Below are 132,552 nucleotides of genomic sequence, written 5' to 3'. Positions count from 1 at the left end.
TGGGAAAGCTGCAGCGACCGGTGGAGACTGGAACACAACGCTCGCCTGCTTCGTCGCTATTCTTATCGTAAGTTCTCAAACGTCCTCCATGTTGCCACTAAGGAAATCTGACGCCTACCTGTGATTCTTCTTCTGTGGTCTGAACAACGGCGTCCTTTGGTCTTCTGTGTGATGACTTTGCATTATTTCCTTCAAACAGTTTTAAGCTTTATTGAGAGGAATAAAAGTGTTATGAAAACATACTCGACCTGTAACACACCTGTGGTAACATACCTGTAACAACACACCTGTAATGGTAACACACCTGTGATGGTAACACACTTGTGATGGTAACACACCTGTGGTAACATACCTGTAACAACACACCTGTAATGGTAGCACACCTGTGATGGTAACACACCTGTCCTCTCAGGGTCTGTGGGAACACACCTGTTGTAACACACCTGTAATGGTAACACACCTGTAACAACACACCTGTCCTCCCAGGGTATGTGGTAACACACCTGTAATGGTAACATACCTGTAACAACACACCTGTCCTCTCAGGGTCTGTGGTAACACACCTGTAATGGTAACACACCTGTAACAACACACCTGTCCTCTCAGGGTCTGTGGTAACACACCTGTTGTAACACACCTGTAATGGTAACACACCTGTCCTCCCAGGGTCTTTGGTAACACACCTGTAATGGTAACACACCTGTAACAACACACCTGTCCTCTCAGGGTCTGTGGTAACACACCTGTAACAACACACATGTCCTCTCAGGGTCTGTGGTAACACACCTGTAACAACACTTGTGTCCTCTCAGGGTCTGTGGTAACACACCTGTTGTAACACACCTGTAATGGTAATACACCTGTAACAACACACCTGTCCTCTCAGGGGCTGTGGTAACAGACCTGTAACAACACACATGTCCTCTCAGGGTATGTGGTAACACACCTGTTGTAACACACCTGTAATGGTAACACACCCGTAACAACACACCTGTCCTCTCAGGGTCTGTGGTAACAGACCTGTTGTAACACACCTGTAATGGTAACACACCTGTAACAACACACCTTCCTCTCAGGGTCTGTGGTAACACACCTGTTGTAACACACATGTAATGGTAACACACCTGTAACAACACACCTGTCCTCTCAGGGTCTGTGCCAACACACCTGTTGTAACACACCTGTCCTCTCAGGGTCTGTGGTAACACACCTGTAACAACACACCTGTCCTCTCAGGGTATGTGGTAACACACCTGTTGTAACACACCTGTAATGGTAACACACCTGTAACAACACACCTGTCCTCTCAGGGTCTGTGGTAACACACCTGTTGTAACACACCTGTAATGGTAACACACCTGTAACAACACACCTTCCTCTCAGGGTCTGTGGTAACACACCTGTAATGGTAGCACACCTGTAACAACACAGCTGTCCTCTCAGGGTCTGTGGCAACACACCTGTTGTAACACACCTGTCCTCTCAGGGTCTGTGGTAACACACCTGTTGTAATACACCTGTAATGGTAGCGCACCTGTAACAACACACCTGTCCTCTCAGGGTCTGTGGTAACACACCTGTTGTACCACACCTGTAACAACACACCTGTCCTCTCAGGGTCTGTGGTAACACACCTGTTGTAACACACCTGTCCTCTCAGGGTCTGTGGTAACACACCTGTCCTCTCAGGGTCTGTAGTAGCACACCTGTTGTAACACACCTGTCCTCTCAGGGTCTGTAGTAACACACCTGTAATGGTAACACACCTGTCCTCTCAGGGTCTGTAGTAACACACCTGTATTGGTAACTCACCTGTCCTCTCAGGGTCTGTAGTAACACACCTGTAATGGGAACACATCTGTAATGGTAACACACCTGTCCTCTCAGGGTCTGTGGTAACACACCTGTAATGGTAACACACCTGTCCTCTCAGGGTCTGTAGTAACACACCTGTAATGGTAGCACACCTGTAATGGTAACACACCTGTCCTCTCAGGGTCTGTGGTAACACACCTGTTGTAACTCACCTGTCCTCTCAGGGTCTGTAGTAACACACCTGTAATGGTAACACACCTGTCCTCTCAGGGTATGTGGTAACACACCTGTAATGGTAACACACCTGTCCTCTCAGGGTCTGTAGTAACACACCTGTATTGGTAACACACCTGTATTGGTAACACCTGTATTGGTAACACACCTGTCCTCTCAGGGTCTGTGGTAACACACCTGTTGTAACTCACCTGTCCTCTCAGGGTCTGTAGTAACACACCTGTCCTCTCAGGGTCTGTGGTAACACACCTGTAATGGTAACACACCTGTCCTCTCAGGGTCTGTGGTAACACACCTGTCCTCTCAGGGTCTGTGGTAACACACCTGTTGTAACTCACCTGTCCTCTCAGGGTCTGTAGTAACACACCTGTCCTCTCAGGGTCTGTGGTAACACACCTGTAATGGTAACACACCTGTCCTCTCAGGGTCTGTGGTAACACACCTGTTGTAACTCACCTGTCCTCTCAGGGTCTGTAGTAACACACCTGTAATGGTAACACACCTGTAACAACACACCTTCCTCTCAGGGTCTGTGGTAACACACCTGTAATGGTAGCACACCTGTAACAACACAGCTGTCCTCTCAGGGTCTGTGGCAACACACCTGTTGTAACACACCTGTCCTCTCAGGGTCTGTGGTAACACACCTGTTGTAATACACCTGTAATGGTAGCGCACCTGTAACAACACACCTGTCCTCTCAGGGTCTGTGGTAACACACCTGTTGTACCACACCTGTAACAACACACCTGTCCTCTCAGGGTCTGTGGTAACACACCTGTTGTAACACACCTGTCCTCTCAGGGTCTGTGGTAACACACCTGTCCTCTCAGGGTCTGTAGTAGCACACCTGTTGTAACACACCTGTCCTCTCAGGGTCTGTAGTAACACACCTGTAATGGTAACACACCTGTCCTCTCAGGGTCTGTAGTAACACACCTGTATTGGTAACTCACCTGTCCTCTCAGGGTCTGTAGTAACACACCTGTAATGGGAACACATCTGTAATGGTAACACACCTGTCCTCTCAGGGTCTGTGGTAACACACCTGTAATGGTAACACACCTGTCCTCTCAGGGTCTGTAGTAACACACCTGTAATGGTAGCACACCTGTAATGGTAACACACCTGTCCTCTCAGGGTCTGTGGTAACACACCTGTTGTAACTCACCTGTCCTCTCAGGGTCTGTAGTAACACACCTGTAATGGTAACACACCTGTCCTCTCAGGGTATGTGGTAACACACCTGTAATGGTAACACACCTGTCCTCTCAGGGTCTGTAGTAACACACCTGTATTGGTAACACACCTGTATTGGTAACACACCTGTATTGGTAACACACCTGTCCTCTCAGGGTCTGTGGTAACACACCTGTAATGGTAACACACCTGTCCTCTCAGGGTCTGTGGTAACACACCTGTCCTCTCAGGGTCTGTGGTAACACACCTGTTGTAACTCACCTGTCCTCTCAGGGTCTGTAGTAACACACCTGTCCTCTCAGGGTCTGTGGTAACACACCTGTAATGGTAACACACCTGTCCTCTCAGGGTCTGTGGTAACACACCTGTTGTAACTCACCTGTCCTCTCAGGGTCTGTAGTAACACACCTGTAATGGTAACACACCTGTCCTCTCAGGGTCTGTGGTAACACACCTGTAATGGTAACACACCTGTCCTCTCAGGGTCTGTGGTAACACACCTGTAATGGTAGCACACCTGTGGTAACACACCTGTCCTACAGGGTCTGTAGTAACACACCTGTAATGGTAACACACCTGTGGTAACACACCTGTCCTACAGGGTCTGTGCCTGACGCTGCTGCTGTTGGCCATCTTTAAGAAGGCTTTGCCGGCGCTGCCCATCTCCATCACCTTCGGCCTGGTCTTCTACTTCTCCACCGACTTCCTGGTCCAGCCCTTCATGGACAACCTGGCCAATCACCAGTTCTACATCTGAGAGGAAGCCCCGCCCACCTCACCTGCCGCCTCATCGTCTTCGTCATCGCATCAGAGACTGCTCCCGGTCTTTAAAAGTCTGTTTGGGGAACTCGATGCGTTCACTGAACCGCAGGAAGCGATGTCACGCAGACTGAGGACAGGTGACCCGTGACGGCTGCCTGTGATAGGCCGACGCTCTCGTCAGTCGACTAACAACCTGTAAAGCTTCTCTTGCCTCTGTCCTGATTGGTTCCCGCTGTGCGTCATGTGACCTGACGCAGGCATTTCACTGCAACACTAAACCGGCTGATTGTGATTGGTTGGTCTTATAGAATAAACATGTAATTAATCATTTGTAAGGAACCACGTGACCCATATGTTTCCTGGTGAGACTCGGTGCAGCAGGAGGTGGATTCTGCTTTTTAATATTCCTTATGCGTATATAAACATTACTACGGTGTGTTCCTCCAATCAGAGAGCATCTTTTCCCTTCAGCCCCGCCCTCTGCTTCTGTGTGAAACTCAAACATTTCTCACATTTATCCTCCACACATTTTGTAAAAACCTTTTAGAATTCCTCAAACAGAATTCCAGCTTTGGAGTCGACCAATGAAATTATCCCGTTCTCTTTATTCTTTCTTTGGTTCTGTTGGAATAAAAAAAACGTCTACCTGAGAACCAGGAGAAGCTTTTCTTCTTCAGAGATGAAATATCAACGTCGGTTTGTGTGAAAATATAACGTTTTATAGTATTTTATGATATTTTATAGACTTGTGTAATGTACATAATCATCATTGATCAATAAAGTTATACAAACATGAGCTGGGATCTACTTTGGTTCAGGATCTTAGTGACACACGGGGATCGAACCTACGATCTGACTGAAGGTCGACCGCTGTGACCTCTGATCCGTCCAGTTCCTCCTGGATCCACTGGGACCTCCTGGATCCAATGCCACCAGTTAACCACTAGTTAACTGGTGCCAATGCCACTAGTTAACTGTTTCAATGCCACTAGTTAACTGGTTCCGATGGCACTAGTTGACTGGAGCCAATGCCACTAGTTGACTGGTGCCAATGCCACTAGTTGACTGGTGCCAATGCCACTAGTTGACTGGTGCCAATGCCACTAGTTGACTGGTGCCAATGCCACTAGTTGACTGGTGCCAATGCCACTAGTTGACTGGTTAAAGCAGATGGTCGACAGGTCAAAAGATTCAGTAAACAAACCAGCAGCACTTATCAACATGTTGATTAATAATAACTATTTGTTCTGAATGGAAATATGACTCAAAAAGTTCTTAGTCATACATTTCAGATTCTATTTGAATAGATTTAACTTTGAACAAAAGATGAATAAAGCCCCAAGAGCAGCTCCTCTTTCACGTCAACATGTTTATTCTGGATAATAATAAAAAAACACAACAGTGTAGCAGTTTATGAACAAACTGAATGGAATGACTTCAGTTTAGTTCCTCTCTTCAAACTGGGATTTGTTCTTCAGCAGGAACGCCGCCAGGTACTCGATGGGGTTGGGAGGTCTGGAGGACGCAAAGGAAACACATATTCACTTATGGGATTTAAACATTGTGCACCTATTGGGATGTAAACATTGTGCACCTATTGGGATGTAAACATTGTGCACCTATTGGGATGTAAACATTGTGCACCTATTGGGATGTAAACATTGTGCACCTATTGGGATGTAAACATTGTGCACCTATTGGGATGTAAACATTGTGCACCTATTGGGATGTAAACATTGTGCATGCACCTTCGGTCACACGTCTACCCGTCGGTCACAAGTCTACCACAAGTCGGTCACAAGTCTACCACAAGTCGGTCAGACCTCTACCCGTCGGTCACAAGTCTACCACAAGCAGTGTTGGGGTAACGAGTTACAAAGTAACGGATTACAGTAACGTAATTACTTGTATAGGTAACGAAGTAAAGTAACGCATTACACTCAAAATATTGGTAACTACACTACTTTACTAGACCTCAGTAACGCGCGTTCCTGCGTTACTCAAGACATTTGTACCAGTCCGAAAAGTTCTCTTTTAGCGGCGCGCGAGTCACACGACACTTCCTGATGAACAGCCAATCACAGAACTCCATCTGAGTGATCTGAGTGACGTAGCTGCTGGTGCGTAGAAGGAGGGAAGCGGGGAATGGAGGAGACGGAGACGGAGAGCCCGGATCCAACTGGGAGGTTCTCTCCAGGTTCCCCAGGATTAAGGATATTGCAAAGCAATACAACACTCAATACCATCAAGTGCACCTGAGCTTCTAGTGAGGACAAGACACGTCTGTATGAACGGACTCCCTCTACTGGTGAACTGCAGTATTACAACTGTTAAAGCATTGAGAACGCGCTCTTGCACCAGACATGTATATATTTTCCACACGTAACATCAACATTAGTTAGCGTCAACAAGCACGTATCATTGTACTTTATGCCTTCAAAGTAAAAGCACTTCCTGTTTACATGCTCTTCACAATAAGAGTAAATCATGTAATAAAACAAGTTACAACACTGGAAAGGCTTTCAGCCTGGGCAGTATTGTTCTGACCCCAAGGAGGAACAGGCTGTCGGGTAAAAGATTCAAGAGACTTTTACTCATGCGATACAATCGCTATTTTGAAGAATAGAGAAAAATGATAAACTTCATAGGATATAGTGCACTTCTGTTTATTTAGGCAAAGATGAAGTGGATTTTCTGTTTATTTAATTGCATTTTCAGTTTCTATTTTTTGGGTTAAGTGCATTTCTGTTTCTATTTTATCGGAAAAAGTGCCATTAATTTTTCTTAAACCACTACAATGATTCCTATAACAAGCTGGTTTTGTTCTTAAACATTTGGTTTAGTGGGGTCTCATGTTTCCAAAAGCCTGTTTTTAATGTGTTATGCTGTTTGACCTGAATGTCCCCACCATACACAGCCTCTTGGATCCTGTTGTTTGTGGATTTTAAAGTGAGGCATAATGTTCGTTCAAGTTAATGGCTGAGTTTTATATGCCATTTTGTTTTACATGTTTACAATACACTATGTGGAAAGGCTAAGAGATGCCCTTTACTGAAAATAAAGTGATGAAAGGGCCATGACGTTTGGCCATGTATCTTTGCGGTTAATTTGGACATTTGCTTAAAAAAATGGAAAGTAAAGTAACCAGTAGTGAAGTTACAAGTCTACCCGTCGGTCACACCTCTACCCGTCGGTCACACCTCTACCCGTCGGTCCCAAGTCGGTCACACCTCTACCCGTCGGTCAGACCACTACCCGTCGGTCACAAGTCTACCCGTCGGTCACAAGTCGGTCACAAGTCTACCCGTCGGTCAGACCACTACCCGTCGGTCAGACGTCTACCCGTCGGTCAGACCACTACCCGTCGGTCACAAGTCTACCCGTCGGTCACAAGTCGGTCACAAGTCTACCCGTCGGTCACAAGTCTACCCGTCGGTCAGACCACTACCCGTCGGTCAGACGTCTACCCGTCGGTCAGACCACTACCCGTCGGTCACAAGTCGGTCACAAGTCTACCCGTCGGTCACAAGTCTACCCGTCGGTCAGACGTCTACCCGTCGGTCAGACGTCTACCCGTCGGTCAGACGTCTACCCGTCGGTCACACCTCTACCCGTCGGTCACACCTCTACCCGTCGGTCACACCTCTACCCGTCGGTCAGACGTCTACCCGTCGGTCAGACCACTACCCGTCGGTCACACCTCTACCCGTCGGTCACAAGTCTACCCGTCGGTCACAAGTTTACCCGTCGGTCAGACCTCTAAAGAACGACCCTGAAGCAGGAGGGTCATCATCGGATCCCACATCTTCACCTGGAATAAAACCTACTTCTGCTGTTTGTTTGATCCGGATCAAACCCAATGCCGAACCAGAGAGAACGTTCTAACGTTGGTTCCTCCGTCAGAGGAACATAAGCTGGAAGGAAAGACATGGACTCTTGGCTGAAGTGAAAGCGGGTCCCACCTGTCCTTGGCGAGCAGCGACAGACCCTGCAGCAGGATGGGGACCACGGTCTGGTCCAGGTAGGCTCGGGTCGGCAGCGCCTGCAGGTCCACCTTCTGCTTCGAGATCTTCTCCGAGCCCGCCTTCTCGTTCTCCACCGTCCTCTGAGGAGCAGCAAAGCATGCTGGGAGTAAGCCTTCCACCCCCCTACACAGAGTGTGTGTGTGTGTGTGTGTGTGTGTGTGTGTGTGCGTGCACGTTACCTGAATGTTTTCCGTCAGACCGTACTCTGCGTGAGGGTTTTCAGACACCTGCAGGAGAACTCATTCATTATCAATCAAACAGTAACTAAGTACTTTTACTCAAGTACTGTGGTATGGTGTAGTACTGTGCGGTACTGTGTGGTACTGTGTAGTGTGGTATGGTGTGCTACTGTGTAGTATGGTGTGGTACTCTGTGGTACTGTGTAGTATGATGTGGTACTGTGTAGTATGGTGTGGTGTGGTACTCTGTGGTATGGTGTGGTGTGGTGTGGTACTCTGTGGTATTGTGTGGTACTCACAGGAGTGTGTCCCTCCATGGACTGATCTGCGTCCGTGTGATCTGAAAGACAAATGAGACGGTTTTCAGTTTCTGTCGAACTGAAGAAACAAAACAGTTTCAACGTCTAGAGATGATCTTTAGTCAACGTCTAGAGATGATCTTTAGTCATTAACGTATAGAGATGATCTTTAGTCAACGTATAGAGATGATCTTTAGTCATTAACGTCTAGAGATGATCTTTAGTCATCAACGACTAGAGATGATCTTTAGTCATCAACGACTAGAGATGATCTTTAGTCATCAACGACTAGAGATGATCTTTAGTCATCAACGACTAGAGATGATCTTTAGTCATCAACGACTAGAGATGATCTTTAGTCAACGTCCAGAGATGATCTTTAGTCATCAACGACTAGAGATGATCTTTAGTCATCAACGACTAGAGATGATCTTTAGTCATCAACGACTAGAGATGATCTTTAGTCAACGTCTAGAGATGATCTTTAGTCATCAACGACTAGAGATGATCTTTAGTCATCAACGACTAGAGATGATCTTTAGTCAACGTCTAGAGATGATCTTTAGTCATCAACGTCTAGAGATGATCTTTAGTCATCAACGTCTAGAGATGATCTTTAGTCATCAACGTCTAGAGATGATCTTTAGTCATCAACGTCTAGAGATGATCTTTAGTCATCAACGTCTAGAGATGATCTTTAGTCAACGACTAGAGATGATCTTTAGTCAACGACTAGAGATGATCTTTAGTCAACGACTAGAGATGATCTTTAGTCATCAACGACTAGAGATGATCTTTAGTCATCAACGACTAGAGATGATCTTTAGTCATCAACGACTAGAGATGATCTTTAGTCATCAACGTCTAGAGATGATCTTTAGTCAACGACTAGAGATGATCTTTAGTCATCAACGTCTAGAGATGATCTTTAGTCAACGACTAGAGATGATCTTTAGTCATCAACGTCTAGAGATGATCTTTAGTCATCAACGTCTAGAGATGATCTTTAGTCAACGACTAGAGATGATCTTTAGTCATCAACGACTAGAGATGATCTTTAGTCATCAACGTATAGAGATGATCTTTAGTCATCAACGTATAGAGATGATCTTTAGTCAACGACTAGAGATGATCTTTAGACATCAACGTCTAGAGATGATCTTTAGACATCAACGTCTAGAGATGATCTTTAGACCTCAACGTCTAGAGATGATCTTTAGACCTCAACGTCTAGAGATGATCTTTAGACCTCAACGTCTAGAGATGATCTTTAGACCTCAACGTCTAGAGATGATCTTTAGACCTCAACGTCTAGAGATGATCTTTAGACCTCAACGTCTAGAGATGATCTTTAGACCTCAACGTCTAGAGATGATCTTTAGACCTCAACGTCTAGAGATGATCTTTAGACATCAACGACTAGAGATGATCTTTAGACATCAACGTCTAGAGATGATCTTTAGTCATCAACGTCTAGAGATGATCTTTAGTCATCAACGTCTAGAGATGATCTTTAGTCATCAACGTCTAGAGATGATCTTTAGACATCAGCGTCTAGAGATGATCTTTAGACATCAGTGTCTAGAGATGATCTTTAGACATCAGCGTCTAGAGATGATCTTTAGTCAACGTCTAGAGATGATCTTTAGTCATCAACGTCTAGAGATGATCTTTAGTCATCAACGACTAGAGATGATCTTTAGTCATCAACGTCTAGAGATGATCTTTAGTCATCAACGTCTAGAGATGATCTTTAGTCATCAACGACTAGAGATGATCTTTAGTCAACGTCTAGAGATGATCTTTAGTCAACGTCTAGAGATGATCTTTAGTCAACGTCTAGAGATGATCTTTAGTCGTCAACGTCTAGAGATGATCTTTAGTCAACGTCTAGAGATGATCTTTAGTCGTCAACGTCTAGAGATGATCTTTAGTCAACGTCTAGAGATGATCTTTAGTCAACGTCTAGAGATGATCTTTAGTCAACGTCTAGAGATGATCTTTAGTCGTCAACGTCTAGAGATGATCTTTAGTCAACGTCTAGAGATGATCTTTAGTCAACGTCTAGAGATGATCTTTAGTCGTCAACGTCTAGAGATGATCTTTAGTCAACGTCTAGAGATGATCTTTAGTCGTCAACGTCTAGAGATGATCTTTAGTCAACGTCTAGAGATGATCTTTGGTTCTCTGTCCAGCAGGAGTTACATGATAGAAGACCTGCAGTGTATAAACTAAACGTGGTGCAGAGGCACCACATGTTGATGGTTTAGAAACACAGGATACTTGTTATAGTCGTGTTATTCTACGGCTCCTCTGCAGGTGTTACGGGTTAATACGCGTCGTGTTAACTGGTGACGTGTGTCCGCCCGCGGCGTTGTTGCCGTAGTTACAGACAGCTGCTTGAAAGAGGAAGAAAGCTCGCCGCTGCCCTCGTGCATGCCGCAGTATTTAAGCTGTATATGATGTATTATTGTGTGCATGAGGGGTTGACGCTGTTTCAGGATCATTCTCGATACCGCTGTCGTAACTACGACAACAACGGACGCGGTCGGATGGACGTCACCAGATAACACGGTCGCGTGTTAACCCGCAACACCTGGCAGCGACTCGACCCCGGTCCGACTTCCTGCTGGAGAACCCCGCACAAAACCACGGGCGCTCCCGGTGTTTGGTGCGTAGTCGCATATCAAACACCGGGTCTGAAGCGGGACTCGTAGGCGCGTTTACTCCAGTGTGCGTCCGGACCTCGGAGACATGCCTCAGCGTCAGGGACCGTCCGCGTCGCCCTGAGGCTGCTGCCCGGGAGGCGCGCCTCGTTACCGGGCAGAACCCGCCCAATACACCGGAGACACGCGGTAGAGAAACAAAGGCGGTAAAAACGCGCTGAATGGTCAACAATACACTCACCGTCCGCCATGTTTGTTGTGGATTTGAACGTCTGGAGGACGGAGAGGCTTCTTCTTCTGCTGCTTTGCTTCTCCTCTTCTTCTTCTTCTTTTTCTGCTGCTGCGTTCGCGCTCTTTGGCGCTTTGCCGCCACCTGCTGCTGCGGAGGGAGAACACTACAACAACAAACACCACAGCAACTTACATTTGATCCTCGATTGTGAATTAAGTATTATTAGATGAATAAAGTATAATTATTATGAATAAATAAAGTATTATTATATGAATAAAGTATTATTAGATAAAGTATTATTAGATAAATAAAGATGAATAAAGTATTATTAGATGAATTAAGTATTATTAGATGAATTAAGTATTATTAGATAAATATGAGTATAATTATTATTAATAAATAAAGTATTATTATATGAATAAAGTATTATTAGATAAAGTATTATTAGATAAATAAAGATGAATAAAGTATTATTAGATGAATAAAGTATTATTTGATGAATTAAGTATTATTAGATAAATATGAGTATAATTATTATTAATAAATAAAGTATTATTATATGAATAAAGTATTATTAGATAAAGTATTATTAGATAAATAAAGACGAATAAAGTATTATTAGATGAATAAAGTATTATTAGATGGACTAACTGGTTCGGCCTCTCTTCTCCCCAGGTGACTCCCACTGATCCAAACTGGTTCTGTACTTCAGGGTTCTGTACTTCAGGGTTCTGTACTTCTCGTGAGTGTTTCCGGTTTGAGTGGACGTCCTTCAAAATAAAAGCATTGAGGATTAAACCTTATTGATATGATATTTGTTTTAATCTTCAGATCCTTTTAATCACTTCCACCATTTTTTATTGGATAACATCAGTAAAACACAGACGAGAAGGTTTAAATGACAATAAAATCATTTTAGCGTGGTCCATCTTTTCATCCCGTAGTTCACTTTGTCCGTGGGAACTTCCTTTGTATTGCATTTTATGTTTTAAAAGGAAGAATATGTTGATCATCATATTACTGAACACACACACACACTTAATAAAGAAAAAGATCATCATGAACATATTTGAAAAGTGTCTCCGGTTTACAGCACGAGAGAAAGTAAGAGTACTAATATCTGTAGAAATACCAGGAGTAAAATATCACATGAAGTTAAAGTAGCCAAAGTAAAGGAACATCTCACGACAGTAGAGTTCTCATCCCTTTATTCTAGAACTTCACACCATCATTATGTTGTGGATCTCATTTGGTTTCCCAGAAGCTTCAGAGAGGTCAGCGGTCGCCATGGTCACAGTATGAAAGGAAGGAGAGCCTTCCTGGAGCGAGGGTAGTCCTCAAACCTCTGCTGGTAGTCTCTGCAAGACCGGCAAGATCGTTAGACAAGACTGTGAGACCTGATCCCCATTGAGAGCTAAACCAGACCGTTAGACCTGATCCCCATTGAGAACCAGACCGTTAGACCTGATCCCCATTGAGAACCAGACCGTTAGACCTGATCCCCATTGAGAACCAGACCGTTAGACCTGATCCCCATTGAGAACCAGACTGTTAGACCTGATCCCCATTGAGAACCAGGCCGTTAGACCTGATCCCCATTGAGAACCAGACCGTTAGACCTGATCCCCATTAAGAGCTAAACCAGACCGTTAGACCTGATCCCCATTGAGAACCAGACCGTTAGACCTGATCCCCATTGAGAACCAGACTGTTAGACCTGATCCCCATTGAGAACCAGACCGTTAGACCTGATCCCCATTGAGAGCTAAACCAGGCCGTTAGACCTGATCCCCATTGAGAACCAGACCGTTAGACCTGATCCCCATTAAGAGCTAAATCAGACCGTTAGAGCTGATCCCCATTGAGAGCTAAACCAGACCGTTAGACCTGATCCTCATTGAGAACCAGACCGTTAGACCTGATCCCCATTGAGAGCTAAACCAGACCGTTAGACCTGATCCCCATTGAGAACCAGACCGTTAGACCTGATCCCCATTGAGAGCTAAACCAGACCGTTAGACCTGATCCCCATTGAGAACCAGACCGTTAGACCTGATCCCCATTGAGAACCAGACCGTTAGAGCTGATCCCCATTGAGAGCTAAACCAGACCGTTAGACCTGATCCCCATTGAGAACCAGACCGTTAGACCTGATCCTCATTGAGAGCTAAACCAGACCGTTAGAGCTGATCCCCATTGAGAGCTAAACCAGACCGTTAGACCTGATCCCCATTGAGAGCTAAATCAGACCGTTAGAGCTGATCCCCATTGAGAGCTAAATCAGACCGTTAGAGCTGATCCCCATTGAGAGCTAAACCAGACCGTTAGACCTGATCCCCATTGAGAGCTAAACCAGACCGTTAGACCTGATCCCCATTGAGAGCTAAATCAGACCGTTAGAGCTGATCCCCATTGAGAGCTAAATCAGACCGTTAGAGCTGATCCCCATTGAGAGCTAAATCAGACCGTTAGAGCTGATCCCCATTGAGAACCAGACCGTTAGACCTGATCCTCATTGAGAGCTAAACCAGACCGTTAGACCTGATCCCCATTGAGAACCAGACCGTTAGACCTGATCCCCATTGAGAGCTAAACCAGACCGTTAGACCTGATCCCCATTGAGAACCAGACCGTTAGACCTGATCCCCATTGAGAACCAGACCGTTAGAGCTGATCCCCATTGAGAGCTAAACCAGACCGTTAGACCTGATCCCCATTGAGAACCAGACCGTTAGACCTGATCCCCATTGAGAGCTAAACCAGACCGTTAGACCTGATCCCCATTGAGAGCTAAATCAGACCGTTAGAGCTGATCCCCATTGAGAGCTAAATCAGACCGTTAGAGCTGATCCCCATTGAGAACCAGACCGTTAGACCTGATCCCCATTGAGAGCTAAACCAGACCGTTAGACCTGATCCCCATTGAGAGCTAAATCAGACCGTTAGAGCTGATCCCCATTGAGAACCAGACCGTTAGACCTGATCCCCATTGAGAACCAGACCGTTAGACCTGATCCCCATTGAGAACCAGACAGTCTAACCATAACTTTTTGTTTCAGCCGGTTCAACTGTGACGAATCATTGAATTCACAGAACCTGATAATTGATCTGTTTATAACTCTGTGATTCTAACTGCTAACATCCTTTAATTGGGACAAGTGTGAGGTAGTGACTGGACATTGTATGTCTGAGGGGAGGGACGTGGTCTGAGTGCCTCAAACCCGGACTCAGACAGACCCGGACTCAGACAGACCCGGACTCAGACAGACAGACCCGGACTCAGACAGACAGACCCGGACTCAGACAGACCCGGACTCAGACAGACAGACCCGGACTCAGACAGACAGACCCGGACTCAGACCCGTTGGTAACGTACCTGTGGTGCTGGCAGGCTCGGGGCCCGATGGAGCACACGGTGAAGAAAGCGAAGGCCGTGGTGGGCAAAGACCACGAGGCTAAAGCATAACCGCACCACTCCAGGATCTCACCGAAGAAGTTGGCCCCAGACACAAACTCAAACATTCCCCCTGAGACAAAAGTAGAGGTCCAAGTATTACAAGTGAACAGATTCTGGTGTCGATAAAGAAGTCTGTGACTTTATTAACCCTGAAGATAAATAGTTATGATGACACAAAGAGAAACCCAGTGATGAACCAGTCCAGCAGAGAAGCTCTTTAGTGGGTTGAAAGTAATCTAGACTATTTGACCAGGATCTAGTGACAACCAGGATCTAGTGACAACCAGGATCTAATGAGAACCAGGATCTAGAATCCACCAGCCAGGAGAGGAGATGAAAGATTCAGCAGGCTGTTTGAACTGAACAGATGGCTGTCAACTGCATGTACTGACCATACAGTACATTTTATCAACTGCATGCACTGACCATACAGTACATTTTATCAACGGCATGTACTGACCATACAGTACATTTTATCAACGGCATGCACTGACCATACAGTACATTTTATCAACGGCATGTACTGACCATACAGTACATTTTATCGACAATTTTTACATTTTCTGGGAGCGTATACATCTTTTTAAGGCAGATGGAGTTTGCCTGAACAAGTCAGGGGTAAAACTCTTCACCTCTAACTTATTTTTCTTCCTGCGTCACTCGTCTGTTCCCACTGCCAAGGACAGGAGACAAGAGGAATCTAAACAAGAGAAAACCACACAGCATCGCCGTGGAGACCTCATGGGAAGGAAACCAAAGGAGAGCCAAGAGGAGGAGTCTCCACCCTCATCATCAAGGATTGATACCCCTCTCGGAGAGGACGGGTCTTTACTTCCCTCACCAGCACCTACTTCCACCCCACACTTCATCCAGGTCCCTCTCCTCTCTACTCTCTCCCTCCTCCCCATCCTCCCCCCTCATGGAGTTCACTGACCGCATGAACCAGATGGTCATTGCTGGAACCAAATTCACTCCCCTCCGCATAACCACTTCCCGTGCTGAAACCCCTCCAGCTAGACCTCCGTCACCGGTTCTAAGTGCTTTGACGCAAACACCGAAGTTAAAGCGCCGTGCCCCTCCCCCGCCTCCACAACATCTCCACAACCATCCTCTATCTCCACGACCTGATAAAGACATTGATTGATATCTTTTGGGTCCGGACTACAAGGTTAATGACACCACTGATTATCTCCAGGAACAGTCGGGCCCTGTATGAAGTTAGCCTTCTTAATTCCTGTCCTGACTTATCGAAAAGGAAAGGTGAGGCTGCGAAGAAACATTAGTAAATCTGCAAACTTATCCAATTTAACATTCATTCCTCGTCAGCCTGTCCAAAGAAATAGGGCAAATATAGTTTTAAACAAATTAAACTTAGCTTTATTAAATGTCAGGTCTCTGTCAGGAAAAACATTTTTAATCAATGATTTCATTATTAGGCACAAACTTGATTTTTTGTTTTTAACGAAACTTGGTTAGACCAAGATAACAGTGCAGCTGTTCTTATTGAAGCAACACCTCCCAACTTCAGTTTCATGAGTGAAACAAGAGCGCATGAGAAAGGAGGTGGAGTTGCTATTTTATATAATGAGTCTCTTCAATGCAAGCAGATGTCTTTTGGTCATTTTACTTCCTTTGAATATGTGGCTCTCAATTCCACGCAAGTTTTATTCCTCAACATTTACAGACCACCTAAATACTGTGCAACCTTCTTTGATGAGTTTACTGAACTGCTGTCTATAATCTGTATTGATTTTGATTGTGTTGTCATTGTTGGTGATTTTAATATCCATGTTGATAATCCCCAGGACAGAGGGTCTATAGAGCTATGTGGTGTCCTTGATAACTATGACCTGACTCAGCATGTAACAGGTCCCACCCACAACCAGGGGAACACTCTGGACCTAATCATCACCAAAGGTCTGGACATTTCCAAGGTTGCTGTGACGGATGTTGCACTCTCTGATCATTCCTGTGTTTACTTTGAGAGTGCAATCTCTCTACACACAAATGTCCAAACCAAGGTTGTGACAAAGCGTTACATCACTGAAAACACCAGTGAACTATTTATTCAGAAGTCCTGCTCCACACCAGGCCTCTCTTGCATCTCAGTCAATGAGCTTGTGGATGGCTTCAATTCTAAAGTTAAAAATGTTATTGACGCCATTGCACCCACTAAGGTGAAGGTTGTCTCGGGTAAGAAAAGATCCCCTTGGAGAAATGCCACGCTGGTCAGAATAGAGAAAAGAGAGGGTCGGAAAGCTGAACGCAGGTGGCGAAAAACTAATCTCCAGGTTCACTGTGGTATCTATAAAGAGAGACTTGACAATTATAATTTGGAACTTAGAAATGCAAGACAGGCCTTCTTCTCTGACATCATAACCAAAAACAAAAACAATACACGCGCCTTATTTGCTACCGTGGACAGGCTAACAAACCCTCCGGTGTCGGTAACGGCTACGCTCCAATCCACCTGGGCATGCAATCAATCTGACTCCTATTTTGCTGATAAAATTCAGAGAATTAGACAAGCAGTCGGTGGCTTGTAATGGGAAAATATGTATGTAGCCCTGGGGGTTAATAATAATAATAATTATTATTATTATTAGTGTTACTAAATAACTCTCTGTGAGATATATATCCTGCTGGATTTAGTACACGTGTCATTTTGGTTCACCAGGGATCATTGGTGAGCAGACCAGGTGGGGGCGGAGTTTAGGAGAGAAAAGGGGGAAGGAGGAAGGAGAGGGTAAGAGCCAATGGGAGGGGTGAATGAACAGGTGTGAATGACAGGTGGGAATGACAGGTGGGAATGACAGGTGGGAATGAGAAGGTTGCTGAGCGCTGGCGGATGGGAAGGTGTGAGCTGGGTGAACGCGCCGCTGACTAAGGACGTTGCCGTACACGGAGCGGGAAGGACGCGCCGCTGACTGAGGGACGGCGGGCGGAGCGAGAGGCAACACGCCACCGGAGCGACACCGGCCGGAGCTGTGTGTGGGAGTGCGTGAGTGTGTGTGTTGTGTGTGTGTGTGGGTGCACCCAAACGGTAGGATATACGAAGGATTTGTTTTGAAAAGTCTGTTTTTTATTTGGAAAAGTTTGGTTTGTTTTGTTTGTATTATTGTTCCCCAAAAGAATAGATATGATTTGAATAGATATGATTTGAACAGTAAACAACTTGTGTTAACCGGAAGCCGTTGTCTGTGGTCAGTCTCGTTAACCTTTAATATGATCAATTATTTAATCGTTTAATTATTTCCATCCGGACAGGTAAACCTTCGGGTAGCTACCTTTTTAAATGAATGAACCCAACCACCCCATCATTAGATCTACGATAATAGTGAATAATAAGTGTGAACCAGGATCTAGTGTGAACCAGGATCTGCAGTACCGTAGGGGATCTTGTAGACGGTCTCTCCAGGTCTTCTCAGGCTCCGCAGGATGTGGTCACTGTGGATGTTGATTATCATTCCAACCACGAAGAGAAGAAAACCTTCAAAGAGATCAAACAACTATCATCTAAAGATCTAGAGGAGTAAAGAGATCAAAGGGTCAAACCAACAACGATCATCTAAAGATCTAGAGGAGTAAAGAGATCAAAGGATCATCATCTCTAAATATAAATGTGCTCTGAATTTAGAATGCAATCCTTTTGAAAACATGTTGGCGTCTGTGAAGTTGAACTGGTTCTAAAGTCAGAGGAATGAAGAGTTTTGTTGAGTTCCACCTCACTCCTTTAAAGAAGGTTCAACTACGATTCCCATGGTGCATTTCACCGGCAAACATTTCAAACCGTTTCTTCATCATTCTTTTTCTCCCCGAGGCTGCCGAGGCTCATGGGCATTGTAGTGCTTGTTGCGACGCACCTGCAGCCAGGCGGCCGTCCCCCAGCCAGGTGTGTTCAAACCGCGCGCAGTGCAGCAGGTGGTGTCCCTGCAGGAAGCCGTTGAGCGAGCAGAAGGTGGCGGCAGAAAGCACGATGGGCAGCGGCACGGGGCGGCCTCGGGTCAGGAAGGCGTAGACGAAGCTCCTGGGGAGCAGACTCGGATTTCACAACCCTTACAGACGGCACTGATACATTGACTATGTGTTGAGGATGAGTGTTCGTGATAAACTGAAGGATGAAGTGTTCCTTTGTGTTGAGGATGAGTGTTCGTGATAAACTGAAGGATGAAGTGTTCCTTTGTGTGTTGAAGATGAATGTTAGTGATAAACTGAAGGATGAAGTGTTCCTTTGTGTGTTGAAGATGAGTGTTCGTGATAAACTGAAGGATGAAGTGTTCCTTTGTGTGTTGAAGATGAATGTTAGTGATAAACTGAAGGATGAAGTGTTCCTTTGTGTTGAGGATGAGTGTTCGTGATAAACTGAAGGATGAAGTGTTCCTTTGTGTTGAAGATGAATGTTAGTGATAAACTGAAGGATGAAGTGTTCCTTTGTGTTGAAGATGAATGTTAGTGATAAACTGAAGGATGAAGTGTTCCTTTGTGTTGAAGATGAATGTTAGTGATAAACTGAAGGATGAAGTGTTCCTTTGTGTGTTGAGGATGAGTGTTAGTGATAAACTGAAGGATGAAGTGTTTCTTTGTGTTGAAGATGAGTGTTCGTGATAAACTGAAGGATGAAGTGTTCCTTTGTGTTGAAGATGAATGTTAGTGATAAACTGAAGGATGAAGTGTTCCTTTGTGTTGAAGATGAATGTTAGTGATAAACTGAAGAATGAAGTGTTCCTTTGTGTTGAGGATGAGTGTTAGTGATAAACTGAAGGATGAAGTGTTCCTTTGTGTTGAAGATGAGTGTTAGTGATAAACTGAAGGATGAAGTGTTCCTTTATGTGTTGAGGATGAGTGTTCATGATAAACTGAAGGATGAAGTGTTCCTTTGTGTTGAAGATGAATGTTAGTGATAAACTGAAGGATGAAGTGTTCCTTTGTGTTGAGGATGAGTGTTAGTGATAAACTGAAGGATGAAGTGTTCCTTTGTGTTGAAGATGAGTGTTAGTGATAAACTGAAGGATGAAGTGTTCCTTTATGTGTTGAGGATGAGTGTTCGTGATAAACTGAAGGATGAAGTGTTCCTCTGTGTGTTGAAGATGAGTGTTCGTGATAAACTGAAGGATGAAGTGTTCCTTTGTGTGATGAGGATGAGTGTTCGTGATAAACTGAAGGATGAAGTGTTCCTTTGTGTGTTGAAGATGAATGTTAGTGATAAACTGAAGGATGAAGTGTTCCTTTGTGTGTTGAGGATGAGTGTTCGTGATAAACTGAAGGATGAAGTGTTCCTTTGTGTGTTGAAGATGAATGTTAGTGATAAACTGAAGGATGAAGTGTTCCTTTGTGTGTTGAAGATGAATGTTAGTGATAAACTGAAGGATGAAGTGTTCCTTTGTGTTGAGGATGAGTGTTCGTGATAAACTGAAGGATGAAGTGTTCCTTTGTGTTGAAGATGAATGTTAGTGATAAACTGAAGGATGAAGTGTTCCTTTGTGTTGAAGATGAATGTTAGTGATAAACTGAAGGATGAAGTGTTCCTTTGTGTGTTGAAGATGAATGTTAGTGATAAACTGAAGGATGAAGTGTTTCTTTGTGTTGAAGATGAGTGTTCGTGATAAACTGAAGGATGAAGTGTTCCTTTGTGTTGAAGATGAGTGTTAGTGATAAACTGAAGGATGAAGTGTTCCTTTATGTGTTGAGGATGAGTGTTCGTGATAAACTGAAGGATGAAGTGTTCCTTTGTGTGTTGAAGATGAGTGTTCGTGATAAACTGAAGGATGAAGTGTTCCTTTGTGTTGAGGATGGGTGTTCGTGATAAACTGAAGGATGAAGTGTTCCTTTGTGTTGAGGATGAGTGTTTGTGATAAACTGAAGGATGAAGTGTTCCTTTGTGTTGAGGATGAGTGTTAGTGATAAACTGAAGGATGAAGTGTTCCTTTGTGTTGAAGATGAGTGTTAGTGATAAACTGAAGGATGAAGTGTTCCTTTATGTGTTGAGGATGAGTGTTCGTGATAAACTGAAGGATGAAGTGTTCCTCTGTGTGTTGAAGATGAGTGTTCGTGATAAACTGAAGGATGAAGTGTTCCTTTGTGTGATGAGGATGAGTGTTCGTGATAAACTGAAGGATGAAGTGTTCCTTTGTGTGTTGAAGATGAATGTTAGTGATAAACTGAAGGATGAAGTGTTCCTTTGTGTGTTGAGGATGAGTGTTCGTGATAAACTGAAGGATGAAGTGTTCCTTTGTGTGTTGAAGATGAATGTTAGTGATAAACTGAAGGATGAAGTGTTCCTTTGTGTGTTGAAGATGAATGTTAGTGATAAACTGAAGGATGAAGTGTTCCTTTGTGTTGAGGATGAGTGTTCGTGATAAACTGAAGGATGAAGTGTTCCTTTGTGTTGAAGATGAATGTTAGTGATAAACTGAAGGATGAAGTGTTCCTTTGTGTTGAAGATGAATGTTAGTGATAAACTGAAGGATGAAGTGTTCCTTTGTGTGTTGAAGATGAATGTTAGTGATAAACTGAAGGATGAAGTGTTTCTTTGTGTTGAAGATGAGTGTTCGTGATAAACTGAAGGATGAAGTGTTCCTTTGTGTTGAAGATGAGTGTTAGTGATAAACTGAAGGATGAAGTGTTCCTTTATGTGTTGAGGATGAGTGTTCGTGATAAACTGAAGGATGAAGTGTTCCTTTGTGTGTTGAAGATGAGTGTTCGTGATAAACTGAAGGATGAAGTGTTCCTTTGTGTTGAGGATGGGTGTTCGTGATAAACTGAAGGATGAAGTGTTCCTTTGTGTTGAGGATGAGTGTTTGTGATAAACTGAAGGATGAAGTGTTCCTTTGTGTTGAAGATGAGTGTTAGTGATAAACTGAAGGATGAAGTGTTCCTTTATGTGTTGAGGATGAGTGTTCGTGATAAACTGAAGGATGAAGTGTTCCTTTGTGTGTTGAGGAGGAGTGTTCGTGATAAACTGAAGGATGAAGTGTTCCTTTGTGTTGAAGATGAATGTTAGTGATAAACTGAAGGATGAAGTGTTCCTTTGTGTGTTGAAGATGAATGTTAGTGATAAACTGAAGGATGAAGTGTTCCTTTGTGTTGAGGATGAGTGTTCGTGATAAACTGAAGGATGAAGTGTTCCTTTGTGTTGAAGATGAATGTTAGTGATAAACTGAAGGATGAAGTGTTCCTTTGTGTTGAAGATGAATGTTAGTGATAAACTGAAGGATGAAGTGTTCCTTTGTGTGTTGAAGATGAATGTTAGTGATAAACTGAAGGATGAAGTGTTCCTTTGTGTTGAAGATGAGTGTTCGTGATAAACTGAAGGATGAAGTGTTCCTTTGTGTTGAGTATGAGTGTTCGTGATAAACTGAAGGATGAAGTGTTCCTTTGTGTTGAAGATGAATGTTAGTGATAAACTGAAGGATGAAGTGTTCCTTTGTGTTGAAGATGAATGTTAGTGATAAACTGAAGGATGAAGTGTTCCTTTGTGTTGAAGATGAATGTTAGTGATAAACTGAAGGATGAAGTGTTCCTTTGTGTGTTGAAGATGAATGTTAGTGATAAACTGAAGGATGAAGTGTTTCTTTGTGTTGAAGATGAGTGTTCGTGATAAACTGAAGGATGAAGTGTTGCTTTATGTGTTGAAGATGAATGTTAGTGATAAACTGAAGGATGAAGTGTTTCTTTGTGTTGAAGATGAGTGTTCGTGATAAACTGAAGGATGAAGTGTTCCTTTGTGTTGAAGATGAATGTTAGTGATAAACTGAAGGATGAAGTGTTTCTTTGTGTTGAAGATGAGTGTTCGTGATAAACTGAAGGATGAAGTGTTCCTTTATGTGTTGAAGATGAATGTTAGTGATAAACTGAAGGATGAAGTGTTTCTTTGTGTTGAAGATGAGTGTTCGTGATAAACTGAAGGATGAAGTGTTCCTTTATGTGTTGATGATGAATGTTAGTGATAAACTGAAGGATGAAGTGTTCCTTTATGTGTTGAAGATGAATGTCAGTGATAAACTGAAGGATGAAGTGTTCCTTTATGTGTTGATGATGAATGTTAGTGATAAACTGAAGGATGAAGTGTTCCTTTATGTGTTGATGATGAATGTTAGTGATAAACTGAAGGATGAAGTGTTCCTTTATGTGTTGAAGATGAATGTCAGTGATAAACTGAAGGATGAAGGGTTCCTTTATGTGTTGAAGATGAGTGTTAGTGATAAACTGAAGGATGAAGTGTTTCTTTATGTGTTGATCAGTGTTGGGGTAACGAGTTACAAAGTAACGGATTACAGTAACGTAATTACTTTTATAAGTAACGAAGTAAAGTAACGCATTACACTCAACATATTGTAACTACACTACTTTACTAGACCTCAGTAACGCGCGTTCCTAGGTTACTCAAGACATTTCTACCAGTCCGAAAAGTTCTCTTTTAGTGGCGCGCGAGTCACACGACACTTCCTGATGAACAGCCAATCACAGGTACGTCCCAAGTCTCTAACCCGCATCCCCGCTTCCCTCAACCAAGAGAAGACGCGAGGAAACATGTTTTAATAGACATGAGACGTCCTTTCCTCTGAAGCGTCACGTGAAGCGACGTCGGTTTCTGATGACTGACCGTCTGACAGCGGATCACATCTGATCACATCTGATCACATGTGATCAGCTGTCAGTCGCTTTAACAGCTGGCAGAGTTTTGTCCGGAGAGTTTTTAGCGAACATTCCAATAAAAATGCACTTAAAATAGTTGATTTAATGGTGTTAAACTACTACTTACATTAATAAAGACACAGTTATCATGAGTGTCAGAGTGGAGATGTTTTCTCTGTCGTCTGTTATCGATTAATAATCTGCATTGAGTATTTATATACTGTGATGTGTCCTGCTTATACGCACAGGATCCGTTTCTACTGGCGGAATGAGTCTGATTGTGACATCATTATAAAATAACCCACAATATAAATATAGTTTCCCTTCATTACGTGTAAAAAGTGTTTCCTCTCTCCAGCTCTCTGATTTTAATGACATACATAATACAAGTTATTGAGGGAAACAACATATTCAATCTTAGAAGACAGTAGTTTGTGGTCCTTTTGTGGTTCAGACCTACAATGAACACATTTTAACCAGATGGTGAATAATTTAACAGATTTAATATATAACTTGAGTTTAATCTGTGATCGTCTTCCCTCTAGTATGAAACTCCAGCGATCAGTCCGCTCAGCTGCAGCGTCCATCACCAAAAGTACCATTTATGTTTCTATCTTTCTTAAACCACTACAATGATTCCTATAACAAGCTGGTTTTGTTCTTAAACATTTGGTTTAGTGGGTCTCATGTTTCCAAAAGCCTGTTTTAATGTGTTGTGCTGTTTGACCTGAATGTCCCCACCATACACAGCCTCTTGGATCCTGTTGGTTGTGGATTTTAAAGTGAGGCATATTTCTTTGGTCAGACAGTGTGAACAGGGTTAATGTTCCTTCAAGTTAATGGCTGAGTTTTATATGCCATTTAGTTTTACATGTTTACAATACATTATATGTGGAAAGGCTAAGAGATGCCCTTTATTGAACATAAAGTGATGAAAGGGCCATGATGTTTGTCCAGGTATCTTTACGGTTAATTTGGACATTTGCTTAAAAAAATGGAAAGTAAAGTAACTAGTAGTGAAGTTACTTTTCAAATGCAGTAACTAGGAAAGTAATCTAGTTACAATTTTCAGAAGTAACTAGTAACTTGTAACTAGTTACTTTTTCGGAGAAACTACCCCAACACTGATGTTGATGAATGTTAGTGATAAACTGAAGGATGAAGGGTTCCTTGATAAGGACTGCTATACAGTATACTGCTATGTTAAAGGCCGCCAGGAGAGAGAAGCTGACAGAAGTTGACCTGTGGAAGTAGTGCAGCATGAAGGTGCAGAGCAGCAGCGTCCTCCCGGTGCCGTCTCCTCTCCTCTGCGGCTCCCAGATGAGCAGCAGCAGCGGCAGCAGGAAGGCCGGGACCTCCTGCAAGAACCAGGCCAGCCGGGCCGGCAGCGAGCGGCTCTGCGCCGGCAGCGAGCGGCCCTGCGCCGGCAGGTAGCGGCCGTACTGCGCGTGTCCCCGGCGGGTCTGGTGCAGCAGGAAGGCGGCGCCGCCGACGAGCAGCGCCCAGCTCAGCGAGGACACGGCGGCGTCCCGACACTCCATCAGCGGCCCGAGGAGGTAATCCTGCGTCTGGCCGCACGGTCCGTGTTCGTTTGTTTTATGGTTCCTTCGTTTCCTGTTTGATACCCAAAACTTTTTTGTCTGCATCTAAAATCGAAAAAAAGAGAAAACCAAACTCGAAATACGAGCCGGTTTGGGAGGGACTACTTTCTGCCGACAGCAGCGCCTCGGCGACGTGAGCGTGTTGATAAACATGAGGTATGCGCTGCTACTCTAACTGTCATTTTGTTAGTTTACCGCGGGGATCGAACCTGTGACCTTTACCTTCCACACAACCCGGGGGCCGCATGTCTACCGTCAGCATCAGGTCAAATGAACGTAACATGCTATTATATTCTATGTTATATAATATATAACATTATGTAAAAAAAATACATTGAATATTATATATTATGTTATATGTTATATAATATATAATATTATGTAAAAAAATACATTGAATATTATATATTATGTTATATAATATATAATATACTATTTAAAAAAAATACATTGAATATTATATGTTATATTATATGTTATATAATATAATATATACTATTTAAAAAAATACATTGAATATTATATTATATGTTATATAATATACTATATAATATTTAAAAAAAATACATTGAATATTATATCTTATATAATATATAATATTTAAAAAAATGCATTGAATATTATATATTATATTATATGTTATATAATATATAATATGATATTAAAAAATACATTGAATATGACATATTATATGTTATATAATATAATATTTAAAAAAAAACATTGAATATTATATATTATGTATTTTATTGAGTTTTATTCAGCCATAAATAAGCAGAAGGAATCTTCACATGGGGCAACAGGTGCTCTGATAAGCTCCGCCCCCTATAACCTGCAGGCCTGCTGGAAATATGTACACAACATACATGGAACACGTGAACAACACGTGAACTACACGTGAATAACAGGTGAATAACAGGTGTTCATCCGTTATTTGCCTATTATTCACCTGTTATTCATCTGTTATTCACCTGTTATTCACGTGTTATTCAGGTGTTATTCACCTGTTATTCACCTGTTATTCGCCTGTTATTCACCTGTTATTCACCTGTTATTCGCTTGTTATTCACGTGTTATTCATCTGTTATTCACGTGTTATTCATCTGTTATTCACGTGTTATTCGCCTGTTATTCGCCTGTTATTCGCCTGTTATTCACGTGTTATTCGCCTGTTATTCACGTGTTATTTGCCTGTTATTCACCTGTTATTCGCCTGTTATTCGCCTGTTATTCACGTGTTATTTGCCTGTTATTTGCCTGTTATTCACCTGTTATTCGCCTGTTATTCGCCTGTTATTCGCGTGTTATTCGCCTGTTATTCGCCTGTTATTCTCGTGTTATTCACCTGTTATTCACCTGTTATTCACCTGTTATTCACGTGTTATTCGCCTGTTATTCACGTGTTATTCGCCTGTTATTCGCCTGTTATTTGCCTGTTATTCGCCTGTTATTCGCTTGTTATTCGCTTGTTATTCACCTGTTATTCACCTGTTATTCACGTGTTATTCGCCTGTTCTTCGCCTGTTCTTCACATGTTATTCACGTGTTATTCACGTGTTATTCACGTGTTATTCGCCTGTTATTCACGTGTTATTCACGTGTTATTCACGTGTTATTCGCCTGTTATTTGCCTGTTATTCACGTGTTATTCGCGTGTTATTCACGTGTTATTCGCCTGTTATTCACCTGTTATTCGCCTGTTATTCATGTGTTATTCACCTGTTCTTCGCCTGTTATTCGCCTGTTATTCGCCTGTCATTCGCCTGTCATTCGCCTGTTATTCGCCTGTTATTCGGCTGTTATTCGCCTGTTATTCGCCTGTTATTCGCCTGTTATTCACGTGTTATTCACGTGTTATTCGCCTGTTCTTCGCCTGTTATTCGCCTGTTATTCACGTGTTATTCACGTGTTATTCACCTGTTATTCACTTGTTATTCGCCTGTTATTCGCCTGTTATTCATCTGTTATTCATTTGTTATTCACCTGTTCTTCGCCTGTTATTCACGTGTTATTCGCCTGTTATTCGCCTGTTCTTCGCCTGTTCTTCGCCTGTTATTCACGTGTTATTCGCCTGTTATTCGCCTGTTATTCATGTGTTATTCACCTGTTATTCGCCTTTTCTTCGCCTTTTCTTCATGTTTTCTTCGCCTGTTCTTCGCCTGTTCTTCGCCTGTTCTTCGCCTGTTCTTCGCCTGTTATTCACGTGTTATTCACGTGTTATTCACCTGTGTTATTGAAGACTAGTTTGGGTTCTCCTGAAAAGACTTCACAAGAACCCAAACTAGTTTTTAGCAGTGAAGAAACAAGTTCATGCTTTTTTTTAACTACACCTGTTATTCATGTGAACTACACGTGAACTACTAAAAATCCACATAATAATCCACATGACATAATCCTTTTTTTTTTTACAATAGTATGTATATTTTGATTTATTATTATCGTTAAGAACTATAATTCTTATAACAACAATTTAATATAGAATATTTAACTGTCATTTCTAAACATATATATTGACTTAATAGTTTCCATTTTTGTATTCACTAGTATTATAATTATTATTACTTAAAAAATAGAGGGGTCTTTTATTTCAGTTATTTATTTTTATCGTACATATTAGTACACGTGGAAAATATGTTATAATGCTTTTAATTATTATTAATACATACGTGTATTCTCTGAATAAAAATAAATAATGGAAAAATAAGAATAAAATGTAAAATAATAAAAACTAATAGAACTCTGACAAAAGGCTCTTATTGTGAAGGGCCCCGGCGGCGGCCGCTGTGCGCCCCCTGTCGGCGGGTCCGTGCAGCAGCAGCAGCAGCAGCGGCTCCGTTCCGTCTCTGTTCCCGGAGAGACCGCCTCCATTTTAACCCCGACACCCGGCGCAGGAGCAGCGGCCCGCGGCGGACTCAGCGGCCGGCGGAGGGAGACGTTTCTGCAGCGGGATTCTCCCACCGAACCCCGGCAGGGGAGGCTCTAGTTCCCCGGGTCTGAATCCGCCTTTTCTCAGTGGGATGGCGGCGCTGCGGCAGCACGCAGCCGGGGCGGCGCGGCACCTGTGAGGCTTAACGAGCTCTGCGTTCTGCGGGGAATTGGTCCCGATTTAGCGGCGCAGAGGAGGAGCGGCTTCTGGTGGTCAGGTACCGGCTTTATTCTAATTGGGCTTATTTATTACGGGGCTTTAGTTTATCATAAGACGGCTTTGTTTGATCTCCTCCGCGGGTTGATTAGCGGCGCGCAGGCCGCTGCTGCAGCCTCACCGGGCGGCCTGGCAGCGCTGCGTCCACTGGGACGCGTCCACTAGCCTCCGGACGGCTCGGGCTGTGAGGGGGTATACGTGTAATATATTATATGTATATTATATAAAGTGCACGCAGAGGACTGTCCGTCCGCCCGCAGCGGGAATAGGATCTCACCTCTGACTGACCGACGCTCTCTGGAGCTCAAACGCGGCTCTTTGGTTGACTTCGCGTCCAGGCGGCAGGAGGGTCTCTGGGGCCGGACTGCCGCTGCAGACGGACCGCTGCTTGACCCGGAGGCGAGAGACACACTGTAACACACTCACTGTAACACACTATAACACACTCACTGTAACACACTCACTGTAACACACTCACTGTAACACACTGTAACACACACACTGTAACACACACACTGTAACACACTGTAACACACTCACTGTAACACACTCACTGTAACACACACACTGTAACACACTCACTGTAACACACTGTAACACACACACTGTAACACACACACTGTAACACACTGTAACACACTCACTGTAACACACTATAACACACTCACTGTAACACACTCACTGTAACACACTCACTGTAACACACTGTAACACACACACTGTAACACACACACTGTAACACACTGTAACACACTCACTGTAACACACTCACTGTAACACACACACTGTAACACACTCACTGTAACACACTGTAACACACACACTGTAACACACACACTGTAACACACTGTAACACACTCACTGTAACACACTCACTGTAACACACACACTGTAACACACTGTAACACACTCACTGTAACACACTGTAACACACACACTGTAACACACACACTGTAACACACTGTAACACACACTGTAACACACTGTAACACACACACTGTAACACACTGTAACACACACACTGTAACACACACACTGTAACACACACACTGTAACACACACACTGTAACACACACACTGTAACACACACACTGTAACACACTGTAACACACTGTAACACACACACTGTAACACACTGTAACACACACACTGTAACACACTGTAACACACTGTAACACACACACTGTAACACACAATGTAACACACTGTAACACACACACTGTAACACACACACTGTAACACACACTGTAACACACTGTAACACACACACTGTAACACACTAACACACACACTGTAACACACACACTGTAACACACTGTAACACACACACTGTAACACACTGTAACACACACACTGTAACACACACACTGTAACACACTGTAACACACACACTGTAACACACTGTAACACACACACTGTAACACACTGTAACACACACACTGTAACACACACACTGTAACACACTGTAACACACACACTGTAACACACACAATGTAACACACTGTAGCACACACACTGTAACACACTCACTGTAACACACACAATGTAACACACTGTAACACACACACTGTAACACACACACTGTAACACACTGTAACACACTGTAACACACTCACTGTAACACACACAATGTAACACACTGTAACACACACACTGTAACACACACACTGTAACACACTGTAACACACTGTAACACACACACTGTAACACACACACACTGTAACACACTGTAACACACACACTGTAACACACTGTAACACACACACACTGTAACACACTCACTGTAACACACTCACTGTAACACACACACTGTAACACACTGTAACACACACACTGTAACACACACACTGTAACACACTGTAACACACACACTGTAACACACACACACTGTAACACACTGTAACACACACACTGTAACACACTGTAACACACACACTGTAACACACTGTAACACACACACTGTAACACACACACTGTAACACACTGTAACACACACACTGTAACACACACTCCGGTCCTCAGACGTCCAGTGGGGACGTGATGAACGTGAAGGTCTGTGTGTCGGTCAGACTGAGGACTGGTTCTGTGGATGTGGATCTGGACCACAGGCTCCAGTGACATCAGAGGGAAGGGGTTGGCTTTCACAGTGAAGAAGAAGAAAACATGACCCTGAATGTGTCAGCAGGTTTCACTCTTCTTCTGTGGTATCTGGAGAGGTGAGCATTACCCGGAGGCCTTCAGGAAGTAGCGTGTTATCAGCCGGGGCCACGGAGGCTCTCAGCTGTCATCTTTGTTATCTTTGTTATCTTTATTATCTTTGTTATCTTTGTTATCTTTGTGCTGCAGACGCAGGAAGCAGCGAGAAGACGGTTTCTTTTTGTTGCTCCTGAATGTTTCGCTGTCTCTTCACTGAAGACTAAACTATCAGAGTAGTGGAGGTCTCAGACCAGGACTAAACTACCTACCTACCTACCTACATGTGTTAGCATGCTAACATTAGTGATTGATCAGCAACTTCTGCAGGTATTTGGTCGGAAAGTATTGGACACATTAACTACAGACCTGAACCAGTCCTAACTAGACCTCGTCCAGTCCTAACTAGACCTCGTCCAGTCCTAACTAGACCTCGTCCAGGCCTAACTAGACCTCGTCCAGTCCTAACTAGACCTCGTCCAGGCCTAACTAGACCTCGTCCAGGCCTAACTAGACCTCGTCCAGTCCTAACTAGACCTGAACCAGTCCTAACTAGACCTCGTCCAGGCCTAACTAGACCTCGTCCAGGCCTAACTAGACCTCGTCCAGTCCTAACTAGACCTCGTCCAGTCCTAACTAGACCTCGTCCAGTCCTAACTAGACCTGAACGAGTCCTAACTAGACCTCGTCCAGGCCTAACTAGACCTCGTCCAGGCCTAACTAGACCTGAACCAGTCCTAACTAGACCTGAACCAGTCCTAACTAGACCTCGTCCAGTCCTAACTAGACCTCGTCCAGGCCTAACTAGACCTCGTCCAGGCCTAACTAGACCTCGTCCAGGCCTAACTAGACCTCGTCCAGGCCTAACTAGACCTCGTCCAGTCCTAACTAGACCTGAACCAGTCCTAACTAGACCTCGTCCAGGCCTAACTAGACCTCGTCCAGGCCTAACTAGACCTCGTCCAGTCCTAACTAGACCTCGTCCAGGCCTAACTAGACCTCGTCCAGTCCTAACTAGACCTGAACCAGGCCTAACTAGACCTGAACCAGTCCTAACTAGACCTCGTCCAGTCCTAACTAGACCTCGTCCAGGCCTAACTAGACCTCGTCCAGTCCTAACTAGACCTCGTCCAGGCCTAACTAGACCTCGTCCCGTCCTAACTAGACCTCGTCCAGTCCTAACTAGACCTCGTCCCGTCCTAACTAGACCTCGTCCAGGCCTAACTAGACCTGAACCAGTCCTAACTAGACCTCGTCCAGGCCTAACTAGACCTCGTCCAGGCCTAACTAGACCTCGTCCAGTCCTAACTAGACCTCGTCCAGGCCTAACTAGACCTCGTCCAGGCCTAACTAGACCTGAACCAGTCCTAACTAGACCTCGTCCAGTCCTAACTAGACCTCGTCCAGTCCTAACTAGACCTCGTCCAGGCCTAACTAGACCTGAACCAGGCCTAACTAGACCTCGTCCAGTCCTAACTAGACCTCGTCCAGGCCTAACTAGACCTGAACCAGGCCTAACTAGACCTCGTCCAGGCCTAACTAGACCTCGTCCAGGCCTAACTAGACCTCGTCCAGTCCTAACTAGACCTCGTCCAGTCCTAACTAGACCTGAACCAGGCCTAACTAGACCTGAACCAGTCCTAACTAGACCTCGTCCAGTCCTAACTAGACCTCGTCCAGGCCTAACTAGACCTCGTCCAGGCCTAACTAGACCTGAACCAGTCCTAACTAGACCTCGTCCAGGCCTAACTAGACCTCGTCCAGTCCTAACTAGACCTCGTCCAGGCCTAACTAGACCTCGTCCCCAGGTCCCTGACATGCGGCAGTGAGCATGCGGGCGCTGCTGATCCTCAGCATGGCGGCGCTGGGCCAGGCGTGCAGCGGCCGGGACAACTGCGCCGCCCACAACGAGTCCAAAGACTACTGCTACTCGGCCCGCCTCCGCAGCACCGTGCTGCAGGGGCTGCCCTTCGGGGGCGTGCCCACCGTGCTCGCCCTGGACTTCATGTGCTTCCTGGTGAGTGGTCTCCACATCGTCATGATATTAACAACGATATTCATAATTATATCAACAACAATGATTTTCAGGATATATCAACAATCATAATATTGACCATTTAAATTATAATAATATTGACAATTTAAATAATACAAATAATGATAATTTAAATTGTAATAATATTCATAATTTAAATTATAACAATATTGATAATAATTATAATATTATTGATAATGTAAATAATAGTTATATTGATGATGATAATAATAATGTATCTACAGATCCTGATCAGGTTCAGACTCTTCCTCTTCCTCCTCCTCCTCTTTCCTCTTCCTCCTCCTCTCTCCTTTTCTTCCTCCTCCTCTTCCTCCTCCTCTCTCCTCCTCTTCCTCCTCCTCTCTCTTCCTCTTCCTCCTCCTCTCTCTTCCTCTTCCTCCTCCTCTCTCTTCCTCTTCCTCCTCCTCTCTCCTCCTCTTCCACCTCATCTCTCCTCCTCTTCCTCTTCCTCCTCCTCTCTCTTTCCTCTTCCTCCTCCTCTCTCCTTTTCTTCCTCCTCCTCTTCCTCCTCCTCTCTCCTCCTCTTCCTCCTCCTCTCTCTTCCTCTTCCTCCTCCTCTCTCCTCCTCTTCCACCTCATCTCTCCTCCTCTTCCTCTTCCTCCTCCTCTCTCTTTCCTCTTCCTCCTCTCTCCTTTTCTTCCTTCTCCTCTCTCCTCCTCTTCCTCCTCCTCTCTTCTCCTCTTCCTCCTCTTCCTCCTCCTCTCTCTTCCTCTTCCTCCTCCTCTCTCCTCCTCTTCCTCCTCCTCTTCCTCCTTCTGTCCGTGACCTTTGACCTCTGCCCCCAGCAAGGTGCTCTCTGACAGGAAGTCCTCCTCTTCCTCTCCTGCAGGTGCTGCTCTTCCTCTTCTCCATCCTCCGTAAGGTGGCGTGGGACTACGGCCGCCTGGCGCTCGTCACGGACGCCGACAGGTAAGCTCCCTCTGACCTCACGCCCATCACAGCCGGTGATGTCACGGGGTCCAGATGTCTGTCTGGTAAACTTCAGCTCCGGTAACGACCAATGAAACGGGCCGCTCACTGCTTCAGGGTCGTGTCGGCCAATCACAGACTCTCATTTCAAGGTGACGAGTGATTCTGCTTTCTGTTTCCGTCCTGAAGACTGAAGAAGCGTCTCAGCGGCCTGGAGGAGCGGGAATAGTATGTCTGGTTTGTCCTCCTCCTCCTCCTCTTCCTCTTCCTCCTCCTCCTCTTCCTCTTCCTCCTCCTCCTCTTCCTCCTCCTCCTCCTCCTCCTCCTCCTCCTCCTCTGGTTGCATTAACAGGGTGCTGCTCTCTGATTGGTGCTTTAACATGACTTCTTCTTTTTATTCACTTCTGTGTGTGTGTGTGTGTGTGTACACATATGTCGATGACGTCACTGTGATGTCACTGTGATGTCACTGTGATGTCACTGTAGCAAAGAGAAAGTTCTCAGGTTTGCTTTTGCAAAGTCATTTTATATTAATGGAATTTTCTAGCAGACTGTTGGACAACTGCCCCAGAGCCCCTCCCCTAGAGGCCCCAGACCACCAGAGCCCCTCCCCTAGAGGCCCCAGACCACCAGAGCCCCTCCCCTAGAGGCCCAGACCACCAGAGCCCCTCCCTAGAGGCCCCAGACCACCAGAGCCCCTCCCCTAGAGGCCCCAGACCACCAGAGCCCCTCCCCTAGAGGCCCCAGACCACCAGAGCCCCTCCCCTAGAGGCCCCAGACCACCAGAGCCCCTCTCTAGAGGCCCCAGACCACCAGAGCCCCTCCCCTAGAGGCCCCAGACCACCAGAGCCCCTCCCCTAGAGGCCCCAGACCACCAGAGCCCCTCCCTAGAGGCCCCAGACCACCAGAGCCCCTCCCCTAGAGGCCCAGAACACCAGAGCCCCTCCCCTAGAGGCCCCAGACCACCAGAGCCCCTCCCCTAGAGGCCCCAGACCACCAGAGCCCCTCCCCTAGAGGCCCAGACCACCAGAGCCCCTCCCCTAGAGGCCCCAGACCACCAGAGCCCCTCTCTAGAGGCCCCAGACCACCAGAGCCCCCCCCCTAGAGGCCCCAGACCACCAGAGCCCCTCCCCTAGAGGCCCCAGACCACCAGAGCCCCTCCCTAGAGGCCCCAGACCACCAGAGCCCCTCTCTAGAGGCCCCAGACCACCAGAGCCCCTCCCCTAGAGGCCCCAGACCACCAGAGCCCCTCCCCTAGAGGCCCAGACCACCAGAGCCCCTCCCTAGAGGCACCAGACCACCAGAGCCCCTCCCCTAGAGGCCCCAGACCACCAGAGCCCCTCCCCTAGAGGCCCAGACCACCAGAGCCCCTCCCCTAGAGGCCCCAGACCACCAGAGCCCCTCTCTAGAGGCCCCAGACCACCAGAGCCCCTCCCCTAGAGGCCCCAGACCACCAGAGCCCCTCCCTAGAGGCCCCAGACCACCAGAGCCCCTCTCTAGAGGCCCCAGACCACCAGAGCCCCCCCCCTAGAGGCCCCAGACCACCAGAGCCCCTCCCCTAGAGGCCCAGACCACCAGAGCCCCTCCCTAGAGGCCCCAGACCACCAGAGCCCCTCCCCTAGAGGCCCCAGACCACCAGAGCCCCTCCCCTAGAGGCCCCAGACCACCAGAGCCCCTCTCTAGAGGCCCCAGACCACCAGAGCCCCTCCCCTAGAGGCCCCAGACCACCAGAGCCCCTCCCCTAGAGGCCCCAGACCACCAGAGCCCCTCCCTAGAGGCCCCAGACCACCAGAGCCCCTCCCCTAGAGGCCCAGAACACCAGAGCCCCTCCCCTAGAGGCCCCAGACCACCAGAGCCCCTCCCCTAGAGGCCCCAGACCACCAGAGCCCCTCCCCTAGAGGCCCAGACCACCAGAGCCCCTCCCCTAGAGGCCCCAGACCACCAGAGCCCCTCCCCTAGAGGCCCCAGACCACCAGAGCCCCTCCCTAGAGGCCCCAGACCACCAGAGCCCCTCTCTAGAGGCCCCAGACCACCAGAGCCCCTCCCCTAGAGGCCCCAGACCACCAGAGCCCCTCCCCTGTGTGTATATAAACAAGTACATAGATTATTTAAAATTACGTCTCATCTCGTGAGAAAAGAGCCTGAAGACGTCAAATCAGTGAATACAAAGTATAAAATAAATACCCACAATTGTACACAATATTGTTTTATGTAGTCATGGTAACGTGATATGTTGCAGCAAAGTCCTGTTTATATTCACACCATCAAGCCCTGAAGCCTTAACCAGGTACCAGCTTACCTCAGGGAGTCCCTGAGGGGTCTGGGGTTCAGGGTCCTGTTGAGGGGTCTGGGGTTCAGGGGTCCGTTGAGGGGTCTGGGGTTCAGGGTCCTGTTGAGGGGTCTGGGGTTCAGGGGTCCGTTGAGGGGTCTGGGGTTCAGGGTCCTGTTGAGGGGTCTGGGGTTCAGGGTCCTGTTGAGGGGTCTGGGGTTCAGGGGTCCGTTGAGGGGTCTGGGGTTCAGGGTCCTGTTGAGGGGTCTGGGGTTCAGGGTCCTGTTGAGGGGTCTGGGGTTCAGGGGCCTGTTGAGGGGTCTGGGGTTCAGGGGTCCTGTTGAGGGGTCTGGGGTTCAGGGGTCCGTTGAGGGGTCTGGGGTTCAGGGGCCTGTTGAGGGGTCTGGGGTTCAGGGGCCTGTTGAGGGGTCTGGGGTTCAGGGGCCTGTTGAGGGGTCTGGGGTTCAGGGGTCCGTTGAGGGGTCTGGGGTTCAGGGGCCTGTTGAGGGGTCTGGGGTTCAGGGGCCTGTTGAGGGGTCAGGGATGACACTGGGGTTGCTAACGGGTGTGATGCTAACGGGTGTGATGCTATCGGGTGTGATGCTATCGGGTGTGATGCTAACACTCATAACTTCTCCCGTGTGTTACCGTTGTCCAGCTGGAGACGGGACCGAGATAACTATGAACCGGTCAACAGGTAACCGCTGTTTGTAGCTCAGTGTGTCGTCAACCCTGTGGCGTGCTAGCTAGCTAGCTAGCTAGCTACTAGCTAGCTAGCTAGTAGCTTACCCACTTAAACAGAAGTCCCGTAAGTCACAGTTGCAGTAAGAATGTAATTCACATTGTTTACGTTTCAGTAAAAAGTATTAAACGTACTTTTCTTTTACTTTGATGGAAACGCCCACTTAGCTGTTAGCAAGTGAGCTAATCAATGAGAATCATGTGCTATGATGTGTATATATATAGCTATCTATCTATATCTATATATATATAACTGTATATATATATATAGATATAGATTGATAGCTATATATCTATCTATCTATATCTATATATATAACTATATATAGAGATATAGATAGATAGCTATATATCTATCTATATCTCTATATATAACTATATATAGAGATATAGATTGATAGCTATATATCTATCTGAAGCGCTTGTTGGTGAACTGACTTTGACGCCAAGTGGACGATTCTCTTTTCTTACGTTTCCAGTTTCTAGTCGTTTTTGTTTCCGGTGCTTTGTGTCAATAAAGTTTGATCTCGGCCTTCACGGAGGCAGGTGGATGTTTGTGTTCACTTCCTGTTAGTCTCAGTCCAATCGGCTTTCAGAGGTCAGAGCGGCTACGTGCTAGCGGCTAACGGCTCAGCTTCCTGTGTGTCCACAGCGTTGCCTCGGCGATGCACTCAGAGACGCCCGACCGCTACGAACGCCTCACCTCCGTGTCCTCCAGCGTGGACTTTGACCAGAGGGACAACGTGAGACCGCTCTGCTCTTCCTCTCTCCTCCTCCTCCTCTCTGTCTCCTCCTCCTCCTCTCTGTCTCCTCCTCTCCTCCTCTCTGTCTCCTCCTCCTCCTCTCTGTCTCCTCCTCTCCTCCTCTCTGTCTCCTCCTCCTCTCTGTCTCCTCCTCTCCTCCTCTCTGTCTCCTCCTCTCCTTCTCTCTGTCTCCTCCTCTCCTCCTCTCTGTCTCCTCCTCCTCTCTGTCTCCTCCTCTCCTCCTCTCTGTCTCCTCTCTTCCTCTCTGTCTCCTCTCCTCCTCCTCTCTGTCTCCTCTCTTCCTCTCTGTCTCCTCTCCTCCTCCTCTCTGTCTCCTCTCTGTCTCCTCTCTGTCTCCTCCTCTCCTCCTCTCTGTCTCCTCCTCCTCTCCTCCTCTCTGTCTCCTCCTCTCCTTCTCTCTGTCTCCTCCTCTCCTCCTCTCTGTCTCCTCCTCTCCTTCTCTCTGTCTCCTCCTCTCCTCCTCCTCTCTGTTACCTCCTCCTCTCTGTCTCCTCTCCTCCTCTCTGTCTCCTCTCCTCCTCTCTGTTACCTCCTCCTCTCTGTCTCCTCTCCTCCTCTCTGTCTCCTCTCCTCCTCCTCTCTGTCTCCTCCTCTTCCTCACTGTCTCCTCCTCTTCCTCACTGTCTCCTCCTCTTCCTCTCTGTCTCCTCTCCTCCTCCTCTCTGTCTCCTCTTCCTCACTGTCTCCTCCTCTTCCTCACTGTCTCCTCCTCTTCCTCTCTGTCTCCTCTCCTCCTCCTCTCTGTCTCCTCTTCCTCACTGTCTCCTCCTCTTCCTCACTGTCTCCTCCTCTTCCTCTCTGTCTCCCCCTCCTCTTCCTCTCTTCCTCACTTCCTCCTCTTCCTCCTCCTGATGATGTGTTTGTACCTGCAGGGTTTCTGCTCGTGGCTGACGGCCATCTTCAGAATAAAGTGAGTACCATCTTCTGTTGTTGTTGTTGTTATTGTTATTATTATAACAATAACAACAATAATATTGATGGTAATATTAAATGAGTTATTACCATCATGGGTGAATTCACTAATGTAGCTTCAGATCCTGATCAGGTTCAGAACTGAGCTGATTTTCCTCCTCCTCCTCCTCCTCTTTTTCCTCTTCTTCCTCTTCCTCCCCCACAGGGACGAGGAGATCCGTGAGAAGTGTGGCGAGGACGCCGTCCACTACTTGTCGTTCCAGCGCCACATCATCGGGCTGCTGGTCGTCGTCGGCGTTCTCTCCGTCGGCATCGTTCTGCCCGTGAACTTCTCTGGAGACCTTCTGGGTGAGAGGAGGTTACTCTGCGCCAATCAGGAGAGAGGAGGTTACTCTGTGCGCCAATCAGGAGAGAGGAGGTTACTCTGTGCCAATCAGGAGAGAGGAGGTTACTCTGTGCCAATCAGGAGAGAGGAGGTTACTCTGTGCCAATCAGGAGAGAGGAGGTTACTCTGTGCCAATCAGGAGAGAGGAGGTTACTCTGTGCGCCAATCAGGAGAGAGGAGGTTACTCTGTGCCAATCAGGAGAGAGGAGGTTACTCTGTGCCAATCAGGAGAGAGGAGGTTACTCTGTGCGCCAATCAGGAGAGAGGAGGTTACTCTGTGCGCCAATCAGGAGAGAGGAGGTTACTCTGTGCCAATCAGGAGAGAGGAGGTTACTCTGTGAGCCTCTGATGACTCAATGGGCTAAAGAGGGTCGATTTAAAGAAGAAATGATATTCATATATATATATATATATATATATATATATATGTGAAGCTATTTCTGTTTACTTTTATTCATGTTTCTTCTTCCAGGATGAGCGTTTGAGTTTTTAAAATCTTTCTTTTGAATATCATAATTTCAGTTTCTAATCTCAGTAAAATATTAAAGCTATATTAAAGATTTAAAATGATTTCTTCATAAAGTCGTTCTGACGCTCTGCTGTGATTGGAAGAGAGAACATTGTCCCGCCTCCCTCCTCCTAGGCTCCGTCGTGCTCTAGGAACTAGATTCAAAGAAAGAAAACACTGCGTGTGTTAGTTTATTATACAGACTGAAAGCTGGTTATGAATATGATATTCCACTGCTGCTCTGTGCCTTTAAACAGCGTTCTTTCCTCATGTCTGATCGATTTTAGTCAGAATTATCAGTAAAGACGCTTTCCTAAGACACGGAGTCCCTGGACCTCCTTCTAAAGAAGGTAACCGCAGTCAGCAGAACCGTCTGTAGGTCTGTAGGGTTGTAGGTTGTCAGTCTGTGGGTCTGTAGGTTGTCAGTTTGTAGGTCTGTAGGTTGTCAGTCTGTGGGTCTGTAGGTTGTCAGTTTGTAGGGTTGTAGGTTGTCAGTTTGTAGGTCTGTTGGTTTGTGGGTTTGTGGGTCTAGAGGTCTGTTGCTCTGTATTTTCAGAGTCTTAATGTTTCTTGATGACTTGTTTGTATTTGTTCTAGAAAACAACGCTTACAGCTTTGGACGCACCACGATAGCCAACCTGAAGTCTGGGTGAGTTCCACTGGAGTCAGAGATCAATAGAGATCATCAGAGATCAATAGAGATCAATAAATGGTAGTCTTGTTCAGGACCAGCATGCTATGGCTGCACACGTCCTTAGAGATCAATAAAATGATTATCAGAGATCAATAGATGATCAATAGAGATCAGTAGAGATCAATATCTGTGTTCTTGTGTTCAGGACCAGTCTGCTGTGGCTGCACACGGTGTTTGCCTTCATGTATCTTCTGTTGACGGTGTACAGCATGAGGAGACACACGTCCAAGATGCACTACAAGGAGGACGACCTGGTGAGCTGCTACGCTACGGGGCTACGCTACGGGGCGACGCTGCGGGGCGACGCTGCGGGGCGACGCTGCGGGGCGACGCTGCGGGGCGACGCTGCGGGGCGACGCTACGGGGGCGACGCTACGGGGGCGACCCTACGGGGGATACGCTACGGGGGCGACCCTACGGGGGCGACCCTACGGGGGCTACGCTACGGGGGCTACGCTACGGGGGCGACCCTACGGGGGCGACGCTACGGGGGCGACGCTACGGGGGCGACGCTACGGGGGCGAACCTAGGGGAGCTACCTACGTGGGCGACCCTACGGGAGCTACCTTATGGGAGCTACCCTACGGGGGCGACCCTACGGGGGCGACCCTACGGGGGCGACCCTAGGGGAGCAACGCTACGGGGATACACTACGGGGGCGACCCTACGGGGGCGACCCTACGGGGGCGACGCTACGGGGGCGACGCTACGGGGGCAACCCTGCGGGGCGACGCTACGGGGGCGACCCTACGGGGGCGACCCTACGGGGGCGACCCTACGGGGGCGACGTTACGGGGGCGACCTTGCGGGGCGACGCTACGGGGCGACGCTACGGGGCGACCCTGCGGGGCGACCCTGCGGGGCGACGCTACGGGGCGACCCTACGGGGGCGACGTTACGGGGGCGACCCTGCGGGGCGACCCTGCGGGGCGACGCTCACACACGGCAACGCTCACACACACAGCAACGCTCACACGGCAACGCTACAGGGCAACACTCATACACACGGCAACACTCACACACACGGCAACGCTCACACGGCAACGCTACAGGGCAACACTCATACACACGGCAACACTCACACACACGGCAACGCTCACAGGGCAACGTAAACAGGAAGTAAACAAACTGCTTGTGTTCTCATCCCTGTTTCTTGACTTGCAGGTGAAGAGAACTTTATTTATTAACGGCATCTCCAAATATGCTGAAGAGACGCAGATCAAACAGCACTTTGAGTGAGTGACACCTCCTCCTCCTGTTGCTCCTCCTCCTTCTCCTGCTGCTCCTTCTTCTTCTCCTCCTCCTACCTCTCCTTCCTCTTCTCCTCCTCCAGCTCCTCCTTCTCCTCCTGCTGCTCCTCCTTCTTCTCCTCCCCCTCCTCCTCCTCCTACCTCTCCTTCCTCTTCTCCTCCTCCTCCTCATACCTCTCCTTCCTCTCCTCCTCCTCCTCTCTTCTGGTCACACTGGTTGAACTGGTTCTCTCGTTCCTCAGACAGGGGTATGAGAACTGCACGGTTCTGGAGGCTCGGATCTGCTACAATGTGGCCAAACTGATGTCTCTGAACGGCGAGAGGTGAGACGGAGAGCCCCAGTGCATGCTGGGAAGCACAACGTTAACCAGCGCGTGTCTTTTACCCACAATGCCGTGTGTCTGTGTTCGTCAGGAAGAAGACGGAGCGCAGTAAGAAGTTCTTCACCGACCTGATGGTGAAGGAACACGTTCCCACCATGATCAACCCCAAACCCTGCGGACACCTCTGCTGCTGCGCCATCACCGGCTGTGAGGAGGTACAGTTTCACCGTAGCCGGTAAAGTTTCACCGTAGTGGTAAAGTTTCACCGTAGCCGGTAAAGTTTCACCGTAGTGGTAAAGTTTCACCATAGTGGTAAAGTTTCACCGTAGCCGGTAGCCACAGAACTGATCTGGTTCGGGAGGGGACCTGGTCTGATGTGTTGCTCTGGGTGAGGGGTGTGTGCCATTAGCCTGTTAGCATGTTAGCATTGGTCCTGCAGGAGGAGGCTGTCAGCTACTACACCAAGACGGAGTCCAAGCTGAAGGAGGAGTACAGGAAGGAGAAGGAGAAGGTCCACACCAAACCGCTGGGCATGGCCTTCGTCACCTTCCAGAACGAGTCCATGACGTCCATGTGAGCTGACGTCGACATCCTCATCACTGAGTCATTGACGAATACTTGACACGCTCTGACCCCGCCTCCTCTCTCCTCCTGCCCCATGTGACTCCACCCCCTCTGTTCACAGTATTTTGAAGGACTTCAACGCCTGTCAGGTTCAGGGTTGCCGGTGTCGCCAGGAGCCGCGCTCCTCTCAGTTCAGCGAGGCGCTTCACGTTTACAACTGGAGCGTCTCGTATGCGCCCGACCCGCAGAACGTCCGCTGGTAAGTCCTCAAGCTCCGCCCGCCCCAAACGCACCAGCAGATACCAGCCAACGCACCCGGCGTGTACTGGATTCAGGGTTCCTACGCTCATGGAGAACCTGGAACAGTCATGAGTTTAAAATGGTTATTTCCAGGCCTGGAAAAGTCCAGTTTAGTCAAAGTCATGTAAATGTGTTATATTCATGTGTTCCATGTGTTCATTTACGCTGAGTCTGAAATAATGAATATGCTTTTAAAAGAAAGACTCAAAATATAAGCAGGAATACATACAGGCATCTATATAAATGTTTATTCTTTTAATCAAACTATTGTCTCATTCATTTGAGTCATTTAAGGTTTACTGTATGCTTTGTGTTCTCATTGTTAGTTTAAATACTACATTTACTCACTTTCTACTGTTTACACCCAGATTTCACTAAATGTTTGTCATGGACATTTGGTTTAAAGTCATGGAAAAGTCGTGAAACCCACTGGTCAGGATGTGTCTGAGCCTGTGTCACTGTGTCACTGTGTTACTGTGTCATTGTGTTACTGTGTCATTGTGTTACTGGGTCACTGTGTTACTGGGTCACTGTGTCACTGTGTCACTGGGTCACTGTGTCACTGGGTCACTGTGTCACTGTGTTACTGTGTCACTGTCACTGTGTCACTGTGTTACTGTGTCACTGTCACTGTGTCACTGTCACTGTGTCATTGTGTCACTGTGTCACTGTGTCACTGTGTTACTGTGTTACTGTGTCACTGTGTCACTGTCACTGTGTTACTGTGTTGCTGTGTCACTGTCACTGTGTTACTGTGTCACTGTGTCACTGTGTCACTGTGTCACTGTGTCACTGTGTCACTGTCACTGTGTTACTGTGTCACTGTGTTACTGTGTCACTGTTACTGTGTCACTGTGTCACTGTCACTGTGTCACTGTGTCACTGTCACTGTGTCACTGTCACTGTGTTACTGTGTTACTGTGTCACTGTTACAGTGTCACTGTGTCACTGTCACTGTGTTACTGTGTCACTGTTACTGTGTCACTGTGTCACTGTCACTGTGTCACTGTGTTACTGTGTCACTGTTACTGTGTCACTGTGTCACTGTCACTGTGTCACTGTGTCACTGTTACTGTGTCACTGTGTTACTGTGTCACTGTTACTGTGTCACTGTGTCACTGTCACTGTGTCACTGTGTCACTGTGTCACTGTTACTGTGTCACTGTGTCACTGTCACTGTGTTACTGTGTCACTGTGTTACTGTGTCACTGTGTCACTGTGTCACTGTGTCACTGTCACTGTGTTACTGTGTCACTGTGTTACTGTGTCACTGTGTCACTGTCACTGTGTCACTGTGTTACTGTGTCACTGTTACTGTGTCACTGTGTCACTGTCACTGTGTCACTGTGTCACTGTCACTGTGTCACTGTGTCACTGTGTTACTGTGTCACTGTGTTGCTGTGTGTCACGGCCCGGCTCAGGCGCCGCAACAAAGTACACTGAAGACGCAGCGTTCCGAGCAAAAACAATGACAATTGTCAAAAAGGCTTTATTTGGGTGCGCACGAGAGCTGGCGACATCTAGCCAATATGACTGTAACAACAGTGACCACCTCATCAACCTCTGATTAGGACACTGCAAGGAGTTTAGAAATGTCAAGGGGCTATGGTCGGTGTAGACCACCACAGGCACCACCCCCGAAGCGATGTAAACATCAAAATGTTTTCGCACCCAAACCAATGCCAGCGCCTCTTTTTCTATTGTGGAATAATTCAGCTGATACGAATTGAACTTCTTCGAAAAGTAACTCACTGGCTTAACAGCACCCAGATCGTCAGCCTGCAGAAGGACAGCTCCCGCGCCCACGTGACTAGCATCCACCTGAAGGGAAAAGGAACGGTCAAACTGCGGGGCTGTCAAAACCGGGGCACTACATAGCAAAGTCTTAACTCTCTCAAAAGCCTGGTGGCAGGCGGGGGACCAGACAAACGGGGTTTTCCCCTTCAGCAAATCAGTGAGTGGCGCTACCACCTCAGAGAAGTTCCTGCAGAACGCCCGGTAGTACCCAACCAGACCCAGGAAACGCATCAGCTCCTTCTTTGTGGCGGGTGCCGGATAACGTTCCACCGCGTGGACTTTCTCCTGCACCACAGAAACCGTTCCCAGGCCGACCACCCGCCCCAAGTACGTCACCGTCGCCCTTGCGAACTCACACTTGGCGAGGTTGATGGTTAGACGTGCCTCCGCCAGGCGTTCGAACGCGCTCTAAATGAGAAGGCCACGTATCCGAAAAGACCACCATATCATCTAGGTAGACCGTACACCCCTCCAAATCTCCCAGAACTTGCGTCATAAGCCTCTGAAACATTGCTGGGGCATTACGCAAGCCGAATGGCATGACCCTGTAGGAGTATAATCCGCTCGGCGTTATAAACGCCGAAATCTCGCGAGCTCGCTCGGACAACGGAACCTGCCAATACCCCTTTAGCAAGTCAAACTTGCTAACAAATTTGGCATGGCCTACCTGGTCAATACAATCCTCCATCCGTGGGAGCGGAAAAGAATCAGGCTTAGTCACTGCGTTCACCATCCGAAAATCGGTACAAAACCGGGGAGTGTTGTCAGGTTTAGGGACCATAATGCAGGGGGATGCCCAACTTGAAGCCGAGGGCTCAGCAATCCCGCACTCCAACATGTACTTAAGTTCAACATCCAGGTGTTTACGTTTCTCAGGGTTAACCCGATAGAACCTCTGCCTAACCGGCTGCGCATCTCCAACGTCTATATCGTGTTCGATGAGGTGCGTCTGAGTAGGAGCATCACCAAACAACTGAGGAAAAGCTCTTAGGACCTCGGCTAGATCTGCCTGCTGCGACGCCGCTAAATGCCCCAGCAGCACAGGCAATCTATCCAACGACTCAGAGTTCTTTAAACGGCCTTGCAGCACCGCCGGATCCAGATCAGGCAACCCATCTTCTACCCCATCCGCCTCGGGCTGAGGGGCATAAACCACAGAGACCCTGCCAACTGACTGCGTCTTCCGTGTACTTTGTTGCGGCGCCTGAGCCGGGCCGTGACATGTGGGGGCTCGTCCGCCGGAGGGGGCCGAGCTTCAGCACCCGTCGGACCGGACACACGACCGTATTATGGCTTTAGCAAATTCACGTGACAAAGCTGAGTGGCCTTCCTGCGTGCCGGAGTGGAAATAATGTAGTTCTGGTCAGAGGTTTGCTTCAGAACCGTAAGTGGACCTGTGAACTTCGCCTGAAACGGTGAGCTCACTATAGGGAGCAAGGCAAGTACTTGGTCACCAGGCCTAAAGACGCGACGGTCATATAAGTGCTTCATCTTGACTTGAGCTACCCCCAGATTCTTCCGAGCTAGTTCTCCAGCAGTGTAAAGCCTACGTCTAAAACTATTGACGTAGTCAACCAAATTCTTAGGAGGCTCAGTCTTTCCAGTTGCGGGATAGGGCAGCCAAGGGACCCCTGACAGTGTGAGCAAACACCAGCTCATTCGGGCTAAACCCAGTGCTCTCCTGTGTCACCTCTCTTTCTGCCAGCATCAACCAAGGTAAACCCTCCTCCCAGTCTCTACCTAACTCCATGCAGTAAGCGCGTAGGAGGGACTTCAATGTTTGATGGAAGCGCTCCAATGCCCCCTGACTCTGCGCATGATAAGCAGAGGCCTGGTTGTGCTGGACACGGAGCTGCTTCAACACCTGTGCAAACATACGGGACGAGAAGTTAGTCCCTTGATCTGACTGGACGACCTTCGGAATGCCAAACACTGAGATGAACTGGGAAAGTGCCTTTACCACTGACCTAGTAGTAATGGTACGCAAAGGGTACGCCGCCGGATAGCGGGTACTCTGGCACATAACGGTCAGAAGATAGACAGCACCCGATTTGGCACGAGGCAAAGGACCCACACAATCAATTATCAAATGCTCAAACGGTTGGCTGACTGGTGGAATAGGGCACAGCGGCACAGGTTTTAACGTTTGGTTCGGTTTGCCAGTCAACTGGCAAATATGGCATGTTTTAATGAACCGGGAGACATCTTTTTTAATAAGAGGCCAGAAGAAGTGCCTCAGAACCCGGTCATATGTCTTCCTCAAACCAGAGTGCCCCGACTCATCATGAGCCACTTTCAACACCGACTCCCGGAGTGCAACCGGCAAAACTATTTGAAACACCGGCTCCCCGACACAACTCTCTCTGTGCCGCACCCACTTCCTCACCAAGACCGAATCCTTAATGAAGTAACCCCCTGTACCGGCTAGCACTTCCGCCTCAGAGCGAACCTGACGAAACAGCCTCTCCAGAGAGGCTGGATTGGAAAAGCCGGGCGCACAGCTAGCGCAGCCTCACCCTGGAATAACTCACATTGGAGGTTTACTCTGTGCAATGGAACCAACAGCACATTCAGATCCATCCCCCGAACCGGAGCAAAATCTCCGGTTTTCGATGCAACGGAAAAGGGAAGAACTCCAGCGAGAATAAACGAGTCAAACGCCCCTGTGTCCCTCAAAATCGTTAATGGCACCGCCACCTCACTTCCCACCATGGACACCACACCTTCACGGATAAACGGCAGGTAGGGCTCCAAACCCACCATACCCGAGTCCTCTACCCGCACGTGAGGACCGGCAGGAGCGACAACCTGACGAACGGGTGCGGCTAACCCTATGCCTTTGGGGCGGAACTGGGAAGCAGTGTTTTTTGGCTGGACCCTCAACAGCGGACAGTCCACTTTCCAGTGGCCTTGTTCACGACAATAATTAACGTGTTCCCCGCCTGGCGGAGGTTACCGCTACCCCTAGCCCTGGGTTCCCCAAACCCGTCTCGGTGCATAAGCACATAATCGTCAGCAAGCGCTGCGGCCGCAGCAGCATCTGTTATTTTGTGTTCACTGATGTACACAGCCACACGTGAGGGAACAGACCTTTTAAACTGCTCCAGGACCATAAGGTCACATAACTGCTTAAAATCCCCCACCTCTGACGCAGCGCACCAACGAGTGAACTGGACAGTCAGATTCCCTGCAAACTCCAGATGACTCTGACCTTCTTCCTTTTCCATGTTCCTGAACCGCTGCCGGTAGGCCTCAGGAACCAATTCATATGCCTTTAACACCGCCCCTTTCACCAAAGAATATTGCTGACTGGCCGCATCAGTCAATGAGGAGTATGCCTCCTGTGCCCTCCCAGTCAGCACGCACTGTAGCATCAGCGTGCGCGCTGAATCCGGCCACTTACGTAATTCAGCCACACGCTCAAACAAAGAAAAAAACAACTCAGGATTTTTTTCAGAAAACGTTGGTACGAGCCTTAAGTTGCCTAAGATGTCAAAGTCATCCCCAGGCTGTTCTGAGGGAGACAACTTCCCCTTTGGCCCAGCAGCAGCCAGCTTCCCCTCTTTAATCAAGTCTAGCCTAGCCTGCTCCACCTCCAACTTTGCGTTTTCCATTTGTTGGTGCATCTTCGCCACAGCCACCTCCTTCTCCAACTGTGCCTGCACCTTAAATCTATCATGGTCCAGCTGCAACAACAATAATTCCTTTTGTTGGGAAAAGGTTAAGCTAGATGTGGCGAGGGGCGGAGCACATACGTCCTCCTGGAGCACAGCTGATGCACCTTCCGTTAACACTTTTTTTTCCTCCAACCCCAACCTCAAAACGGCCTTAACTCTGTCCTTCAACCGTTTATCACCCACGTCAATGCCATAATATTCTGCTATTTTCAGCAGTTGCTCCTTCGTGCAGAGATCCAAATTCTGCTCCGAAGGAGAAGCCACGAAGTGGTCAACACTCTCCATAGCCAAGTGTGTCCGAAACCATCAACGGGAGAAAAATAAATAAATAAATGAATGAAAGCTACCGGTGTGTAGTCCACAGCCAATGACGTATCAGCAGCGCGCCCCTCTAGCTGACTACCTTCCCACCCACTAACTAAAACAATAAACTCAACCCTAGTCTTCATGTGGTTAATGGCGGCGGGTATTTATGCACTGGAGCCCAGTGGCGAGGGAAAGCAACCAGCAACTGGGACTGCCCTGCACCATGGAAGTGCTCCCGAGACGAGACGCTCTAGCCACGGTCCCCACAGCACTACCAAAACAAAAAACAACAAATGACGAAACTCAAAGGAGTAACGCCGCTGTACCTGACAGGGGAGCGCCGCTTCAAACTAAATCAAAATCAGATCACACGGAACAAAAGATCCCGGACGAGCCCCCACATGTCACGGCCCGGCTCAGGCGCCGCAACAAAGTACACGGAAGACTCAGCGTTCCGAGCAAAAAGGCTTTATTTGGGTGCGCACGAGAGCTGGCGACAACGGAGAGCCTGCGGTCGCTATCGAGAGCCCCTTGGCCGGCCCAGAGGCTGAGCTTTATTCCCCCAGGAGCACCGGGCCCAGGTGCGTCTCATCACGCCGTCCTGCAGGAAGCAGAGGGACAGACAAACAGACAGGCAGACAAACAGACAGACAGGTAAGCAGACAGACAGGCAGACAAACAGACAGACAGGTAAGCAGACAGACAGGCAGACAAACAGACAGACAGGTAAGCAGACAGACAGGCAGGGGAGCCGTCACACTGTATCACTGTGTCACTGTGTTACTGTATCACTGTGTTACTGTGTTACTGTATCACTGTATCACTGTGTTACTGTGTCACTGTATCACTGTGTTACTGTGTTACTGTGTTACTGTGTCACTGTATCACTGTATCACTGTATCACTGTGTTACTGTGTTACTGTGTCACTGTGTCACTGTATCACTGTGTTACTGTGTCACTGTGTTACTGTATCACTGTATCACTGTGTTACTGTATCACTGTGTTACTGTGTCACTGTGTCACTGTATCACTGTGTTACTGTGTCACTGTGTTACTGTATCACTGTGTTACTGTATCACTGTGTTACTGTGTCACTGTGTTACTGTGTCACTGTGTTACTGTATCACTGTGTCACTGTGTCACTGTATCACTGTGTTACTGTGTCACTGTATCACTGTGTTACTGTGTCACTGTGTTACTGTATCACTGTGTTACTGTGTCACTGTATCACTGTGTCACTGTGTTACTGTGTCACTGTGTTACTGTGTCACTGTATCACTGTGTCACTGTGTTACTGTGTCACTGTGTTACTGTGTCACTGTATCACTGTATCACTGTGTTACTGTGTCACTGTGTTACTGTGTCACTGTATCACTGTGTCACTGTGTTACTGTGTCACTGTGTTACTGTGTTACTGTGTCACTGTTTTACTGTGTCACTGTGTCACTGTTTTACTGTGTCACTGTGTTACTGTGTCACTGTGTTACTGTGTCACTGTGTCACTGTTTTACTGTGTCACTGTGTTACTGTGTCACTGTGTTACTGTGTTACTGTGTCACTGTTTTACTGTGTCACTGTGTCACTGTTTTACTGTGTCACTGTGTTACTGTGTCACTGTGTTACTGTGTCACTGTGTCACTGTTTTACTGTGTCACTGTGTTACTGTGTCACTGTGTTACTGTGTCACTGTGTCACTGTTTTACTGTGTTACTGTGTTACTGTGTCACTGTGTTACTGTGTCACTGTATCACTGTATCACTGTTACTGTGTTACTGTATCACTGTGTTACTGTGTTACTGTGTCACTGTGTTACTGTATCACTGTGTTACTGTATCACTGTATCACTGTGTTACTGTATCACTGTGTTACTGTATCACTGTGTTACTGTATCACTGTGTTACTGTGTTGCTGTGTCACTGTGTTACTGTATCACTGTATCACTGTGTTACTGTGTTACTGTATCACTGTGTCACTGTGTCACTGTTTTACTGTGTCACTGTGTTACTGTGTCACTGTGTCACTGTTTTACTGTGTCACTGTGTTACTGTGTCACTGTGTCACTGTGTTACTGTGTCACTGTGTTACTGTGTCACTGTGTCACTGTTTTACTGTGTCACTGTGTCACTGTATCACTGTGTTACTGTATCACTGTGTTACTGTGTCACTGTGTCGCTGTGTTACTGTGTCACTGTGTTACTGTATCACTGTATCACTGTGTTACTGTGTCACTGTGTCGCTGTGTTACTGTGTTACTGTGTCACTGTGTTACTGTGTCACTGTATCACTGTATCACTGTTACTGTGTTACTGTATCACTGTGTTACTGTGTTACTGTGTCACTGTGTTACTGTATCACTGTGTTACTGTATCACTGTATCACTGTGTTACTGTATCACTGTGTTACTGTATCACTGTATCACTGTATCACTGTGTTACTGTATCACTGTGTTACTGTATCACTGTGTTACTGTATCACTGTGTTACTGTGTTGCTGTGTCACTGTGTTACTGTATCACTGTATCACTGTGTTACTGTGTTACTGTATCACTGTGTTACTGTGTTACTGTGTTACTGTGTCACTGTGTTACTGTATCACTGTATCACTGTGTTACTCTGTCACTCTGTCACTGTGTTACTGTGTTACTGTGTCACTGTGTTGCTGTGTCACTGTGTTGCTGTGTTACTTCCTGCAGGGAGCACCTGTCGCTGGGTGGGATCTCCTGGTGGATCCGCTGCTTCATCATCAACTGCATCCTCTTCCTCCTGCTCTTCTTCCTCACCACGCCCGCCATCATCATCTCCACCATGGACAAGTTCAACGTCACCAAGCCGGTGGAGTACCTCAACGTAAGCGCCCGGCTCTCGGTGCGGCCCGGCCAGCCAGGCCCGGTGTGCTGATCCCTCTCTGTGTTTGTTGTCTGGACAGAACCCCATCGTCACGCAGTTCTTCCCCACGCTGCTGCTCTGGGCCTTCTCCGCTCTGCTGCCCACCATCGTGTACTACTCGGCCTTCTTCGAGGCGCACTGGACCAGGTAGCTGCTCCTCCAGGGCTCCTGGCTCACGGAGTTCTTATTCACCCACGAATGTCTAAACAGAACCAGGTCCGGGTCAGATCTGTTCCTCAAGTCTCAATCAGTGGAGTCCAGGTCTCGTGTCAACAGCGATGAAACGAGTCCGAGTGGAGAAATGAAATCATCGTAAAACACATCCATCGTTATGTGACCTTGAAACCTTTTGAGCCCAATGGCCGTTTTTCCTTCTGCACCTCTTTCCCCCGTGTTCCAGTAGTCGCATGAACCCTAAATGAGTTCTAATACTCTAATACTCTAACACTTTTATACCATATTGTGATCATAACTATGAACACCCAGCATGATATGAGCAAGATTCCCCAAAATGCCTCCTGGAGCGGTCCCCAAGCTGTATGGTTCAGGGCCTTAACAACAGCCCACATACTAATAAGACACCTTTTTGGAAAGATTGGGACCTAAAGAATCGCAATCCAACAAAGCATTGGCATGTTAGGAAGGAGGTTCAGTCAAAAAACTGTGTCGTTCGGTTCAAAAATGGAAAAATTATGTTTTTGCGAAAGTATTTTCTTTCAGAATCAGAAACCGTTTATTGCCAGGAATGTTTGCACAAACGAGGAATTTAGTTGGGCGGAAGGTGCGTACATTAGACATTAGACATTAGACGAGACAAACAACAATCAACGACAGCAACAGTGCAATGATGTCTAAATCAGATAAGGATAAAGTGCTCAGACAACAGATAACATTAATGTAAGTGCGTGTTAAAGTGACGTGTGTGTTAAAGTTAAAGTTAAGTGTATGTGGCATGAGTGTTTAGATATGAAGTGTGCAGTGGAGTGACCGGTAGGAGGAGAGAAAGGAATAAAAATAAATGGTCCGTGAATAGTCCTGTGATAGTCATTCAGCGGGGAACCCGGCTCTGTTGATGAGCCCGACTGCCGACGGGAAGAAACTGTTAGTGTGGCGTGAGGTCTTAGTCCTGATGGACCTCAGCCTCCTGCCAGAGGGGAGGGACACGAACAGGTTGTGTCCAGGGTGAGAGGGGTCAGCTGTCCTCTTTTGTGTGAAGTCTGTACCTGTCTGAAGTACATTTCCCAAGAACTGCAGACTTTGACCCTGCCTCTGACCCTGCCTCTGACCCTGCCTCTGACCCTGCCTTTGACCCTGCCTCTGACCCTGCCTCTGACCCTGCCTTTGACCCTGCCTCTGACCCTGACTTTGACCCTGCCTTTGACCCTGCCTCTGACCCTGACTTTGACCCTGCCTTTGACCCTGCCTCTGACTCTGACTTTGACCCTGCCTTTGACCCTGCCTCTGACCCTGACTTTGACCCTGCCTCTGACCCTGACTTTGACCCTGCCTCTGACCCTGACTTTGACCCTGCCTCTGACCCTGCCTTTGACCCTGCCTCTGACCCTGCCTCTGACCCTGCCTCTGACCCTGACTTTGACCCTGACTTTGACCCTGACCTGCCCCTCTGTGTCCAGGTCTGGAGAGAACAGGACGACGATGCATAAATGCTACACCTTCCTGATCTTCATGGTTCTGCTGCTGCCGTCTCTTGGACTCAGCAGGTAACACAAGCCGCTCGCTGTACGAGGCCCTCAGTCACCTTTGACCTCTGGCGTCCTCACTGAATCGTCTCTGTTTTCCAGCCTGGATGTTTTCTTCCGCTGGCTCTTTGATAGGAAGTTCCTGGACGACGCCACGGTCAGATTTGAGTGAGTCGTTTTTATTTCATGTTTTATCAGAGACCGTCACATTATCGTTGTCGTTCATATTAAAACAACTCTTCAACATCAGATAAACGTTGTTAGTCATGAAGTGTTGATGTGGTTTCATTTTGAAACCGACAGAATGAGTTCAGTGTGACTGACGGCTCTGCCGTGTCCCCTTCAGGTGCGTCTTCCTGCCGGATAACGGAGCGTTCTTCGTCAACTACGTCATCGCCTCGGCGTTCATCGGGAACGCCATGGACCTGCTGAGGATCCCCGGCCTGCTCATGTACATGATCCGGCTCTGCCTGGCCCGCTCTGCCGCCGACCGCCGCAACGTCAAGAGGGTGAGGCCTCCATGTGGACCAGGTCTCTGCTGGTCTCCATGTGGACCAGGTCTCTGCTGGTCTCCATGTGGACCAGGTCTCCATGTGGACCAGGTCTCTGCTGGTCTCCATGTGGACCAGGTCTCTGCTGGTCTCCATGTGGACCAGGTCTCTGCTGGTCTCCATGTGGACCAAGTCTCTGCTGGTCTCCATGTGGACCAGGTCTCTGCTGGTCTCCATGTGGACCAGGTCTCAGCTGAGACCCTGTCTCTCCTCTGCAGCATCAGGCCTATGAGTTCCAGTTCGGCGCGGCGTACGCCTGGATGATGAACGTCTTCACGGTGGTGATGGCCTACAGCATCACCTGCCCCATCATCGTGCCCTTCGGTCAGTGTCCCTGTACTTATACACACAATATATATGTACTTATACACACAAATATATATGTACTTATACACACAATATATATGTACTTATACACACAATTATATATGTACTTATACACACAATATATATGTACTTATACACACAATATATATGTACTTATACACACAAATATGCATACATATATTGAGTCTTGAGGCTGCTCTCTGCAGGTCTGATGTACATGCTGCTGAAGCACCTGGTGGACAGGTACAACATGTACTACGCTTACCTGCCGTCCAAACTGGACAAGAAGATCCACTCTGGCGCCGTCACCCAGGTGGTGGCGGCGCCCATCCTCTGCCTCTTCTGGCTGCTCTTCTTCTCCACCGTACGCACAGGTAAGCCCCGCCCCCTGCCGGACACGCATCCGCCCCGCCGCCACGTACCGAGACCGAGCCGATCTTCACCGGCACAGAGTGAGGCACGCTAACTGACGCTAGCTGCTAATGTGCCGGCAGGTTTCGAGACGCCGACCTCCATGTTCACTCTGGTGGTCCTGGTCGTCACCATCGTGGTCTGTCTGTCGCACGTCTGCTTCGGACACTTCAAGTACCTCAGTGCTCACAACTACAAGGTACGAGAACCTTCCTGGGTCTTTACCGTCTCCAGAAGCCAAGCGCTCAGTCTCTCTGTGCTTCTGCCTCAGATCGACACCAAGGACAACGAAGTGGACGCCGTGGAGAACGGACGTCCAGCTCGACCCTCGTCCTCCCCCATCACCAAGTCTCAGGTGAGTTGATGGGGCGACTCCTCTGGTTGTATAGAAGTCTATGCTTCATGTGTTAAAGCTGCATTCTCTCTCCTGGCCACCAGGGGGTGACTCCTCTGGTTGTATAGAAGTCTATATAAATGACTCTACTTCTCTTGATGTATTCCCTCAGTAAACATTGTAAACATGAGTTTATGTCTCAATCTCTAGTTTCAAGTCTTCTTCAATACAGCATGATGTTCATTTAGTAAATTATGGTCATTTAGAGTCAAACAGACCATAATACAGGGGACGCTTTAGGGCGGGGCTACGAGGTGATTGACAGGTCTCTACGTCACCCCTCCTTAGTGCACATATGGTCACTTCCTGTTTAATGGTTGATAAGAAGGTGAAGAAAGAAGAAGATGGTGACGGACAGAGCCTGAGGCTTCAGAGCGTCTCCTGCTGGTTCGGTTAGTGACCCCGTGGTTGTTCTCTTGTGTTCTGCAGCAGCAGCAGATGTACATCGCTCAGGTCCTGCAGGACCCAAACTCGGAAGAGCCGGTCGGCGTCGGCGGCGGTAGCGGTAGCGGTGGCGGCGGCGAGGACCGAGGATCGTCCCGGGACGAGGAGTTGCTGAACGGAGGGAACGCCATCAACGAGGCGGATTTTCAGTCGGGGGAGGACAGTCTGATTGCCAACGAGGTCCACCAGTAGCTGGGGGTGGAGCTACAGGGAGGGGGCGGAGCTAGCTGAGGGTCCATACCCACACAACAGTTAGAGAATAAAGCTACAGGAGAATATCACACACACTGACTGTTAGCTCCTCCCCCTCCTAGCTCGAAGACTTGACCCTGACCTTTGACCCCGGCGCCAGTCCTGTGTGATGACATCAGACCGTCTCCACAGGAAGTCACTGTACATAACCACAAAGCCAAACGTTTGTATTTTCATTCTTTTCTTTTGTTTTCTCTGGGTTTTTGGGGGCGGGGTTTAAAAGTTCGTGCCTCGGCTGGTTTTTCATTTTCGTTTCGCACTCGTGTCTTGACTCCTGATCCCACCGCAGGGCGCCGGGACTCGACCTGCGAGGGTCAGAGCTGATGCTGACTCTCTTCCGTCACCGCCACCATCATCATCATCACCGCCACCACCATCATCATCACCGCCACCACCATCATCATCACCGCCACCATCATCACCATCATCGTCATCGGAGTGCTCAACTAGCCGCTCAGCTCTCGTAGTGGAAGAAGCCCCGTCTGCTAGGGGTTCCGTCTGGTCTCATCCATGCCGCTCCGCCAGCAGAAGTCCAGATGCTGGAGCTCACGCATGAAGCTATCAGGACCTGTGTGTGTGTGTGTGTGTGTGTGTGTGTGTGTGTGTGTGTGTGTGTGTGTGTGTGTGTGTGTGTGTGTGTGTGTGTGTGGACACAGCTGGACTATGAAAGCTGTGGCCACCAGGACGTCGGTGGCCACACGCCGGAGAACCTGCAGCGTTCTGTGTCCAGGTGACGTTTTGTTTTTTCTAGTTTCCTCTTCACCTGCGGCGGGGCCTCTGGGGGCGGGGCCTCTGGGGGCGGGGCCCTGAGTGCCAGGCCCTTCGGCTCCGATGTTTGCACACGAGACTGAAAGTGTATCTGAAGGCTCAGCAGCAACCAGAAGCTGAGCTGTAAAGGGACGGCGCTACGGGAGCCCAGAGAGGACAAACCCTTTTTAAACGAGTCCTCAGAGATGAAGCTGATCAATACGTTGGAGGTTATTGATCCGCTCCCGAGAGCTTCTGGGTCAGAGGTCGTGAGCTGAAGGTCGAGAGCTGCTGCGTTCGAAAGGTTTTTAATAACCGGACGCTGCTTTTGGCTTTTCTTAGTTTTTAGTTTTTTTTTTAATCGCTGCTGAAGTCGTAAAAAGACGGATAAGAGTGAAAACGTGTAAAATAATAAAATGTGTAAATAGCCGTCGTCCTCTTTAATTTATGGTATTTATTTCTACTGCAGGTCGTCTTTGTGTTACTGATCAATAAACTTGGCTTTCATCCGTCACGCTGTCCTGTGTTTGTGGGCGGGGCCCCGTTAGCATGTTAGCATGTAGCATGTAATCAAAGAGCCAGACTTTGAGTCACTTTTCTGTTTATTGGTCAGTTCAGTAAAACCAGACAGGAAGTCTCACGACATGTAACCATGGAAACGAGACACCGGACACTTCACACCTCCGTCTCCTCCTTGACCTGGACCTGGACCTTCTCCTCCTCCTGGACCTGGACCTGGACCTCCTCTTCCTCCTCCTGGACCTGGACCTCCTCTTCCTCCTCCTGGACCTGGACCGCCTCCTGGACCTGGACCTCCTCCTGGACCTGGACCTCCTCATGGACCTTCTCCTCCTGGACCTGGACCTCCTCATGGACCTGGACCTCCTCCTGGACCTGGACCGCCTCCAGGACCTCGTCCTGGACCTCCTCATGGACCTGGACCTCCTCCTCCTCCTGGACCTCCTCCTGGACCTGGACCTCCTCCTGGACCTGGACCTCAGTCTCCTCCTGAAGAAACAGAATAATTCTCAAAAGAAACATTTGAAAGGTTTGACCTTTTTCAAATGCTATTTATTTATTAATGTTTGAGATCAATTTGGGCAAATAAGATATATTAAGATAAGATATTATCTTTAACTTCGATCTTTTTTATTATATATCATAAGATATTTTAAGAAAAATAACCCAATGCATGTTTATATATTTATATGTATGTATAACATGTGACCTTCAACATGTGACCTTCAACATGCAACCTGCAACATGTGACCTACAACATGTGACCTACAACATGGGACCTAAAACATACAACATGTGACATACAACATGGGACCTGCAACATGTGACCTACAACATACAACATGTGACCTAAAACATACAACATGTGACTTGCAACATGTAACCTACAACATGTGACCTGCAACATGGGACCTACAACATACATGTGACCTACATCATACAACATGGGACCTGCAACATGTGACCTGCAACGTGACCTGCAACATGTGACCTACAACATACAACATGTGACCTGCAACATGTGACCTGCAACATACAACATGTAACCTACAACATGTGACCTGCAACATGGGACCTACAACATACATGTGACCTACAACATACAACATGGGACCTGCAACATGTGACCTGCAACGTGACCTGCAACATGTGACCTACAACATGTGACCTACAACATACAACATGTGACCTACAACATACAACATGTGACCTACAACATACAACATGTGACCTGCAACGTGACCTGCAACATGTGACCTACAACCTACAACATGTGACCTACAACATACAACATGTGACCTACAACATACAACATGTGACCTGCAACATGTGACCTGCAACATACAACATGTGACCTGCAACATGTGACATACAACATGGGACCTGCAACATGTGACCTACAACATACAACATGTGACCTAAAACATACAACATGTGACCTGCAACATGTGACATACAACATGGGACCTGCAACATGTGACCTACAACATACAACATGTGACCTAAAACATACAACATGTGACTTGCAACATGTAACCTACAACATGTGACCTGCAACATGGGACCTACAACATACATGTGACCTACAACATACAACATGGGACCTGCAACATGTGACCTGCAACGTGACCTGCAACATGTGACCTACAACATACAACATGTGACCTGCAACATGTGACCTGCAACATACAACATGTAACCTACAACATGTGACCTGCAACATGGGACCTACAACATACATGTGACCTACAACATACAACATGGGACCTGCAACATGTGACCTGCAACGTGACCTGCAACATGTGACCTACAACATGTGACCTACAACATACAACATGTGACCTACAACATACAACATGTGACCTGCAACGTGACCTGCAACATGTGACCTACAACCTACAACATGTGACCTACAACATACAACATGTGACCTACAACATACAACATGTGACCTGCAACATGTGACCTGCAACATACAACATGTGACCTGCAACATGTGACATACAACATGGGACCTGCAACATGTGACCTACAACATACAACATGTGACCTAAAACATACAACATGTGACCTGCAACATGTGACATACAACATGGGACCTGCAACATGTGACCTACAACATACAACATGTGACCTAAAACATACATGTGACTTGCAACATGTAACCTACAACATGTGACCTGCAACATGGGACCTACAACATACATGTGACCTGCAACATGTGACCTACAACATACAACATGGGACCTGCAACATGTGACCTACAACATACAACATGTGACCTAAAACGTACTACATGTGACCTGCAACATATGACCTGCAACATACAACATGTGACCTGCAACATGTGACCTACAACATACAACATGTGACCTGCAACATGTGACCTACAACATGTGACCTGCAACATACAACATGGGACCTGCAACATGTGACCTACAACATGGGACCTGCAACATGTGACCTGCAACATGTGACCTACAACATGGGACCTGCAACATGTGACCTACAACATGGGACCTGCAACATGGGACCTACAACATACAACATGTGACCTAAAACATACAACATGTGACCTGCAATATGTGACCTACACTATGGGACCTGCAACATGTGACCTACAACATAAATCATGTGACCTGCAACATGTGACCTACAACATTGGACCTGCAACATGGGACCTGGTTCAGACCTGAGAGAGCTCCTGGCTGATGCTGGCCTCATCCAGCTGTTCCTCCAGCTGAGCCTCCAGCTGTTCCTCCAGCTGAGCCTCCAGCTGTTCCTCCAGCTGAGCCTCCAGCTGTTCCTCCAGCTGAGCCTCCAGCAGCAGCATCTGCTCCTTCAGCTGAGACACAACAGACGTGTTTTAAGGCAACATGGAGCCTCACTGCTCGTCTTCAGAAGAAGAGAGGACCGACCTGCTGGGTGTTCTCTGCCTCCGAGCTCTTCCTCTGAAGCTCTTCCTCCAGCAGCTGCAGCTGATCCAGGACCTGCAGACAGCAGCAACACGCTGAACAACACGCGAGCAGCTCTAAAGGTACATGTGTAATAGAACAGTGATGTTGAATACATCATTAGTGCTGAAACATAAACAAGACAATGGAACATAAACAAATACAATGAAACATAAACAATAAATATGAACAAAGACAATGAAACAAGACAATGAACATAAACAACCGCATCATCGGCATATGATGTTGTTTTTCTTACCGTTTGTTTCTGCAGCTCGGCTTCAGACAGTTTGCTCTTCCAGACGTTTTCTTCTTCTTCGGCACGTCGGCGTAACGCCTGAAGCTCCGCCTCCTGTTAGAGAAGAAAACAATAAACAAAAACATGAGAAGAAATTACAAAAAACATTTATATTTTTCTGTTTATTAACATGAAGTTGTTGTTGTCACCGTTTCCTGCAGCAGCTTCGTGTTCTGATGGAACTCTGAAAGAAAAAACTGTTCTTACCTCAGAGCTCTCCGCTGCTCTTTTACTCTCCTGAACTTTCTGAGTGAAAAGTTCCAGCCAGTTTCTCTGCAGAAGGAAACACAGCGCTGTTAAGCCCTGACTGCCAGGCTGCAGGAGCTGTTAAGCCCTGAGCGCTGACTGCCAGGCTGCAGGAGCTGTTGCTGCTAATAGGCTCGTTCGAGATGATCCAGTTCTGCGCAGAATCGATCGGCGGCGATCGGCGCGCAATGCATGCCGGTTAGATTTGTGTTCGACTTGCTCCCGACTTGCTCTGACGTCATGCACACGTGGTCAACGATACTCTCACGAGATCAAGCCGGCTGTCGATTTCAGAGTCAGCCGCCGCAGTTGCTCTCAAATGACTGCTTGGCCCAGTGCATGATGGGAAACGCCTGGCTGTCGCCACATCAGAGAGCTGATAGCTTAGATCTGACAGCAAACACCACGTGTTGTAGAAAATTCTTATTTCATGTGTAGTTGTAATACTTAACGCTGGATTATTGACTATTAGTCTCATGTTTGATCTAAAAACATTTATTGTGTGGTTGTTAATACAAAATCGTATTTATACAACACACATCAAAACTACTAGTAATGTATTTCACAGGCAGACATCAAAAGACCAAAGGATGCAGCTACACACTCATTTCTACATAAATAGATATTTATAAACACATATAATAAATCCAAACGTGATCTGTAAACTACACGTAAACAAAAGTTCGGAACTAACAGGAAGTACTTTTTTCTATGACTTCCTGCGTTTACACAGCTGAAAGCTGACAACTGTCCGACTTGATTGCAGTTTTTTGTCAACGCCTCCTCCTGCGGCCGCTGCTCTCGTCTGGACTCCAGGCGCAGCTCTAACGAACGAGCCTAGTGACTGAGAGATGAAACAAACAGGAAACAGCTGACTGACCTGCTCCGTCTCCATGGAGACGCCAGGAAACAGAACCTGCAACGACGCCTGGAAGTCCAAACGCAGGGCGGCAAACCCGGATTCTACTTCAGTCTGGACAGGTTCATAAAATAAATGATTTTTAAAGTTTAGTGTCATTAAAACATGAATACAGACACATCTCAAACCTCTCTGATTTGTTTTCATAAACTGACCAGCGCCGCTTTAAGCTCCGCCTCTCGCTGCTCTGAGGACAAGAGCGTCGCCATTTTGTCCTTCAGCTCCTGAGACCAAGAGGAAAAAGAAGTCTTTTTCTCAATGAGTTTGTAAATTAAATGTGATTATAATTTAAAACTAGTTTCACTCTCACGTCGTGAGTTTGATGAAGTTCTTCCTCCATACGCAGCAGCTGAGAGTCTTTCTCCAGACTGACGACACAGGAACACAACGTCAACAACACGTCAACAACAAACACGTCAACAACAAACACAACGTCAAACACAACGTCAACAACAACAACAAACACGTCAACAACAAACACAACGTCAACAACAACAACAAACACGTCAACAACAAACACAACGTCAACAAAGATGATATGTGAAACTGCTGCATGATTGAATTTCACCATAACAATTAAATTAATATAAATAACTATATGTTGTGTTACTGACTGTGAATGTAAATAATAATAATAATAATTGAACTCGTCATCCAGGTGAGTTCCTCACCTTTCAAAGGCTTGATCGGACTCCGTCTCACTTCCTGAATCCTGCAGAGAAGAAGAAACGCCTCAAAGTCACAGCTTGTTTTAGTGTCGGACCAGAACCTGAGAACCTGTTTAGTTGTTGTGTTTACACGTTACATGTTTAGTTGTTGTGTTTACATTTTACATGTTTAGTTGTTGTGTTTACATTTTACATGTTTAGTTGTTGTGTTTACATTTTACATGTTTAGCTTGTGTTTACACGTTACATGTTTAGTTGTTGTGTTTACATTTTACATGTTTAGCTTGTGTTTACACGTTACATGTTTAGTTTGTTGTGTTTACACGTTACATGTTTAGTTTGTGTTTACACGTTACATGTTTAGTTGTTGTGTTTACACGTTACATGTTTAGTTGTTGTGTTTACACGTTACATGTTTAGCTTGTGTTTACACGTTACATGTTTAGTTGTTGTGTTTACATTTTACATGTTTAGCTTGTGTTTACACGTTACATGTTTAGTTTGTTGTGTTTACACGTTACATGTTTAGTTTGTTGTTGTGTAATACACGTTACATGTTTAGTTTGTTGTGTTTACACGTTACATGTTTAGTTTGTTGTGTTTACACGTTACATGTTTAGTTGTTGTGTTTACATTTTACATGTTTAGCTTGTGTTTACACGTTACATGTTTAGTTTGTTGTTGTGTTTACATGTTTAGCTTGTGTTTACACGTTACATGTTTAGTTGTTGTGTTTACATTTTACATGTTTAGCTTGTGTTTACACGTTACATGTTTAGTTTGTTGTTGTGTTTACATGTTACATGTTTAGTGTGTGTTTACACGTTACATGTGTAGTTTGTTGTTGTGTTTACACGTTACATGTTTAGTTTGTTGTTGTGTTTACATGCTACATGTTTAGTTTGTTGTGTTTACACGTTACATGTTTAGTTTGTTGTTGTGTTTACATGTTACATGTTTAGTTTGTTGTGTTTACACGTTACATGTTTAGTTGTTGTGTTTACACGTTACATGTTTAGTTGTTGTGTTTACATTTTACATGTTTAGCTTGTGTTTACACGCTACATGTTTAGTTTGTTGTTGTGTAATACACGTTACATGTTTAGTTTGTTGTGTTTACACGTTACATGTTTAGTTTGTTGTTGTGTTTACACGTTACATGTTTAGTTTGTTGTGTTTACACGTTACATGTTTAGTTTGTTGTTGTGTTTACATGTTTAGCTTGTGTTTACACGTTACATGTTTAGTTGTTGTGTTTACATTTTACATGTTTAGCTTTTGTTTACACGTTACATGTTTAGTTGTTGTGTTTACATTTTACATGTTTAGCTTGTGTTTACACGTTACATGTTTAGTTTGTTGTTGTGTTTACATGTTACATGTTTAGTGTGTGTTTACACGTTACATGTGTAGTTTGTTGTTGTGTTTACACGTTACATGTTTAGTTTGTTGTTGTGTTTACATGTTACATGTTTAGTTTGTTGTGTTTACACATTACATGTTTAGTTGTTGTGTTTACACGTTACATGTTTAGTTGTTGTGTTTACATTTTACATGTTTAGCTTGTGTTTACACGTTACATGTTTAGTTTGTTGTTGTGTAATACACGTTACATGTTTAGTTTGTTGTGTTTACACGTTACATGTTTAGTTTGTTGTTGTGTTTACACGTTACATGTTTAGTTTGTTGTGTTTACACGTTACATGTTTAGTTTGTTGTTGTGTTTACATGTTTAGCTTGTGTTTACACGTTACATGTTTAGTTGTTGTGTTTACATTTTACATGTTTAGCTTTTGTTTACACGTTACATGTTTAGTTGTTGTGTTTACATTTTACATGTTTAGCTTGTGTTTACACGTTACATGTTTAGTTTGTTGTTGTGTTTACATGTTACATGTTTAGTGTGTGTTTACACGTTACATGTGTAGTTTGTTGTTGTGTTTACACGTTACATGTTTAGTTTGTTGTTGTGTAATACACGTTACATGTTTAGTTTGTTGTGTTTACACGTTACATGTTTAGTTTGTTGTGTTTACACGTTACATGTTTAGTTGTTGTGTTTACATTTTACATGTTTAGCTTGTGTTTACACGTTACATGTTTAGTTTGTTGTTGTGTTTACATGTTTAGCTTGTGTTTACACGTTACATGTTTAGTTGTTGTGTTTACATTTTACATGTTTAGCTTGTGTTTACACGTTACATGTTTAGTTTGTTGTTGTGTTTACATGTTACATGTTTAGTGTGTGTTTACACGTTACATGTGTAGTTTGTTGTTGTGTTTACACGTTACATGTTTAGTTTGTTGTTGTGTTTACATGCTACATGTTTAGTTTGTTGTGTTTACACGTTACATGTTTAGTTTGTTGTTGTGTTTACATGTTACATGTTTAGTTTGTTGTGTTTACACGTTACATGTTTAGTTGTTGTGTTTACACGTTACATGTTTAGTTGTTGTGTTTACATTTTACATGTTTAGCTTGTGTTTACACGCTACATGTTTAGTTTGTTGTTGTGTAATACACGTTACATGTTTAGTTTGTTGTGTTTACACGTTACATGTTTAGTTTGTTGTTGTGTTTACACGTTACATGTTTAGTTTGTTGTGTTTACACGTTACATGTTTAGTTTGTTGTTGTGTTTACATGTTTAGCTTGTGTTTACACGTTACATGTTTAGTTGTTGTGTTTACATTTTACATGTTTAGCTTTTGTTTACACGTTACATGTTTAGTTGTTGTGTTTACATTTTACATGTTTAGCTTGTGTTTACACGTTACATGTTTAGTTTGTTGTTGTGTTTACATGTTACATGTTTAGTGTGTGTTTACACGTTACATGTGTAGTTTGTTGTTGTGTTTACACGTTACATGTTTAGTTTGTTGTTGTGTTTACATGTTACATGTTTAGTTTGTTGTGTTTACACATTACATGTTTAGTTGTTGTGTTTACACGTTACATGTTTAGTTGTTGTGTTTACATTTTACATGTTTAGCTTGTGTTTACACGTTACATGTTTAGTTTGTTGTTGTGTAATACACGTTACATGTTTAGTTTGTTGTGTTTACACGTTACATGTTTAGTTTGTTGTTGTGTTTACACGTTACATGTTTAGTTTGTTGTGTTTACACGTTACATGTTTAGTTTGTTGTTGTGTTTACATGTTTAGCTTGTGTTTACACGTTACATGTTTAGTTGTTGTGTTTACATTTTACATGTTTAGCTTTTGTTTACACGTTACATGTTTAGTTGTTGTGTTTACATTTTACATGTTTAGCTTGTGTTTACACGTTACATGTTTAGTTTGTTGTTGTGTTTACATGTTACATGTTTAGTGTGTGTTTACACGTTACATGTGTAGTTTGTTGTTGTGTTTACACGTTACATGTTTAGTTTGTTGTTGTGTTTACATGCTACATGTTTAGTTTGTTGTGTTTACACGTTACATGTTTAGTTTGTTGTTGTGTTTACATGTTACATGTTTAGTTTGTTGTTGTGTTTACACGTTACATGTTTAGTTTGTTGTGTTTACACGTTACATGTTTAGTTTGTTGTTGTGTTTACATGTTTAGCTTGTGTTTACACGTTACATGTTTAGTTGTTGTGTTTACATTTTACATGTTTAGCTTTTGTTTACACGTTACATGTTTAGTTGTTGTGTTTACATTTTACATGTTTAGCTTGTGTTTACACGTTACATGTTTAGTTTGTTGTTGTGTTTACATGTTACATGTTTAGTGTGTGTTTACACGTTACATGTGTAGTTTGTTGTTGTGTTTACACGTTACATGTTTAGTTTGTTGTTGTGTAATACACGTTACATGTTTAGTTTGTTGTGTTTACACGTTACATGTTTAGTTTGTTGTGTTTACACGTTACATGTTTAGTTGTTGTGTTTACATTTTACATGTTTAGCTTGTGTTTACACGTTACATGTTTAGTTTGTTGTTGTGTTTACATGTTTAGCTTGTGTTTACACGTTACATGTTTAGTTGTTGTGTTTACATTTTACATGTTTAGCTTGTGTTTACACGTTACATGTTTAGTTTGTTGTTGTGTTTACATGTTACATGTTTAGTGTGTGTTTACACGTTACATGTGTAGTTTGTTGTTGTGTTTACACGTTACATGTTTAGTTTGTTGTTGTGTTTACATGCTACATGTTTAGTTTGTTGTGTTTACACGTTACATGTTTAGTTTGTTGTTGTGTTTACATGTTACATGTTTAGTTTGTTGTGTTTACACGTTACATGTTTAGTTGTTGTGTTTACACGTTACATGTTTAGTTGTTGTGTTTACATTTTACATGTTTAGCTTGTGTTTACACGCTACATGTTTAGTTTGTTGTTGTGTAATACACGTTACATGTTTAGTTTGTTGTGTTTACACGTTACATGTTTAGTTTGTTGTTGTGTTTACACGTTACATGTTTAGTTTGTTGTGTTTACACGTTACATGTTTAGTTTGTTGTTGTGTTTACATGTTTAGCTTGTGTTTACACGTTACATGTTTAGTTGTTGTGTTTACATTTTACATGTTTAGCTTTTGTTTACACGTTACATGTTTAGTTGTTGTGTTTACATTTTACATGTTTAGCTTGTGTTTACACGTTACATGTTTAGTTTGTTGTTGTGTTTACATGTTACATGTTTAGTGTGTGTTTACACGTTACATGTGTAGTTTGTTGTTGTGTTTACACGTTACATGTTTAGTTTGTTGTTGTGTTTACATGTTACATGTTTAGTTTGTTGTGTTTACACATTACATGTTTAGTTGTTGTGTTTACACGTTACATGTTTAGTTGTTGTGTTTACATTTTACATGTTTAGCTTGTGTTTACACGTTACATGTTTAGTTTGTTGTTGTGTAATACACGTTACATGTTTAGTTTGTTGTGTTTACACGTTACATGTTTAGTTTGTTGTTGTGTTTACACGTTACATGTTTAGTTTGTTGTGTTTACACGTTACATGTTTAGTTTGTTGTTGTGTTTACATGTTTAGCTTGTGTTTACACGTTACATGTTTAGTTGTTGTGTTTACATTTTACATGTTTAGCTTTTGTTTACACGTTACATGTTTAGTTGTTGTGTTTACATTTTACATGTTTAGCTTGTGTTTACACGTTACATGTTTAGTTTGTTGTTGTGTTTACATGTTACATGTTTAGTGTGTGTTTACACGTTACATGTGTAGTTTGTTGTTGTGTTTACACGTTACATGTTTAGTTTGTTGTTGTGTTTACATGCTACATGTTTAGTTTGTTGTGTTTACACGTTACATGTTTAGTTTGTTGTTGTGTTTACATGTTACATGTTTAGTTTGTTGTGTTTACACATTACATGTTTAGTTGTTGTGTTTACACGTTACATGTTTAGTTGTTGTGTTTACATTTTACATGTTTAGCTTGTGTTTACACGTTACATGTTTAGTTTGTTGTTGTGTAATACACGTTACATGTTTAGTTTGTTGTGTTTACACGTTACATGTTTAGTTTGTTGTTGTGTTTACACGTTACATGTTTAGTTTGTTGTGTTTACACGTTACATGTTTAGTTTGTTGTTGTGTTTACATGTTTAGCTTGTGTTTACACGTTACATGTTTAGTTTGTTGTTGTGTTTACATGTTTAGCTTGTGTTTACACGTTACATGTTTAGTTTGTTGTTGTGTTTACATGTTACATGTTTAGCTTGTAGTTACACGTTACATGTTTAGTTTGTTGTTGTGTTTACATGTTGCATGTTTAGCTTGTGTTTACACGTTACATGTTTAGTTTGTTGTTGTGTTTACACATTACATGTTTAGCTTGTGTTTACATCTTACATGTTTAGCTTGAGTTTACACGTTACATGTTTAGTTTGTTGTTGTGTTTACATGTTGCATGTTTAGCTTGTGTTTACACGTTACATGTTTAGCTTGTGTTTACACGTTACATGTTTAGCTTGTGTTTACATGTTACATGTTTAGCTTGTGTTTACACGTTACATGTTTAGCTTGTGTTTACATGTTACATGTTTAGCTTGTGTTTACACGTTACATGTTTAGTTGTTGTGTTTACATGTTACATGTTTAGCTTGTGTTTACACGTTACATGTTTAGTTTGTTGTTGTGTTCATATGTTACACATGTTTTCTGATGTCAGACAACATATTAACAAAAGAGAGGAATGATCCGTTCTACAGAGTTTATGTTTCAGGGTCTTCACTTCTCAGCAGCTGACATGAAACAAAAGATAACTTGAACTGAAATAGACTGATGGATTAATCAACGTGAACTTGAACTAGCATGAACTTGAACTAGCATGAACCTAAACTAGCATGCACTTGAACTAGCATGAACTTAAACTAGCATGAACTTGAACTAGCATGAACTTTAACTAGCATGAACTTGAGCTAACGTTAGCATCCAGTCCAGAACTGGTCTATCTTGAATATAACCTGTAACCCCACACAAAGTCTTTGTGAACTCGTCGATACAGCCGTGTGAACGTGATGAAGTTTGTTCTGTGAATTCAGACGTACGTCTTTCTGCGTCTCGCCACCAGCTGCTGCTTCCACTTCCTGTCCCTTCAGGCTGAGGACACAGAGACACAGAGACACAACTTACAAAACCTCAAGTGTGTTGAGCTGCAGTTCTTCTTCTGTGAGAGAGGACTCTGAATATAGACGTTTGTGTTTCTGACCTCTGTGACGCTGATGATGTCAGCAGCTGTAGCTCCGCCCTCAGCTGAGTGAGCTCCGCCTCCAAAGCGACGACCTGCTTGTCTCTGAGCTGCACACTGACAGGAAGTCACACAGGAAGTCACACAGGAAGTCTCACTGGAAGTCACACAGGAAGTCTCACAGGAAGTCACGCAGGAAGTCACACAGGAAGTCACACAGGAAGTCTCACAGGAAGTCACGCAGGAAGTCACACAGGAAGTCTCACAGGAAGTCTCACAGGAAGTCAAACAGGAAGTCACACAGGAAGTCTCACAGGAAGTTTCACAGGATGTCACACAGGAAGTCAAACAGGAAGTCTCACAGGATGTCACACAGGAAGTCAAACAGGAAGTCACACAGGAAGTCACACAGGAAGTCAAACAGGAAGTCTCACAGGATGTCACACAGGAAGTCAAACAGGAAGTCTCACAGGAAGTCTCACAGGAAGTCACGCAGGAAGTCTCACAGGAAGTCAAACAGGAAGTCAAGGGATGTTCAGGGATCAGAGGAGTTACCAGAGCTTCAGCTGATCCACTTCAGACGACCCGTCCACCTGTAGACACAAACAGGTGCTGCTGTGAACTCATCTTAGCTTAGCATGTTAGCATGCTAACTTTAGCCAATGATCAGTAAACAGCTGATTGAATGTGTTACATAACACATTAATTTTTCATTATAAAGTTTTTACAATTCATCTTGAATGATAAACCAAATTTCATCAACATCCATCCCATAATAGTTGAGACGTATTAAATGAATCTAATATTATTCTATACTTCTTTGTTATCATCAGACTAAATCAGTGAACGGAGTAGTGTAACTGTTACCTGGACCGCTGGCTGCTTCTCCAGCTGGACCTTGAGCTCCTGTAGTTCAGTGTCTCTGGACTCCAGCGCCCCCTTCAGCTCTGAGGTGTGAACAGCAGGAAGACCAGAGTCCTGTTATTGACTACAGAGACATTTGGACGTGATGGAGACTCGGACAAATGTGAGCTGAAGGAAAGTTTTACTTCCTGTAATACTTCCTGGACTCTATCGATCAGTTGTTAACTAAGACGCTGAGGACCACATCGAGCTCACAGTAACAACAAACGTCCTCTGTTCACTTTCTACAGAACCGGTTAGCATCAGTTAGCACTGCTGAAACCAAAAAGGGCTGAGTTAGCTCCATGCTAATGGAAACACTCACGGCTAGCGGCAGCGGCCTCCTGCTGCGACGCCTTCAGCTCCAGACGCACCTCCTCCAGCCGCCGCTTCAGAGCGCGCTCGTCGTCGTCACGGAGCAGCTGCACAAACAGGAAACGGGTCACTTCCTGTCAACAGCGGCTCCACCGGCGTATCGATTGTTAGAGTTCTGTGTGTTTCTGACCTGGGATTGGCACAGTTCCTGCTGGGCGGCAGCCATCTTGGCCTCCAGGCTCCTCCTGCGCTCCTCGGCGGCTTGCAGGGCATCGGCACGCTGGGTCAACTCCCGACCCAGATGGACACAGTCCTGCCGGAGGCGGGCCAGCTCCGCATTCTGTCTGCAGTGGCGGTTCGGTTAGACCAGGACTGGGATATGGGCTTAATTACATTGACTCTGCTTTCAGGGAAGTCGTCGTGGGAACCGGACCCGACCTACCTGCTCTCGGCCTGGCTGGTCGCCTGGTTCAGGGCGTCTCGGAGGATGCAGTTCTCCTGCTGCAGTCGGGCCAGCTGGGCGTTGGGTCCGTTCTCCAGCTGCTCCTGCAGACTCCCAATCTGTTGCAGTTCAACGTACAGTTAGCTAAATATGCTACAAAGACAACAGCTAACAGGTAGTTCACCAGAACTCAAGATCTCAGACTTAAATTCACCATTAAAACAACTTTGAAAATGATTTCAGCGTTCAGAGAGCTGAAATGGACCCATCTTCAAGGACTCGAGATCTTTACAAGATCAGACTTGGCTTAAATTTGCCCTCATACTCGATTAGAAACTTAAGACTTAATACTTCTCCTCAAGACTTGTAATTTGCTCTTGAAGACCTGTAACTTGACCCAGAAACCCCTTCAAGGACTCAAGACTTGAACGTTTTGAGACTTGACTTGAAGCTTTCTCTGGTGGGCTACTGAACAACCATACCTTCTGGGTGAGCTGCTGGGTTTGTCTCAGGTGTTCCTGGTTGGCCGTCTCAATTGTGGCCCGAATGGCGTCGACCTTCTGAACATGAGCGCTCAGCTCCGCCTTCAAACGGGCATCCAAAGATGCCGTCTTGGATTTCTCTGCACCGAGTTCCTGAAGAAGGAAACACTCTGAATCCAACATGTCATCTCCATGGACCGAATATAAGGCGTGGACGTAGTCATGGTGATGTTTGTGAGTGCTAAATGAGTGCTTATCGGTGCTGCCTGTTTGGTAGAATTCTGGTCATCTTGACAGAACTGAAGGAGTAAGCCTGGCAGCGATCACTCGACCAGCGCCTCACCTTGCTGAGCTCTCGGAGGCGGCTCTTGGCGTTGGCGGCGCCCTCCTGCTCGCCGCTCAGCAGCTTCTCCTTCTCCTCCAGCTGCTTCTTCAGACTGGACAGCGGATCTCCTCTCTGACTGGCCTGAACGTCAAACACAGACTCAACTTCACCGCTGGATGAGATGGAATCAAAAGCTTTAACCGGTTCCCATTCCTGTAAAATGGGCGATGTGTACATGCCAACTGGAGTACATGAACAGTGAGGCCATTTGAAATGACGCAACAGCAGTCCTGGGTATTTATTGATGTAATTGTGTGTTTTGGACTAAATATGTTACTGGATTGGACCGTCTGGACCTTTGCCGACGTAACAAGACCGTAACAAGAGGCGTTGAATGTACCTGCTGTTGGGATCGCATCTTGAAACGATCAAAGAGCTTTCCAGAAAGATCATCAGTACCTAACTATACATATAGCAGCTGGACAGGTGGCACTTGAGAAGATGACAGTCGGTAATAAAGACTGCTGGTTCTCCGTTAGCAAAACGACGGCCACGAAAGAAAACGATCTACCAAAGTCTCGTCTTCGAGGTGAAACTCGAAGACGAGACTTTGGTAGATCGTTTTCTTTCGAGTGGTTTCTGTGTGACTGTATTAATCAGCTGATCCACTAGTGAGTCAGCGTGCTAGCTGCTACCCTTAGCTGGTGACTGAGCGAGCAGCTAACGAGCTAACGGGAAATGATGAGCTGTGTTGTAGTCATTTACCAGCTGCCAGGAGTTGTGACGACCGCCGGCCTTCTGGTTCAGGGCCTCCGTGAGCTTGTGCGTCTGGTCCTGGCTGAGCGCGGCGTTGGACACGGCGGCGAGCAGCTCGCCGTACGGCAGCCTCGGGGAGGAGTCGGTCACTGAGAGGAGAACCAGGACGAAACCCTCAGGGTTCTGTTTACACATCACACCATTTAACTTCCTGTTCGTTCACTCACCTGGCTCAGGTTTGCTCTTAGACTTCTTCTTGCTCGCCGTCTCTTTGGGCGCGTCGGTTTTAGCAGCAGAAGGTTCTTTGGTGACTTCGGTGCCGACGTCCACCACCGGCGCCGCGGCCACGAGCAGAACCTCCTGAGCAGCCGGTTCCACCGCAGCAGCCGGCTCCACCTTGGCTGACTTCTTCTTTTTCTTCTCCTTTGGTGAAGGCGCCAGAGGGGACTCGGTGACCGCGGCGGGTTCTGGATCAGGTGTTGGTTTGGGTTCGGGGGTGGCGGCAGGTTCCGGCTCGGGTTCCGGGTCGGGACTAGCCGCCGCCTCCTGCTCCTCGCCACCGTCAGCGCCCGGTTCTGAGAGCTTGTCGTCGGGCCGGTCCTCCTTCTTCCTGGCTTTGTTCTTCTTCTCCAGGGTCTTGTCCTTCTTCTTCTTCTCCGCTCTCTGCGGCGGCGCCTGGACGAGCCCGCGGCGCTGATTGGCCAGCGCCTCCTCGTACGACGTCTCCTTCATGGAGAGCGTGGAGACGAGGGCGATGCCCACCGCCGAGATGAACATGAATCCTCCGAAGACCATGAAGCCGAGTGTCTGCGGGTCCGAGGCGTCCATGACGGGGCAGGAAGTCTGGAGGTGAAGACAAGACTTTAGCTCACAACGAAACGGCTCCGGAACCAAAAGGTCCTGATCGGCTGACGGTGACGTCACAGAACGGTGACATCACAGAACGGTGACATCACAGAACGGTGACATCACAGGACGGTGACATCACAGGACGGTGACATCACATGACATCACAGAACGGTGACATCACAGAACTGTGATGTCACAGAACGGTGACGTCACAGAACGGTGACATCACAGAACGGTGACATCACAGAACGGTGACATCACAGGACGGTGACGTCACAGAACGGTGACATCACAGAACGGTGACATCACAGAACGGTGACATCACAGGACGGTGACGTCACAGAACGGTGACATCACAGAACGGTGACATCACAGGACGGTGACATCACATGACATCACAGAACGGTGACATCACAGAACTGTGACATCACAGAACGGTGACATCACAGAACGGTGACATCACAGGGCGGTAACATCACATGACATCACAGAACGGTGACATCACAGGGCGGTAACATCACATGACATCACAGAACGGTGACATCACAGAACGGTGACATCACAGGACGGTGACGTCACAGAACGGTGACATCACAGAACGGTGACATCACAGGACGGTGACATCACATGACATCACAGAACGGTGACATCACAGAACTGTGACATCACAGAACGGTGACATCACAGAACGGTGACATCACAGGGCGGTAACATCACATGACATCACAGAACGGTGACATCACAGAACGGTGACATCACATGACACCACAGAATGGTGACATCACAGGACAGTGACATCACATGACATCACAGAACGGTGACATCATAGATATTACAGCTAATAATCAATCTGCTGATGAATTTATTGATGAATTGTTTTGTGTTTAAAAGACTGAAAAGTTCCCAAAACTCAGAGATGAAAGAAACAGCGACAAGAGACGACCCCTGAAGGTCCTCAGGGTCAGTTTGTTTACGTTCTCAAACTAAACCTGTTGATCAATATTCATTAAGGAGTGATGCATGTACTAGTACTTCACTGTTCTGATACTTTATACTACATTTATATATTCATACTTTCAGATTTCTTGAGCTAAAAAACCTTTGATGAGTTTTTGAAAGATCTTCTGAAATATTTAAACTTATTTCATCAGTAGATTCTGCTGAGTCACTTTTAGACTGCAAGAACATTTTGTTCCCAAAACGTCATAAAGTACAACGTCACACACACACACACACACACACACACACACACACACACACACACACACACACACACACACATATGCACACATACACAGATACACATACACACAGAAACACATACACACAGACACACACATACACACACAGACAAACACACATACACACACATATACACAGATACACACACAGATACACACACAGACACACGCACACACACACACAGACAAACACACACACATACACACGCAGACACACACACACACAGACACAGACACACACAGACACACACAGACACAAACACACAGACACAGACACACACACACATACACACAAACACACACATACAGACACACAGACACACACAGACACACACAGACACACACAAACACACACATACAGACACACAAACACACAGACACAAACACACACATACAGACACACAAACACACAGACACAAACACACACATACAGACACACAGACACATACACAAACACACGTACACACAAACACACACATACAGACACACAGACGCATACACACAGACACACACACAGACAAACACACACACACACACAGACAAACACACACACACGTACACAGACACACACACACACACACACACACACACACACACACACACACACACACTTCGTTATGTAACTCAGTTCAGTTTCTTCTTTCCAGCTTGAAATCAAAATAAAGTTAAATAAATAAATCCCTGAGTTCTTAACACTATTATACTATATTAAAATACTTTAACACTCGATGTATATTTAATATTTACTTCATTAAAATACTTGTAAACTTTTGAACCTGCAGCTTTAAAAGCAGAAACACATTTTTCTTTACAGATGTTTTCTTCTTTAAAGCATCCTGTCTGTCCTAAAGACTGCAAGCCTCTCTGTGTACTTCTGGTTGTACTTCTACTGTACTGTGTACTTGTAGGTGTACTTGTATGTACTGTGTGTGTACTTGAAGAGTACTTTATCTCAGTGTGTGTAAGTAGTGCTCACCTCTCCGGGTCCCAGGCTGCAGAGTCGTGGCACTTTCTCTGAACGGGACCACTAGCCACGCCCCCCGCCGGTAGCGCGGCTCCTCATTGGTCGGTCCGCAGTGACGTCACAGACACGGGCCGCCTCATGGGAGATGTAGTTCTCTTAAACTACATATTTGACAGATGTAGTTTTATAATATATCATATTTGTTTTGTTTTAAGAATTAAATGTTGAGCATTTGTTATATTATATTATTTTATTTTATTCATTCGCAAAATACATCAGGAATATATTTTATTTTCTATCATTTCAAATAAAGTCGAACAAAATAAATACTAATGTTATTTTGGATTTACATGTTTTTGATGAATAGTGTTTATTCTTCTCTTTTCTCAGATTCAGATTATTAAACTAAGTTTAATTATAGATATGATATAAAATCACTAAAGGAGCGATGAACACATTAATGTATTAATACATTAATATAATATATATTATTATGCAGAATTAGTACTTTTCATTCTGGTACTTTAGGCTTATTTTAATGATAGTACTTTGACTTGTAATGAGAGTATTTCTACACTATCTGAGTACTTCTTCCAGCTCTCCTGTCCGCCAGGCGAAGAAGAAGAAGAAGAAGCCTCAATAAAAGTAGCAGCAGAAGAAGAGGCCGTAATAAAAGTAGCAGCAGAAGAAGAGGCCGTAATAAAAGTAGCAGCAGAAGAAGAAGCCATAATAAAAGTAGCAGCAGAAGAAGAGGCCATAATAAAAGTAGCAGCAGAAGAAGAGGCCATAATAAAAGTAGCAGCAGAAGAAGAAGCCATAATAAAAGCAGCAGCAGAAGAAGAAGCCATAATAAAAGCAGCAGAAGAAGAAGCCATAATAAAGTCAGCAGAAGAAGAAGCCGTAATAAAAGCAGCAGAAGAAGAAGAGCGCGAGGGGACCTCAGAGCCAGTTAGCAGCTGGCTAACGGGATGCTAAGCTAACGGGATGTCGAACGTCTCTAAAGTGGTTCTGGGAGTTTCTGTGGTTCTGACTCTGAGCACCGTGGCTGCCGTTCACCTCAATCAGTCCTGGGACAGACAGGTGAGGCAGTGAGATAGGTGAGAAGGTGAGACAGGTGAGAAGGTGACCCGGCCCGACCCGGGCTAACGGAGCCAACGGTTAGCTGCGGAGGTCACCGGAAGTTAGCGGAGGCTTCACTTAGCAGCTGCCGGTGTTGAACCCGCAGACAGAGGAACTAAACGGCGACTGACGCTACAGCGGGAACGTTAACGCAGATAACGGCTGTTCACAACATCCGGTACCTTTTTTCAAAATAAAGGCGTCCGTGACGCGTGAAGCGGCTTGTTTCCGGTGCGAGACTTCAGTTTAAATGACGGAAGTGTACCGTGATACGGTAGCATGCTAACCGTCCGCAGTGCTGCCCCCTGCTGGTGGAACCTTAAAGCTTCACTTTCACTTCCAAATTTTCAGTAACTTTCGTCTTATCGACCAAACCAATGAGTTCTTCTCTCCGGTGTCGTGACGCTGTGGATGTTGTCGTCGCTTTACTCGTTCGTGGGACTCTTTGTGGTTCTTCTGCTTGACGCGCTGAGAGGAGGCGTGGCTTATCTCCTGGAACACGTTAGTTCCTCCGTCCACCACAGAAGAAGTGACCTCAGGACCTGGTCTGGGTGACGCTGGTCCTGCGCTGGTTGGCTTTCGTCACCAGAATGAGGCAAATGTTTCTGTTAAAAGGTTGATGCTAGCTAGCTACTGTACCTACCGTTTGTTTATACAAACGGTAACTTAGTCTATCGTTAGTGAAAAACGAAAATGTTCCCTTGTCACTCGTTTTTTATATCTGTTAAAGTAAGAATAATAAACAAACTACTTAAAAAAAATGGAATTTAAGGTGTTTGGTCTCTAGATATCACTTTAGCTTTGAAGCCTTCAGTGCTGCGTTAGCTAGCGAGGCTAGCATTGCTAGCGTTAGCCCTCACACTCTGGGCTCAGGGCTCCGCCTCGTTGCCTCCGTTCACAAAGCTCTACTTCGTGAATTCAGGATTATACTTCACACACATTTAGACGTTTGGGGGGAATTTCAGCAGCACTTTCGTCTTCATGTTTTCGTTTTTAAATATTTCTCTATAACTTTCGCTACAGGCTAGCTAGCTGCTGGCTGAGTTTCTTCTGCTGCATATTGGAGCCTGTTACACAACTGACTGACGCATTACCGGCACCAAGTGGTGGGAAGCTGTATTGTAACTGAGCGTCTCGTGGATAACGGTGATATCTCTGCTGTCTTCACTTGATATCTTAAAGTTGTAAAATGAAACTTTATTACCTAACGCGTTATTGCGTAACCTATGCGGTCCCCATGGTTAAGAGTCACTGCCCTAAACGCCACTGAAGTGTCTAAACTAAGTTTGACCTCTGTGTTTGACCTCCAGCGGCTCCACGAAGGCGTCCTCAGGGATCTGGAGCGGCTGCAGAGGAAGAAGGACAATCTGCGCCTCCTGGAGGAGCAGAGGGCTCTGACCTCACAGCTGGAGGAGGAGCGGCGACGCAGGCTCCGCCCACAGGAGCTCTGAGACAGGTAGCACACCTGTTCACACGCAGAGGACAACATGGCCGCTGGGACAAGAATGACCTCATCACATGTTTACTGTGATCACCACCACACTGGGTTACTGTGATCACCTCCACACTGGGTTACTGTGATCACCTCCACACTGGGTTACTGTGATCACCTCCACACTGGGTTACTGTGATCACCACCACACTGGGTTACTGTGATCACCTCCACACTGGGTTACTGTGATCACCACCACACTGGGTTACTGTGATCACCACCACACTGGGTTAATGTGATCACCACCACACTGGGTTACTGTGATCACCTCCACACTGGGTTACTGTGATCACCTCCACACTGGGTTACTGTGATCACCACCACACTGGGTTAATGTGATCACCACCACACTGGGTTAATGTGATCACCAGCACACTGGGCTAAGCTGGCGGAGGTCATGTTAAATGGGATCAGGCGTGTACCTGTACAGGTGAGCCGGTGATGGACAGCAGCAGCGAGCAGCTGGGCGGCGGGGAGGACGAGGCGGCCTCCGAGGGCCTGGAGGAGGGCGAGGTGGAGGGGGAGACGCTGCTCATCGTGGAGTCTGAGGACCAGGGCTCTGTGGACCTGTCCCACGACCAGAGCGGGGACTCCCTGACCAGCGACCTGGGAGAGGAGGCCGACGGGGGCTGGGCCTGCGAGGACATGTCCTTCTACTGCGACCGCTGCCACAAGTGGGTCCCTGCAGGTGAGCTCCACGGGACGCCTTGTTCTCCTGGTGTCCACTAGGGGCATCACTGCTGTATTACAGAGATAATACATGTTATTCTCCTGGTGTCCACTAGGGGCATCACTGCTGTATTACAGAGATAATACATGTTATTCCCCTGGTGTCCACTAGGGGCATCACTGCTGTATCACAGAGATAATACATGTTATTCTCCTGGTGTCCACTAGGGGCATCACTGCTGTATCACAGAGATAATACATGTTATTCTCCTGGTGTCCACTAGGGGCATCACTGCTGTATCACAGAGATAATACATGTTATTCTCCTGGTGTCCACTAGGGGCATCACTGCTGTATCATAGAGATAATACATGTTATTCTCCTGGTGGACACAAGGAGAATAACATGTATTATCTCTATAATATACTCTATAATATATCTCTATATAGTGATGTCCCTAGTGGACACTAGGGGCATCACAGGTGTGTTACAGAGATAATGTATGTTATTCTCCTGGTGTCCACTAGAGGCATTAATGCTGTATTACAGAGATAATACACATGTTGTGTATCATGTGTCGTGTCTCACGTGTTAATGTGTGTTCAGCTCAGCTCAGAGGGGAGCAGCCCAGCTACCTGAAAGGAGACAACTTCTTCAAATTCATCTGCTCCGACTGCTCCGAGGACGGAAAGGAGAGCTTTGAGAGGATGAGACTCACCTGGCAGCAGGTAAGCTACCCTTTCATCATAACGAGAGACACACACACACACCCACACCCCTGTGGTCACTGAGTGCGTGTCGCTGTGCCAGGTGGTGATGCTGGCCATGTACAACCTGTCTCTGGAGGGGACGGGCCGGCAGGGCTACTTCAGGTGGAAAGAGGACATCTGTGCTTTCATTGGTCGGCACTGGAACTTCCTGCTGGGAACAAGGTCACTGTCTTCCATTGGTTCTTTTATAAATCACTTGACGATAATAAACACGAGGACACCTTTGACCCCTTGTCCGGATGCCTGTCAGAAGCTCAGGTTGAGAAGGAGGTTTAGTTTCAGACCCGGTGGACTCTGCTGGTCCCAGAGTCTCTCGGAGCCGCTCCTGGTTTTGGTCCAGATGACGAGTGTCCCGTTGCTCTCTGCAGGAAGAAGACGTCCACCTGGTGGAGCACGGTGGCCGGCTGCCTGTCGGTCGGCAGTCCCACCTTCTTCCGGTCCGGAGCGCAGGAGTTTGGGGAGCCGGGCTGGTGGAAGCTGGTCCAGAACAGACCTCCGACCCTGCGGCCGGAGGCGGATAAGTCCACGACCAAGACTAAAGGTGACCGGGTGATCAAAGCTGGCAGAGTCCACACTCACCCTAGGGCTGGCCGGTATGGCCCAAAATTCATATCGCGGTATAACTTTAGTCATGGTTATGACTAAAGTCAGAACCTTGACGGTAAGTATCTCAGACCGCTGCCCCTCAGCTGTGAACAATACATTTTGCTGCCTGCTTTAGTGTGACAACAGTTGTTACGGCTATGCACCGCGTATGACGGGATATGAAACATTCATACCGTATGGAATTTTGAAACCGGTATACCACTCGGCCCTAAGCTCACCTGATATGTTCACCCGCAGCCTCCAAACCCGCCGTGGACCCGGTCGTCACTGTGGAGGGCCTGAGGAAGCGCGGCGCCAGAAACCCGGTGGAGAACGCCATCCAGCTGAAGGAGAAGCGCAGTCGTACCCAAGAGGCCAAAGACATCCGGCGGGCCCAGAAGGAGGCGGCGGCGGCGGCGGGCTACACGGACCGCGGCGCCTCCACGCCGGTCAAACCGGGAGCAGGCCGTGCGGCGGTGGGCACCGGCCGGCGGCCTGACGTCGTCCTGGAGAAAGGAGAGGTCATCGACTTCTCTTCGCTCAGCTCGTCAGACCGCACGCCGCTCACCAGCCCGTCACCCTCGCCCTCGCCGGACTTCTCCGCTCCGGGGACGCCGGCGTCTCACTCGGCGACGCCCAGCTTGCTGTCGGAGGCGGACCTGATCCCGGACGCCATGCCACCGCAGGCTCTGTTCCACGGTGAGTTCCTCTAAACCAGTGGTTCTCTAACTGTGGGCCTCTGGTGGGGTGCAGAGGTATTACAGGTGGGGCGCAGGCGGGAGGGGGGGGAGATGCATATTCTTTTAGATTTTTTCTTTTTTTTTTTCTTTATATATCCATCCATCCATCCATTATCAGCCGCTTATCCGGGGTCGGGTCTCGGTGGCAGCAGGTCCATCAGGCCGACCCAGGCTTCCCTTTCACCCGCAACACTTTCCAGCTCATTCTGGGGGATCCCGAGGCGTTCCAAGGCCAGCCGGGAGATATAATCCCTCCAGCGTGTCCTCGGTCTTCCCCGGGGTCTCCTACCAGTTGGACGTGCCTGGAAAACCTCTAATGGGAGGCGTCCAGGAGGCATCCTGACTAGATGCCCGAACCACCTCAGCTGACTCCTTTCGACACGAAGGAGCAGCGACTCGACTCCAAGCTCCCTCCTGATGTCCGAGCTCCTTACCCTATCTCTAAGGGTGAGCCCGGCCACCCTGCGGAGGAGGCTCATTTCGGCCGCTTGTATTCGAGATCTCGTTCTTTCGGTCACGACCCAGAGTTCGTGACCATAGGTGAGGGTTGGAACATAGACGACCAGTAAATGGAGAGCTTCGCCTTCTGGCTCAGCTCCTCTTCACCAGGACGGACCGGTACAGCGCCTGTTTTATTGCTGCAGCCGCACCGATCCGTCTGTCGATCTCCCGCTCCACCTTACCCTCACTCAGGAACAAGACCCCGAGATACTTGAACTCCTTCGCTTGGGGTAGGCAGTTTGTCCCCACCTGGAGGGAGCAATCCACCGGTTTCCGGCAGAGCACCATGGCCTCAGATTTGGAGGCGCTAACTCTCATCCCTGCCGCTTCACACTCGGCTGCAAAATGCCCCAGTGAATGCTGGAGGTCACAATCCGAGGAGGCAAACAGGACCACATCATCCGCGAACAGCAGAGAGGCGATCCCGAGACTCCCGAACCGGATCCTCTCCGCCCCCTGGCTGCGCCTAGATATCCTGTCCATGAAGGTCACGAACAGGACCGGTGATAAAGGGCAGCCCTGGCGGAGGCCAACACCCACCGGGAACGTGTCTGACTTACTACCGAGGATACGAACACAGCTCCTACTGCAGGCGTACAAAGACCGGATAGCCCGTGCCAACGGGTCCGGCACCCCATACTCCCGCAGCACCCCCCACAAAAACCCCCGAGGGACCCGGTCGAAAGCCTTCTCCAAGTCCACAAAGCACATGTAGACTGGTTGGGCAAACTCCCAGGACCCCTCCAGTAGTCTTGCAAGGGTAAAGAGCTGGTCCACTGTTCCACGACCGGGACGGAATCCGCACTGCTCGTCTTGAATCTGAGGTTCGACAAGCGGTCGGAGCCTCCCTTCCAGCACCCTGGCATAAGCTTTTCCCGGGAGGCTGAGCAGTGTGATGCCACGATAGTTTGAGCACACTCTCCGGTCCCCCTTCTTGAAGATGGGAACCACCACCCCGGTCTGCCAGTCCATGGGCACTGTTCCCGACCCCCATGCGACACTGAAAAGGCGTGTCAACCAAGACAGCCCAACAATGTCCAGTGCTTTCAGCATCTCAGGGCGGATCTCATCCACCCCTGGCGCCTTGCCACCAAGGAGCTTTTTGACTACCTTAGCGACCTCTGCCAGGGATATGGGAGAAACCACCCCAAAGTCTTCCGGCGCTGCCCCCTCTCCGGGGGACATGTTGGCCGGGTTTAGGAGTTCCTCAAAGTGCTCTTTCCACCGCCCGACGATGTCCCCAGTCCGGGTCAGCAGTTTCCCCCCCCCCTGCTGAGAACAGCCTAGGGTAGGCCCTGCTTTCCCTTCCTGAGCCGTCGGATGGTTTGCCAGAACTTCCTTGAGGCCAACCGAAAGTCCTTCTCCATGGCCTTCCCGAACTCCTCCCATGGCCGAGTTTTGGCATCCGCGACCATCGCAGCTGCAGCCCTTCTGGCCTGCCGGTACCCGTCAGCTGCTTCAGGAGACCCCTGGGCCAGCCAGGCCCGAAAGGCCTCCTTCTTCAGTTTGACGGCTTCCCTCACCCCCGGTGTCCACCACCGGGTTCTTGGGTTGCCGCCACGACAGGCACCGATGACCTTCTGGCCACAGCTCCGAGCAGCCGCGTCCACAATAGAGGCTTTGAACATGGTCCACTCGGGTTCCATGTCCCCAGCCTCCCTCGGGATTTGTGAGAAGTTCTTCCGGAGGTGGGAGTTGAAGACCTCCCGGACAGGATCCTCCGCCAGACGTTCCCAGTTCACCCTTACTACACGTTTGGGCTTGCCAGGTCTTTCTAGCCGACTCCCCCGCCATCTGATCCAGCTCACCACCAGGTGGTGATCAGTTGACAGCTCTGCTCCTCTCTTCACCCGAGTGTCCAAGACATACGGCCGCAGATCAGATGATACGACTACAAAGTCAATCATTGATCTCCGGCCTAAGGTGTTCTGGTACCAGGTACACTTATGAGCCACCTTATGCTCGAACATGGTGTTCGTTATGGACAAACTGTGGCTAGCACACAAGTCCAACAACAAAACACCGTTCGGGTTCAGATCGGGCAAGCCGTTCCTCCCAATCACGCCCCGCCAGGTTTCTCTGTCATTGCCCACGTGAGCGTTGAAGTCTCCCAGGAGAACTATGGAGTCGGCAGGCGGCGCCCTTTCCAGGACCCCTCCCACCGACTCCAAGAAGGCCGGATACTCCGAACTGCTGTTCGGTGCATAAGCACAGACAACAGTCAGAGCTTTACTCCCTGCAACCCGTAGGCGCAGGGAGGCGACCCTCTCGTTCCCTGGGGAAAACTCCAACATAGCGGCGCTCAGCCGGGGGCTCGTTAGTATCCCCACTCCCGCCCGGCGCCTCTCACCCTGGGCAACTCCAGAAAAGGACAAAGTCCAACCCTTCTCCAGGAGCTTGGTTCCAGAGCCCATGCTGTGCATGGAGGTGAGCCCAACTAAATCTAGCTGGTACCGCTCCACCTCCTGCACCAGCTCCGGCTCTTTCCCCGCTAGCGAGGTGACGGTCCACGTCCCTAGAGCTAGTCTATGCTGCCGGCGATCGGCTCGCCCAGGTCTCCTGCCTGGCCCGCCGCCCGGTCTGCATAGCACCCGACCCCGATGCTTCCCCCCGCGGGTGGTGAGTCCACAGGGTTGCTGGTCCATGATCTTTTTTCGGGCTGAGCCCGACCGGGCCCCATGGGTGAAAGCCCGGCCACCAGACGCTCGCCGTCGAGCTCCCCTCCCGGGTCTGGCTCCGGGAGGGTGCCCCGGTTTCCCTTGTCCGGGCGAGGTAGCTTCATTCCGTGGGCCGTAAATCATCAGGGTTTTTTGAACCGCTCTTAGTCTGGGCTCTCCCCCGAGACCTGCTTGCCTTGGGAGACCCTACCAGGGGCTGACGCCCCGGACAACATAGCTCCCAGGATCACTGAGCCACTCAAACTCCTCCACCACGTTAAGGTGGCGATTCATTGGAGGAGATATTCTTTATATATATAATATTTTTTTTGTTTTAAGAATCCTTTATTAATCCTACACTGTACTACGTGGAAAATGTTTACGTTACGGCGCCAACAATCGTTGATCACAGATTCTTGGCGTTTTGCCAAAACAAAAACAGTAAAAAAGACTATTTTATGGAGATTGTTTTTTTTTTTTGGTGGGGCGTGACAACACAAGTTTGAGAACCACTGAACTAAACGCATGCGAGTAGATTTGATGACGCCGATGTCCTTCTCTGTCCCCCGGACCTCCAGACGATGAGGAGATGGAGACGGAGGGAATGATCGACCCCGGCATGGAGTACGTCCCGCCTCCTCGCGCCGGCCTCGTCGCCCGCAAGAAGCTCCGGCAGGCGCCGCCGCACATCAAGCGAGAAGCCGACAGCGAGGACGACGAGGGACTCGAGCGCGGCGGCGGTGGCGGCTTTGAGGAGCCGGCGGGACGCGGCGGCGGTCCGCCTCTCTCTACGGGCGCCGGTGCAGAGCGCCGCAGGATGACTCACCCCGAGAAGGCCGACGGCGCCGCCTGCCAGGCGCCTCGCTTCACCGCCCTCAGTCTCTACGAGGAGCGCATGCTGCTGCGGCGGCTGGACGCCTGCGCGCTGGCCCTGGCCGTCACGCCGCAGGCCAAGCGGCTGCACAGGAAGCTGCTGGTGCGCCAGGCCAAGAGGCAGAGAGGGCTCCCCCTGCTGGACGTAGACAGCGCCGTCAGCGCCACCCTCGGCCTGGTGGGGGGCGTCTACGGCAGCCAGGCGACGGCAACGCTGCTGCAGGGCGCCGGCAAGTACTGCACCACCAGCCAGGAGCGGCGCATTCTGGATCGCTTCCAGGTACGTCAACGTTCACGCCGTCTCTTTGTGGCTCTAGAGCTTCTGTCAGCAGGAAGTCAGACTCTTTGAATGCGTCCTGCTGTAGTTCATGGTGATCCGACTAGAATACAAGTCCATGTTTGTCCTCATCGCAGCGTCACAGGTTTGAGACCCGTGGCCCGCTTTCCGTCCTTTGGTCAAGGTGAAATAGTGTGTGTGTGTGTGTGTGTGTGCGTGTGCGCAGACCAGCCTCTCCAGCAGAAGAGGCTTCCAGCAGCATTCCGTGTCGTTCTGGCGCCGGCTGATGGGAGTAGAGAGCGGTTCAGACCAGAGCGTGAAGAGTCCGTACACCTCTCGCACCCTGAAGCCCTTTATCAGGTAAAGATTCTCAAACGTCACCTTTACTGAACGGGGTCCTGAAAGCGTCTGCGGGTCACAGGAGAGTACAGGACTGCTTGTCTTCCAGGAGGGATTACGAGAGCCGGCCCGTGAAGCTGATGCTGCTGGATGAGATCAGGGCGTTCCCTCACAGGAAGGATCCGGACTGGACCCCCGAACCCAACGCCCCCATGGACTACTGCTACGTCCGGCCAAACCACATCCCCTCCGTCAACGCCATGTGTCACGACAACTTCTGGCCAGGTACCACACACACATCCTGTTGCTCATGTCATTAGGTAACACACATCCTGTTACTCATGTCATCAGTAACACACACACACACACATCCTGTTACTCATGTCATCAGTAACACACACATCCTGTTACTCATGTCATCAGTAACACACACATCCTGTTACTCATGTCATCAGTAACACACACGCATCCTGTTACTCATGTCATCAGTAACACACACACATCCTGTTACTCATGTCATCAGTAACACACACATCCTGTTACTCATGTCGTCAGTAACACACACGCATCCTGTTACTCATGTCATCAGTAACACACACACATCCTGTTACTCATGTCATCAGTAACACACACATCCTGTTACTCATGTCGTCAGTAACACACACGCATCCTGTTACTCATGTCGTCAGTAACACACGCAACCTGTTACTCATGTCGTCAGTAACACACGCATCCTGTTACTCATGTCGTCAGTAACACACGCATCCTGTTACTCATGTCGTCAGGTAACACGCATCCTGTTACTCATGTCGTCAGGTAACACGCATCCTGTTACTCATGTCGTCAGTAACACACGCATCCTGTTACTCATGTCGTCAGTAACACACGCATCCTGTTACTCATGTCGTCAGGTAGCACGCATCCTGTTACTCATGTCGTCAGGTAGCACGCATCCTGTTACTCATGTCGTCAGTAACACACGCATCCTGTTACTCATGTCGTCAGGTAACACGCATCCTGTTACTCATGTCGTCAGTAGCACGCATCCTGTTACTCATGTCGTCAGGTAACACGCATCCTGTTACTCATGTCGTCAGTAACACACACACACATCCTGTTACTCATGCTGTCATACCTTCGGTGCGTCTCTCTCAACCTCTCCTCTTCCTCAGGCGTGGACCTGTCAGAGACCCTGCAGTACCCAGACTTCAGCGTGGTGGTTCTCTATAAGAAGGTGGTGGTGGGCTTTGGCTTCATGGTTCCTGACGTGAAGTACAACGAGGCCTACATCTCCTTCCTGCTGGTGCATCCCGAGTGGAGGAGAGCCGGCATCGGCACCTTCATGATCTACCACCTCATCCAGGTGAGTCCAGAGGTCGCTAGAGGTCAGGCGAGGCTCCAGAGAGCCGCTTCAGGTGTCTCAATTTTATAAATTTTTTAATAGGCCTTAATTTTCAATGTAAAACAAAAGCTTAACGTATATACCTAGTTGGCCAAAGTTGTAAACATTCTCCTCAAGGCATCTATAGTAGTGATTTTCATAAAAACACAGAATTAAAATGATGTTTAAATAACAGATATTATCTTTATAGTCATCATTAGTCTTAGTGAAGTGTAACAAAGATCTGTTAGGAAGTGAAACATCATAATTCATTCCAGTTCATCATCAACACTAGATTTTACTAGATTACACCTGAATGTTATCATGTACCTTCAGCCAGTACTCATGTTCACTGAGCAGAGCCTGAACACACCATGTTAGCCGTTAGCCGTTAGCTCTGTTATCAACGTTCCTTCAGAGATGAATGACGGGAATTCATTACAAAATAAGAAGTTTGTATCAAATGTTGCTCCGTTAGCGGTTATTTAGCCAACGGCTAGCACTGCCTAGCTAACGTTAGCTGTTCACATGATGGCGCTTAGTGTGTTTCCTAATAAAGATGATCACTCCCGTGGTTTCAGACCTGCATGGGGAAAGACGTGACGCTGCACGTGTCGGCCAGTAACCCGGCCATGCTGCTCTACCAGAAGTTTGGCTTCAAGGCAGAAGAGTACATCCTGGACTTCTACGACAAGTACTACCCGGTGCACAGCACGGAGTGCCGGCACGCCTTCTTCCTGCGGCTGAGGCGCTGAGGCCACCCTCTGCAGCACGCCGCCTGGCTCAAAGGCGCCCGGGCAGCAGCTGAAACCCACTTCAACCGTATTAAGACACTCTGACTGGTTTCATGACCGACTTTCATTCACTTCTTCTTCAGTTTGATGGTGAAACCGGAGGAACCGCTTCTCTTCATCCAGCAGGCGGCGCTGTGGCTTTGTGTTGCATTTTCCTTTTTCAACAAATTAAAAATGTAAAAAATAAAATAACCTGAACTCCTGATTTTGTTTGTCGACATGCGTTTTTATTTTCTAATACATTGAAGATGTACATTCAGTATCCGGTTCACCATAGTATTGGTAAAGGTACTAGTACTAGCATGAGTACTAGGAGTCTAAAACAAGCGTGTTTAAAGCTCGTCTTTAAAGTTATAGACCTAAAACCGGCTCGTTAGGAGTGGAGCGTCCGTCAGACGAGATGGAACCAGTGCAGTCAGAAAGCATCCGGGTTGCCTTTGGGTGTTCCCAGTGTTCCCAGTGTTCCCAGCAGGTCCCGTCCGGCCCGAGCAGCCAGCAGAGACACCATGGCGTTGCACCCAGAGTTCACCGCCACGTCGTACGCCGTCTGGCCGCCGCCGTTCCTCCGCCTCACGCCGGCCCCGCAGCTGACCGGAGAGATGAGGTCATCAGCAGGTGGGAGGACCAACACCTTGGCTGACTGGCAGGAGTATTCTGCCTGGTAGTACTGCCAGTGGTAGTACTGATATGTGTACTACTGCCAATGGTAGTAGTACTGATATGTGTACTAGTGTTGTGAGTAGTGCCAGTGGTCAGTTTCTCTGATTCAAGACAAGGTTAGATGTTGGAGATTTCAATGGTTAGTGGACCAGGTGTCTCATACCTGTACTAGTACAGACCAGGTGTCTCATACCTGTACTAGTACAGACCAGGTGTCTCATACCTGTACTAGTACAGACCAGGTGTCTCATACCTGTACTAGTACAGACCAGGTGTCTCATACCTGTACTAGTACAGACCAGGTGTCTCATACCTGTACTAGTACAGACCAGGTGTCTCATACCTGAGCAGGACCTGAGCAGCCTTCAGGCCTTCAGAGCCCAGAGCTGCAGCTTCATGCAGAGCAGTGTTCTTCATCCTGAGGAGGAAGAGGAGTTTCACCATGTTGTGACTTCATTGTTATTAAATATACAATCATGTATCATTTCCTGTAAATGGATCCGTACAGACAGACGGGACATAGAGACAGAGACAGACGAGAGACAGAGACAGACGGGACATAGAGACAGACGGGACATAGAGACAGACGGGACATAGAGAGACAGAGACAGACGAGAGACAGAGACAGACGGGACATAGAGACAGAGACAGACGGGACATAGAGACAGAGACAGACGGGACGTAGAGACAGACGGGACGTAGAGACAGACGGGACATAGAGACAGACGGGACATAGAGACAGACGGGACATAGCGACAGAGACAGACGGGACATAGAGAGACAGAGACAGACGGGACATAGAGACAGAGACAGACGAGAGACAGAGACAGACGGGACATAGAGACAGAGACAGACGGGACGTAGAGACAGACGGGACGTAGAGACAGACGGGACATAGAGACAGAGACAGACGGGACATAGAGACAGACGGGACATAGAGACAGACGGGACATAGCGACAGAGACAGACGGGACATAGAGAGACAGAGACAGACGGGACATAGAGAGACAGAGACAGACGGGACATAGAGACAGACGGGACATAGAGACAGAGACAGACGGGACATAGAGAGACAGAGACAGACGGGACATAGAGAGACAGAGACAGACGGGACATAGAGAGACAGAGACAGACGGGACATAGAGACAGACGGGACATAGAGAGACAGAGACAGACGGGACATAGAGAGACAGAGACAGACGGGACGTAGAGACAGATGGGACATAGAGACAGAGACAGACGGGACATAGAGACAGACGGGACATAGAGACAGACGGGACATAGAGACAGACGGGACATAGCGACAGAGACAGACGGGACATAGAGACAGACGGGACATAGCGACAGAGACAGACGGGACATACAGAGACAGACGGGACATAGAGAGACAGAGACAGACGGGACATAGAGACAGACGGGACATAGAGACAGAGACAGACGGGACATAGAGAGACAGAGACAGACGGGACATAGAGAGACAGAGACAGACGGGACATAGAGACAGACGGGACATAGAGAGACAGAGACAGACGGGACATAGAGAGACAGAGACAGACGGGACATAGAGACAGACGGGACATAGAGAGACAGAGACAGACGGGACATAGAGAGACAGAGACAGACGGGACGTAGAGACAGACGGGACGTAGAGACAGCGAGAGAGACAGACGGGACATAGAGAGACAGACGGGACATAGAGAGACAGACGGGACATAGAGAGACAGAGACAGACGGGACATAGAGAGACAGAGACAGACGGGACATAGAGACAGACGGGACATAGAGACAGACGGGACATAGAGACAGAGACAGACGGGACATAGAGACAGACGGGACATAGAGACAGACGGGACATAGAGACAGACGGGACGTAGAGACAGACGGGACGTAGAGACAGACGGGACATAGAGACAGACGGGACATAGAGACAGAGACAGACGGGACATAGAGACAGACGGGACATAGAGACAGACGGGACATAGAGACAGACGGGACATAGAGAGACAGAGACAGACGGGACATAGAGACAGAGACAGACGAGAGACAGAGACAGACGGGACATAGAGACAGAGACAGACGGGACGTAGAGACAGACGGGACGTAGAGACAGACGGGACATAGAGACAGAGACAGACGGGACATAGAGACAGACGGGACATAGAGACAGACGGGACATAGAGACAGACGGGACATAGCGACAGAGACAGACGGGACATAGAGAGACAGAGACAGACGGGACATAGAGAGACAGAGACAGACGGGACATAGAGACAGACGGGACATAGAGACAGAGACAGACGGGACATAGAGAGACAGAGACAGACGGGACATAGAGAGACAGAGACAGACGGGACATAGAGACAGACGGGACATAGAGAGACAGAGACAGACGGGACATAGAGAGACAGAGACAGACGGGACGTAGAGACAGACGGGACATAGAGACAGAGACAGACGGGACATAGAGACAGACGGGACATAGAGACAGACGGGACATAGAGACAGACGGGACATAGAGACAGACGGGACATAGAGACAGACGGGACATAGCGACAGAGACAGACGGGACATAGAGACAGACGGGACATAGCGACAGAGACAGACGGGACATACAGAGACAGACGGGACATAGAGAGACAGAGACAGACGGGACATAGAGACAGACGGGACATAGAGACAGAGACAGACGGGACATAGAGAGACAGAGACAGACGGGACATAGAGAGACAGAGACAGACGGGACATAGAGACAGACGGGACATAGAGAGACAGAGACAGACGGGACATAGAGAGACAGAGACAGACGGGACATAGAGACAGACGGGACATAGAGAGACAGAGACAGACGGGACATAGAGAGACAGAGACAGACGGGACGTAGAGACAGACGGGACGTAGAGACAGCGAGAGAGACAGACGGGACATAGAGAGACAGACGGGACATAGAGAGACAGAGACAGACGGGACATAGAGAGACAGAGACAGACGGGACATAGAGAGACAGAGACAGACGGGACATAGAGACAGACGGGACATAGAGACAGACGGGACATAGAGACAGAGACAGACGGGACATAGAGACAGACGGGACATAGCGACAGACGGGACATAGCGACAGAGACAGACGGGACATAGAGACAGAGACAGACGGGACATAGAGAGACAGAGACAGACGGGACATAGAGACAGACGGGACATAGAGAGACAGAGACAGACGGGACATAGAGAGACAGAGACAGACGGGACATAGAGACAGAGACAGACGGGACATAGAGAGACAGAGACAGACGGGACATAGAGAGACAGAGACAGACGAGAGACAGAGACAGACGGGACATAGAGAGACAGAGACAGACGGGACATAGAGAGACAGAGACAGACGGGACATAGAGAGACAGAGACAGACGGGACGTAGAGACAGACGGGACGTAGAGACAGAGAGAGAGACAGACGGGACGTAGAGACAGAGAGAGAGACAGACGGGACATAGAGAGACAGACGGGACATAGAGAGACAGAGACAGACGGGACATAGAAAGACAGAGACAGACGGGACGTAGAGAGAGACGGGACATAGAGAGAGAGAGACAGACGGGACATAGAGAGACAGAGACAGACGGGACATAGAGAGACAGAGACAGACGGGACATAGAGAGACAGAGACAGACGGGACATAGAGAGACAGAGACAGACGGGACATAGAGAGACAGAGACAGACGGGACGTAGAGACAGACGGGACGTAGAGACAGAGAGAGAGACAGACGGGACATAGAGAGACAGACGGGACATAGAGAGACAGACGGGACATAGAGAGACAGAGACAGACGGGACATAGAGAGACAGAGACAGACGGGACATAGAAAGACAGAGACAGACGGGACATAGAGAGAGACGGGACATAGAGAGACAGAGACAGACGGGACATAGAGAGACAGAGACAGACGGGACATAGAGACAGACTGGACGTAGAGACAGACGGGACATAGAGACAGAGAGAGAGAGACAGACGGGACATAGAGACAGAGAGAGACAGACGGGACATAGAGACAGAGAGAGACAGACGGGACAGAGAGAGAGACAGACGGGACATAGAGACAGAGACAGACGGGACATAGAGAGAGAGAGACAGAGACAGACGGGACATAGAGAGAGAGAGAAAGAGACAGACGGGACATAGAGAGAGAGACAGAGACAGACGGGACATAGAGAGAGAGAGACAGAGACAGACGGGACATAGAGAGAGAGAGACAGAGACAGACGGGACATAGAGAGAGAGAGACAGAGACAGACGGGACATAGAGAGACAGAGACAGACGGGACATAGAGACAGACTGGACGTAGAGACAGACGGGACATAGAGACAGAGAGAGAGAGACAGACGGGACATAGAGACAGAGAGAGACAGACGGGACATAGAGACAGAGAGAGACAGACGGGACAGAGAGAGAGACAGACGGGACATAGAGACAGAGACAGACGGGACATAGAGAGAGAGAGAGAGAGACAGACGGGACATAGAGAGAGAGAGACAGAGACAGACGGGAGAGAGAGAGACAGAGACAGACGGGACATAGAGAGAGAGACAGAGACAGACGGGACATAGCGACAGAGACAGACGGGACATAGCGACAGAGACAGACGGGACATAGCGACAGAGACAGACGGGACATAGAGACAGAGACAGACGGGACATAGAGAGACAGAGACAGACGGGACATAGCGACAGACGGGACATAGCAACAGACGGGACATAGAGACAGACGGGACGTAGAGACAGACGGGACGTAGAGACAGAGAGAGAGAGACAGACGGGACATAGAGAGACAGACGGGACATAGAGAGACAGAGACAGACGGGACATAGAGAGACAGAGACAGACGGGACATAGAGAGACAGAGACAGACGGGACATAGAGACAGACGGGACATAGAGAGACAGAGACAGACGGGACATAGAGAGAGAGACAGAGACAGACGGGACATAGAGACAGACGGGACATAGAGAGAGAGACAGAGACAGACGGGACATAGAGACAGACGGGACATAGAGACAGACGGGACATAGAGACAGACGGGACATAGCGACAGAGACAGACGGGACATAGAGAGACAGAGACAGACGGGACATAGAGAGACAGAGACAGACGGGACATAGAGACAGACGGGACATAGAGACAGAGACAGACGGGACATAGAGAGACAGAGACAGACGGGACATAGAGAGACAGAGACAGACGGGACATAGAGACAGACGGGACATAGAGAGACAGAGACAGACGGGACATAGAGAGACAGAGACAGACGGGACATAGAGATAGACGGGACATAGAGAGACAGAGACAGACGGGACATAGAGAGACAGAGACAGACGGGACGTAGAGACAGACGGGACATAGAGACAGAGACAGACGGGACATAGAGACAGACGGGACATAGAGACAGACGGGACATAGAGACAGACGGGACATAGCGACAGAGACAGACGGGACATAGAGACAGACGGGACATAGCGACAGAGACAGACGGGACATAGCGACAGAGACAGACGGGACATACAGAGACAGACGGGACATAGAGAGACAGAGACAGACGGGACATAGAGACAGACGGGACATAGAGACAGAGACAGACGGGACATAGAGAGACAGAGACAGACGGGACATAGAGAGACAGAGACAGACGGGACATAGAGACAGACGGGACATAGAGAGACAGAGACAGACGGGACATAGAGAGACAGAGACAGACGGGACATAGAGAGACAGAGACAGACGGGACATAGAGACAGACGGGACATAGAGAGACAGAGACAGACGGGACATAGAGAGACAGAGACAGACGGGACGTAGAGACAGACGGGACGTAGAGACAGCGAGAGAGACAGACGGGACATAGAGAGACAGACGGGACATAGAGAGACAGACGGGACATAGAGAGACAGAGACAGACGGGACATAGAGAGACAGAGACAGACGGGACATAGAGACAGACGGGACATAGAGACAGACGGGACATAGAGACAGACGGGACATAGAGACAGAGACAGACGGGACATAGAGACAGACGGGACATAGCGACAGACGGGACATAGCGACAGAGACAGACGGGACATAGAGAGACAGAGACAGACGGGACATAGAGACAGAGACAGACGGGACATAGAGAGACAGAGACAGACGGGACATAGAGAGACAGAGACAGACGAGAGACAGAGACAGACGGGACATAGAGAGACAGAGACAGACGGGACGTAGAGACAGACGGGACGTAGAGACAGAGAGAGAGACAGACGGGACGTAGAGACAGAGAGAGAGACAGACGGGACATAGAGAGACAGACGGGACATAGAGAGACAGAGACAGACGGGACATAGAAAGACAGAGACAGACGGGACGTAGAGAGAGACGGGACATAGAGAGAGAGAGACAGACGGGACATAGAGAGAGAGAGACAGACGGGACATAGAGAGACAGAGACAGACGGGACATAGAGAGACAGAGACAGACGGGACATAGAGAGACAGAGACAGACGGGACATAGAGAGACAGAGACAGACGGGACGTAGAGACAGACGGGACGTAGAGACAGAGAGAGAGACAGACGGGACATAGAGAGACAGACGGGACATAGAGAGACAGACGGGACATAGAGAGACAGAGACAGACGGGACATAGAAAGACAGAGACAGACGGGACATAGAGAGAGACGGGACATAGAGAGACAGAGACAGACGGGACATAGAGAGACAGAGACAGACGGGACATAGAGACAGACTGGACGTAGAGACAGACGGGACATAGAGACAGAGAGAGAGAGACAGACGGGACATAGAGACAGAGAGAGACAGACGGGACATAGAGACAGAGAGAGACAGACGGGACAGAGAGAGAGACAGACGGGACATAGAGACAGAGACAGACGGGACATAGAGAGAGAGAGACAGAGACAGACGGGACATAGAGAGAGAGAGAAAGAGACAGACGGGACATAGAGAGAGAGACAGAGACAGACGGGACATAGAGAGAGAGAGACAGAGACAGACGGGACATAGAGAGAGAGAGACAGAGACAGACGGGACATAGAGAGAGAGAGACAGAGACAGACGGGACATAGAGAGACAGAGACAGACGGGACATAGAGACAGACTGGACGTAGAGACAGACGGGACATAGAGACAGAGAGAGAGAGACAGACGGGACATAGAGACAGAGAGAGACAGACGGGACATAGAGACAGAGAGAGACAGACGGGACAGAGAGAGAGACAGACGGGACATAGAGACAGAGACAGACGGGACATAGAGAGAGAGAGAGAGACAGACGGGACATAGAGAGAGAGAGACAGAGACAGACGGGACATAGAGAGAGAGACAGAGACAGACGGGACATAGCGACAGACGGGACATAGCGACAGAGACAGACGGGACATAGCGACAGAGACAGACGGGACATAGCGACAGAGACAGACGGGACATAGCGACAGAGACAGACGGGACATAGAGACAGAGACAGACGGGACATAGAGACAGACGGGACATAGAGAGACAGAGACAGACGGGACATAGAGAGACAGAGACAGACGGGACATAGAGATAGACGGGACATAGAGAGACAGAGACAGACGGGACATAGAGAGACAGAGACAGACGGGACGTAGAGACAGACGGGACATAGAGACAGAGACAGACGGGACATAGAGACAGACGGGACATAGAGACAGACGGGACATAGAGACAGACGGGACATAGCGACAGAGACAGACGGGACATAGAGACAGACGGGACATAGCGACAGAGACAGACGGGACATAGCGACAGAGACAGACGGGACATACAGAGACAGACGGGACATAGAGAGACAGAGACAGACGGGACATAGAGACAGACGGGACATAGAGACAGAGACAGACGGGACATAGAGAGACAGAGACAGACGGGACATAGAGAGACAGAGACAGACGGGACATAGAGACAGACGGGACATAGAGAGACAGAGACAGACGGGACATAGAGAGACAGAGACAGACGGGACATAGAGACAGACGGGACATAGAGAGACAGAGACAGACGGGACATAGAGAGACAGAGACAGACGGGACGTAGAGACAGACGGGACGTAGAGACAGCGAGAGAGACAGACGGGACATAGAGAGACAGACGGGACATAGAGAGACAGACGGGACATAGAGAGACAGAGACAGACGGGACATAGAGAGACAGAGACAGACGGGACATAGAGACAGACGGGACGTAGAGACAGCGAGAGAGACAGACGGGACATAGAGAGACAGACGGGACATAGAGAGACAGACGGGACATAGAGAGACAGAGACAGACGGGACATAGAGAGACAGAGACAGACGGGACATAGAGACAGACGGGACATAGAGACAGACGGGACATAGAGACAGACGGGACATAGAGACAGAGACAGACGGGACATAGAGACAGACGGGACATAGCGACAGACGGGACATAGCGACAGAGACAGACGGGACATAGAGACAGAGACAGACGGGACATAGAGAGACAGAGACAGACGGGACATAGAGACAGACGGGACATAGAGAGACAGAGACAGACGGGACATAGAGAGACAGAGACAGACGGGACATAGAGACAGAGACAGACGGGACATAGAGAGACAGAGACAGACGGGACATAGAGAGACAGAGACAGACGAGAGACAGAGACAGACGGGACATAGAGAGACAGAGACAGACGGGACGTAGAGACAGACGGGACGTAGAGACAGAGAGAGAGACAGACGGGACGTAGAGACAGAGAGAGAGACAGACGGGACATAGAGAGACAGACGGGACATAGAGAGACAGAGACAGACGGGACATAGAGAGACAGAGACAGACGGGACGTAGAGAGAGACGGGACATAGAGAGAGAGAGACAGACGGGACATAGAGAGAGAGAGACAGACGGGACATAGAGAGACAGAGACAGACGGGACATAGAGAGACAGAGACAGACGGGACATAGAGAGACAGAGACAGACGGGACATAGAGAGACAGAGACAGACGGGACGTAGAGACAGACGGGACGTAGAGACAGAGAGAGAGACAGACGGGACATAGAGAGACAGACGGGACATAGAGAGACAGACGGGACATAGAGAGACAGAGACAGACGGGACATAGAAAGACAGAGACAGACGGGACATAGAGAGAGACGGGACATAGAGAGACAGAGACAGACGGGACATAGAGAGACAGAGACAGACGGGACATAGAGACAGACTGGACGTAGAGACAGACGGGACATAGAGACAGAGAGAGAGAGACAGACGGGACATAGAGACAGAGAGAGACAGACGGGACATAGAGACAGAGAGAGACAGACGGGACAGAGAGAGAGACAGACGGGACATAGAGACAGAGACAGACGGGACATAGAGAGAGAGAGACAGAGACAGACGGGACATAGAGACAGACGGGACATAGAGAGAGAGACAGAGACAGACGGGACATAGAGAGAGAGAGACAGAGACAGACGGGACATAGAGAGAGAGAGACAGAGACAGACGGGACATAGAGAGAGAGAGACAGAGACAGACGGGACATAGAGAGACAGAGACAGACGGGACATAGAGACAGACTGGACGTAGAGACAGACGGGACATAGAGACAGAGAGAGAGAGACAGACGGGACATAGAGACAGAGAGAGACAGACGGGACATAGAGACAGAGAGAGACAGACGGGACAGAGAGAGAGACAGACGGGACATAGAGACAGAGACAGACGGGACATAGAGAGAGAGAGAGAGAGAGAGACAGACGGGACATAGAGAGAGAGAGACAGAGACAGACGGGACATAGAGAGAGAGACAGAGACAGACGGGACATAGCGACAGACGGGACATAGCGACAGAGACAGACGGGACATAGCGACAGAGACAGACGGGACATAGCGACAGAGACAGACGGGACATAGCGACAGAGACAGACGGGACATAGAGACAGAGACAGACGGGACATAGAGACAGACGGGACATAGAGAGACAGAGACAGACGGGACATAGAGAGACAGAGACAGACGGGACATAGAGATAGACGGGACATAGAGAGACAGAGACAGACGGGACATAGAGAGACAGAGACAGACGGGACGTAGAGACAGACGGGACATAGAGACAGAGACAGACGGGACATAGAGACAGACGGGACATAGAGACAGACGGGACATAGCGACAGAGACAGACGGGACATAGAGACAGACGGGACATAGCGACAGAGACAGACGGGACATAGCGACAGAGACAGACGGGACATACAGAGACAGACGGGACATAGAGAGACAGAGACAGACGGGACATAGAGACAGACGGGACATAGAGACAGAGACAGACGGGACATAGAGAGACAGAGACAGACGGGACATAGAGAGACAGAGACAGACGGGACATAGAGACAGACGGGACATAGAGAGACAGAGACAGACGGGACATAGAGAGACAGAGACAGACGGGACATAGAGACAGACGGGACATAGAGAGACAGAGACAGACGGGACATAGAGAGACAGAGACAGACGGGACGTAGAGACAGACGGGACGTAGAGACAGCGAGAGAGACAGACGGGACATAGAGAGACAGACGGGACATAGAGAGACAGACGGGACATAGAGAGACAGAGACAGACGGGACATAGAGAGACAGAGACAGACGGGACATAGAGACAGACGGGACGTAGAGACAGCGAGAGAGACAGACGGGACATAGAGACAGAGAGAGACAGACGGGACATAGAGACAGAGAGAGACAGACGGGACAGAGAGAGAGACAGACGGGACATAGAGACAGAGACAGACGGGACATAGAGAGAGAGAGAGAGAGAGAGACAGACGGGACATAGAGAGAGAGAGACAGAGACAGACGGGACATAGAGAGAGAGACAGAGACAGACGGGACATAGCGACAGACGGGACATAGCGACAGAGACAGACGGGACATAGCGACAGAGACAGACGGGACATAGCGACAGAGACAGACGGGACATAGCGACAGAGACAGACGGGACATAGAGACAGAGACAGACGGGACATAGAGACAGACGGGACATAGAGAGACAGAGACAGACGGGACATAGAGAGACAGAGACAGACGGGACATAGAGATAGACGGGACATAGAGAGACAGAGACAGACGGGACATAGAGAGACAGAGACAGACGGGACGTAGAGACAGACGGGACATAGAGACAGAGACAGACGGGACATAGAGACAGACGGGACATAGAGACAGACGGGACATAGCGACAGAGACAGACGGGACATAGAGACAGACGGGACATAGCGACAGAGACAGACGGGACATAGCGACAGAGACAGACGGGACATACAGAGACAGACGGGACATAGAGAGACAGAGACAGACGGGACATAGAGACAGACGGGACATAGAGACAGAGACAGACGGGACATAGAGAGACAGAGACAGACGGGACATAGAGAGACAGAGACAGACGGGACATAGAGACAGACGGGACATAGAGAGACAGAGACAGACGGGACATAGAGAGACAGAGACAGACGGGACATAGAGACAGACGGGACATAGAGAGACAGAGACAGACGGGACATAGAGAGACAGAGACAGACGGGACGTAGAGACAGACGGGACGTAGAGACAGCGAGAGAGACAGACGGGACATAGAGAGACAGACGGGACATAGAGAGACAGACGGGACATAGAGAGACAGAGACAGACGGGACATAGAGAGACAGAGACAGACGGGACATAGAGACAGACGGGACGTAGAGACAGCGAGAGAGACAGACGGGACATAGAGAGACAGACGGGACATAGAGAGACAGACGGGACATAGAGAGACAGAGACAGACGGGACATAGAGAGACAGAGACAGACGGGACATAGAGACAGACGGGACATAGAGACAGACGGGACATAGAGACAGACGGGACATAGAGACAGAGACAGACGGGACATAGAGACAGACGGGACATAGCGACAGACGGGACATAGCGACAGAGACAGACGGGACATAGAGACAGAGACAGACGGGACATAGAGAGACAGAGACAGACGGGACATAGAGACAGACGGGACATAGAGAGACAGAGACAGACGGGACATAGAGAGACAGAGACAGACGGGACATAGAGACAGAGACAGACGGGACATAGAGAGACAGAGACAGACGGGACATAGAGAGACAGAGACAGACGAGAGACAGAGACAGACGGGACATAGAGAGACAGAGACAGACGGGACGTAGAGACAGACGGGACGTAGAGACAGAGAGAGAGACAGACGGGACGTAGAGACAGAGAGAGAGACAGACGGGACATAGAGAGACAGACGGGACATAGAGAGACAGAGACAGACGGGACATAGAAAGACAGAGACAGACGGGACGTAGAGAGAGACGGGACATAGAGAGAGAGAGACAGACGGGACATAGAGAGAGAGAGACAGACGGGACATAGAGAGACAGAGACAGACGGGACATAGAGAGACAGAGACAGACGGGACATAGAGAGACAGAGACAGACGGGACATAGAGAGACAGAGACAGACGGGACATAGAGACAGACGGGACGTAGAGACAGAGAGAGAGACAGACGGGACATAGAGAGACAGACGGGACATAGAGAGACAGACGGGACATAGAGAGACAGAGACAGACGGGACATAGAAAGACAGAGACAGACGGGACATAGAGAGAGACGGGACATAGAGAGACAGAGACAGACGGGACATAGAGAGACAGAGACAGACGGGACATAGAGACAGACTGGACGTAGAGACAGACGGGACATAGAGACAGAGAGAGAGAGACAGACGGGACATAGAGACAGAGAGAGACAGACGGGACATAGAGACAGAGAGAGACAGACGGGACAGAGAGAGAGACAGACGGGACATAGAGACAGAGACAGACGGGACATAGAGAGAGAGAGACAGAGACAGACGGGACATAGAGAGAGAGAGAAAGAGACAGACGGGACATAGAGAGAGAGACAGAGACAGACGGGACATAGAGAGAGAGAGACAGAGACAGACGGGACATAGAGAGAGAGAGACAGAGACAGACGGGACATAGAGAGAGAGAGACAGAGACAGACGGGACATAGAGAGACAGAGACAGACGGGACATAGAGACAGACTGGACGTAGAGACAGACGGGACATAGAGACAGAGAGAGAGAGACAGACGGGACATAGAGACAGAGAGAGACAGACGGGACATAGAGACAGAGAGAGACAGACGGGACAGAGAGAGAGACAGACGGGACATAGAGACAGAGACAGACGGGACATAGAGAGAGAGAGAGAGAGAGAGACAGACGGGACATAGAGAGAGAGAGACAGAGACAGACGGGACATAGAGAGAGAGACAGAGACAGACGGGACATAGCGACAGACGGGACATAGCGACAGAGACAGACGGGACATAGCGACAGAGACAGACGGGACATAGCGACAGAGACAGACGGGACATAGCGACAGAGACAGACGGGACATAGAGACAGAGACAGACGGGACATAGAGACAGACGGGACATAGAGAGAGAGACAGAGACAGACGAGAGACAGAGACAGACGGGACATAGAGAGACAGAGACAGACGGGACGTAGAGACAGACGGGACGTAGAGACAGAGAGAGAGACAGACGGGACGTAGAGACAGAGAGAGAGACAGACGGGACATAGAGAGACAGACGGGACATAGAGAGACAGAGACAGACGGGACATAGAAAGACAGAGACAGACGGGACGTAGAGAGAGACGGGACATAGAGAGAGAGAGACAGACGGGACATAGAGAGAGAGAGACAGACGGGACATAGAGAGACAGAGACAGACGGGACATAGAGAGACAGAGACAGACGGGACATAGAGAGACAGAGACAGACGGGACATAGAGAGACAGAGACAGACGGGACGTAGAGACAGACGGGACGTAGAGACAGAGAGAGAGACAGACGGGACATAGAGAGACAGACGGGACATAGAGAGACAGACGGGACATAGAGAGACAGAGACAGACGGGACATAGAAAGACAGAGACAGACGGGACATAGAGAGAGACGGGACATAGAGAGACAGAGACAGACGGGACATAGAGAGACAGAGACAGACGGGACATAGAGACAGACTGGACGTAGAGACAGACGGGACATAGAGACAGAGAGAGAGAGACAGACGGGACATAGAGACAGAGAGAGACAGACGGGACATAGAGACAGAGAGAGACAGACGGGACAGAGAGAGAGACAGACGGGACATAGAGACAGAGACAGACGGGACATAGAGAGAGAGAGACAGAGACAGACGGGACATAGAGAGAGAGAGAAAGAGACAGACGGGACATAGAGAGAGAGACAGAGACAGACGGGACATAGAGAGAGAGAGACAGAGACAGACGGGACATAGAGAGAGAGAGACAGAGACAGACGGGACATAGAGAGAGAGAGACAGAGACAGACGGGACATAGAGAGACAGAGACAGACGGGACATAGAGACAGACTGGACGTAGAGACAGACGGGACATAGAGACAGAGAGAGAGAGACAGACGGGACATAGAGACAGAGAGAGACAGACGGGACATAGAGACAGAGAGAGACAGACGGGACAGAGAGAGAGACAGACGGGACATAGAGACAGAGACAGACGGGACATAGAGAGAGAGAGAGAGAGAGAGACAGACGGGACATAGAGAGAGAGAGACAGAGACAGACGGGACATAGAGAGAGAGACAGAGACAGACGGGACATAGCGACAGACGGGACATAGCGACAGAGACAGACGGGACATAGCGACAGAGACAGACGGGACATAGCGACAGAGACAGACGGGACATAGCGACAGAGACAGACGGGACATAGAGACAGAGACAGACGGGACATAGAGACAGACGGGACATAGAGAGACAGAGACAGACGGGACATAGAGAGACAGAGACAGACGGGACATAGAGATAGACGGGACATAGAGAGACAGAGACAGACGGGACATAGAGAGACAGAGACAGACGGGACGTAGAGACAGACGGGACATAGAGACAGACGGGACATAGAGACAGACGGGACATAGAGACAGACGGGACATAGAGACAGACGGGACATAGCGACAGAGACAGACGGGACATAGAGACAGACGGGACATAGCGACAGAGACAGACGGGACATAGCGACAGAGACAGACGGGACATACAGAGACAGACGGGACATAGAGAGACAGAGACAGACGGGACATAGAGACAGACGGGACATAGAGACAGAGACAGACGGGACATAGAGAGACAGAGACAGACGGGACATAGAGAGACAGAGACAGACGGGACATAGAGACAGACGGGACATAGAGAGACAGAGACAGACGGGACATAGAGAGACAGAGACAGACGGGACATAGAGACAGACGGGACATAGAGAGACAGAGACAGACGGGACATAGAGAGACAGAGACAGACGGGACGTAGAGACAGACGGGACGTAGAGACAGCGAGAGAGACAGACGGGACATAGAGAGACAGACGGGACATAGAGAGACAGACGGGACATAGAGAGACAGAGACAGACGGGACATAGAGAGACAGAGACAGACGGGACATAGAGACAGACGGGACGTAGAGACAGCGAGAGAGACAGACGGGACATAGAGAGACAGACGGGACATAGAGAGACAGACGGGACATAGAGAGACAGAGACAGACGGGACATAGAGAGACAGAGACAGACGGGACATAGAGACAGACGGGACATAGAGACAGACGGGACATAGAGACAGACGGGACATAGAGACAGAGACAGACGGGACATAGAGACAGACGGGACATAGCGACAGACGGGACATAGCGACAGAGACAGACGGGACATAGAGACAGAGACAGACGGGACATAGAGAGACAGAGACAGACGGGACATAGAGACAGACGGGACATAGAGAGACAGAGACAGACGGGACATAGAGAGACAGAGACAGACGGGACATAGAGACAGAGACAGACGGGACATAGAGAGACAGAGACAGACGGGACATAGAGAGACAGAGACAGACGAGAGACAGAGACAGACGGGACATAGAGAGACAGAGACAGACGGGACGTAGAGACAGACGGGACGTAGAGACAGAGAGAGAGACAGACGGGACGTAGAGACAGAGAGAGAGACAGACGGGACATAGAGAGACAGACGGGACATAGAGAGACAGAGACAGACGGGACATAGAAAGACAGAGACAGACGGGACGTAGAGAGAGACGGGACATAGAGAGAGAGAGACAGACGGGACATAGAGAGAGAGAGACAGACGGGACATAGAGAGACAGAGACAGACGGGACATAGAGAGACAGAGACAGACGGGACATAGAGAGACAGAGACAGACGGGACATAGAGAGACAGAGACAGACGGGACGTAGAGACAGACGGGACGTAGAGACAGAGAGAGAGACAGACGGGACATAGAGAGACAGACGGGACATAGAGAGACAGACGGGACATAGAGAGACAGAGACAGACGGGACATAGAAAGACAGAGACAGACGGGACATAGAGAGAGACGGGACATAGAGAGACAGAGACAGACGGGACATAGAGAGACAGAGACAGACGGGACATAGAGACAGACTGGACGTAGAGACAGACGGGACATAGAGACAGAGAGAGAGAGACAGACGGGACATAGAGACAGAGAGAGACAGACGGGACATAGAGAGACAGAGACAGACGGGACGTAGAGACAGACGGGACGTAGAGACAGAGAGAGAGACAGACGGGACATAGAGAGACAGACGGGACATAGAGAGACAGACGGGACATAGAGAGACAGAGACAGACGGGACATAGAAAGACAGAGACAGACGGGACATAGAGAGAGACGGGACATAGAGAGACAGAGACAGACGGGACATAGAGAGACAGAGACAGACGGGACATAGAGACAGACTGGACGTAGAGACAGACGGGACATAGAGACAGAGAGAGAGAGACAGACGGGACATAGAGACAGAGAGAGACAGACGGGACATAGAGACAGAGAGAGACAGACGGGACAGAGAGAGAGACAGACGGGACATAGAGACAGAGACAGACGGGACATAGAGAGAGAGAGACAGAGACAGACGGGACATAGAGAGAGAGAGAAAGAGACAGACGGGACATAGAGAGAGAGACAGAGACAGACGGGACATAGAGAGAGAGAGACAGAGACAGACGGGACATAGAGAGAGAGAGACAGAGACAGACGGGACATAGAGAGAGAGAGACAGAGACAGACGGGACATAGAGAGACAGAGACAGACGGGACATAGAGACAGACTGGACGTAGAGACAGACGGGACATAGAGACAGAGAGAGAGAGACAGACGGGACATAGAGACAGAGAGAGACAGACGGGACATAGAGACAGAGAGAGACAGACGGGACAGAGAGAGAGACAGACGGGACATAGAGACAGAGACAGACGGGACATAGAGAGAGAGAGAGAGAGAGAGACAGACGGGACATAGAGAGAGAGAGACAGACGGGACATAGAGAGAGAGACAGAGACAGACGGGACATAGCGACAGACGGGACATAGCGACAGAGACAGACGGGACATAGCGACAGAGACAGACGGGACATAGCGACAGAGACAGACGGGACATAGCGACAGAGACAGACGGGACATAGAGACAGAGACAGACGGGACATAGAGACAGACGGGACATAGAGAGAGAGACAGAGACAGACGAGACATAGAGACAGACGGGACATAGAGACAGACGGGACATAGAGACAGACGGGACATAGAGAGACAGACGGGACATAGAGAGAGAGACAGACGGGACATAGAGACAGAGACAGACGGGACATAGAGACAGACGGGACATAGAGAGACAGAGACAGACGGGACATAGAGAGACAGAGACAGACGGGACATAGAGAGACAGAGACAGACGGGACGTAGAGACAGACGGGACATAGAGACAGAGAGACAGACGGGACATAGAGACAGAGAGACAGACGGGACATAGAGAGAGAGGGAGAGGGAGAAAGAGAGAGGGGGAGAGAGAGGGGGAGAGGGAGAGAGAGGGGGAGAGAGAGAGGGAGAGAGAGAAAGAGGGGGGGAGAGAGAGAGACGAGAGAGAGAGAGACGAGAGAGAGAGAGAGACGAGAGAGAGACGAGAGAGAGAGAGACGAGAGAGAGAGAGAGAGAGAGTGACGGACGGACGGACGGACGGACGGGACATGGAGAGAGAGAGAGAGAGAGAGAGAGAGAGAGAGAGAGAGAGAGAGACAGACGGGACATGGAGAGAGAGAGAGAGACAGACGGGACATGGAGAGAGAGAGAGAGAGAGAGAGAGAGACAGAGAGAGAGAGAGAGAGAGAGAGAGAGAGAGAGAGAGAGAGAGAGAGAGAGAGAGAGAGAGAGAGAGAGAGAGAGAGAGAGAGAGAGAGAGAGAGAGAGAGAGAGAGAGAGAGAGAGAGAGAGAGAGAGAGACGGGACATGGAGAGAGAGAGAGACAGACGGGACATGGAGGGAGAGACAGAGACAGACGGGACATGGAGGGAGAGAGACAGAGACAGACGGGACATGGAGGGAGAGAGACAGAGACAGACGGGACATGGAGGGAGAGAGACAGACGGGACATGGAGGGAGAGAGACAGACGGGACACCTCGGGTCTCACCGTCCAGACTGCTGGTCCACGTCGGCGCCTCGCTGCAGTAAAACAGGAAGTGCGTCATGGTGACCGTTCACCGCGGCAACCGCCAAAGCGTGTCGGCCTTTGCTGTCGCAGCAGCAGGGGTCTGCCCCCTGGTGGCGAGGAAACAGAAGGACCAATCGGTGTTGAGCTACGGCACGCCACCGGGAAAGCAACGATAGCGTCGACCAATCGGAGAGCGGGCTTTAAAGCGCAGAGCCGATTGGCTGCAGAGACTCGTACCTGATCCAGGAGCTGCTGGATGACGCTGATCTGACCTGGACCTGAACCTGGACCCAGCTCCTTCAGCAACTGCACATCCCGCACCTGCAACCAGGAGAACCCATCAGGCCCTGGAACCAGGAGAACCCATCAGGCCCTGGAACCAGGAGAACCCATCAGGCACTGGAACCAAGAGAACCAATCAGACCTGACATGATGAAGTGCTTCTTACCGGAGGTCTGGGGCTCGGGTTCGGTCGGCGGGGGTCACTTCCTGTCACACAAACCACAGATCATCCGTCTATTAAATGAAGCGGTAGCATCGTTTCAGAGTGAAGGTAAAGAGGTGGTTCTCACTGAGATGTTACAATGAAGGTAAAGAGGTCGTTCATAATGAAGGTAAAGAGGTGGTTCTCACTGAGATGTTACAATGAAGGTAAAGAGGTGGTTCTCAATGAAGGTAAAGAGGTGGTTCTAAATGAAGGTAAAGAAGTGGTTCTCACTGAGATGAAAAAATGAAGGTAAAGAGGTGGTTCTCACTGAGATGCTACAATGAAGGTAAAGAGGTGGTTCTCAATGAAGGTAAAGAGGTGGTTCTCACTGAGATGTTACAATGAAGGTAAAGAGGTGGTTCTCAATGAAGGTAAAGAGGTGGTTCTCACTGAGATGTAAGAATGAAGGTAAAGAAGTGATTCATAATGAAGGTAAAGAAGTGATTCATAGTGAAGGTAAAGAAGTGGTTCTCATTGAGATGTTACAATGAAGGTAAAGAGGTGGTTCTTAATGAAGGTAAAGAGGTGGTTCTCACTGAGATGTAAGAATGAAGGTAAAGAAGTGATTCATAATGAAGTGATTCATAATGAAGGTAAAGAAGTGGTTCTCACTGAGATGTTACAATGAAGGTAAAGAGGTGGTTCTTAATGAAGGTAAAGAGGTGGTTCTTAATGAAGGTAAAGAGGTGGTTCTCACTGAGATGAAAGAATGAAGGTAAAGAAGTGGTTCTCACTGAGATGTTACAGTGAAGGTAAAGAGGTGGTTCTCAATGAAGGTAATGAAGGTAAAGAGGTGGTTCTCAAGGGAGGTAAGGGAACATACCCAAAATTTGTGCTAATTGTCAGTCGGTTTGCATTGGGCCGTGTTCTAATTGTCAAAAATGTGACACGCTGTCTTCGATTTTTGACAATTGGGAAAATGTGACAAATGGAACAAATTAACATGGCGTCAATTCGGAACAAAACTGGCAGATGGACATACGAATGACAATTGGGGCGTGAAGGTGTGTTGAACTACGAAATCCTGCGGGGGGCGACAACTTACAAATAATTGATTCTGTGACGGATTGGAACGATACTGACAATGTGACTAAATTATTTTGTTTCATGCAAATGTGGGAGTGCATTGTGACGTTTAGGGCCATTTGTGGCAATTGGAACAAAGATTCCTCAAATCATCTGAAAGTCCTTGAATGACCTTGAAAAGCTTGAAAAGCTTGAAAAGGTTGGAAATTTGCTATTATTCCAAACTAATATTTTAAATCAGCTACGTTGGACAACAAAGGACTCTCTTCAAGGATCTGTTCGTTTTAGCTAGCTAGCATGCTGCTACCGGAAGTTAGCTTTCTAGAGGGTCTACAGACTTGTGCTTTCAGTATGTCATTTAGGGCATCCAGGACAATGGTTCCACTAAGTTTCAAGCACTTTGGAACTTTTTCTAAGGGAGCTTTTGACCTTTGAATGTGTGAATTTGGGCGTTTTTGGGGTTTTTAAACCACTCCTACGCAGCGATGCTAAGGGCTAGCGTGGTATAAATAACATGGTTGGGCCCCATTTGGGAGTGGCTACAACGTGGAAAAGAAAGCTAAGCTCTGACATGTTTAGAAAAAAATGACCTTCAAACTGAGCAATATCAACCCCACGACCTCATTGTAGGCCCCTTGCAGAGTGTCTGTGCAAAAGCTGGAGTCTTTAGAACTAATCTGTGATGTATTATGACCATTCTTAAAATTGACTGCCGATGGGACCATTTCTGACGATTGAGCACATTTTGAGTAAGGAATCGAGAATCCTTGTAATTCAAAAATGACAATTCGACTACATTAACATGGGCAAAATAGTTAGTCTAATTGTCACATGCGCTAATGGTTTTAGCTAGCTAGCATGCTGCTACCGGAAGTTAGCTTTCTAGAGGGTCACAAAAATCACTTTTTTGCAAAAAACTAGAGTACGGTGGACAACAGAGGACGCTCTACTAGGGCCAGTTGGTTTTAAGTAGCTAGCATGCTGCTACCGGAAGTTAGCTTTCTAGAGGGTCTAGAGACTTGTGCTTTTAGAATCCTATTCAGGGCTTCTAGGACAATGGACCCATCCAGTTTCAAGCACTTTCAATCTTTCTCTGAGGAGATATGAACCTTTGAAGGAGTGAAATTGGTGTTTTTCGGGGTTCTTTAAGCCACTCCCACGCAGCGATGCTAAGGGTTACGGAGCCACATCCGGCATGGTTGGACTCCATTTGGGAGTGGCTACAACCTCAAAAAGAAAGCTAAGCTCTAGCACGTTCAGAACAAAAAAAGCCCCGATCGGCCCAGACTCTTCAGGTGGTCTCAGGTTCGTTAAGTCCAAGACCCTCTCCAAATCCTGGATTTTATGCTGCCAATTAAGACTTTTGCTTGTTTTTAAGGGGATTTCACCCCATGATCTCATTGTAGGCCCTCTCATGAGTGTATGTGAGAAAAATGGGAGCTTAGATATTAATATTTAGTGGATTATGGCCATTTTTGCACTTGTCAAAAAAGATCAAAGGGCAACGTCGTTAGGGTCGGGTTTGGGCCCTTAACTTGCAGCTTTTGGCCCCAGATCTGAGATTCTGTATGTTGAGAAGCCCCTCTTTGAATAGGAAAAGAATGCACATCTCTAAGTGGTTTTAAAGTAATTAATTTGAATTAAAAGACTTTTTCAAGATTTTGCCACTGACAATTGGCATAATTTTGGGAGTTTGGCACCAGGCCAATTCCTTCTTGTGAATGTTTTAGAGGAGATTTCACCTCATGGCCTTATTGTAGGCACTGTCCTGAGTGTCTGTGAGAAAAATGGGAGTTTAAATACTAATATTTAGGGAATTATTGCAATTTTTACATTAACAAAATGTAAGGGAATTGGGGTCAAATGTCACACTTTGGGCCTGTATTAGGGGGTCTTGCCTTGTAGCGTTTCGCCCCAAATTTCAGGGGATTTATGTTGAGAAGCCCCTTTTAATTTAGGAAAAGAATGCACATCTCTAAGTTCATGTAAAGTATTTTTTCTGAATTAAAAGACTGGTCTCAAGATTTCTCAACTGACAATTAGACTAAATTTGAGTAAGGACTCAAGTATCCTTATAATTCAAAAATGACAATTCGACGACATAAACATGGGAAAAATAGTTAGTCTAATTGTCACATGCTCTACTGGTTTTAGCTAGCTAGCATGCTGCTACCGGAAGTTAGCTTTCTAGAGGGTCTGCAGACTTGTGCTTTTAGTATGTCATTTAAGGCTTCCAGAGCAATGTTCCCACCAAGTTTCAAGCAGTTTGGACCTTTTTCTAAGGGAGTTTTTAACCTTTGAAAGTGTGAATTTGGGTGTTTTTTGGGTTTTTAAACCACTCCCACGCAGCGTGGCTAAGGGATAGAGTGGTATAAAGTACATGGTTGGAACCCATTTGATAGTGGCCACACCTTCAAAAAGAAAGCTAAGGTCTGACATGCTTAGAAAAAAATGACCTTCAATCTGAACAATACAAACCCAATGACCTCATTGTAGGCACTGTCCTGAGTGTCTGTGAGAAAAATGGGAGTTTAAAAATTAATATTTAGGAAATTATTGCAATTTTTACACTTGTCAAAAAACAGAAGGAATTGGGGTCAAAGGTCACACGTTGTGACTGTTTTGGAGGCCTTGCAGCTTTTGGCCCCAAATTTGAGGGAATGTATGTTGAGAAGCCCCTCTTAATTTAGGAAAAGAATCCACATCTCTAAGTGGTTTTAAAGTAATTAATTTGAATTAAAAGACTGTTGAATTGTCTTTTTTACGAATTATGAAGATTACTGATTCCTTACAAAATGACAATTCGACAACATTAACATGGGCCGAATACTTAGTCTAATTGTCACTGACTGACAATTAGACTAACTATTTTGCCCATGTTAATGTAGTCGAATTGTCATTTTTTGATTTATAAGGATCACTGACTGTGACAATTAGACTAACTATTTTGCCCATGTTAATGTAGTCGAATTGTCATTTTTTGAATTATAAGGATCACTGACTGTGACAATTAGACTATCTATTTTGTCCATGTTAATGTAGTCGAATTGTCATTTTTTGAATTATAAGGATCACTGACTGTGACAATTAGACTAACTATTGAGCCCATGTTAATGTAGTCGAATTGTCATTTTTTGAATTATAAGGATCATCGATTCCTTACAAAATGACAATTCGACAACATTAACATGGGCCAAATACTTAGTCTAATTGTCAATGGCCACTGACAATTAGACTAAGTATTCGGCCCATGTTAATGTAGTCGAATTGTCACTTTTTGAATTATAAGGATCATTGATTTGAAAATTCAACAATAAACAATAAAGTCAAAGTGTGTGTTTTTTAGATTGTTCGTGAGGTATTGGGTCCAAAATGTCCGCCATTAAACGCTGATTCGAGATATCTATGTCTCATTGTGTAGCATTGTGTAGACCCCCGTGCAGGTCCAGACCTGTACCCAGACTTAGTGCTCCTTGTCTGGGTGCAGCTGAGTCATCAGGAGCCCCTGTAGGACCAAGACCTTTATGAGGTACTTGGCAGACCTGGTCCAGGGGTCCCACCAAAGTGAACAGGACCCCTGTGCAGGTCCAGACCTGTACCCAGACCAAGTCCTCCTTGGCTGGGTGCAGCTGAGTCATCAGGAGCCCCTGTAGGACCAGACTTAGCAGACCTGGTCTGGGTCTTAGATAACCAGGGCTCTGAGGGTCTTAGATAACCAGGGGCTTGTGACTTAGATTACCAGGGCTCTGGGCACTTAGAAAAAAACAGGGGCTTGGGACTTAGATCATCAGGGCTCTGAGGTTCTTAGATAACCAGGGGCCTGGGACTTAGATTACCAGGGCTATGGGCATTTAGAAAAAAAACAGGGGCTTGGGACTTAGATCACCAGGGCTCTGAGGTTCTAGATAACCAGGGGCCTGGGACTTAGATCAGCAGGGCTCTGAGGGTCCTAGATAACCAAAAAAAGCACAAATATATGGTTATTTTTGTCACTTTTTACACATTGGACTTTCGACCCTTTAACTTGCAGCTTTTGGCCCCAGATTTGAGGGTATGTATGTTGAGAAGCCCCTCTTAATTTAGGAAAAGAATCCACATCTCTAAGTGGTTTTAAAGTAATTAATTTGAATTAAAAGACTGTTGAATTGTCATTTTTTTAATTATAAGGATCATCGATTCCTTACAAAATGACAATTAGACAACATTAACATGGGCCAAATACTTAGTCTAATTGTCAATGGCCACTGACAATTAGACTAAGTATTCGGCCCATGTTAATGTAGTCGAATTGTCATTTTTTGAATTATAAGGATCATCGATTCCTTACAAAATGACAGACAACATTAACATGGGCCGAATGCTTAGTCTAATTGTCAATGGCCACTGACAATTAGACTAACTATTTTTGCCCATGTTAATGTAGTCGAATTGTCATTGTTTGAATTATAAGGATCATCGATTCCTTACAAAATGACAATTCGACAACATTAACATGGGCCGAATACTTAGTCTAATTGTCAATGGCCACTGACAATTAGACTAACTATTTTGCCCATGTTAATGTAGTCGAATTGTCATTTTTTTGAATTATAAGGATCATCGATTCCTTACAAAATGACAATTCAACAACATTAACATGGGCCGAATACTTAGTCTAATTGTCAATGGCCACTGACAATTAGACTAACTATTTTGCCCATGTTAATGTAGTCGAATTGTCATTTTTTGAATTATAAGGATCATCGATTCCTTACAAAATGACAATTCGACTACATTAACATGGGCCGAATACTTAGTCTAATTGTCAATTGCCACTGACAATTAGACTAAGTATTCGGCCCATGTTAATGTAGTCGAATTGTCATTTTTTGAATCATCAGGATCATTGATTCCGTGAAAATTCGGCCACACGTGGCAAAGTCCAAGTGTATGTTTTTTAGATGGTTCCTGAGGTATTGGGTCCGAAATGGTCGCCATTTAACGCTGATTCGAGATATCTATGTCTCATTGTGTAACTTTTCCAGATGTCAACTACAGCTATCGGTCCCAGATTGGATGCTGTCTATGTTGAGAAGCCCCTCTTAATTTAGGAAAAGAATCCACATCTCTAAGTGGTTTTAAAGTAATTCATTTCAATTAAAATACTGTTGAATTTTTTTTTCACGAATTATAAAGGTTACTGATTCCATACAAAATGACAATTTGACTACATTAACATGGCCCGAATACTTAGTCTAATTGTCACTGACTGACAATTAGACTAACTATTTTGCCCATGTTAATGTAGTCGAATTGTCATTTTTTGAATTATAAGGATCATCGACTCCTTACAAAATGACAATCAGACAACATTAACATGGGCCGAATACTTAGCCTAATTGTCAATGACCACTGACAATTAGACTAACTATTTTGCCCATGTTAATGTAGTCGAATTGTCATTTTTTGAATTATAAGGATCATCGATTCCTTACAAAATGACAATTCGACAACATTAACATGGGCCGAATACTTAGTCTAATTGTCACTGACTGACAATTAGACTAGCTATTTTGCCCATGTTAATGTAGTCGAATTGTCATTTTTTGAATTACAAGGAGCATCGATTCCTTACAAAATGACAATTAGACAACATTAACATGGGCCGAATACTTAGTCTAATTGTCACTGACTGTGACAATTAGACTAACTATTTTGCCCATGTTAATGTAGTCGAATTGTCATTTTTTGAATTATAAGGAGCATCGATTCCTTACAAAATGACATTTAGACTAAATTAATGTGGGCCGAATTTTATTCTAATTGTCTATTGCATTTTTTTTATCCATTTTTTACAATTTAACGCTGGTCCGAGATATCTACGTCTCGACGCTGTACGAGGAACGGCGGAGGAGATGCGGCGCTTTAAAATGTTTGCGCGCGACCCGCCGGCCATTGCCATCGATTGTCACTTTTGTGCCCATTTGTCAGTCCCATTTGTCATTTTTGTTCCCATTTGTCACATGGCAATTGGGAACAAAACTGACAATTGAGGGCAGGCGACCCCGAATGACAGTTTTGTTCCCAATTGCCAAATCCCATTTGTCATTTTTGTTCCCATTTGTCACGTGGCAATTGGGAACAAAACTGACAATTAAGGGCAGGCTACCCAGAGTGTCATTTTTGTTGCCAACTGTCATTGCCCGAGTGTCAGTTTTGTTCCCAATTGTCTTTTAGCCCTCGCCCCCTGGTGGCAGGGAGCGAGATTGCAATTTTCCGACCGCACTTTGAAAAATCGCCACGCGCTCTCCGCCGGTCCGATTTGCCCGGCGTTTGACCGTCCCGAAGTCGAAGGGTCGAACTGGCCCTCCGCGAAACCCGCTTATTTTTAAAGTGTTCCTACACGTCCGTTAGGAAGCCCCGAAACGGGGCCGCTTTTTCCAGTCGTGCGTAATGTTAATGTGTGCCAAGTGTCACGGAGGAGCCTAGGGGAGGTAAAGGGGTGGTTCATAATGAAGGTAAAGAGGTGGTTCTTAATGAAGGTAAAGAGGTGGTTCTTAATGAAGGTAATGAAGGTAAAGAGGTGGTTCTCAATGAAGGTAAAGGGGTGGTTCATAATGAAGGTAAAGAGGTGGTTCTTAATGAAGGTAATGAAGGTAAAGAGGTGGTTCTTAATGAAGGTAAAGAGGTGGTTCTCAATGAAGGTAAAGAGGTGGTTCATAATGAAGGTAAAGAGGTGGTTCTTAATGAAGGTAAAGAGGTGGTTCTCACTGAGGTGGCTGTCAGCACATCGCTCCGTCACGCTGCTCAGAGTCTCAGTCCGACCTGCAGGTCCTTCACCTGTTGGATCCACCTGAGAACAAACACAGTCACCGTCCTTGTCTCGTGGAACACGACGAGTCGGTTCCCCGGGTGCCGTGTTTTGAGAAGAACACACCTGACGTTCTCCTCGTCCGGCCGACACGAAGCTGACGGTCACACTGACTTCGTAACGATCTTCCTGAATCACAGCAGAAACCATCTGAAGAGACGGGGACACAACGCACACGGGAAGTAAAGCGCAGCCTTCACCTGGTCAGGTGAGGTCGCTGTACAGGTGATCTGTACAGGTGTACAGGTTGAGCTGTACAGGTGAACAGGTGTACAGGTTGAGCTGTACAGGTGTACAGGTGTACAGGTTGAGCTGTACACCTGTACACCTGTAGGTTGAGCTGTACAGGTGAGGTGTACCCGGCCCAGTCGAGGCTCTCCCAGCAGAGTCCTGAAGGGGCCGTTGTTCTGAGCATAGCTCCTCAGGTGAGCACACAGGTGATCCAGCTGCTTCCTCCAGAAACCTGAGGACACGGACGGGTTTCAGTCCAGCAGACCGCCTCCTCTACGGGAGCTCAGTCCTCCTATCAGTCCTGGTAGAGGTACAATACTAATAGTACTTGTAGTAGTACTTTACCTCGCCCAGGGCTGATGGCGGTCAGCAGCGGTTGGTGATCTCTGGGCGCCGGTTGCTTACTGAGTTGAAGCTTCCTCTGTGTTTCCTTCCGCTGAAGCCCAGTGGCTGATGGGTAATAGAGTCCAACAGTCTGAGTGAACTGCTCAACAGTGGGCGTGGCCGACTTTGTGCTGAGAGTCGGTCCGGAGGAGGGCGTGGCTTGCCAGGTGGCATCATGGGAAATTGGAGCTGAAGCCTGCTCACAGGTGGAGAACAGTCTTTGTGTCATGTTTTGTATTCAGAGCCACATGATGTCGGCGCTGCAGCGTACCTGGTAGTGGTGGTGACGCGTACCTGGTGGGCGGCGGTGACGTGTACCTGGTAGTGGTGGTGACGCGTACCTGATAGTGGCGGTGAAGTGTACCTGATAGTGGTGGTGACGCGTACCTGATAGTGGCGGTGAAGTGTACCTGATAGTGGTGGTGACGCGTACCTGGTAGTGGTGGTGACGCGTACCTGATAGTGGCGGTGACGCGTACCTGATAGTGGTGGTGAAGCGTACCTGGTTGTGGCGGTGAAGCGTACCTGGTTGTGGCGGTGAAGCGTACCTGGTGGGCGGCGGTGACGTGTACCTGGTAGTGGTGGTGACGCGTACCTGATAGTGGCGGTGATGCGTACCTGATAGTGGCGGTGATGCGTACCTGATAGTGGCGGTGACGCGTACCTGATATTGGCGGTGACGCGTACCTGGTAGTGGTGGTGACGCGTACCTGATAGTGGCGGTGACGCGTACCTGATAGTGGCGGTGACGTGTACCTGGTAGTGGTGGTGACGCGTACCTGATAGTGGCGGTGACGCGTACCTGATAGTGGCGGTGACGTGTACCTGGTAGTGGTGGTGAAGCGTACCTGGTAGTGGTGGTGACGCGTACCTGATAGTGGCGGTGACGCGTACCTGATAGTGGCGGTGACGCGTACCTGATAGTGGCGGTGAAGTGTACCTGAGAGTGGCGGTGACGCGTACCTGATAGTGGCGGTGAAGTGTACCTGATAGTGGCGGTGACGCGTACCTGATAGTGGCGGTGAAGTGTACCTGATAGTGGCGGTGACGCGTACCTGATAGTGGCGGTGACGCGTACCTGATAGTGGCGGTGACGCGTACCTGATAGTGGCGGTGAAGTGTACCTGATAGTGGCGGTGACGCGTACCTGATAGTGGTGGTGAAGCGTACCTGGTAGTGGCGGTGAAGTGTACCTGGTAGTGGCGGTGACGCGTACCTGGTAGTGGCGGTGAAGTGTACCTGGTAGTGGTGGTGACGCGTACCTGATAGTGGCGGTGAAGCGTACCTGATAGTGGTGGTGAAGTGTACCTGGTAGTGGCGGTGACGTGTACCTGGTAGTGGCGGTGACGCGTACCTGGTAGTGGCGGTGACGCGTACCTGATAGTGGCGGTGAAGCGTACCTGGTAGTGGCGGTGACGCGTACCTGATAGTGGCGGTGACGCGTACCTGGTAGTGGCGGTGAAGCGTACCTGGTAGTGGCGCGTTCCTGATAGTGGCGGTGACGCGTACCTGGTAGTGGCGGTGACACGTACCTGATAGTGGCGGTGACGCGTACCTGATAGTGGCGGTGAAGCGTACCTGGTAGTGGCGGTGACGCGTACCTGGTAGTGGCGGTGACGCGTACCTGGTAGTGGCGGTGAAGCGAACCTGGTAGTGGCGGTGAAGCGTACCTGGTATTGGCGGTGACGCGTACCTGATAGTGGCGGTGACGCGTACCTGGTAGTGGCGGTGACGCGTACCTGGTAGTGGCGGTGACGCGTACCTGATAGTGGCGGTGAAGCGTACCTGGTAGTGGCGGTGACGCGTACCTGATAGTGGCGGTGACGCGCACCTGGTAGTGGCGGTGACGCGTACCTGATAGTGGCGGTGAAGCGTACCTGGTAGTGGCGGTGAAGCGAACCTGGTAGTGGCGGTGAAGCGTACCTGGTATTGGCGGTGACGCGTACCTGATAGTGGCGGTGACGCGTACCTGGTAGTGGCGGTGACGCGTACCTGGTAGTGGCGGTGACGCGTACCTGGTAGTGGCGGTGAAGCGTACCTGGTAGTGGCGGTGACGCGTACCTGGTAGTGGCGGTGACGCGTACCTGATAGTGGCGGTGACGCGTACCTGATAGTGGCGGTGAAGCGTACCTGATAGTGGCGGTGACGCGTACCTGGTAGTGGCGGTGACGCGTACCTGGTAGTGGCGGTGAAGCGTACCTGGTAGTGGCGGTGACGCGTACCTGGTAGTGGCGGTGACGCGTACCTGGTAGTGGCGGTGACGCGTACCTGATAGTGGCGGTGAAGCGTACCTGATAGTGGCGGTGAAGCGTACCTGGTAGTGGCGGTGACGCGTACCTGGTAGTGGCGGTGACGCGTACCTGGTAGTGGCGGTCAAGCGTACCTGGTAGTGGCGGTGACGCGTACCTGGTAGTGGCGGTGACGCGTACCTGATAGTGGCGGTGAAGCGTACCTGATAGTGGCGGTGACGCGTACCTGATAGTGGCGGTGAAGCGTACCTGATAGTGGCGGTGACGCGTACCTGGTAGTGGCGGTGACGCGTACCTGGTAGTGGCGGTGACGCGTACCTGGGAGTGGCGGTGACGCGTACCTGATAGTGGCGGTGAAGCGTACCTGGTAGTGGCGGTGAAGCGTACCTGGTAGTGGCGGTGACGCGTACCTGGTAGTGGCGGTGACGCGTACCTGATAGTGGCGGTGAAGCGTACCTGATAGTGGCGGTGACGTGTACCTGGTAGTGGCGGTGAAGCGTACCTGATAGTGGCGGTGAAGCGTACCTGGTAGTGGCGGTGAAGCGTACCTGGTAGTGGTGGTGACGTGTACCTGATAGTGGTGGTGAAGCGTACCTGGTGGGCGGCGGTGAAGCGTACCTGATAGTGGCGGTGAAGCGTACCTGGTAGTGGCGGTGACGCATACCTGGTAGTGGTGGTGACGTGTACCTGATAGTGGTGGTGAAGCGTACCTGGTGGGCGGCGGTGACGTGTACCTGGTAGTGGCGGTGACGTGTACCTGGTAGTGGCGGTGACGTGTACCTGGTAGTGGCGGTGACGCGTACCTGGTAGTGGCGGTGACGCGTACCTGGTAGTGGCGGTGAAGCGTACCTGGTAGTGGCGGTGACGCGTACCTGGTAGTGGCGGTGACGCGTACCTGGTAGTGGCGGTGACGCGTACCTGATAGTGGCGGTGACGCGTACCTGATAGTGGCGGTGAAGCGTACCTGATAGTGGCGGTGAAGCGTACCTGGTAGTGGCGGTGACGCGTACCTGGTAGTGGCGGTGACGCGTACCTGGTAGTGGCGGTCAAGCGTACCTGGTAGTGGCGGTGAAGCGTACCTGGTAGTGGCGGTGACGCGTACCTGGTAGTGGCGGTGAAGCGTACCTGGTAGTGGCGGTGACGCGTACCTGGTAGTGGCGGTGACGCGTACCTGGTAGTGGCGGTGACGCGTACCTGATAGTGGCGGTGACGCGTACCTGATAGTGGCGGTGAAGCGTACCTGATAGTGGCGGTGAAGCGTACCTGGTAGTGGCGGTGACGCGTACCTGGTAGTGGCGGTGACGCGTACCTGGTAGTGGCGGTCAAGCGTACCTGGTAGTGGCGGTGAAGCGTACCTGGTAGTGGCGGTGAAGCGTACCTGGTAGTGGCGGTGAAGCGTACCTGGTAGTGGCGGTGACGCGTACCTGATAGTGGCGGTGACGCGTACCTGGTAGTGGCGGTGACGCGTACCTGGTAGTGGCGGTGACGCGTACCTGGTAGTGGCGGTGAAGCGTACCTGGTAGTGGCGGTGAAGCGTACCTGGTAGTGGCGGTGACGCGTACCTGATAGTGGCGGTGACGCGTACCTGGTAGTGGCGGTGACGCGTACCTGATAGTGGCGGTGAAGCGTACCTGGTAGTGGCGGTGAAGCGTACCTGGTAGTGGCGGTGACGCGTACCTGGTAGTGGCGGTGACGCGTACCTGGTAGTGGCGGTGACGCGTACCTGATAGTGGCGGTGACGCGTACCTGATAGTGGCGGTGAAGCGTACCTGATAGTGGCGGTGACGCGTACCTGGTAGTGGCGGTGACGCGTACCTGGTAGTGGCGGTGAAGCGTACCTGGTAGTGGCGGTGAAGCGTACCTGGTAGTGGCGGTGACGCGTACCTGATAGTGGCGGTGACGTGTACCTGGTAGTGGCGGTGACGTGTACCTGGTAGTGGCGGTGACGTGTACCTGGTAGTGGCGGTGACGCGTACCTGGTAGTGGCGGTGACGCGTACCTGGTAGTGGCGGTGAAGCGTACCTGGTAGTGGCGGTGACGCGTACCTGGTAGTGGCGGTGACGCGTACCTGGTAGTGGCGGTGACGCGTACCTGATAGTGGCGGTGAAGCGTACCTGATAGTGGCGGTGAAGCGTACCTGGTAGTGGCGGTGACGCGTACCTGGTAGTGGCGGTGACGCGTACCTGGTAGTGGCGGTGAAGCGTACCTGGTAGTGGCGGTGAAGCGTACCTGGTAGTGGCGGTGAAGCGTACCTGGTAGTGGCGGTGAAGCGTACCTGGTAGTGGCGGTGACGCGTACCTGATAGTGGCGGTGACGCGTACCTGGTAGTGGCGGTGACGCGTACCTGATAGTGGCGGTGAAGCGTACCTGGTAGTGGCGGTGAAGCGTACCTGGTAGTGGCGGTGACGCGTACCTGGTAGTGGCGGTGACGCGTACCTGGTAGTGGCGGTGACGCGTACCTGATAGTGGCGGTGACGCGTACCTGATAGTGGCGGTGAAGCGTACCTGATAGTGGCGGTGACGCGTACCTGGTAGTGGCGGTGACGCGTACCTGGTAGTGGCGGTGACGCGTACCTGGGAGTGGCGGTGACGCGTACCTGATAGTGGCGGTGAAGCGTACCTGGTAGTGGCGGTGAAGCGTACCTGGTAGTGGCGGTGACGCGTACCTGGTAGTGGCGGTGACGCGTACCTGATAGTGGCGGTGAAGCGTACCTGATAGTGGCGGTGAAGCGTACCTGGTAGTGGCGGTGAAGCGTACCTGATAGTGGCGGTGAAGCGTACCTGGTAGTGGCGGTGACGCGTACCTGATAGTGGCGGTGAAGCGTACCTGGTAGTGGCGGTGAAGCGTACCTGGTAGTGGCGGTGAAGCGTACCTGATAGTGGCGGTGAAGCGTACCTGGTAGTGGCGGTGAAGCGTACCTGGTAGTGGTGGTGACGTGTACCTGATAGTGGTGGTGAAGCGTACCTGGTGGGCGGCGGTGAAGCGTACCTGATAGTGGCGGTGAAGCGTACCTGGTAGTGGCGGTGACGCGTACCTGGTAGTGGTGGTGACGTGTACCTGATAGTGGTGGTGAAGCGTACCTGGTGGGCGGCGGTGACGTGTACCTGGTAGTGGCGGTGACGTGTACCTGGTAGTGGCGGTGACGTGTACCTGGTAGTGGCGGTGACGTGTACCTGGTAGTGGTGGTGATGTGTACCTGGTAGTGGTGGTGACGTGTACCTGATAGTGGTGGTGAAGCGTACCTGTTGGGCGGCGGTGACGTGTACCTGGTAGTGGTGGTGACGCGTACCTGTTGGGCGGCGGTGACGTGTACCTGGTAGTGGTGGTGACGCGTACCTGGTAGTGGCGGTGAAGCGTACCTGATAGTGGCGGTGAAGCGTACCTGGTAGTGGCGGTAAAGCGTACTTGGTAGTGGCGGTGAAGCGTACCTGGTAGTGGCGGTGACGCGTACCTGATAGTGGCGGTGAAGCGTACCTGGTGGGCAGCGGTGACGTGTACCTGATAGTGGCGGTGAAGCGTACCTGGTAGTGGCGGTGAAGCGTACCTGGTAGTGGCGGTGAAGTGTACCTGGTGGGCGGCGGTGAAGCGTACCTGGTAGTGGCGGTGTAGCGTACCTGGTGACGCGTACCTGATAGTGGCGGTGAAGCGTACCTGGTTGGTGGCGGCGCCCCTGACAGGTCGCGTGATGTCATGGGTGGATGGGGGCGGGGCTTGCAGGAAGGCGCCGCAGGCTGCGCAGTAGAAGGCGTACGGGTGTCCGCTCGCGCCGCATCGCCAACAAGCCACACAGCCGGCTGCATGACCGGGCTGGAAGTACACACAGCACCACATTCCCCACAATGCTTCATGTTCACCCTAGCTTAGCACAAAGACTCGTCACAAGGAGAAACCGCTCGCCTCCCTCTGTAAATATGAACATGAAGATAAAAAAAGACCAGTGATGCTAACGTTCGCTAGCAAGCTACCATTATGGTCAGAGTACAAATGTAGATTCATTTTTCTGAAATATTTACAGTCCAACATTTTGATAAAGCGTTCATCTTCTCTGTCTTCTCAGGAGTCAGTAGTGCAGAGATAGATCCTTAGCTTAGCACAAAGACTGGAACGCTAACGTGTAGTCATCTTTGAGTTCACTGATTAGTTTTAGTGCTAAATGAAAGTGTTAGCTGGTACGAGGCTACGCTAGCTGTGTTAAGCATCTACTTCATACCAACTGACTAGCATTACTAATGCTAACCCTAAGCTAATGCTACATAGCCTCTGCTGTTGGTTAGCAGGAAATAAAATGCTAGCGAAGCCAGTCTTTAGGCTAACCCAGCTTGAGCTAACACCTGTCCAAGTGTGCCTCATGACACTCTGGAGTTCAGGTGTTTCTTCACCTTTGAGCCGCACCAGTCACAGAACCTGGCGTCGCCGCGGTTACACCGGTTACACCTGGAGCAGCTCACCATCCTGCCGTCTGCTGAGCGGACAGAGGGGGCGCCATCCTGCACCAACACACAGGGACACGTGGTATTAGAGTGTGTGTGTGTGTGTGTGTGTGTGTGTGTGTGTGTGTGTGTGTGTTTTACCGGCTGCACACGGCTCTCACAGGTCAAACAGCTGGAGACGTGAGCTGGATTCCCGCTGCCACAGCAAACACACACCACATGCTCCTGTACAACAAACACACTGAATACATCACTCACTGCTGTGTGTGTGTGTGTGTGTGTGTGTGTGTGTGTGTGTGTGTGTGTGTGTGTGTGTGTGTGTGTGTGTGTGTGTGTGTTTACCTGCAGTGTGAGGCTGGACTGTGGTTGTAGTTGTTGATGGATGGAGGCCTCACAGATTAAACAGGTCTGAGTGTTCACAGGAACCAGAGACTTACAGAACACACAGCAAAGCATCTGAGAACGCACACACACCACACACACACACACACACACACACACACACACACACACACACAACATTAAATAACAGAAACGTGATGGAAGACGAAGTGTTTCTACTGAAATTTGATGTGAAAGATGCTTGTGCTGTGCAGGCAGGTGTGAGTGCAGTACCTGTCCTCCCTCAGCAGGGGGCAGTCTCTGCTCAGGTAGGGGCGGGAGGGAGGAGCCACACTGAGCGCAGAAACCAGAGAACGGGTCTGAAGGACGGGGAACCAGACACTGAGCACACCTGGATAGACAGACGGGCAGGTTGGGAACTTTTCTTGTTTCTCTTTTTAAAAGCTCAAAGATGGTTTTGTTTCTAAGTTCACGGTTTTCCCAGCATGCTTTGCTGTGGGTGAAGAGTACAGTAGATGTGTTGTTCCTCAAGGTTCTACTTTAGGACCACTTTAGTTTTCTATTTCTAATTATCATTTGTTTATTCAGGGGAATAAATCTCACACATTCACAAAGCTGATTTATGAGGACCATGTTTTATTATCAGTAATAGTTTGTCCATGAGGTTTATGGGGACCATGTTTTATTATTATCAGTAATAGTTTGTCCATGAGGTTTATGGGGACCATGTTTTATTATTATCAGTAATAGTTTGTCCATGAGGTTTATGGGGACCATGTTTTATTATCAGTAATAGTTTGTCCATGAGGTTTATGAGGACCATGTTTTATTATTATCAGTAATAGTTTGTCCATGAGGTTTATGAGGACCATGTTTTATTATCAGTAATAGTTTGTCCATGAGGTTTATGAGGATCATGTTTTATTATCAGTAATAGTTTGTCCATGAGGTTTATGAGGACCATGTTTTATTATCAGTAATAGTTTGTCCATGAGGTTTATGAGGACCATGTTTTATTATTATCAGTAATAGTTTGTCCATGAGGTTTATGAGGACCATGTTTTATTATCAGTAATAGTTTGTCCATGAGGTTTATGAGGACCATGTTTTATTATTATCAGTAATAGTTTGTCCATGAGGTTTATGAGGACCATGTTTTATTATCAGTAATAGTTTGTCCATGAGGTTTATGAGGACCATGTTTTATTATCAGTAATAGTTTGTCCATGAGGTTTATGAGGACCATGTTTTATGATCAGTAATAGTTTGTCCATAAGGTTTATGAGGACCATGTTTTCATTAGGAAAAGGCCAGAAGGCCTTCATGACTTCCTGAGGACCGCCGTACCGCAGGAAATCGGTCTCTCGGTGGATCCGAGACGTCTGCGTGCTGCTCAGCTGCTGCGTCGCACCTGAACTCTGACAGGAAACATCACAAGATAAATGTCGGAGCCTCGGCCGGCGTTCAGTTCAGCTGCTGGTGTTCTGCTTACCGCGGTCTGGGGACGTTGGGAGGAGCCCCCTGGTGGTGGTTTGGTCGCAGAGCCCAGTCGACGGGTCAGAAAACGAGGCGCTGAAGGAGGAGAGGTGTTTCCCATCATGCTCGGCTCTGAAGGAAGTGATGACCATGTTTAGTTTGAGCTGAACACATCATCATAGGAGTGCTAGCGTAGTTATCTTAGTTAGCTTCTATATGCTAACTTCTGGTTTCACTAAACCCAGCTGACAGATGAACTGCTGATTAGCTTGTTCGCTAACAATAAAGCACACGTCAATCAGATGGAGTTGTTGGTAGAGTTATTTTGTCGCTAGGCTAGCAGTTTCACCCTGCTTCCTGTCTTTGTGCTAAGCTATCATTGATTAGCTACAAACAGCTATGACGACAGATAAACGAGCTGTTTGTAGCCACTGTGACCTCGTCAAGCTTCAAACAGCTTTATTACACTATTATATTGATTATATTATGTTATTCTATTTATTATACAGTAACAGTGTCACAGACCTGAGGGCCTCAGTGGAGAACCAGCAGAGTTCAAGGTTCCTTCAGACGGACGCTGAAACTAAAAGGTTAAACATTAAAACTGCTCACAACAAGATCTTGTGTTTGAAATGGCTGATGGGAAATGTAGTCTTACCTGCTTGTCGCTCTGCAGGAAGTTCTCCTCGTCCTCCTTCCTGTTTGAATCCACAAGTTCAACCCAGAAAACCTTCGTCACTGTGGAGCTGTCTCTGCCGTCTCTACAGGGAGAGACATTGATCACATTTTTAGAGACCGTGTTGCGTCTCAGGGCTGGACAGGAAGTGACATCATGACCGTGGTCAGGTGATCAGTTACTTGGTGACGGCTACGGCTCTGACAGCCACTCGACCAGCAGGAAGCAGGATCGGGCCGCCGTACTTCCTGCTGCCGCCCGCTGAGCCCCGCGGCCACGCCGCCGGCTTGGACCCGTCCAGAGTGAAGAAGATCAGAACCTCAGGGGTGTCTAGACCAGAGTGACGAAGACATTGTGATGAAGACGAGGACATTGTGATGAAGACATTGTGATGAAGACATTGTGATGAAGACGAGGACATTGTGATGAAGACATTGTGATGAAGACATTGTGATGAAGATGAGGACATTGTGATGAAGACATTGTGATGAAAACGAGGACATTGTGATGAAGACGAGGACATTGTGATGAAGACATTGTGATGAAGACGAGGACATTGTGATGAAGACATTGTGATGAAGACATTGTGATGAAGACATTGTGATGAAGACGAGGACATTGTGATGAAGACATTGTGATGAAGACATTGTGATGAAGACATTGTGATGAAGACGAGGACATTGTGATGAAGACATTGTGATGAAAACGAGGACATTGTGATGAAGACATTGTGATGAAGACGAGGACATTGTGATAAAGACATTGTGATGAAGACGAGGACATTGTGATGAAGACATTGTGATGAAAACGAGGACATTGTGATGAAGACATTGTGATGAAGACGAGAACATTGTGACAAAGACATTGTGATGAAGACGAGGACATTAAGACGAAGACATTAAGATGAAGACATTGTGACGAAGACGAGGACATTGTGATGAAGACATTAAGACGAAGACATTAAGACGAAGACATTAACACGAAGACATTGTGACGAAGACGAGGACATTGTGATGAAGACATGAAGACGAAGACATTGTGACGAAGACGAGGACATTGTGATGAAGAAATTGTGATGAAAACATTGTGATGAAAACATTGTGATGAAGACGAGGACATTGTAATGAAGACATTGTGATGAAGACATTGTGATGAAGACGAGGACATTGTGATGAAGACATTGTGATGAAGACATTGTGATGAAGACGAGGACATTGTGATGAAGACATTGTGATGAAGACATTGTGATGAAGACGAGGACATTGTGATGAAGACATTGTGATGAAGACATTGTGATGAAGACGAGGACATTGTGATGAAGACATTGTGATGAAGACATTGTGACGAAGACGAGGACATTGTGATGAAGACGAGAACATTGTGACAAAGACATTGTGATGAAGACGAGAACATTGTGACAAAGACATTGTGATGAAGACATTGTGATGAAGACATTGTGATGAAGACGAGGACATTGTGATGAAGACATTGTGATGAAGACATTGTGATGAAGACGAGGACATTGTGATGAAGACATTGTGATGAAGACATTGTGACGAAGACGAGGACATTGTGATGAAGACGAGAACATTGTGACAAAGACATTGTGATGAAGACGAGGACATTGTGATGAAGACATTGTGATGAAGACATTGTGATGAAGACGAGGACATTGTGATGAAGACATTGTGATGAAGACATTGTGATGAAGACGAGGACATTGTGATGAAGACATTGTGATGAAGACATTGTGACGAAGACGAGGACATTGTGATGAAGACGAGAACATTGTGACAAAGACATTGTGATGAAGACGAGAACATTGTGACAAAGACATTGTGATGAAGACGAGGACATTGTGACAAAGACATTGTGATGAAGACGAGGACATTAAGACAAAGACATTGTGATGAAGACGAGAACATTGTGACAAAGACATTGTGATGAAGACGAGGACATTGTGACAAAGACATTGTGATGAAGACGAGAACATTGTGACAAAGACATTGTGATGAAGACGAGGACATTGTGACAAAGACATTGTGATGAAGACGAGGACATTGTGACAAAGACATTGTGATGAAGACGAGGACATTGTGACAAAGACATTGTGATGAAGACGAGAACATTGTGACAAAGACATTGTGATGAAGACGAGAACATTGTGACAAAGACATTGTGATGAAGACGAGGACATTAAGACAAAGACATTGTGATGAAGACGAGGACATTAAGACAAAGACATTGTGATGAAGACGAGGACATTAAGACAAAGACATTGTGATGAAGACATTGTGATGAAGACGAGGACATTAAGACAAAGACATTGTGATGAAGATATTGTGATGAAGAAATTGTGACGAAGACGAGGACATTAAGACAAAGACATTGTGATGAAGACGAGGACATTAAGACAAAGACATTGTGATGAAGACATTGTGACGAAGACGAGGACATTGTGATGAAGACATTGTGACGAAGACGAGGACATTGTGATGAAGACATTGTGATGAAGACGAGAACATTGTGACAAAGACATTGTGATGAAGACGAGGACATTAAGACGAAGACATTAAGATGAAGACATTGTGACGAAGACGAGGACATTGTGATGAAGACATTAAGACGAAGACATTAAGACGAAGACATTAACACGAAGACATTGTGACGAAGACGAGGACATTGTGATGAAGACATGAAGACGAAGACATGAAGACGAAGACATGAAGACGAAGACATGAAGACGAAGACATTGTGACGAAGACGAGGACATTGTGATGAAGAAATTGTGATGAAAACATTGTGATGAAAACATTGTGATGAAGACGAGGACATTGTAATGAAGACATTGTGATGAAGACGAGGACATTGTGATGAAGACATTGTGATGAAGACATTGTGATGAAGACGAGGACATTGTGATGAAGACATTGTGATGAAGACATTGTGATGAAGACGAGGACATTGTGATGAAAACATTGTGATGAAGACGAGGACATTGTGATGAAGACATTGTGATGAAGACATTGTGATGAAGACGAGGACATTGTGATGAAGACATTGTGATGAAGACATTGTGATGAAGATGAGGACATTGTGATGAAGACATTGTGATGAAGACGAGGACATTGTGATGAAGACATTGTGATGAAGACATTGTGATGAAGACGAGGACATTGTGATGAAGACATTGTGATGAAGACATTGTGATGAAGACGAGGACATTGTGATGAAGACATTGTGATGAAGACATTGTGACGAAGACGAGGACATTGTGATGAAGACGAGAACATTGTGACAAAGACATTGTGATGAAGACGAGAACATTGTGACAAAGACATTGTGATGAAGACATTGTGATGAAGACATTGTGATGAAGACGAGGACATTGTGATGAAGACATTGTGATGAAGACATTGTGACGAAGACGAGGACATTGTGATGAAGACGAGAACATTGTGACAAAGACATTGTGATGAAGACGAGAACATTGTGACAAAGACATTGTGATGAAGATGAAGACATTGTGATGAAGACATTGTGATGAAGACGAGGACATTGTGATGAAGACATTGTGATGAAGACGAGGACATTGTGATGAAGACATTGTGATGAAGACATTGTGACGAAGACGAGGACATTGTGATGAAGACATTGTGATGAAGACGAGAACATTGTGACAAAGACATTGTGATGAAGACGAGGACATTGTGACAAAGACATTGTGATGAAGACGAGAACATTGTGACAAAGACATTGTGATGAAGACGAGGACATTAAGACAAAGACATTGTGATGAAGACGAGAACATTGTGACAAAGACATTGTGATGAAGACGAGGACATTGTGACAAAGACATTGTGATGAAGACGAGAACATTGTGACAAAGACATTGTGATGAAGACGAGAACATTGTGACAAAGACATTGTGATGAAGACGAGGACATTGTGACAAAGACATTGTGATGAAGACGAGGACATTAAGACAAAGACATTGTGATGAAGACATTGTGACGAAGACGAGGACATTGTGACAAAGACATTGTGATGAAGACGAGGACATTCAGACAAAGACATTGTGATGAAGATATTGTGATGAAGACATTGTGACGAAGACGAGGACATTGTGATGAAGACATTGTGATGAAGACGAGGACATTAAGACAAAGACATTGTGATGAAGACATTGTGATGAAGACATTGTGACGAAGACGAGGACATTCAGACAAAGACATTGTGACGAAGACGAGGACATTGTGATGAAGACATTGTGATGAAGACGAGGACATTGTAACAAAGACATTGTGATGAAGACGAGGACATTAAGACAAAGACATTGTGATGAAGACATTGTGACGAAGACGAGGACATTAAGACAAAGACATTGTGATGAAGACGAGGACATTGTAACAAAGACATTGTGATGAAGACGAGGACATTAAGACAAAGACATTGTGATGAAGACATTGTGACGAAGACGAGGACATTAAGACAAAGACATTGTGATGAAGACGAGGACATTAAGACAAAGACATTGTGATGAAGACGAGGACATTAGGACGATGCACACAGGTGTGTACTTGTACCTGACTGGATGCACACAGTTGTGTACTTGTACCTCACTGGATGCACACAGGTGTGTACTTGTACCTGACTGGATGCACACAGGTGTGTACTTGTACCTGACTGGATGCACACAGGTGTGTACTTGTACCTCACTGGATGCACACAGGTGTGTACTTGTACCTGACTGGATGCACACAGGTGTGTACTTGTACCTGACTGGATGCACACAGCTGTGTACTTGTACCTCACTGGATGCACACAGGTGTGTACTTGTACCTGACTGGATGCACACAGGTGTGTACTTGTACCTGACTGGATGCACACAGGTGTGTACTTGTACCTGACTGGATGCACACAGCTGTGTACTTGTACCTCACTGGATGCACACAGGTGTGTACTTGTACCTGACTGGATGCACACAGGTGTGTACTTGTACCTGACTGGATGCACACAGGTGTGTACTTGTACCTCACTGGATGCACACAGGTGTGTACTTGTACCTGACTGGATGCACACAGGTGTGTACTTGTACCTGACTGGATGCACACAGCTGTGTACTTGTACCTCACTGGATGCACACAGGTGTGTACTTGTACCTGACTGGATGCACACAGGTGTGTACTTGTACCTGACTGGATGCACACAGGTGTGTACTTGTACCTGACTGGATGCACACAGCTGTGTACTTGTACCTCACTGGATGCACACAGGTGTGTACTTGTACCTGACTGGATGCACACAGGTGTGTACTTGTACCTGACTGGATGCACACAGGTGTGTACTTGTACCTGACTGGATGCACACAGGTGTGTACTTGTACCTGACTGGATGCACACAGGTGTGTACTTGTACCTGACTGGATGCACACAGGTGTGTACTTGTACCTCACTGGATGCACACAGGTGTGTACTTGTACCTGACTGGATGCACACAGGTGTGTTGGTGTCGATGTGGTTCTTGGCTCTGTGTGTCAGGGTGATGGGAATGATGAGCGGCGCTGACACCGATCCTGCTGTCATGGCGACGGCTGTGTGTCTGTCTGTCTGTCTGTCTGTCAATCAATCAATCAATCAATCAGTCATCGTGAGAGTAACTTCTTCACTTAATAATAATTTAATTTATTGCAGGAACAGTAGAAATACAGTCAAAGTCCCAAAGAATCCAAATAAATTCATAGTACAATATATATTATATGTATATATATATATATATATATATATATATATATATATATATATATATACATATATGTAGCTTAGCATCATCCTCCTGTCTCCCACCACCAGGTGATAGCTTAGCATCACCTGGTGGATATATATATAACATATATATATACAGTATATATATATACTGTACAAATACAGTATATATACTCTATATATATACTGTATATATATACTGTATATATACTGTATATATATACTGTACATATACAGTATATATATTGTATATGTACAGTATATATACTGTATATGTACAGTATATATACAGTATATATACAGTATATATATACAGTATATGTACTGTACATATACAATATATATACTGTATATATACTGTATATATATATAGAGTATATATACAGTATATATACAGTATATGTACAGTATATATACTGTATATGTACAGTATATATATACAGTATATATACAGTATATATACTGTACATGTACAGTATATATACTGTATATATACTGTATATATATACTGTACATATACAGTATATATACTGTACATGTACAGTATATATACAGTATATATACTGTATATATACTGTACAAATACAGTATATATATATACAGTATATATACTGTACATATACAGTATATATACTGTATATGTACAGTATATATACTGTATATATACTGTACAAATACAGTATATATATATACAGTATATATACTGTACATATACAGTATATATACTGTATATGTACAGTGTATGCAGAGGTGTCAAGTAACGAAGTACTGGAGTATTTATTTTTCAGACGACTTTTTACTTCTACATTTTCACGCAAATATCTGTACTTTCTACTCCCTACATTTTAAAAATAGCCTCGTTACTATTTCATTTTGGTTTGTTTTCACTCCGGCTTGTCATCGTTCAAAAACACACACAAAAAACCTCTCCGCCCCGTTGCGCACAGATACGTGCGCGCGCACACAGGTGAGCGCTGAGCACATACACACACACACACACACACACACACACACACACACACACACACACACACACCAGCGGACAGAGAGCGTCGAAAAATATGTCGCGTGAAAAGTAGACCACTATATCTGTGTTTTAAACGCTCCCAGCAGAGCAGCTCTCTGAACCCAGAGCAGCTCTCTGGACCCGGAGCAGCTCTCTGGACCCGGAGCAGCTCTCTGGACCCGGAGCAGCTCTCTGAACCCAGAGCAGCTCTCTGGACCCGGAGCAGCTCTCTGGACCCGGAGCAGCTCTCTGGACCCGGAGCAGCTCTCTGAACACAGAGCAGCTCTCTGGACCCGGAGCAGCTCTCTGGACCCGGAGCAGCTCTCTGGACCCGGAGCAGCTCTCTGGACCCGGAGCAGCTCTCTGAATACAGAGCAGCTCTCTGGACCCGGAGCAGCTCTCTGGACCCGGAGCAGCTCTCTGGACCCGGAGCAGCTCTCTGAACCCAGAGCAGCTCTCTGAACCCAGAGCAGCTCTCTGAACACAGAGCAGCTCTCTGGACCCAGAGCAGCTCTCTGAACCCGGAGCAGCTCTCTGAACACAGAGCAGCTCTCTGGACCCAGAGCAGCTCTCTGGACCCGGAGCAGCTCTCTGAACCCGGAGCAGCTCTCTGAACCCGGAGCAGCTCTCTGAACACAGAGCAGCTCTCCTGCTCCAGGTGAAAGAGCCAAAGTGCTCGTGTCTTCTACCAACAATGAGCTGCTGGCTTCACATATTACAAAAGTACAAAGTACACGGATATAAAACTAAGTCATTAATAAATACATGGACAGATGCCTGTACTTTCGGGTAAATGGTTGCGGTACGCCGTTAACAGGTTAGCTTGCGCATGCGCGATTTGACGCGACGCCGTGAGCTCGTCTTTTCCTGCTGTTGCGTTTCTCAAAATAAAAAAACAGATCTAAGCTCAATATTGAGCATGAATTGAGAGCCGTATCAAATCTACAACCCCGTTTATAACACATGTGTCGAGGAAAGCAGCTCACTGCTCCACTAATACTGATACAACCTGATGGCTCACATATCTGCACTCATTCTGTTTTGTTTGGCAACAACAATTAAAAGCTTATTGTTTTCCACTAAATATGAGTTATTTTTTACATAGATAGAACTTACACAAAACATTGTCTGATGGGCAATCTGATTTACTTGAAAGTGATTGCAATTTTCTTTATTCTGTTACTTATAAAAGCACAGATGAGTCACACAATTATGTTATTTACAGAAAAAGTTTGAGAACCACAGCTTTAAGTGTTTGTGTCGGAGTCGCTGCCGCCGCCTATTTTGCACTATTACAATACTTATAGGCAACTAGTTATCATGTCTTCCGCTCCATGAAACGCATGTTAATGCTCAGTAGTACACATATGGTACTTTAATGTATTTGCATTGTAATAAAATGTGATCATTTTAAATGGGCATATATGCAGCTGAAACGGGTAGCCTAGTGCATCCCACATTTTTCAACATAACATTTTAAAACATTATAGTCATTATGGCCTTTATAAAAATGATTGTTTGGGGGAGGTAGGGTAGTGCACTATAGGCCCCTGAGAGGCTTAAGAGTTTGTCCTTAATGGAAAAAAAACATTCCCCTTACATTACTCTTACTTTTATACTTTTAAGTAGTTTTTAAACCAGTACTTTTACACTTTTACTTAAGTAAAAAGCTTGAGTTGATACTTCAACTTTTACAGAAGTATTTTTAAACCCTAGTATCTATACTTCTACTTGAGTAATGAATGTGAATACTTTTGACACCTTTGAGTATATGTATATATACATATACTGTATATATATATATATATATATATATATATATATATATATATATATATATATATATATATATATATAATTGTACTATGAATATTAATGCTTTAATCAGTTCATCCCTCTAAACGCTCATTTTAATGTGTTTATATATTCTCTTATGATACATCGTGTACTAGTGGAGT

General features: G+C 47.6%; 8 protein-coding genes across 10 annotated transcripts in view; 4 read left to right on the top strand and 4 right to left on the bottom strand.

The window, feature by feature from the left end:
• The window catches only part of psen2 (presenilin 2), an 8,569-nt gene extending 3,772 nt beyond the window's left edge, over nt 1-4,797 (top strand). The window contains exons 10-11 of the mRNA XM_079220149.1: nt 1-67; nt 3,851-4,797. The exon at nt 1-67 is cut by the window's left edge and continues 49 nt beyond it. Of these exons, the coding sequence (XP_079076275.1) occupies nt 1-67; nt 3,851-4,006 (223 nt within the window). The 3' untranslated portion in view covers nt 4,007-4,797. The remainder of the gene's footprint in view (nt 68-3,850) is intronic.
• A 574-nt stretch (nt 4,798-5,371) lies between these two features.
• On the bottom strand, nt 5,372-11,525 carry dpy30 (dpy-30 histone methyltransferase complex regulatory subunit). Its single transcript, XM_079220155.1, has 5 exons — nt 11,422-11,525; nt 8,515-8,555; nt 8,216-8,263; nt 7,974-8,116; nt 5,372-5,526 (listed from the first exon to the last, which is right to left on the bottom strand). The coding sequence occupies exons 1-5, from the start codon at nt 11,429-11,431 to the stop codon at nt 5,454-5,456; spliced, it is 315 nt and encodes a 104-aa protein (XP_079076281.1). The 5' UTR covers nt 11,432-11,525; the 3' UTR covers nt 5,372-5,453.
• Nucleotides 11,526-12,310: 785 nt separating this feature from the next.
• Nucleotides 12,311-25,094, bottom strand: LOC306738314 (3-oxo-5-alpha-steroid 4-dehydrogenase 2-like). Its single transcript, XM_079220152.1, has 5 exons — nt 24,746-25,094; nt 18,733-18,896; nt 18,258-18,359; nt 14,789-14,939; nt 12,311-12,770 (listed from the first exon to the last, which is right to left on the bottom strand). Exons 1-5 carry the CDS (start codon nt 25,042-25,044, stop codon nt 12,704-12,706), a joined length of 783 nt encoding a protein of 260 aa, XP_079076278.1. The 5' UTR covers nt 25,045-25,094; the 3' UTR covers nt 12,311-12,703.
• Nucleotides 25,095-32,270: 7,176 nt separating this feature from the next.
• On the top strand, nt 32,271-56,076 carry LOC306738311 (CSC1-like protein 2; the record flags this gene model as incomplete). 2 transcript variants are annotated; one of them, XM_079220147.1, is made up of 25 exons in its annotated part: nt 32,271-32,456; nt 33,326-33,405; nt 33,595-33,633; nt 37,068-37,158; nt 38,052-38,089; nt 38,297-38,439; nt 39,272-39,334; nt 39,582-39,633; nt 39,824-39,932; nt 40,843-40,913; nt 41,171-41,251; nt 41,343-41,466; nt 41,691-41,824; nt 41,937-42,074; nt 50,589-50,742; nt 50,822-50,928; nt 52,416-52,502; nt 52,584-52,649; nt 52,828-52,990; nt 53,251-53,356; nt 53,566-53,733; nt 53,854-53,969; nt 54,042-54,125; nt 54,594-55,023; nt 55,150-56,076. In XM_079220147.1, the coding sequence occupies 24 exons, from the start codon at nt 32,271-32,273 to the stop codon at nt 54,798-54,800; spliced, it is 2,607 nt and encodes an 868-aa protein (XP_079076273.1). In that variant the 3' UTR covers nt 54,801-55,023; nt 55,150-56,076. The 2 variants fall into 2 exon arrangements, with proteins under 2 accessions (XP_079076273.1, XP_079076274.1); XM_079220148.1 differs by lacking the exons at nt 32,271-32,456; nt 33,326-33,405; nt 33,595-33,633; ... (9 more) ...; nt 41,691-41,824; nt 41,937-42,074 and adding an exon at nt 48,610-48,621.
• A 132-nt stretch (nt 56,077-56,208) lies between these two features.
• Nucleotides 56,209-74,190, bottom strand: rrbp1b (ribosome binding protein 1b). Its single transcript, XM_079219689.1, has 21 exons — nt 74,159-74,190; nt 71,320-71,935; nt 71,102-71,241; nt 70,355-70,477; nt 70,012-70,164; nt 69,530-69,648; nt 69,278-69,431; nt 69,098-69,194; nt 68,737-68,816; nt 68,425-68,462; nt 67,891-67,986; nt 67,730-67,781; nt 61,215-61,255; nt 60,854-60,911; nt 60,699-60,767; nt 60,505-60,597; nt 59,586-59,651; nt 59,340-59,432; nt 59,045-59,116; nt 58,819-58,971; nt 56,209-56,615 (listed from the first exon to the last, which is right to left on the bottom strand). Exons 2-21 carry the CDS (start codon nt 71,918-71,920, stop codon nt 56,283-56,285), a joined length of 2,631 nt encoding a protein of 876 aa, XP_079075815.1. The 5' UTR covers nt 71,921-71,935; nt 74,159-74,190; the 3' UTR covers nt 56,209-56,282.
• A 776-nt stretch (nt 74,191-74,966) lies between these two features.
• On the top strand, nt 74,967-76,796 carry pet117 (PET117 cytochrome c oxidase chaperone; the record flags this gene model as incomplete). Its single annotated transcript, XM_079219855.1, is given in 3 exon segments — nt 74,967-75,226; nt 76,576-76,692; nt 76,695-76,796. Coding segments are annotated over 3 exon segments (315 nt in total). The 5' UTR covers nt 74,967-75,130.
• kat14 (lysine acetyltransferase 14) lies at nt 76,582-86,539 on the top strand. 2 transcript variants are annotated; one of them, XM_079220185.1, is made up of 11 exons: nt 76,582-76,721; nt 77,188-77,445; nt 78,033-78,154; nt 78,237-78,358; nt 78,565-78,737; nt 79,040-79,480; nt 83,258-83,832; nt 84,056-84,189; nt 84,278-84,453; nt 85,341-85,531; nt 86,131-86,539. In XM_079220185.1, exons 2-11 carry the CDS (start codon nt 77,199-77,201, stop codon nt 86,302-86,304), a joined length of 2,355 nt encoding a protein of 784 aa, XP_079076311.1. In that variant the 5' UTR covers nt 76,582-76,721; nt 77,188-77,198; the 3' UTR covers nt 86,305-86,539. The 2 variants fall into 2 exon arrangements, with proteins under 2 accessions (XP_079076311.1, XP_079076310.1); XM_079220184.1 differs by having other exon boundaries at nt 76,622-76,721; nt 77,172-77,445.
• Nucleotides 86,540-86,728: 189 nt separating this feature from the next.
• dzank1 (double zinc ribbon and ankyrin repeat domains 1) lies at nt 86,729-129,408 on the bottom strand (the record flags this gene model as incomplete). Its single annotated transcript, XM_079219853.1, has 19 exons — nt 86,729-86,930; nt 87,347-87,421; nt 105,651-105,778; nt 105,909-105,992; nt 106,120-106,160; nt 113,935-114,016; nt 114,101-114,184; nt 114,394-114,497; nt 114,611-114,848; nt 120,551-120,706; nt 121,279-121,386; nt 121,468-121,554; nt 121,672-121,785; nt 121,945-122,062; nt 123,019-123,082; nt 123,164-123,311; nt 123,806-123,908; nt 124,006-124,153; nt 129,306-129,408. The coding sequence occupies 19 exons, from the start codon at nt 129,406-129,408 to the stop codon at nt 86,759-86,761; spliced, it is 2,157 nt and encodes a 718-aa protein (XP_079075979.1). The 3' UTR covers nt 86,729-86,758.
• Nucleotides 129,409-132,552: the final 3,144 nt, after the last annotated feature.

Source organism: Taurulus bubalis (assembly GCF_910589615.1).
Source record: "Taurulus bubalis genome assembly, chromosome: 6".
Classification (NCBI taxonomy): Eukaryota; Metazoa; Chordata; class Actinopteri; order Perciformes; family Cottidae; genus Taurulus; species Taurulus bubalis.
Note: the sequence above shows the minus strand (reverse complement) of the source record. Positions and strands in the feature narration are given on the sequence as shown.

Bases quoted from the DNA above. Each gene is read 5' to 3' on its own strand.
- dpy30 (XM_079220155.1), bottom strand. The intron at 8,264-8,514 runs GTGAGTACCACA...GTTCTCCTGCAG, and splicing joins CCATGGAGGGACACACTCCT to GTGTCTGAAAACCCTCACGC. The intron at 5,527-7,973 runs GTGGGACCCGCT...TGCGTCCTCCAG, and splicing joins TCGCTGCTCGCCAAGGACAG to ACCTCCCAACCCCATCGAGT.
- LOC306738314 (XM_079220152.1), bottom strand. From the start codon at position 25,044: ATGGAGTGTCGGGACGCCGCCGTGTCCTCGCTGAGCTGGGCGCTGCTC. The intron at 18,897-24,745 runs GTCAACTTCTGT...TCTGCTCCCCAG, and splicing joins ATGCTGCACTACTTCCACAG to GAGCTTCGTCTACGCCTTCC. The intron at 12,771-14,788 runs GTACGTTACCAA...CCGGTCTTGCAG, and splicing joins CGAGCCTGCCAGCACCACAG to AGACTACCAGCAGAGGTTTG.
- rrbp1b (XM_079219689.1), bottom strand. From the start codon at position 71,920: ATGGACGCCTCGGACCCGCAGACACTCGGCTTCATGGTCTTCGGAGGA. The intron at 69,432-69,529 runs GTAGGTCGGGTC...CCGCCACTGCAG, and splicing joins ACCAGCCAGGCCGAGAGCAG to ACAGAATGCGGAGCTGGCCC. The intron at 67,987-68,424 runs GTAACTCCTCTG...ACTTCCTGTCAG, and splicing joins GTGGATCAGCTGAAGCTCTG to TGTGCAGCTCAGAGACAAGC.
- kat14 (XM_079220185.1), top strand. From the start codon at position 77,199: ATGGACAGCAGCAGCGAGCAGCTGGGCGGCGGGGAGGACGAGGCGGCC. The intron at 84,454-85,340 runs GTACCACACACA...CCTCTTCCTCAG, and splicing joins TCACGACAACTTCTGGCCAG to GCGTGGACCTGTCAGAGACC. The intron at 85,532-86,130 runs GTGAGTCCAGAG...CCGTGGTTTCAG, and splicing joins TGATCTACCACCTCATCCAG to ACCTGCATGGGGAAAGACGT.